Source organism: Toxotes jaculatrix, chromosome 5 (genome assembly GCF_017976425.1).
Source record: "Toxotes jaculatrix isolate fToxJac2 chromosome 5, fToxJac2.pri, whole genome shotgun sequence".
Taxonomy (NCBI): domain Eukaryota; kingdom Metazoa; phylum Chordata; class Actinopteri; family Toxotidae; genus Toxotes; species Toxotes jaculatrix.
The window spans coordinates 4493703-4637881 of NC_054398.1; the positions used below are offsets into that span (position 1 = coordinate 4493703).

Consider the following 144179-nt stretch of genomic DNA (forward strand, 5'->3'; position numbering starts at 1 on the left):
TTGATCCCTAGCTGTGGCACCTTTTGCTGTTATTCTCTCCTTCTACAAGAAACGCAGGGCAGAATAAACATTGGTGTTGACTGACTGATTGGCTGATGTTCGAAGTCACGCTCATTGTTTTTTTTTTCTGTTTTTTTCTTTTTCCCCACTGTTTAGCTCGAGCTGTTCGGTCCTCATGACATGCAGGTTGTGAGTCACGATTGGCTCGTAGAATAAAAGATGTGGCTGTCTCTCTGTCTGTTCTCTGACAGACTATAACATCTGAGCTGTCAGGCTCGCCCCTTAGCACAATGATGAGAAATGATTTATTTCAATAGCACTTACAAAGGACTGTCAGCATAAAGGAAAATACAGATTAATGCAAATAAAAGATCATGCTTGAAAACTGGAAGGTCAGAGGCGAGGTCTGCATTGTGCACATGACTGCCTCTGTGTATTACTGTGTTGCTATGGTACAAATAGCTGGCTACCTATGTTGTGTGTAAAGTACACGCATGTGAGAATGAAGTCATTTGATTAAAAAAAAAGGCATGGCCCTTTGTTGCTTTATATTGTTAAATTATTTCATTTTTTTTAATCTCTCGACTATAATATTTATCTGGAGAACAATTATAAGCAAGATCATCAATATCACACACATCCATCCGCCTTAAAAGAGCAGTTAATTTAAAACAGTTGTCCAGCGTGATAGCAAATATTGTCAGGATAATAACGTGAGGGGAAATATAATTAAAGATGTGTGGATTAAGTTCCTTAGTCAGGGGCAGACAAAAACATTTATGTAGTAATTACCTTGCATTGTGAATAAAACTGCAGTGGGTGTAAAGATCGGTTCATGTGCCTCTTTAACTCAGTGTTTGCACAGAGCATCACGTTAATCTGCGCAGAGAGGTCTGTACAGACATATTATATCTCTATATGTGACATTATCTGAATACAAACAACACAGATTGTTGCTTCATTTACATTTCAATGCCTCAGACCTGCACGCTGCACATGATTACATGTACAGAGCCACAGAGCAGAACAGCACTCAGAGTTTCACACATCTTAATTGGTAACTATTCACATTCCCGTGCATCAGCAGCGCACTGCATTGTTCATGTTTGATTGCATTTAAATACTCGCATTTCTATCAGGCCTGTCAGTCTATAGAAAACGTAGCAGCGCTGACAATTAAGTATTTCTGAGCGCCGATTTGTACGTCTATTTTTGTGTGAATGACTACCGCAGTTAACGATTCACGTTTTTTTTTCCTCTCCAAGGTCTCTGCAGAGTTCCTTTATCGAAGGGGCAAAACGCTGCTTCGACTACCTGCACTCTGTGAGTAACCGTCAGCGTGTCGGCCATCTGCCGCCTCGTTTTTCTTCACACACTGCGTTGTGTTGTTCCTCCGATCGGAGTGTTTGGAGTCGGCCTGCGTGTATGTATTGCTGTTTATTTTTTAATTTTACTTCTGAATGTGAGACCCTTTTTTTTGCACGTTTCTCCACGTGTGAAGTCTGTTACGAGTCTGCATGCAGGTGTGAAACCTGGCATTCTCTGAGGTGATCTACTGCCTCGTTATGTGTACGACTTTAGTTGGTTTGTGTGATTTTGTGTTCCTTGTGTGCAGGTGTGCTTGTTTATTTGTTGAGTGTGTGTCTGTGTGTACAGGCCTGTGGTGTGTGGAAGTACTTCTTCAAACATGATGTGTGCTTCTTAAGTGTATCCATGTGTATCTCCGTACGTGTGTGTATGTGTGTGTGTGTTTACAACCCAAGGCCATTCAATAGCACCACATGGATCCATCCCATATCCTGGTCGCCATGGTTACCGGGGCCACTTATCACAGAGGGTCCCGGCAGATCAAACAGGTGTGCATCCTGACGATGTCTCTCCTCGGCGACTGTTGCCAGGAACCTTTGTTGCACACAACGCACAGGTGCTTGTCGCCACTGGTGAAAACCAGCAGGAGCGCAAAAACATTGTCTTGGTGTCCCACTCTGAGCTGGTGTGTGTGTGTGTGTGTATGTTCTTGCACTCGTCCTTGTGAGAAACAGTGTGAGGCTTAGTTCTTCTGAGAGAGGATGCTTTTTTTAAAAAAGAGGTTATTTTGTGGGTCATCACTTTATCAAGTTGCTACTTCAGGACCCCCTGCTAGGTTTAAGGTTCAGATTGGACTAAGACCGGGGATAAAGTTTAAAGCCCCTGAAAATGTGAGGTCAAATTTAAAGGGGCACTCCAGCAATTTAGTGTTTCACTTCCAGGAAATGGGACCACTGGCATGAGACAGATTTTTTTTTTCAAATTGTCGAAATCGAAGCAGCGAACTTCTTTACTTTTAGTGTCTAGAAATTAGATTTAAAAACTCTGGATCTAATAGTTCCCATAATGCAATGAGTCAGTCGTAAGACAACATTTAGACAAATTTTTTTTTCTTTAGCAACAGAAACTCCGACCAGATTATACAGCTGTTTATAAAGGCTGAAGAGGAGAGTGTGGATCAGAGAAGTGTCCCCCTCTTTTAGCTGTTCATTACTAAATGTGCAATTTGTGTGATATAGATTTCAGGGTCAGGGAACAGATGTCATCGATAGGAAGAGAAGGAAAGGAAACAAAAAGAAAGGAAGTGGCAAGACAAAATGAAATGAAAGGACGGAGCAGATTTGAGAGAGCGGTGCCCGAGGCCTGGCCAGAGAGGCAGAAAAGAAAGGATTGTCTCGAATCGTGAACCCAGTGAGGGGTCTTTGACTCGCAGACCCTGCCAAGCGCACCATTCCTCTTGCCCTCCCTCCCCCATCCATTTCCCTCCCTTTGCTCACCTCACCCCCCCACCCCCCCTTTGACTGTGTTGACAGCGCTGCCACCCTCACCCTTTCACCTCGCGCCCCACTGTTCTCCACCGCTCCTTCCTCCCCCTCTCTACCTACCTCCCTCCCCTGGTGTCCACACCGCAGCACCTGTTCTCCAATTTGTCCTCCAGCCCATCTCTCCATCCTCCAGTGCCCACTTAAACCGTGTGTCCTCGTGAGGCACCCTGCTGTTGATAAAGCGTATACCTGCAACGTCTCCTCATCCAGTCGGACTTGCGGCTTTTCGCTACACCACCCCCACTTCTCATCCACCATATCCTATCTAATAAACCTGAAAGGACAAACATAAGCTCCCCCCAAAAATTGCCCTTACCTCTTAAACCTCCTCTCCATCTGGCATTAACATACATCTCATGTGATTCGGAGTAGAGCTACATCTGACATTAAAGTACAACTCCTATATAAATGTGCGTTTCCCAATTTGGTTTGCACATCACTTCCACTAAGATTTATGAGATAATTAATATTGACAGGAAGCACTTGGTCTTGTTCAGTCAGCTGTTCAGTCTACAGTCTATGGATTTACCCTCATAAATCTATATTGACAAGTGGGTTGCAGTCTGAGCTCCCCTCCACCTGTTTGTGAGTTTATTTCTGTGTACACAATTACTACATGCTAATAGGATCTGAACTTCAGTGCCCCCCCCCGGTGCATTTACACCTGCAGCTGATCTGATTTTGCTCTATATGATTTTATTAGGTTGTGGTTTGGCGCCAGGTGCAAAGGGGTCTTAAGTAAGGGCAGGCACAAAATGAAATCTTTTAATAAGAGATTTCTTTGTCATTCCTCTTTTCCGTGCTGCTCTCCTCCTGCATGTTCACCACCTCTCCCTGTCTCCCTTTCACCTTATCCATATGTCGCTCATTTCAGCTTTAATCCCTACATTACACCTTCCCTTTCTCTCGCTCTCACTCCCCCATTTCTCTCCTCTACCTCGCACCTCTCTTACACCACTTCCCTCACCTCTTCTCCCTCAACAAGGCACCCCTCCCCCCCCTCCTCGGTTCTCCTCTTTTCTTTCCACTCGCGCTCCTTCCCCTAACCCAATAACCTCAGCTCTCCAGAGCTCCCCTCACCTCTCCAGCTCACCTTCCCTGCTGCTCTTCCAGCGCCCCCCCCTCTCACCCCAACTACCATTCTCTGCCGCCCCCACATCTCTGGCTGCTTTTCCCCCTGTGGCGAGCCCTCGTCTCAGGCCGCCGTGTACAGGATGCTCCCTTGGTGAGAGGTCAGTGGTCTGGCTGTTTTCTCTGTTCTCCCCCTCAGCGATTCTCCAACCATGACTGGAGATCACAGAGTCTTTTATTCACTCTTGAATAGACTGCCAAAGGGTTAAATATATATTTATATGTCCAGTGTTTTTTTTTTTTTTTACAGATTATTTTAGACAGCTGTGCTCGGTGCTTTGCTTCATATTTGTTTGTGTTTGATCTCTACAGCGATCAGGGAATTCTGACACGGATTTGCAGCATTTTTAAACGTGAATACAGGCGTTTGACATTAACTGTGAACTCTTATAATTACCACAAAACAAATCTACATGATGATGGTGCACCAGTGGCACCGTTAGTGCTATTGTTTTTCAAAATGAAGACCTTATTTCCACTGAATGTGGCACCATCGCAAACAGGCTGTCACGTTTCTGCCTCGCTTTATATATCTGTAGAGAATAAACAAAATGCATGAGATTTTTCCAATCTCTTTTCTTATTATGACTGTATTCAGCTTATGATCACATCAAATCAAACTGTGGTTTCATTTATGAAAGTATGTGTGACTTAAAGCCAAAACACATTCACTTCATATTTGGCTCAAATTGACTTTTTGACTAATCTATTTTATCATATAAAAATTATTATGCCTCAGAAATGTGTTATTTAAAGGAAAATGAGGGAAAAACCATGACAGAAATCTGAAAGAACTAGATGTAAAAAGCAAACTGCAGTGGCTGCACTTTGGTTAGTTATGGCGAGCTGGTGAGAGCCTTCGCTGAGGCTGACACTTTTTCCTGTTTCCTGTTGTTCAGCTGAACCAATTTTGTTGCTCTAACATTAGTAATTGAGTTTGTTTAACCACATACACAATAGTTAAATCTAATCTTAATGAGGAAAACACAAGGCGAGCGAATCCTAATAAAAGATTAATTTAGATAAAACATTTTCCATGTGCCCTTTACTAGTTCACAGCTAGAATGCAATGAGTGACCAAAAATATTGTTTTTAGGTTTTATGGGAGGTTTATAAAGGTGTCAGATGAAGGTTTTACAACTTATATATCTGTTACACAGGTTTATTTTCAAACAGCTTTCAACCTTCAACCTTCGGCTTCACTGTTTCTGTAGCTACCAACAGTATGTGGCACAATAATTCGCACCACTAACTTCGTGTTCTTAAAACGCAGCTTATAAATGATGATTGTGAGTATTTCCACTGTACAATGTGGTTTTAAAAAGGGATTTAAAGTAAGGCAGAAAAGGTGGCATGAACCGATGACACTTGAGGGGGAAATGTATTTCTTTTTTAGTTCGTTCTGTTGAGCTAATTAATTTGTAAACCAATTTGAACACTATTTTCCATTGTAAAGAGATGTTATCGTTTATTATTTTCATCCCAGCTGAGAATGACCTGTAGCAAAAAAAAAAAAAAAAAAGTGACTTAATTGCTGAACCCATTAATTTAACATTCATTTGTTTAAATGTACTTTTGCAAAATTAATCACAATATAAATTATCTGCAGAATTGCAAATCATAATGTATGCTGGTGGCCAGAGGACAGAGAAATCTGTTCTGTCACCGAGCGAATAATGAAAATGTGTCATCTTGGATGAGGAAGGCAGAGGCCCACTGCTCTTCAGAGAATTCCATTTTCTAATTCTCTGACAGACGCAGAGGGGGAGCAGAACACATGTACCTCCCCCTCACATACACCAATTACCGCAATGAGCAAATGAAAGGCTGTGTCCCATCAGGGCCACCGTAGGGGGTAGAGAGAGAGAGAGAGAGAAAGGGAGAGAGAGAGAGAGAGAGAGAGAGAGAGAGAGAGGGGAATGTAGCAAGAGAAGGGGGAGTTATACATAATTGCCCCCCCCCTTCACACACACACACACACATGCACATAACCAACAATCATCATCTGCTGTCACCGTTGTTGATAATCCCAGAGTTGTCTGTTCCGCTTTAGCACAGATTGGCTCTCCCTGCTCGCACTCACTCACTCTCTCTCCTTGCTTTATTTATTTATTTATTATTTTATTATTTTTCTATTTTTCTGTCTCGCCGTCGATTTCTTGTCTCCATTTCTCCATCATGCCATTTTACCCACTCCACAGATTTCCCCTCCTCCTCCTCCTCATCAACTGTCACCACGCTCGGTGACATTTTCACTCACTTAGTTTTTACAATAATAGCAGTCAAAATATCTCAGAGAGAGTCTGTCGGGTCCGTCAGGATGATTTGCAGCTTCACAACATCCAAATGGAAAACAGTGACTTAGTGGCTGCTTCTTAAAAACAGAATTAACCAACTATTAAAGCTTAACTTTTATTAATGCATCTGTTATATTTTATTTATTCCTATGTTGGGATATTTGTATCATTCTGTAAAGCTTCTTGTAGAGAATCATTTTTTAAAAACTGCATTTTAGCGCAGATTTTCAAATACAGAATCCCACTGAAGAGCCCCAGCAGACTCAAGCACTGAAAGCAACTAAATTAAACGTAAAATGAAAATCTTCCTGTCTAATTTACAGCTGCTTTGCGTGTATCTCCAGCGTGCCAGAACTTAAATCCAGGAGCCGTGAATCCTACCTGACTGCATGTTCTCACTGCGCTCGGCTGCAGCGCCGTGTCTCTGCAGGCTAATTGAAGTCAACCACAGGGCACTGCTAATGATCAGCCTGCAGCGACCCTTGATGGTCTGTCATCTGTCTGTCTGCAGCCCTGCTTGGTATTTAGAGAGATCCTGAAGGTTGAGAGAAAATGAGAGAAAGGCAAAAAGCAAGGTTAAAAAAAAGAGAGAGAGAAAGAGGTGGGAGAGGGGGAGGGTAGAAGGCCATGGGGTAGAGGTGGCTGTGGTGGTTGGGGGTGTGGGTGTTAGACAAATGACCCAGGTGATGAAATGACCACCACGCTGTGCAGGAAGTAGCCACGTCTGGCTCTGCGCACTTCCGCTCAGTGGCCATTATCCCTCCCCCGTGCTCCCCGCGGCTCCAAGTTCACTAACACAGAATCGATACGAGCAGGTGGAGCTGGAGGTGGGAGGACAGGAACTGTGGATGAGGTGAGAGGAGGAGGGAGGGAGGGTAACAGGGAAGGGAGGAGTGTGAAGAAGGACAGGAGGAGGAAAGACAGGAGAGGAGAAAAGAGGAGAGGAAAGCAAAGAAAAAGGAAAGGTAAAAAGGCGAGAGGAGAGAAAAGAGGGAGTGAAGGAAAAGAAATGATAAAACGAAAGAGGAAGGAACAAAAGAAGGAGAAAGAGTGGAGTGAAAGGAAAGAAAAAAGGGAGAGAGGAGGAAAAGAAAAAAGAGAAAAGGGGTGGAAATAGGTTAAAAAAGGGAGGGAAAGGAAAGTAGGGAGTGAAAGGACATGAGAGGAAAGAAAAGAAAATGGAGAAAAAGGAAAGGATAGTAAAGGAGAAGAAAGAAAAGAAGGAGAAGAAAAGAATGAAAGAAGAACAGGGAAGAGAAGGAGAGAAGAGCAGAGGATGCATTTTATGGATTCTTGTGGTTACAAAATAAAAAGGACTCGTGAAGTCCACAGATTATTTTCCATATTGACTCCTGTAATGAAATCTACAACAATCAGGGCTGCAGAAGAAACTGGAGACAGATGTTTTCCAGTGTTTTGTCAGGTCAGTGTAGATTGTGCCGTTTTACTGCTGCAGCCCCTTGTGCTCTTCCAGCCTGTCAACTGAAGCTCGTTTCCGCCACGTCTGCCCTCGTGGCATTTGGGTTTACAGCCGCCAGCAGTCAACCTCACCAGTTAGATATGAAACAAGCATCCAGTCAGACATAATGTCCTGTATTAATGCAAGAGTTCACCCTGAGCTTCAGGAGAACAGAGGCTTTGCAGGAAAACAGCAAATTACCGGCTGCTGTCAGCTTTCGTCCCTTTAATTGTTTAGGTCAGACAACGAATATTGAAACCTCAAATGCAGCTGAATTTTTGTGTCATAGCTCAGTCAGAATTATCGTCAGTTAGTCTCCATCCATTGTAGTTTTTGCGACCGTTCACACACCACGCGCTGCAATATGAAAATGAACAAAAAGAAAGGCCTAGAAAAATCTATTTTTTCTGAAATAAATCCTCAATTTATTCAAATTCAAAGGATTGAAAGGAAGCAATGTGATTGATTACATGTTGAGGCAGGAGAGTGAGCTGGGAAGCCAGTTAGGTTACAGATAAATCAGCTTTGATGTATAATACACAGGATGTACAGACAATAACAGCTACACCTGTGGAATATAATGTGATCCGACAGAACATCCCTGCAAAAAAAAAAAAAAAAAAACCTTCCCCTGGGAAGCTTATAAAGCTCAAATCTGCTTTTTCTGTCTGAGAACGTCATTTGCAGCAACGTTGAGTTAGATTGCATGGTATTTCAAGGTGTACCTGTTATTTTGTCCACCTCCTGTCGTGTCATCTGCTCGCAGTATTACTTTATTTTGAAGCCCGATGCAAAGCCCCTGCCGCGTCGCCACATTAAGAGCCTTGTCCATATGAAGTGGCAGCATGAATTAAACTAAATTCCTATGGCACTCTGGAGACTCTCTTTTTGCATGTCATTAACATGAAATCCTAACTTATTTGAATTCATCATCATGAACGAATAGTTAATGATTTGATTAGCTTACCATATATGTAGAGGGAAATTATTCACATTGAATATGATGGAACATGCCCCCCCCCTCCCCCCACACTCTCTGTATAAGAATTACATTTCACTAACTGGCCTTGACAAGCTAATTGAACATTAGTCTAATATAGAACATTACCAGAGGAGAAATGAAAGCTTGCTGTCCTTGAACACTCTGTCAGCTTCATTGTGAACACCACTGTCTTCTCCCAGTTATTTCTCTCTTTGGCTCTGACTGAAAAGACCTTCATCCCAAAGTGAAGAGCATAACTTAGGCTGCTCTAATGACATAGAACTATTCAGCAGGCTGCCCATAATTGTTGAACCAGGGCTGGGAGAATAATAGTCCCAAACTCTCACCCTCCGAGCTTTTCTTCTGAGTACGTGCAGTGACCTAAGTCCTCCAGAAAGACAGAGAGACAGAGATAACTAGAGCCACTAAGTTATGTGAACTATGGGGAGCCCATTATTTCTTAATATGCTTTTTTAATGTGAAAATTAGAAGCAGACTGGATGTGGAGCTAATTCCTAATGTGTCATTCTGTGTGTGTGTGTGTGTAGGTGTGTGTGTGTGTGTGTGGAAGGGGGTGGGGGCAGTTCATGGGTTTAACCAGGCTGCATGTCCTTGTGTGGTGATCTTCAATGTTCCTTGGCTAATACCTGTAACTCAGTGGCTGATACTGGACGTTAATGAGTACTGAGAAGGGCACACCTCGCCAGGCAGAGAGGGGGAGAGAGAGGAGGGAGCCGAGAGAGCCGAGAGAGAGGGAGAAAGAAAGGAGAGCGGCGCTGGTCTAATGAACTCATAGCTCGCTGTACCCTGTCACTCTCCTGCTCAGCGCCGTGACCTGGACAATGCAGCCGCATTGTTGCCCGTCCATTGTGTGTGCTAACCCAGGCAGCCAACTCCCCATAGAGAATCAGTGGCTCCTGTAACTTAAACTTGGTGGCGGTGCGGGCCAGCAAAGGCAGATGTCATTCTGAGCATTGTTGGCTCTTGACAGCAGCCTCTGATGAGGGCATTGTCAAGAGAGAAACTCAGCAGAAAACTACGGACACGACGTGGTGTGACGCGGAGGCTGGACGAGTTCAACACGAGATGATAAAGACGCTGCGGTCACTAAAAGAACAGTTAAGTTAGGGACTGTACAAAAATCATTTGAGGGGAAGGGGGAGTCAGAAAAGGCAAGTGGAGGGTAAAGTTCAGTTTATTTTACAACATTTCAGTCACTGATCTTCATCAGGCACCAACATAAAGCAATAGCCTCTTAATACCAGAATCACAGGCTGCAACAGCCAATGAAAAAGGGAGTCAAATCTCAAACACAGGCTGTTGCTCCAATTTTCAACAAACCCCATGAACAGACCGACAGTGTGTTATTCTGTCCTGCAGTATTTTCTAACTTCCCTACTGTGTCTTTTTCCCCAGTGAAAACTGGTCACAACTATATAATTTCAGTTTTTAAAAAAAAGGCTCAGTAATTTCCTAAAACAGCTGGGCACCGTGGTTTTTAGCGAACGTGACTCACACAGGAGTAAATGCGGGCTGTTTTGGGGGACTATTTTCAGCTGTGGATTAATACACATCTGGTGCTCTAGTGAGCATTTACAGCTGGATGGTGGGACTGGCTCAAAGTAAAATACAGTGTCCATGTACATCATAATGAAGGAACATGTCATGTGTGGCTCAGTGATACGTCGCAATTGTTTTTGGACAACAATGGAGCTCTACAGAGGAAAAACATATATCAGGCTTTGGCTATACAAGGCAGTACCTGTTGGTTTTGGTCTTTTCATAGGATTTGTTGGCTGTAAGTAAAATAACACCAGACTTGGAGAGTGAGACCGATATAAATAAAGCATCTGCTTACTGAAATCCTATAATGGAAGGAAGTGCTACACACACACTCTTTGGCTGACAAATGATCTCTGGAAGTGCAGAGCAGAAACAGCTAAGGCTCAGCTGGTTAGCACCTAGGATGTGAAAATCAATTAAAGAAGGAACTCAAGGATTTATCACTTTTTTTTGGTGTTAAGAAAACAGTATTGTTCTTGTGGAAAGCTGTAATTTTACAGTAATCACATGCTTTTAAGCTTGTGAAACACCAGCTTGGGTGATGTTTTTTTTCTTCATACTGAACCTCCCACAATCCTCTACAGTATATTTTAATATGCAAACCAGAGAAATCCATTTATCCTGTTGTGTGATTTCAGACATCAATCATCAATGTCACGGGTAAAATAGGAATTTGTTACTTAATTCCCGGGGAGAAAAAAAAAAAAAAAAGGTGCTTCTCTGAGATATGAAGTTTTCCTCCAGCTGTAGTAATATACAGATTTTTAATTTATACATTTAGCAGCTCAACAGCCTCAGGTCCTGCTCCTTAATGGGCTTTAGACTGAAATTTGATTGGGTCCTATAGTGCCTCAACCCCGAGAAGGACCTGAAAGGCTCCATGGAGCAGAGCACCCAGAGAGAAGGGATATGAATAGAAAGGTATTGAAGCAGGTATTGAGGTCCTAAAGAGATGTGTGTGTGTGTGTGTGTGTGTGCGTGCGAGTATGTGTGTGCGCTTTTTTTTTTTTTTTTCAGGTCTTAAGAGCTCTTATCCCCGAGCAGTAAAACATGGAGCGCAGCACTCCCCGACCCTGCCGGTCATTTCATCTACTTCCAAATGTCACAGTGTCACGGACCTTTGTTGAGATCAGAAAGCAGGGCACCTGTGTGTGTGTGTTTGAGTACTGTAGACTACACATGATTGACCTGACAGACAAGGAAAAAAAAGAAGAAGAGAGAGAGAGAGAGAGAGAGAGAGAGAGAGAGAGAGAGAAAGAAAACGAGCACAAAAAAAAACACTCCAAATTGATAACTTTGTTGCTCGGCTGCTCTCTGCTGTGCTTCAGCTTTGCCGCTTCTCTGTCACATTAAAACCATCAGCCCGGGGAAGATGGCCGCCATTAAACAAGACGTCACACATCTTTACCATCTTGGATATAATTAAAGAACAGGAACTCACTGAGGCTTGAATCAGCTCAGAGCAGACGAAACAAATGACGGAGAAAAAGCACAAACATCGCAGAAAGTCCACATCCTCAGTGCATTTCAGAGACACGAGTCATTTTTTGTTCCTTTTTCTCCTCCAGGACAGTAATGAGGTGGGAAAGCCATGTCGGTCAGTATGTGGCACGGGGCCGTTTACAAAGCATTAAATATTAATAGAAATAGAAGAACGGCAGAGAGGTCAGCGAGGCTGAGGCCAGCGATATTAACAGGAAATGGGATGGAACAGAGACGCTGTAGGCGGGCTACAGCTAAACAAGCCATTATCATTCATTTACAGGATATTTGTCATTCACAACACAACCTGAACCCACAAATAGTGTTGTGATGTTTGGCTTGAATAACAGACAACTGCTGAACATGAAAACAGTTATCTCGCCACTTTACTCTCACTCATTTGCACTTTGCTTTCCCTTCTTCCCCCTCTCCCGCTCCTTTTTTTTTTCTCCTTTGACTTTTATTTCCTTTCCTCTCCTCTTCTGCTCTTTCCTACCCCCTTTTTTCTTTTCTTTTCCTGGCCTTTTCATTTTCATTCATTCTTCTCTTCTCTCCTTCCCCCTTTTCTTCTCCTTATCTTTCCTATACCTCTCCTTTTATCCCTTTGCTCCCCTTTCTTCCTCCTCTGATGTTTCCTTTACTCCAATTCAATTGATTTTCCCTTTCGTTTCTTTTTGTTTCTCCTCTTCTTTTCTTTTTTCTCTCCATCATTTTCTTTTACTTTTCTCTCCTCTTCTATACTTCCACTCCCCTTTTTCCTTTCCTTCCCTTGTCTCTTTCCTCTCCTATGCTTTCCTCTTCCTTATCCGGCAGAGATCCAACTTTATTGGCAGAGCTTTAGAGAACCAATTCCAGGAGATTAAACTTGTGTCCTTTTACTCTCCAGTTATTAAAACACTCTCTGTCACAACTGCTCAGCTTTCTGTGTGTGTTTGAGACTCTGCTTATAGCAGAATGGGATCTACATTGAAATAGCTACAGTGAGACTTGCGTGCATGTGTGTGTGAATGTGTGCACGCATGTGTGTGTTTGCATGTGCGCTGTACTTAGCGGTGCATTATTACCAGCTCCCAGGCAGCAGCAGGAACGCTTTCCTAAATGAAAACATCAAGGTTGCTTCATCTCTCCCATAGTATGTTGTTTCCTCTCTCTCCTGTTTGCATCAACACATGCAAATCCAAAGTGCCTTAATGTCCCTCGATGTTTACATCATGTGTGAATGAATAAACGATGAATGAATAAATTGTGATTCACCTACATTTACACATTTAGGCTGGTCATTATACAGTGTTGAGTGTGTTGTCACATTGCTTGTATAATGTGTTTATGTGTTTAAAGTATTTGTATTAGTAACGTCCTCTCTTTAGATATTCGATCACTGGTGTTTTATGAAGATACATCCTTGTATCATGAGTGTTTTATTTCAAACTGTTATTAATAATCCACACTTTTCACAGGCAGTTTGGTTTGATCTCCTGACTTAGTGCTGTTGATTCCTGCACTGAAGAGTAAACATCATTTTTACGATCATTTTTCTTTTTTTAATAAAGAAAATCCTCCGTTGGAATGTCACACCTCACCTGATCGGGGTCCAGCATTGTGACTGTCAGGTCATAGTCTTCATATTCAGTTATTTGTAAATTTAAAAAAAAAAAAAAAAAGCAGAGTCACGACAACAACCTGTTACATGACTCTCTCCACTACAGTGTGACACGTTGTGGAAGACTAGTGATTTTGTTGTTGTAAACTCACGTTCTTGACAACAAGTCACAGTCTACCTCAGTGCGTCACGCCCGCACTTCCTTCTCTTTCTCCACTTTCAGCTGTTTCCTTTTTGTATTTACCCGCTTTTTTGACTTCCAGTGTCCATCCAGCAAACAATTGAACCCAGATCCCTGTACCTTTGTGCCTTGTCTCAGATCACACTGTTTTATTATGTACATTCATGTATTTTGTTAAGGCCTGTGTGAGAAATGGGAGGAAATATTAAAGTTATTATCCGTAAGATTGGCAACATCTGTGGTTTCTGGGGGAAACACGAAGAATGTCGTAACAATATGGCCCAGATTTCTGTTCAAAGTGACACATCTTTCAGTCAGTGGGGGCATGAACCTCATGAACCTTTGAGCAGCTACTGTGTCGGAAATACAACAGAGGAAGTCGAGCAATCACTGCAGCTATACGTGTCCTAACGCATGTTTCCTTCTCAGAATTTGAACACCATTTGAGTTCAGTGCTAGAATGGCCGACTCCACCACTGTCAATGCAAACTGTCCTATGGAAGGATAATTAATCTGTGTAAACAAATAAATTCCAGCTGTAAATACTGTTAAAAACCTCGGTTTAATATCACTAAAATCTTTATTATTATAACTTAAAAAATGTACAGTCCCATCCCTGTTATGTCAGTGCTTACGTAAAGGTAAGTAGCCTCAATTTCTTTCCTGCTCATGAATTTATGTCTTTGTTTCTGTATGTTATTATGTAAAGAGAATATATATATTAACTGCGCTACTTTGCTCATGGATGAGCAATTTCTTGTGCACGTGTGAATATGGCAGCAGTGCGAGGCAACACTATAAAACCGCTGCCAAACCCAAAGGGAAAAAAAAAACTGAAATGTTGTCTGTTTCTTTGCTGTCATCTCTGGCATATGACTTGTACTGTATACATTTTCAACTGTACCTGAAATAAAGTGAGAGCCTGTAGCCCGTTCGTGTGAGCTGATTAATGTTCTGCGCTCTGTATATTCCACCCCATTGTACATCTCAGCCAGACTCCAACTGTGGCAATCAATTCAATCAGCAGCGCTTATGAACCCATTACAATCTAGCTGAGAGCAGGCGGGGGCTGCATCCTTCAACTGGCCTCAGAGTAATTACTATTTAGTCAAGCCAAAAAGGATAGAAGGAAGGATGGATGGATGGATGGATAGATAGATGATAGATGGGTGGGTAGACTAATAAAACATGTCCCTAATGACTCGCATGTGACTATGAATATGCATTACAGCGACTGGGCAAAAAGAGTGGGTGTTGCGTTATTTACACCCCCCCTCCACCCAGAACGCGGAAGCGGGTTGCCATGGTGACTAACGTGTACCATAGCAACCACACTGAACGTTCCATCCCAATTCTGAAGGCCAGAGGTCTCGCAGCACAGTGAGGACGTCTACGGGCCTCGAGGGCGTAATATATGTTTTTTTTTTTTTTTGGGTGAAATTCAATGGCTGCGGCGCTGACAGAGGAGGCCCACCACTCTCACCTCGTGCATAATTACAGGCTCAGCTTGTCCGTCTGCACAAGACAGGGGATCAAACACCGCTCCAAGACAAATTTTCAAGCATGTGTTGGAACCACTAACCTCTGGAAGAGCAGCATGTATTTCTGTCACTCGACTGAGAGTTGTAGTGCTGCTACTGCTCTTGAACAATCTCATTCACACTCTCTGACAGTCAGGTCATTATCACGTATGTTCTGTATCAGCGTGCTCTGGCTCTTCATTAGACATTATGTGACTGTTTTGCTTGATTGTTATACAAATTTCCCCCCAAAAATTAAGAATTTCAAACCTGCACACTTGTCAGTGGGATCAAAGAGCTTTAGTGTACCGCAGCAAAATTTTCACTTGTGTAAATGTTTCTATTCCATTCCGTTTTATTTCATTACAAGGACACAGCCTTTTACACTGTCAGGTACGATTGACATTGTAAAACCAGCCTTGACCACGAACAGCCAAAGGTCCGGTGAAAAACATATTTTATTACTGTATTGAATTCTTGCAGATTTAGAAGCCTCTACAGGCTCCAAATGTGTGTTTTACAGCAATATAGTTGTGATGTTTTTTTTTCTTAACTTTCACTACAAAATGAAGCTCACTTTATTATTGAAGCTCAGTAAAACAATTTAAGATCCATCGTGGAAACTGAAGGCGTTATGTTGGCCCTGTAGGTTCAGAAGAGACAGACTGGTTTGTGTTATAACAAACATGGAATAAGTTGTCAGGAATTGCTGGAGCAACACATGAGTTCTGTTTCAGGGTATACGAAGCCAAGACTCAGATCTGTGATGTCAATAAGGAACAGTTTCTTTGGAGAGCAGCTCTGCTGAGTAATAGCCTCCTAATTCAAAGTAAATTGTTTTAAAACAGAAACACAGCCTGACATTGTTGTCATTTTCTGAGACAACAGTGACACCAGGTTCACTGAAAAAAATGTTTTGTTGAATTTGTTGAAAGTAACAAATACTCAGAATTTTTGTGCTGAAACTGCTTATGTAATTTATTTGAAATTACTATTTCAGTCAACTTAAGAAATATGTCTAGATTTAGATGCATGTATTGCGTGCAACCACTTTCAATATTAAAATTGAGTAAATTCAACAAAACATTTTTTTCAGTGTTTACTTTTCTTTACAACGAGCCCTCCAAGTGAAAAGACAAAGTGTATCACTAGTCAGCAGCACATTATTTGTCTGCGGCTTCCAAAACGTATAATTCACTTTTGAAAAAATAAATCTGTTTTTATGATGTGACAATGTTTTGGTCAAGTTTAGGCACAAGCAACTTGGAAAGGTTGAGGGAAAGATCACAGTTTAGGTACTTATATAAGGTTTAGGAAACAACAAGGTTTAGGTTAAAGTGACTTCTTCATCAAGGGACCTTCATTTTCAGGGTTAAAATAATAAAACAAAATGTTGAAACAAATGTTAAAACTTAGTGTCTTAACTAAGGTTAAGACACTAAGTTCTGTTCTGGGGAACTTCCTGAAACAGCTGATGGTGTCATTTTTCCTGGGAGGACAGACTCAATCAACAGCATGTGGTGTTCCACATGGTTCTATTCTCAGTCCTCTGCCATGTCATGTTACTGATACATGTCACCCTTTTAAAATATATTTTTCTGAATATGCTTCTTTACAGTTTTGGCCAAACCCCTTAGTACTATCATTAAACATGTATACAGGTACAGAATTTCTAGAGATTAACTCAGGTGAGTCATGACTGATGAGTTGGAAAAACAAATTCACTTTGTTTGCAGTCCCACAATCCCTCAAAAATGCACATTAAGTTAATAGCTGGGTTTCAGTCACGTGATCATGATGACGCACGTAGGCGGAGCGATTTCACATGGTGAGCAGGAAGTACGTTACGCGTCAAAGCCAATGGAGGAAATATTAGCAGTATATTGTACGGGATCCCGTGTCGAGACGGAGTTACACACAATTAATCAAACAATATGTTGGACGCGACCCGTGCCTCATGAAGATGAGCGAGTTTTCAACGCACGTCAAAGATTTGCCGACAATCGAGGCTGTTGAGATCACCAATTATCTCGTACTTCAGACCTCTTATTATACGAAACAGCAAATGAAAGCCTACAAAAGCCTGGAGGCATATAACTATTCGTGAGAGCGGGTGGGTTCACAACCTTGTTACCAAACTGCTCCAAGACGATTATCGTTTGGTCTTAGCCAGGGGGAGTGTTTATTCTTATACTGGTTATGTATAAGCTAGCAGCTAGCAATAGCGGCTATAATGTCAACAAACACATCTTACAGGGATACAAGGGGGTTTGTGTCAATTACACAGAAATACTAATGTATGACATGACAGCGAGATAGCATCTGGACTACTGAGTCAACGTCCCCTAAAACACTAGAGCAGCCTAAAAAGTCCCAATGAAGTCCATATTAGACTACCGGCAACTTAATAATTATTACTATGTAAATGAGCATTAAGCGACAACCTAATGATATAAACACAGCCACAAAAACCAAGTTAGCTAGCTAACATACCTTTGACGAAGTGGTCACTGCAGACACGGCGATCAGCAGACTGCTCCTCCCGACCGCAGACGTAGGTTTAAGATCCACCATTTACGGCGTTGTTTTTTTTTTATATTTCTCACTTTTGTGGGTGACTACTTTTGGTACCCTATAATAGCTTTTTTCTTTTTCTCTGTTGGAACGATTTGAGCACCGGTAAACTACACAAAACAGGCATTTTTTCCACAGGATAGATTCTCAGTGTGTCAGTCAGTTAACGGCTGAAACACTTCCTGCTCCCCATCTGAATTTGGCGCCCTCGCGCCGCTGCGTCGTGACGTCACTTGGAACCCACCTATTGGCTACTCTACATTGCCCCTAGGTGTGTGTGTGTGTGTGTGTGTGTGTGTGTGTGTGTGTGTGTGTGTGTGTGTGTGTGTGTGTGTGTGTGTGTGTGTGTGTGTGTGTGTGTGTGTGTGTGTGTGTGTGTGTGTGTGTCGCCCCTGCGATTGATTTGGCGACCAGTCCAGTGTGTACCCCGCCTCTCGCCCGTAGTCAGCAGGGATATGAGATGCTTTATACGCCTTCCATCTCTGTAAGCTCCCCGCTGCCTGGAAGAAATACATGAGATTAGTCTGTATAAGAGGCAAAGTTGGTAACTATTCATCTTCAACCAAAGACTGATATCAAAACTGTACTTTAAGTAACAGACTTTTTGTACCTGCACCTTACCATTTATATTGCATTCATTATCTTGGCATTTTTGTCTTTTTGGTAATTTGTTTAAAAAAAGAAATTCATTTTGCATTTGTTGCTTTTGTAAAACTGCAAGTTCTATTTAAGCTCAATGTTTAACAGAAACACATAGAAGATGGTGAAAAAAAGAAAATGGTAAGAATGTCTAATATCTTCTTGATCAAAAGCTGATGAAATTAGCCTGCATGTCTTTTTATCTGCGGGATATGATTACTAATTGGGAAAATGTGCGTATAGCTGAAAATGTGTAACAGGAACTGAGTAAAAATGGGGGGAAAAGTGTTGATAGAGAAACTGTGGATATAAAGTGCTGTGAGGATAATATATTCTCCAACCTCCTTATGCCCTCTGCTGTACAACCACTGAAATACAGATAAAACAACACAGTCAATCAAAAATGACTTATTTCAATTTGGAAAATGAATTAAGTCTACAGCACATTAAACAAACTGCTTTAATAAAATTACATGTCTGCTGTTTGTTGTTGTGGGAAAACAGACTGTATGTACCAGCAGTTATCATAAGGTGAACTTTCTACTCCATACAGCGATATCTTACAGTCAGAATAACCACACACACAGATGGTCATCTACCAACAGACCTGTAACAAATACAGATTTTTGTGTTATACTCAGGTCTAATTTATTAAAATGCAAAATAAATATTTTTTTCTTAGAGCAAACATAATGATTGAGAACTGCTGCATTCTGTATGTTCTCCAAAATATTTATTTTAATTTGAAAAATACACTTTTCTCATTTTTAAAAATCATGTTGAATAGGCTATTCTGCATTATTTGTTTACTTTATGGTTAATTGACAAACAGTAAAGAACAATATTAGCCTGATAATAAAACTGCCTCACCATTTTTTCACTTCATTTGAATATGAGATGTGGGTGGTGATGCAGAGTCCTGGAACCAGGCTACTTAAGAATATATGGTCTGTCCAAAATGCAGAGGATTGATAATATGAGCTGATACATCCAGATTTAAACGAATTATTGTTGCTCATACAATAAAAAAAACCTGCTATCAGATGAGGAGGCTCTGTATAAATTTATAGATACTTGTGGTGGATGAAGTAACTAAAACACATTCATTCATTCTAACCATTATCAAACCCAGTGACATGTAGTCTAGAAATAAGCAGGTAGACTGTGCACCTAAACAGACGCGGCTGTCAACAAGAGCAACATTGAAAGCAAGACAGGTGCTTCGTTTGCCCACATTCTTTGCAACCTACTGCGTCATTGTTTTCATTAATTTTTTTTTTTTTTTAAATTTGTGTCCTGTTTGCAACAAAGCTGCATTAACAGGTACTTTATCCGTCCATTTAGCAGTTTGCAGTCTCTAATCCACCTTGCGTGTGGGAGAAAAATGTTTAAATAAATAAAAACACACCAAATAAAAACAGGACAACAATGATATGCTTATGGATGTATTTTAATAAAAATAAGTCTGTCAAAATTAAACAGAATACAATATTTCTTCTTTAACATGTTTCCAGTACATAGGTATTTTTTTCAATTATCATTTTTCCTTTTTTTATATCATTTTAAAGGTTTTAAAAGTCATGCTAAGTAGAGGGTAACTCATCGCACAATTTTTTTTCGTATCTTTTTTCTTTTTTTTTTGCTAAAACTCAAAACTCAAAATATGAAATTAAAATCATGATAGAAGTCAACTGTGCACAGCTTGTCTGCGATGCCTAAATCCATTTCTCGGGCCTCTCCAGAAGAAGTCCATGTGGCTTCAGAGGCCTCTGGGCCCGTTTTTAAAACTGTTCACAACCCTCCTTTCCTTAAAATAATCACTGATCACATCAGTGGCTATGTCTATGCAGGGAGTAGAGGAAGGGTGCGTAGTAACAGTGCTGAGACACAGCCCAGGCTCAAACACAAAGGACAGCTGGGAGACTTGTTCCCTACAGGTATGCAACAGAGGTTGTTTTTCTTTTTTTTCCACGTACAGGTGTTTGTGTGTGTGTGTAACAGAAGTCCTTTACAGCTGTAGAAGCATGTGTCAAGTGTGTACTGCATGTGTAGTTATTAGAATAGTTCCTATTGTAGCAGAAGGTGTGTTTATAAAAAACAGCTTGGTATAAAGTTTGACCACATACCCTGTAGTAAACCCCACACTGCATACGCACATCCCCTGTATTATATTTACGCATATTTCTCTACCATAGACTGGATTTTTTTCATAAATGGAAATATACACTTCAGGGTGGATCCATCCAGCTGGAGTGACAGTCAGCCACTAGTCAGACAACATTCAGTCACTGCTATTTGGTAGAAATGAAGCCCTGTGTAAAAACAAAATAACTAAAATGTTTTAGATAAGGCTAAGAGATGAAACAAAAGTTTGTTTTTTTCTTATCAAAACCCAATTAAGCTACTGTGTCATGTAGAAATGGGATGCAGTGGAGTCAGAGTTGTAATTTTTCCATGAACCAAAATCTATTTAGATCCACAGAGACAGAAAGCAGACAGTGGTGAATCTGACATCTCAAATTAACAACTGCTTGAGCTGAAAAATACACAATGGTGCTAGGATAAAAAGCCAAAATTACATTTAAGCTCCTAAAAGAGGAACCAGTATCCAATGTCCAATATTAAATGAATAAACACAACATTATGAAATAAAGATCCAATAATTTAAGATTTTAAAAACAAGTAATTTAATAAATTATCAAAACTTAACTCATGCCCACAGACTGCCAACTAGCTAGCTAGTTGTCGTTGGCTACAACAACCTGAACAGCATCAACGTGTGTTGATGCTGTGTGTGTGACTTTCTCTGATAAACATTTTCATTATCAACAAAACTGTCGCTGTAACTCTGAATTAACCAGCTAATGTTAGCCGTTTCCGTAAGCAGTGGCTCTTCACTTTGATGCTGAGTGATAAAATCCAAGCCCGCAAATCAGCCTAGCTAGTTAGCCGACTAGGTAGTTAGCATGTGTAGCTTGTTTAAGTTAAACAAAAACAGCAGCAGCATCAAGCTGTGTGACTCAAAATTACTGACAAGCTAGTGAATTATCGACTAGCAAACAGGAACTGGCTAAAAATTTGGTTTTTCGAGCCTGCTAAGAGGAGCTAGAGGTTAAAATGTGAAGGGCTGAATGACATTAATATAATCAGTTCTATTAATTAATTAATTAATTACATATTTTCACAATTTCTTGGTTCAGTTATATATTTAAGTCGAATTTTTCCTATAGATTTATTTGATGTTTCATTTATTTAATTTTGAACACTGGCATCTGGCTGTAGCTGTAATTTATGTTGCTGGGAGCTGTACATATTTGGTAGTTTTGTTACTACTGATGTGAGTCTAAAAGAAAAACTTCTGTTCAACAGCAATGACTTCTTTGTAAATCTCATAGTGGCCAGCAGCAAACCTGAACAATAAAAACATCCTTCTTTTCCATCTTGTTAATATCATGTTATTGTACAGGGTGAAAAACATTCTGACACAATCTTGTGATTTTGGGCTGCATACCATAAATAAATTTGACCTGACTATGTCCTTTTATCCAATAGCAAGTGGAACATTGTCAAGTCAAGTTTATAATGGTTAGAGAAATGCAACGGTCTGTGTGGGAAAAAAAAAGCCTTTTCCCAACAAACAGAACTGGTTTTCACAACCTTTAAGTGGTTTGAAATCAAAATGAAAGAAAGACTGTGATTTAATTATCACAAAGTGCAGCCTAAAATTAAAAACCTCCCCGTTTGGCAAATTACTTCACCTTTATTTGAAATTCTAATTGCGACAGCATATGCACAGAGCAGGTCAGACTGTGGACGATTAAAAAAAGAAAAAAAGACCCCTGGGGTGGCTTGACTTTTAGCCATACACACACTGTGCTTGTTAGTCTGCCTTTGATACTGATTTTCTCTATGCTGGCATCAAGGTGACCATGATAATAGAGTTAGGTTCGGCCCTGAGAGCAGGTGTTGTAGGTGCAGCTACGGCTAAGCTCTGCCACCTGCAACCACATCACTGATTGGTCAATGCTGTGGTGTTTACAGCATAATTAAGGCCTCAACACCTCTAATATTCCAATTTTAACCCTTGTCATCACCCTTTTCCACTGGTTACTGGCAATGTCTGCCACTACAAAGCCCCTTCAATTATATTTTATACACAGGTGATGTTTTTCAGGATGTGTCCTGTTCTTTGGCTGCTAACCTGTTAGCTCACAGTATTTTACTCTCAATAACATTACATAAGGTTCACACAGCCACCAGATTTTTATTTCCAACTTTCTGGAATAATTGGGGACTCACTTTTGTCTTGCATCGGTCCATTTTCTGTCAGTGTTAGTGTTTACTACTGTACTGCATCAGCCTTGACCAGACCTAATGATCTGTTCCACACAATCAGAGGTGTTTTGATGGTGAGGACTTGTTTGCTCACCCTATTTCAAGACATGAATGCACTTCCATGTTGGATATTTAAGGTGGAATAAAGGGCTCAGAGTTTGTCCTACAGAGTCTGTCTTCTATATCGTCTTAAAGATGTTGTAATATACCACAGGTTTGGTTAAGCTGACCTACAGTCGTGGGGGTCACCGCGGTAACCGGCTGTGGGTATTGTGGTCTTTGATATGGTGAACAACGACAACGACGTGTGTAAAATACTGATTGTAGGGAATCAAAATCCACCCATTAAAACAGAAGAAAAAAAATAAAAGGGGAATAACAATTTGTTTTGTCCAGGATGAGCACAACAAACTGACAAAAAAAGAACTAAAAAAAAAAAGGCTAGATAAACAGAATAATAATTAATTATCTTTAAATAGTGTCACACATTTCTTTATTTGATAATACTAAATTAAAAGGAAGCTTTCTTCTTTCTTGCTCTTCTCCGCTCCTCTGTCTGTGCCGCTGACTTGGTCTGACGGACAGCCAAACACACCAATCACACGCATGCTCTTTTCCCCCGTCGCCATGACAACTACCTGCTGGACATGCCTTCTCTCAGTGCTACTTAACATTAACCTGTGGAGAGATGGGTAATCATCTAAGCAAGGTAATGAATTAAATGTAGCTGGATTTAAACAACCAGCATTTATATTTCTTTATGGCATAGATGGTATTTTCACCTTGTTTGGGAGTAATTGTTCTTACTTTTATGTGTATATGTTGTATGTTTTTCATTTTATACATTTCTGCACAGTGTAAGCAATTATTCACAATGAGGAGTCCCACTGAAGGAAACTAATGAACAGAGACTGGAGACTGCTGTGTTACACCCTCTGTCTCTGCAATACTTCCATTATTATTTCATTAACTTCGACACAGGACACCATGAACATGCCAAATGTCACGTCACTTACCAAAGAAAATAAAACATAAAAGCTAAAATGTGTAACATTTTTAAATAATATGGCTAACATTGGTTTAAGCATGTCAGTTTTGTTAATAAGAGTTAATCCACCAACCACCAACACTGTGTAAAACATCAGTATTGTTGTTATGATTAGGCTGGGCTTTCATGAGAACCGATTAAGAGCTGTCATCACACAACACTGGGCCTCATGTGAGAAAATTTTTGTTTTCTCATCCTAAACATCAGTTTGTTTTTCCACCATCATACTTTCACAGTTAAACTGCTTGTTTCAACTTGATGAAAACCACTTGTATGTGATGAGGTGTGCATTCCAGAATTGATTATGAGCATAATCACTGCTCTTAACCTGATGCATCACGGTAAATATTCTATTTCAGAAAGTTTCACTGACAAAAACGTTCACACAATGGACGCCTGCTGTCGGAAGTCAGACGGAAACGTAACAAATTTAGCAGGAGTCACATTTGAGGACCTAAAACAAGCAAAAAAAACAATAATAGCACAGCATACCTCACATCGTCAAAGGAGAGCTGAACTGTGCCAGAATAAAAAGTCTGGCATGAAATTAGATGCTAAAAGTAGTCCATGACTTAGATAGGTGGTTGTCAAAGGAGTGTCACAGTCATGAAGATGGATGAGAAAATATATTCCATTACACAGTCGGTGATGTTACACTGTCAGGTGCAACAGGGGATGATTATGGACAGGAGCTTGTATAAAGTTACTGAGGGAGCTGACGGAGTGACAGAATTTTCCTAGTAACAAGTGGAAAGTGCCGAAATTTTAGTTATTCACTTCATTTTAGTTGATTTTGGTAACATTATTAAACTCCAGATTCATTCACACTGAGGTATTGTAATTCGTAAATCAAGTGTTTCCTCCTGGGGACAAAGGCAGACCATCTGTACATAAATCATACAGGTCTGGACCACTTGTAAGAATTCTTTTTAATTACTTCTACTCACAGATGCTACTTAGGAACAAATCTGTTTGTATGAGTGGTTATTGCATGAGGCCCATTATGTTTGACATACATTTGCAACAAGCAACTGCCAGCCAATCAGAAGCAAGTGTTGTCCAAATCCATGGGGGAGAGATATCTTAAAGACCATACTTCACTCACCTGGACCGGGGCTAGTGCAAAAAGTTATCTACTCTGGCGAAGGAACAGGAACCAGACCGGACTCGGGCCATGAGCTGAACACACTCCGTGGCTTGACCCAATGCTAACATCAGCGGAGGCTGCTTAGGCAGATTTTGTGACTCTAGAGCAGAAAGACACCATCAGGCAGGGTCGTAACACATAAGTCTCAATATATCTGAAATATTCCTAATATTCTTAATGCATTATTGTTAAAGGTATAAAAGGTAAAAAAAAATTCAATAGAGATAGGACAGACAGTCCATCAAATCTGATTTCAATTTGTTATGACTTTGTGCAGTGTTCATCTTATTGTGTTATGTTATGCTTATGCTATGTGACAGAAAACAATCGATGTAACATAGAAACCTACACACTGTACTGTCACATTCAGGACAGTAGATGATTTCGGACATGGTGAAGACCAATTATTTAAAAAACAAAACAACAAAACATCTAAAGAACAAAAATCTAATCATACATGGCAGACACTGCAAAATGACTGTATATTGTACAAACTATAGGTAAAATCTACATGTAGGTTATACCCAATATTTATACTGTCTACATCATGGGACACTGGCTCTTAATACAGGCAGACATCTCATTTTTTTTTCTTTCTGACACACGGTTGTCACGTTTCCTTGGGGTTACAGTAAAAACTGAAGGTTAGAAGAAATATTTGCCAGTATAACACAGAGTGTGTGTCTGTTCACGCTCTTTACCCAGTATGGCGCTGTTGAGTGCAGAGCAGAGTGATTCTCTCTGCGTGGGATCTAACTGCTGGCCAACGGGGCAGTTCCACGGGTCGGAGTACGCTAACAGACTGAATGCATCCTACAGAGACAGACAGACAGATCAAAATGAATGCAACACTGCAGCGCATGCATCCCCAGACATTAATATTTGGTCAGTATAAATTAGTATCATACTGGTCATACACAGGTGGTTTCCACATATGTTTCCAACATGTTTTGGTACCATTATGCTGAAGGGAAAAACAGCTTAACTTTGACACAGTTATCCTTAATTTAATCAGGTGGCCACAAGTATGATGACGTTGCTCTTCGTCTGCTGAATGTATCACAACAGCTTAATCAGCTGAAAGTACAGCACTGAATATGAGGGCTGTGTTTCTGTCATTTGGTCTTTCTGCCCCCTGGTGGTAACAAAAATAACAGCTACATTATATTATTTATTTATTTTTAAATGTGGACATTTCTCTGGGTCTAGTTTGGTGGGATGAAGGTTTTGTAATTGTGTAGTTAGTGTAAAATCAGAAAATCCGCTGTAGTTTACAAACAACAACAAGCCCTTTGTTGGTAACTTTATCATTATAATGCAGTTCATCTTGTTTTGTCAGCAACTATTGTTCTCAGAGTAGCTGCTCATAAATCAGAGGGCACAACCTGGAATGCAAAGTAACTGGAACAACTGCCCTGCTTGTTGTAAGATAGTTTGGACTCTCTCTGCTTTATTACACCATATCCGAAATCAAACATCGCTTCAATTCCTGCAGGGTGCACAGAGTACTGTGACCAGGATTTTAACTGGTGCCAGCAGAAAAAATCTCTTCAGCTCAGTCCTGGCATCACAGTAGTACAGCTGTTTGTTGGGCTCAAGCCTGTTAGCATGTGCTGTTACGTGTGTGTACCTGTAACATCTTCTTGTGCGTGGCGTTCTTGCCATACTCGCGGCACAGCTGTTCGTTGAGCGCCTGCAGCTCCCGTCCAAACTGGATCATCCTCTCTGTGGCTGCCTGGTTCCCTCCACAAAGCTGTTTGCTATTACTACAACCCTCGTCTGCTGGCAACAGAGACACACACGTGCACACATACACAGTAAAAACACACACGTTGTAAAAACATCCTGCAGAAAGCTGGACATAAGAAATTAGGGGGAAAAAAGAAAAATCAAAAGGTGAGGAATACAACAAAGCACACGAAGGTGAATCAAGTAAAGGGAAGAGTAAATAATAAAGAACAAGACAAACAGAAGAAGACCAGGGCAGTGTGTTAAGCTATTGTCTGTGTGTCTGTGTATGTGAGCATATGTGCATGCACGTTTACCTGTGACCCCATTGCCAATGCTGTTGTCGTCCGGCTGAAGGATCTCCTCGTGTTTGTATGTGCCATTCATGATCCGCGCTGAGGAGCCCTCAACAACCCCGTTGGTGTAGTGCTCTGCTTCTATCTCCATCTCACTGTCACTACACACAATCACACACACACAGATACAGAGACCCAATACCACATGGGAATGGAAAACATACAGGATGAAGTTTCAAGATAACAATGTAAACAAACTATTTATTAGACATTTAATGGTCCAGCTAACTTGGCCACTGACTCATTTTGACTTGACATGTAGTGAGGAAACTGACTTAATATGATACTGAACTGGAGTCATTATCAAAAATGATTTTTACCAGTACATTTTGACCTTTTTGACTATTATTACCACAGATTATGAAATTGCAAAAGACACCTCTGTCAAGGTAAGGAGCTTTAGATTCATATATCCAGCCCAGTGTTAAACAAGTCCCTATAGAAGACACGGTGAGTCCAACTAGTCAACTAGAATTATACTTTTCCATCACAGGAATTTGTGACATAACATGTATTCATTGTCACAGGTTCTGTTTCTGTATCCAGTCTACTGTGCGTGCACTGGGGACAAGCTCCTGGAACTAAATCATCACTGTAATTAGCATTAACTCTACCAACCATAATGCCATAATTTAAGTTCATTATTTCTGAATTTTCGGGGCACTGGTTCATCAACAAAAGGCACAGAAGTCCCTAAAATGAACCCGAGCTTCTGACTCATAAAAGAAACACATCTTACAACATCAGAACATTGAAATCTGAAAACAAAATTGATAGATCCCATTCTCTCAGCTCCAAACAGTTAAGAAAAAGGCGGTTGTCATATCGATAAATAAGAATAAGAACATTCTGTAAAAAACACCACAATAACAGACCCAGACAGTCGTTGTGTTATTAATGGCCACATCAGGAGTGTCAGATTTACAAAAGCTAATATGTATGAGTCTAAAGAAGATGATCCAAATTATTTTAATTCAGTATTTTCACACCTCACAGGTTTTTCTATTAGGAGCCGACTTTAATAAAGTCCTCAACCTGAACCTGGACAGCTCAAACACTGCTAATCACAGAACATGGCACTCATCAGATGTTATAAACCAATGTGCGGATGATCTGCTGTAGGCCTTAATGAATATTGGCAGTCAATGAATCCATGAAACAAAGAATACTCCTATAACTCTCACAAACGCCAAATAAATACGTGAAGCAGCTCCAGTCTCCCCAAGTACATGTCAGATCAACACCTCACTTCTAACAGACAGAGATTTTCTAGATTTGTTTTTCTTGAGAGGGGACCTTCATTAAACTGGACAACTCTGCAGACAGCACAGTTCTCAGGGGGCAAATCCTATCATATTCAACATACAGGAAAAAACAGAACATGAAAGAAGAGCTAGAACATACACTGGGACATTCTCACTCCCCCAATGAGCAAATCCAAAAGTATGACTCAGCTCGAAGATGCCGTACACCAACAGACACATTTCCATATCTAAAGATTAAGACTGAATTACTACGATTATAATAAAAAAGTGAGTAAACTCCAGCTAAAGAGAAACAAGGACAAATTGCTTACAGCCTCACAGACGCTGCCAGTGTTCTGATTACATATTCATATCTTAAAACGACTGTACTGTGGTAATGATTTATGAATGATAACCGTCCCCATGTGGCCAATTTAATGCTCAACTGTCATCAAGACATTGATAATACTGAACACAACATACATCATCTCTATTTATTTGTCAACATATTGTGGATACTTGCTACATCTAATACCAGTACCAACACCCAGCACCATATCTATTATATATTCAAGCATAGACACCCCCCCCGCCCCCCCAGACTCACCAAGTCTGGGTTTTTCTGCTATGATACAGACTGACAGGTCTTCTCACCTGGTTTCCTGGGTGCTGTTGGCGCTGTGTGGCTGGCTCTTGGTGGAATCGGAAGAGTTGGACTCAGAGTAGTTGACTGAGGAAGGGGAGGAGGAGGTGGAGGAGGAGGCGGAGGAGGACGCGCTGGGATATTTGACACTGCTGCTGCCAGTGCCGCCGTGGCTCTTTGACTTGTTGGGGGGAGTCACCCCGTTACTGCAGGTAGGGCTGTCGGCTCCTGGGTGGAGGATGATGGTGACAGGTGACAGGAAAAAAACATATATCACATGCCTTAAGGTACTTCCATCTCTGTCAGTGTATTTGAGCATTATGTTGCATGTGTACCTCCAGTGTGCAGGTGTGTGTTGCTGGCTCCGTGGCGGGGGCTAAGGCTGGGTGAGCCGGGGTAACTGTCCTGGGACTTAGGGGAGCGAACTGTCAAGCAGCGAACCTCACTGTCTGTACCGTTCACCATCTCCACAAACTGACGACACCTAAAGGCCAGAGCATACTGGTGTTACTGGCAACTAATGGGAAATTCCATATTTAACTAAGAAATAAGACATTTTTCTTGCCAAGCAAATTTCACATGGAGAAAGTATAGAATCAATCTTTGGCTTTACAAATAATTTATTGCCACAGCATCTGTTCTGCATTGGACCTAAATCACTGACTTACTTCAACATGAATAATAGGTTGGGGTTGTGTTCTAACAGGCCGGGATAAAGCTGCTGAGTAGCTTCTATGGCTTCACCCACCCGTCCTGCCAGCACCAGCTTCTGTATTCCTGTTAGACAAAAGAAACAAGATGCTATTTACAGTATATTGATCAAAAGGGACCATGCTTTCACAGCACACATTTGATAGAGGCCAGGGGCCAGTGCGTTATTCATAGAGGCCACTGGGGTCATTAGGGACAAACAATAGCCACGGTATCCAAGTCTGGTTTAGTTTTTGTTTGTAGTCCATATATAGTATTTGATTTGGAAAGCAGAAAGGTGTTTTCTGCTTGAAAAAAACCTTCAGTAATTATTATTATAACACAAAGCCCAGAACTTTCTTTGGTGTTGTTAAATGACTTAATGCAGTACCTAATATCTGCAACAAGTCAAGTGAAAATGTGGACTGATGTGTGTGGTGGGTTTGCTCACTCACTCTGTCTGTTCTTTATAGACGTCTGGTCCTCTTGTATCATGGTCTCTGTGGCTCTGGCGAAGGCTGTTGCGGTGGCACAGTACCCATGGTGCACCAGGTAGCTGGACACCATACTATAGACAAAACATGATAAAAAGAGATGTACATGTTGAATTTTTTACATTACATTTAACCAAAAAACACCAGGTTTTTGTGGATTATCCCAGTTGGCCATTTGAGCTCATTTGACCAATTTTACATTGAATTTACATTCAATAGAATTTTACTCCTCATGCGCAGGGTGTGCTGGTTATGAATCTTACTTCTGCAGGACAGATTGCCATTCCCCCAGTCTTTCTCCTATGGGGAAGCGGGCGATCATGCCGTGGATCTTGGCCCGCCATTCGCTCATGTAGTCCTCGATGTCAAACACAAACGGCTGCTGGCCAAAGTTAGCGTCTACTATCTCACCCGGGGTCTGAAGCCCCACAGTGGGGTACAGGTTAGGCTGGTAGGTATTGACAGAAAGAGGATAATTCAGGTTAAAACAGTCAGTTTCTGCATTGCTTTGAGCATTTCTATAATATTAAGTATCTGTAAAATAGTGAATGACATATTATGTCCTGTACTGTATTTAAAATCCTGTATTAGACCAGTTATGACAGTATGAAGTTGAATTTAAGTTGAAACATCTTAAGACAGTAATAAGCTGTGTGATGGTTATTAGTTTATTAGTTTGTTTGTCTGCCTTCAGCTAACCAAAGTGGTCCCACTTTCACAGTTTTAATTACGTGTATTATTGTTATGGAAACCTCAGGATACAGGTGGTTAAATTCCTCTAAAGCAAAACTAAAGTTAAAACGATGAATGGGTAAAGAAGAAAGCTAACAGTAAAATCTCTTTGTTCTGTCTTTAGATTATAGTGCCCAGTTTTACACATTGGACTTTGCCGGTATATGCAAAAGCCACCAGCAGGACATGAAATTAACCTTCACCCGGCTGGATGCTGTGGAGGTTTGACAGTGGTTGGTAACTCCATCTGCTCTTGTAGTCACTGTGGCAAGCAGCCAACTGAGATTTCAACTCCATGTTCTATTCTTGAAACCCATTTGGCTGGTAAAACCGTTAAAGTGGCTGTTTGTTTTTTTCTTTTCTGTTACTGTGGCCACCGGACAAAAATAATTGTAGCTTCCAAGTCAACTGTCGAGATAAGCTGCAATTACATAAGGACTTGCATGGTTGATCTCCAGTTATACAGTTTGTCAGTTTCTACAGCTACCGTAAAGGTATAATAAGGATGATATGGTTTTGGTATCATAATATTGGCTTAATGTGCAGGAAACTGTGATACATGTGTAATTTGTATATACTGTATATTTTCTCCAAACATTTTCTCTAAAAACAAGCAATGAAGGAAAGATTTGAAATGTTCAACAGAAAGGAATTCTCCAAACCGAGAGTATTTTCATGGCGGTCAAGCTGCTGAAGAACCAAAACTGAAATCAGGTAAGTCAATAACGAATACTTAGTCACGGATACTTACAGGGAGGTCTGTGAAGGCAACACCTAAAGAAAAAAAAGACAAACAGTTAAAGTTAAAGTTGAGTATGAATGCACTGTATACATGATGGTTCCAAGCTCAGTCAATTACTTAAAACATTTTTAAAAGAATCCATTAATATACCAGATAATTTAAAATTTCATAAATTCACCAAACACACAAACATTCACCAACCTAAACTGATGCCATTTTTGGTGTAAAAGCAAGTGTTGTTGATGAGGTTAACGCAGCAGCCAATCACATCCCCCGTGGTGAATGTTGGGCCATACGGTTGGCCAGTCCCAGAGGAGCAGAAGGAGTGGCCGTCGTCTCCATGGTAACCGTAGGAGTGCTTGTCCCATCCTAAAATAGGACAAGGATTAGGATTAATGTTTTATTTTATACTTGACCTCTTATGAAAAACGTGTTGTTAGTCAAACCCCGAGGACTAACAACGCTGCCAAAGGCTGATAAATATGCATGTTGTTTCACAGCAGTCTAAAACTGTCCACATCAACTGGGAGCAGCTCAGTATAAACTGTTTCTGATTCCACTGGAGCATCTGAGGTGAAGTGACTTGCTCGAGGTCACTCTTAACGGTAGCTTCTGCTGAAGGAAGGGAGACAGTTACTCATTGACTTCTGCTGCTCAGATTTTCCCATCTGACTACCACTGCCTGCAGGGCCTCTCATGAAAATTCACACAGACACACACACACTTTCTGACTCTTTGGTGTGTGTGATGCAGTTCCGTAAATGGCCAGCAGGAGGACCCTGTCTATGTAAAGAAACTGGTGAGTCACTGTCACCAGGAACAGCAGAACAGGAGGCCTAACCAGGAGAGTACAGAGGGAGAGGATAGGATGTCATGATTTGCTCATTAAACTCCCTAATTTCTTGTTCCTGATGGCACTGATGCATGTATAAGCATCTGTGAGCTATTAATTTTCTTCTGGTCTGTAGTTTCCTGATAATGTCCTCAGAAATTTCATGGAAAGAAATGTAATTTGGTACAAATGAGAAAACAACAGAGACGCTGTTCAATAGGCTTTTCCACAGCACATTGTGTCATCACAGGAAAAGCACAGTAGTTAACAATAACATTAACAATGGCTCTGTCTAATAACAGCTACAAAGGTCCTGGTATTATGCAATGAAGCGGCGTGAAACTGAAGCTGCTACATAAAATTTGCACATCATTAATTTTATTTTTACACCTGTGCTTTTTCTGCTGTGACATGACAAAATGTCTTCCACAGAAAAGTTCATTTCCAGTTGATAAACTGCACTTAATTACTAGTGTAACCCCGAGCGGTGGATCCCAAATCCCTTGTGGCTTGAGGTCATTTTAAATGAAGCAGTATACGTTTGTGATCCCCGTCAAAGGTTACAGCCTTAGTGTGGACATGAGAGGAAGTTTCTTATCTCTTTAAGGGAATAGTTTTACATTACAGGAAACACGCTTGCTTTCTTCCACACCACACCACTCTCAAGTTGCCTGACAACCTCACAGTGACGACAAGACTACAGTAAATCACTAGAAGATAAATAGTTACAGAATGTACACCCCTTCAAACCACAGTTTGTTTTTATAGCCATTTTGGAATTTACATGGATTGAACAAACAAGTTGTAACATACTGATTAGGGAACTTCTATTTAAGTAGATTTCTTAACTTTTAACTTTGGAGCGAGCTAAACTCACTGCTTCTCCCTGTTTCCGGTCTCTATGTTAAGCTAAGCTGAAGAGCCATCTCTGGGCTCTGCTTCGTATTTGATCAAACAGACAGGAGAGTACTGTGGATCTTCTCATCTAGCTCTCAGCAGAAAAAGCAAATCAACATATTTCCAAAAATGTCACATGTCACAAGTACAGTACGTAACAACTCTGAGGTACTTGTGCTTTACTTGAGTATTTCCATTCTCTTTTACTTTTGCTTCACTACATTTCTGAGGAGATACTGTACTTTTTACTCCACAACATTTGTTTGATAACTTTAGTTACTAGTTACTAGTTACTTGCAAATTATATATAAAGTAATTAGCCCCTCATTTACCAGCTGCCACATTTCCTAATGAATGTATCAATAATGTATTGATAACCTCATCATATAATATACATTCACAAAATATGCCATTTTGAATAATGACTACTTTTACTTTTGGTACTGTTTAGTATATTTTGATGCTAATACTTTTGTGCTTTTTCTTAATTTTAAATGAAGGGTTTTTATCTTATTTCCACATGCTACTTTTACTTAAGTATAAGATCTGAGTACCTCTCCCACAGTTTCAATTCAACATATATGGGTCATTAAGTTTTCAGTTGTAAATGAATGATATTTACTTGGGTTTAATATTTGACATAACATATTTGTTTTCAGGAAACTTCCATCATTTTTCATTTATTTGAAGCGTATGTTCATTTGTTCCGCTAAGATTTCACAGGGTTAATGACTGTAGTAACCCACTAAAAGCACTGCATAGCTGCATCTGCATGACCTTCACTCTGAAAATAAGCTTGCTGTTCCCAGGCCCTTCAAAGATGATGATGTGGTGTGATAATGCCAGTGATATGCTGAATGCTTAACATTATTTTCTGTTGGTAAAAACTCAAATAAACACAGAAAATAAAGAGAAAGAAGCTCAGTGCACAGTGTGTACCACAGAGCAAGAGGTGCTGCTAAACGGAACATGAACATGCAGTATGGCCAGCATGTAGGATGACCTCAAATAACCTTTATATATTTATACACCGCTCTTAAAGAGGCTGTAAAACAATCCCTGGAGGGCCATGAGTGTCCAGCGTTCTGCCTATTTAAGAGACGTATATTGACACCAATCCTGAGCTGACACAGGACAGATTCCTGTACGCTCCCCAAAGTACAAACTCTGGAACGACATTTCAGTGAAGAGCAGAAATGTTATACCAAATGGTGTTAAGTCTTTCTTTGAATCTAACATCCTTCTAACAGAGAAAACAAGACAGATTTTAATTACTTCAGTCCAATGAATCCAAACTGGCCGTTTTATCTCTAGTAAAATGGATGAATGGATGGATCTTCAAAGACATATCATTGAGATTTCTGTAACAAACAAGGCAACAGCTTCTGAGGGCTACACCAGGATTCCTTTACAGCAAGAGGAAACGACTACATCTGCCAACAGCAGAGAATCACAGTCAGTTATTTGGATGACCAGACTGTTGTGCCTTAAGTTCTACACTAATCGAGTTCTGCAGGAATTCCTCCTCCTGAACTGACCGAGGTGAAAAGGACCTGAACCTGACAGCGCTCAGCTTCAGCTCACTGTCGCTCTCTCAGTGTCTCTCCTCAATCACAGCTTGTCTGTCGTTGCCAAAAAGCAAAGCGGGGTTAGTGAAAGTAGGTCGTGGGTGAGCCGAGATATTAGACGAGTACTTGTATATGCGCATATGTGCATCTGTGAGCATGTAAAAAAAAAAAAAAAAAAAAAGTATTAACCTAAGCTAAATGTGTTGATTTGTAATTGTGTTTGCATTTATTTCACGTGCATTGGTGTGTTTCGTTAAACTAGCCGCTGTTCTTGGTCTCTCCGTGCTCTCTTTCGTGTATATGTGTATATACTTCTGTGAGTGTGTGTGTGTTGAGGTATTAGATTAATCTGCTGACAGGGATATTGCCTCTAAAGCCAGGCTCACTGCTCCAACATGCTAATGAAATGGGCAGGCCTCCACAGCAGGATCAGACACAGAGGTCAGCAGTGGAGAACATTGTATTATTAAGGGACACACATACATATGTCTACACTCTCACACACACACACACACACACACACAGTACATGAGTTCGCCAGCACAAACAGCACGTGAGCAAATGGTCATAAAAATGTACACAAACACACACTGATGTACAGAAGAGTGTGGACAAACACGAACAAGTAAACTCAGAGACGCAATCAGTCAGTCCAGGACACACACAGATAAACCCACAGAGTTCGGAACAAACACACACTGGCACACAAACACACTGAGTCAGTCAGAGTTAAGGCAATCAACAGTAATCTGTCTACCAGGGCCACAGACCATCTGTAGTGGAATCCTAGCAACCAAAAATATTTTCATAACTAGTGAGTGAGCAGGTTTGGGAAAACATGTCCGTCCACGCAACACTGTTCCACACTGTTCCCCCCCTTTGTGTGACATTTGACACGTGTGAATCAAGAAGAGAGGGGAACGAATGATCTTTATGTATGTGTGTGTGTGTGAGAGAGATGTGTGCGTGGATCTAGAGCGTGCTGAACCGGCTGCCCCAGTGTCCACAGCATTCCACAAACCTCGGTCACTGGACAGATCTTGACTGGTCAATAAGCAGGTCAAACGGCCCCAGACAGGCCTGGAAAACCCACAATGTGATTGGTCAGAGCAGAGCAGTGGTGTGGTTGGCTGGGAGAGCCGAGGGGCTTTAGGCAGGCTCTCGGCTGCTATATGGCTACTACGCTTCCTCCTATGTCATCAGAGATCGCTGAACCATTCACAGATGTCATTGTGTGTGTGTGTTCTGAATGGATGGGCTGGACCAGGGGTCGAGGGCAAAAGAAGAAAGAAGAGTATTCACAGTGGAAAAGTGGAAGAAGACAAAAGAGATATTGCTTCTCTGTAAGCGAAAGAAGGCAAGGAAAATGAAGGCTGCTGGCTACACTCAGACACCAGAGTAAAAATGTGCAATCAAAAACAGTTTTAAAAATCTGCCTTCCTTTCAAAAGGAAGAAAAAGTACTCAGATTTGTCAGATCTCACGGATACACACAATGTATTTTGGTGAGCAACACTGAATACAAACATAATTTTGTTTGTTTACAAGAAAACACCACAGGGCAACTTTAACCCAAAGTAGGTAGTAGTTATATATATATTTTTAAGTGAAGTATTTAAGTTTTTAAATTGAACAAAATGTGATGCGTAGTTTTGTGCTTACTGTTAACATCATTTCATTCAGCTATAAATAATTCAGTAGGTTTGTTGTACATGAGATCACACATAGACATAATGAAATGCATTTAATAATTTATAATAAAAAACAAACTACAAACAGGTTACTTTTGACATAGTTTGCATGGTGAAATTACTGTGACAACACCCTGAGAAATGTGGGAAATACATTCCCAAAAATGTAAACAGAAATTTATGCTATATTTATTTAATTGGGACATGAGATAAAGCCCAGGCTTGAAAACTATTTTCTATGTGAAATACTGAGCAATCTATCACTACAAAGTGAGAAGCAATGTTTGTCTTAAGTCGGATCAGTCTGAGGTCAGGAGCAAGCTCAAGTCAACATCATCTGCCGCTGATCCATATGACTGCTCAGTGACATGTCCTGACATGTTCCTTCTGCAGCTGTCAGACTGTTCAGACCAAATCCACAAGCCACATACAATTACTATAGCAATGCCACGTCGTCATCTCCTCCTGCTTTCATCCCCAAATCTCATAAATGTTGGCAAATCGCCAGCTATTCTCACTTATCCTCAAAATCCATTTCTTGTCACTTTGTTCATTCATTTGCTCAACCTTTATATCTTGCCTCCACAAACTCACCACACATGCACCCACCAAACTATCATCAATCCACACCATCTGTCCCAATGCTCCAGCTCCAAAAATATCCACAGCCTGAACAAAAACAATGAATCAGCGCTAATAATCAACCCTTTTCCAGTGTTTTCATTGTTGATAAGAAACTTCCCTCCTCTGTAATGTTACGTCTCAAGTAAAACAACCACTTTCACAGCAATGTCAGTGCTTTGATTGTAATCTGAACCAGTGGGGTCAGAGGGCTGGAACCATGGGCCAATAAGTAATTAGAAATCTTTAGGGTCAAGGTTTTGCCCCCCCTCCCTCTCCAGAGTTGATTAATTGTACTACGCAGACTGTCCTGTGTGTAACAAAAATTGAACAAAAGAAGAGATCTCAGCAGGACGTGTTTCTTCTCAGCTTGCCAAAGCGCTGGTCCGATCTGCTAAGTGACTGAAATTCTGGCTCCAGACCAGCAAGCCAATGCTATTGCTGGACGCTGGCGTGATGAAGTACTCGCCGTGCACTCTGCCCATGTCGACTAACCTTGGGAATCCTCACTTCACCACATCTCGCTGATTGCTCCGACCACAGACTCCGTCACGTTGTTCAACCACCTTTCCATCAATAAATTCTGACATCCACCCGCCCAGTGTAACATCCTCAAATTAATTTCGGCATCGATCTATCAAACCAATGTCTATCTGTCCGTCCCTCTGCTGTGTATGTTTTGGTGATGTCATTCTCATGTTACTCACCAGGCAGCCTGTTCATGTTGACTCCCTGTGCAGACAGACCGATGCCCATGTACCTACACACGAGAAGAAAAATTCAAACTTCAGTAGATTTTACACATTACACAGCAATGCAGCCACATTTAAACACATCTGTTATCACTAAAAAAAAAACCTACAGTACTTTAGGTAATTTGGTTGGGGGTTTTTTCTGGTTAACTTTGAAAAATATTCAAATAAAACTCTGGATCATCTTTTGATTTGTGTCAGGCAGCGGCAACTTTGAACACACTGTCTTTGATCTCCTTTCACATCCCAAATGTGAGGACTACTTATTGCAGCGCGAACGGCCTCTGAGATAGAGTCGAACCATTAAAAGTGGCAGCGAGAGTTGAAGCTTAGGGGTCAGCAGTGACATCATAAGTCTGTCACACCAGGATAAGTGATTGGACTGAATCCTTTTCATGTAAGCAAGCTTAGGAAAGCAATGGCAAAAAAAAAAAGCTCTTTGCTCAATTGAACGAGTCATCAATATTGTCAGTTGCACACATCTGGCGTAGTCTCAGCTCACTTCATCACTCAGATCGCAGCAGTCAATTTGTGGTCTGAGCTAAATGGATGGCTTTATTCACAAGTTTCCTCCTTTATACTCAGCGGCATCTGGGATGTAGGAGGAGGAAAAGATACTGGTGTCACAGCAACCAAGGCTGTGGACTGGAGGATGTGCCGAGTTCTGTTTCTGTTCCAAAGTGGTGGACTAACCAAAATACCAATACCACCACCCCTGGAGCCATGCCATAAAAAAAATGGCTAACAACATCTTTCTGATAGAGGTTACCCCGGTGATGGAAAAGATCAAACCAATGCTCATGCAACGGAAGCACCCAGAAATATTCTGTTGAGAGAAAACAACAATAAGGACAACAGAACTCTGAGACTCTGCTTTGTTTCCTATTACAATGGTTGTTTCAGTCAAATTGAACAAACTTGATGAGGCTTTGACCAGTTGAAATGAAACCCATGCTGAAAGAGCCTGTCTTAAACCCTCCTGTCTTTGCAACCCCAGATTAAAAGCTACACGGACAGGTTCATCGGACAGGTCTGAGTCATGAACCTGGCTTTCACCCAAAAGCAGCTACCAATGCGGCTGATATGCACAATGTCATAACAATAGCAATGGGATTCTTTTCCTCACCCACTTACAGAAGGAAAGTTTGTCCATAAACAATTTATTAACCATTCCACTGGTGTCATTTACATGCTGCTGTGTCACTGTGGCAGGGGCCATGTTAGTCTAACTAAAAGACATCTCAAAGCAATAAGATTGGAATATAAAATGGCCATTAGCATGGTTAATACGGCGTATAACACTGCCAAACATTACACTGAAACCAAACAGTGTTCATTCTGTTTTGCTGGTCTGGAACAAGAATCAGCCTTAAGAGGTGGCAATAAACCCAAACTTCACACCCAGAGAAATGTTTTGGATTGGCCAACAAAACGCAGATGTGTGCACATGTGTATTAAATGATGACTTTTCATTTAAATCCTTTTTATAATTGTCAGCTCATGATAAATTTGATTATGAGAAGAAATTACTTTATGGTGATTGTTTTGATTCGTGTATTGGCCAAAAAAAAAACTGCCGAAATATAATTTTATAATTTTAAGGTTTATCTATTGATAGCAGCCCCTTCATTGTGTGACCTTAACACTCCCTGTGTTACCCAGTAAGCGAATGTGTATGCCACCGCATGTTGTGATCTGAATCATAAGTTTATGTTCTGAGTGCTAAGGTTACAGGACTATTTGAGTGTTTTGTTTACTTGCCATCACTACATCTAGCCCATGAAGGAGTGACAGCTAATGCTAATAATATTGCTCCTTTCTATTATGTGTAATGAACTCAGCGAGTGTGCAGAAGCTTGACAATGGTATTTAGACAGTGTTCAAATTACATGAAGGAAAAATAATATCTAGTGTGAGTAAGTGTATAATTTAGGATTAACTAGTTTCCACTCCTAGAGTAGAACTTGTTAGCCAAGTTCCCTAACAACCTAAACCTGACAGCATGATGGGTCCTCCCAAACCCTGGATGTTTAAAACAGACAGATTTAAATCACTAATAGTTGGATATAGTCTGATATAATCAGCACTATGTGGCCAAAAAGAACTAGTCAACCTGTCCATCTGAAAGATATAAACTATGCAACACACAACAGTCATAATATTATCTTTACAGTTTTTTTATTTTATTACACACAAATGAGGAGAATTTAAGCTTTTTACTCCATGTTGTTAAAGAGAGTGAGGCCTGAGGCTGTAGTATAGAGACTTTCTGTGTTTTTGGAAGTCAGTATCATATTTGGGTTTATTTTGAGTTTCGGTTTGTTGCCCAGTTTCAGTGGTATACCTTAGAAATACACATGAAGTACTATTACAGTGGAATGTCATGGCAGTATTTCCTGACATACCACTTCCATCTGGATGTTAAGAACGAAAGGAATGTTAATTGTCCAGCGTTTGTGATGTACTGTATGTTATTATTTCATGTCGCAACTTAAATATGAATTCAATATGTTGTTACGTTCTGCTGCTGGTCCAGTGAACCACACAATTACTCCATGTAATCGTACTTCTGACAGATGTTTCAACTCAAACTGCTAAGTTGATCTGGAAAACTTTCCTATTTACAGTTAAGTTGGTAGTTACACACAGAGACACTCCCACGTCTTTTATACCACAGATTTGTTCTGTTCGCACTAAGCTGCTAAACTGGAACTCGGGAGTGTTAACAGTGTATTACGTAATGTGGGACTTTTATTGGGGAGGATGGAGAAGAGTTTTGGTTCCAATGCAAAGTACAGGCCAAAAGGTGAGGTTGGACAGCCTCCTGGCTGTCCAACCTCACCTTTTATTATTACTTTGCCATCTAAACACCTGGCAAAGTAATAATAATGTCACTGGCAATGATCAACAACCCCATATTTCCCAGCAGATGCTATAGCTTAGGGGCAGTAATGTGGCTTATTTATACTGTATGGCTTGCTGTATATCATTATTTGAAAGTGACAGGCTCTCCTTATTTATTTTCTACACCAGAGAATATTTATAATAATTTTTTTGTAACTTTTCTAAGCCACAGGTTGGTGACATTGGTCAGTAATGCAGCAGTCTGGGAAACTGTCTTTCAGGTTCTTCCAGAGACTCCTGAGAAATGTTATTATAGGTAACTCAGCGCTGCACTTTTACAATTTTGTTTGAAGTTAATTCTGCTGCTTTTGGGAACCTATTCTGGGTGCCATGTTGGAGCAAACAATACCTGGATAGGTCTAAACATGGGGAAACACAAAAGTTAGGGCTGAGTGTACTTTAGGCAACATACCAGTACAAACAGTAGTATAACAAAACTGTATAAGTGGACATGGATTTTTGCACCAGTACCTGCAGAATACAGGTGTTTTAATTTACAAACAAATAAAATTTCTCTGATACTAGTTTAAAAATGTGTCACCCCAAACCACTAAAGCATGGTCAAAGAGGCTGTTCACCTCGCTTCTCTGTTAGATGTAAATGTGTAATGTCCTCAGCATTCAGGTTTTGCCCCTCAGATTTGATGAGCCAGGGCTTGTTGCTAAAGCTGCCAGTTTTTGGGTTGTAACATCCCTATTTTCACTGACCCAGCAGACAAACAAAAGTTTAAATGCCTGTCATTATTGATGCCCCTCTATCTGTGGCTGAAACATTTGGAGAGCAGGACAGCTGATGCAGATATTGGCAACAAGACTCAAGCGGAGGTCGTGAATGACATCTTTGGAGGCACTGATGTATTAAGCAGGGAACTTGGACAAGTGACACAAAGATTGCTGTTTTTTTTTAAACGCAGACTCAAGGTGAGGGAAATGCTGCTTAAGCAAGTTTAGAAATTTGCAGCCCACCAAAGTGATCCACAAATATATGACCCTGAAAGAACAATCCCAAGAGACCCAGATGAGCAAAGATAAACTCAAATCATGAAATGTCTGACACATCATCAAGGAAAATACAATAATCTCAGAACAGCCTGAAAACATTAGAATACACATGAAATAATTATGTGTACTGGTGCTAACAATTTCACAACATATACTACTCTCTACAAAGACTAGACACATTCTGTAACACGTGGAAAACATGAATTGTTACGGTTATTCGCTGCTCCCCGGTGTCTCTCTGTATGTGTGTGTGTGTGTGTTGTGAGCGTGGTGCCCCTCTCACTCCTCCATCTCCCTGGTTGCCAATCAGCCTGCACACCTGCAATCCATCTACACATCAGCTCAGCAGTATATCAGCCCTGGTTCCTCATCCACTTATCGCCCGAGTGTTGTTTCAGCCAGGTGTGGTGGATCACGTTCTTGGGCTACTTAGAGCATTGCATTCTAAGCTTTGACTCTCGTGTTGTTTTGATCACTGAACTAATCCTTGTCTCCCTGTGCAACAGGATCATTGTGCGCCTGCCTGTTCTTCTGTCCGTCTCCCCTGCCTGCCAATCAGTCATGCAGCCACTCTTGCAACCCCGCCTTCATCCATCCCTATTCTGCCCTGCTTCTCCAGCCACCAGCTTCCCTCTGCCTGTTATAATCCTCACCTCCATCCTCCATCCAAATCCCCCCCGAGAGCAGATAATAAACCTTTTCTTATTCATTCTAACTTGATCTTAACATGAATTGATGATACACCTAACCATAATCAATAGGTGCGGAAATCTGAGGCCACAAACATGCTTGCTAACAACTGTTGGATTTAGCAAAGTGACATACTAAAGTTTACTGTGTAATATTTAAATTGTTAGCCCACTGGCACACTGTTAGCATGTTAACATACTAATCCAGCATGTTAACATATATTTAGCATGCAATGTTTGGCGTATCAGCACATCAACATGCATGCCATGAGCATTATAAATGCTAACATTTGGGATGTTAGGTTAACATGCTAATGTTTAGCATGTTATTTTAAACTGACATTTAACAAATTAGCATGCATGACAATCCTTTAGGTAACTGTCAAGGCCAACCAAACATTCTGCTTAGTTTGAAAACAGAGATCAATTAAACTTAAGGAATTATTGCTAATTGATAATGACTTATTATTTATGGCTAATGGCTATGCTATGCTAATGGGTAAAATTTTCATATAGGCACATGATGTTTTTGGTTTTTTTTGATATTTCAAAATAAGAACATCCTCTTGTCCTCAGATTGGACAAGCTAATGTGTGGTCACCACTTGTATTACACAAACTCTTGGCAGGACTGCTACTGTGCACATTATGCTTATAACTGCTCTAGAAATCAGAGCATGAACAGGTGAGACGAGAACTTTGTTCTCATGAGCTTGGCTCCTTTGATAATACTCTCAGAAAACTGTCAGTGCAGTCCAGTGATCCATGAACCTGAACATGAAGAAAAGCTAAAAGCAGGGATACTTGCTTTTAGATGCACTTTTAGTTTTGTTCGGGCACAGTGACAGTGTTATGAGAGAAACACTGACTGACTGATCCAAGGCTAGAAAGGATTTCCCTAGTATCATAGGACACATGCACTGAAGCTTGTCCAGACTTCTATCTGCTTACCCATCTCGACCTTTGCTGACAATCTTGACTTCAAAGTAGTAGATCCCACAGGCGGCGGGGATTGGGTGTGTGGCTCGCACTGATGCAGCATCCTTGTGGTTCTTACCATGGCCTGCATGAAGGGAAAAACAAGGTAAGGAAAAATACATACAATGTGCAATTTTATGTAAGTATTAAGTCTTCTGTGTAGGTACACAGAACAGCACAAACAAAGCATCTTTCATACAGCTGGGAAATGCACTATGAAAGTTTGTGGTGCCTTTCAGTCCCACTGGAAAGAGCTAGGCCAACATGTAAGTAACATTAGCCTGCCATTATTATTTAACCAGTAAATGGAGCTTTAGAAAAACATCGGCCTGTATTTGACTACTGATACTACACCAAAGCTGGTAGAGCAGACAGACAGTTTCACCCAAAAGTGTTTGGTTGGTGGGTGAGATTAGTTCCAACTGTAAAGTGCTTGTAAAAATGCAGCATTTGTTTACTTCACTGCATGTGTTGCCTCATATTTTATCAGTACGCTTGTGTTTGTTTACAATGGCACCAACAGGGTGTTTATCATCTTCAAAAATGGTTGTGTGATTGGATCTAACAGCAAAGCAGCAAGTCAGCTTTAAAAACTGCAAAAAAAAAAAAAACCCACTCATATCAGTATCAACTTGTGTCCTAAGAACTAAAATATTATTTATTCATTTTGTTACATGGGCTATATATGCATTTTCTACATTTGCAAAACTTTAAGAGGCATAGATTTATGCAACTCTGATTCAGTAGTACGGGCAGGGCTATAAAACACAGCCTGCCAACTGACCAAAGCCTGACTGCCCCCTGCATAAACCACAGCTGAACTGATGAGGAGCCACTTCTCAGTCGTGTGACATTGTTTTGTAGGGACCATGATCTACTGTACTTCCATCAGCTTTTATTTTTTTAAAATCCTAAATTTCCCCAAGACTGTATGTGCTGGACAAGTTTGTCTTGTGTAATGCTTTGTTTTCTAGGATGTCTTATCAATCCACATATCAGACAGTCATACCTAACTCTTTGACTTTATGTACTGGAACCCACAATGACATTTAGCGATCAGTCAGGCACAGATGAAGCTCAAATCGTACCGATTTTCCTCCAACAATCGATACTTTTGTTAACGTGACTTTTCTATAATGAGATTGTAAATGGCATTGATTTTTGTGTATGTGTGTGTAAAGATAACACACTATATATACAGTGTGGGGCAGAGGTGTAAACAACAGGGTCATAGGGCCCATGTATTGTGTCTGGACCAATTTGATTCAAGCACAACACTCATTACTGTATGTCATTCTATATTCAGATGGCTGCTTATGCAATCCCTCAGGTCCTGAGAGAGACTACTGTGTTCAGTAGTGTGTTGTGTAACTGCAATCTAGAGCCTCTACAGTAAGCATGTGCACCCCTGTCTGTTACATGTAATCACACCACTGAGTTTCGTAATATATATCAATGTCATTGTGAGCTCTTTTTGTATGTGTGTGTATGTTGATGTCTGAAATGTAGCTAGGCTATAACCTTAAACGAAGCAGCTGGCTGTCAGCAGACACCTTGAGGCTCTTGCTGTTTGTGCGTGTGAGAGACAGAGTGTAGCAGCTCCAGCCACTAACATACATCCAGCTGGGATCAAGACATATAGTCATGATCAAAAATGCTGGTGGACTGAAACTGAGCTGAGTGTTCTGGTCTATAATTTACTATGACATACTGCATTTTTTAAAATTTGATGTAACATTTATGCTCGCAGTGATTTCCCAGTTCATGAACTCATCATCACACCATGTGCAAAGTCTTTGTCATGCAATTATTCCCTGATATTATTACGACTCTCACGTTGAATTGAAGTACATTTTGTGCAGCATTATTAATACATAAAATATACAAATGAACTTGTGAATCAGTGTCATCAAGAAAAATCAGCATCAAATACATCAGTTACCAATGTGTGTTCTTACATGTTAATTCATGTGACCAGCATGTGTTTGCATGTGTGTGTTGTGGGGGTTCACAATTGTCTGGTCCAATGGCTGCAGCAACATTCATGCCATCTATTTTTAGATACTCCTCGTGAAAACAAGTCGTCAGTGGGCCAACAGGTCTCTTTACAGCTGCATACATGGGTAGGAGAAATGGCTACTACTTTTAACAACAACCCACCTCCACCCCCTAAATGACACTCCTCAATTAGACAGTCACACGCCCCAAAGTACAGGAACTGTTTCTTTATCCGGACTACAAATTATAAAATTTACCTAAAAATGTCAGCATGCTATTTAACTAAAATACTGAGACAAAACTGTTCTCAGAAAAAAAACAGCACCGACAATGCAGCGTCACACATTTCAGCTGTTACGTGACATCAAACCTCTCCACCAGAGGTCAAGGTTCAAAGGGTAATGTCCTGTTCTTCTTACCCCACAGCACAGTCAGGCCTTAATTGCTTGTTAGGAAACCAGCAGTACCTCCTCTGAAAGCAGGAGAAAGTGCAAAATCTATCAGTTCAATAACAGCAACTACAACAAAGGCCCACAGTGACTCCGTCTCGTCCCATCAACAGCGGCAGAAGACTGAATAGTGCTATGATGTAAGAAATGATGATGATCTATGGAGATCCAGGAAGAATTAGAGGATCCGGCTATGGTAGATTCAGGCTATGTAAGGTGCAGAAACTCATTCAAATGGCTTGAAGAGGAGATGGTGGATATCAGGCACAGTATAGATCAGTGGTGGTGATAACTGTGACGTCACAGTTTCACCAGAATCACCACCATTCAAATTTTACATTAACATTTTAACATGAAGTAAAGTATAAGAATCACATGTGTAAATAATAAAATTAATAATGGCTAAATTCCATTTTAGCTGAGTGTCAGGGTCCAGGTATTGTGCATCATGGCTCACTGTCACCCTGTCATGTCTTACTGGAACAGTAACACAATTAAACAGAGTTGATGTTAATATTATTAGTAACACCTGTGCTTTTCATACTATAAGTTAACACATGCTATGAAAAAGCCCTACCGTTTGGTCTATAAATTCAATAGGCCCTTCAAACAAAAAATGCCTTGGATTGAGTTACAGCTACTAACAAATAATCCACAACAAGGAAATAGAAACATCAATTGCTCTGCACAATAGTGGCTTCACTAAGACTCAGTGTTATGCTTACCTCTAGGAACTTTAGAGGTACAATACAAAACAAGTTCGCATCCTGTTTGCAGAGGAATGAGACATCAGTCATGATTCAGCATGTGAGACTAGAAAAACCCCTATTTTCTTATATTTTCTTAAGTTAACATATCTGGAAACACTACATACAGTAATAAATTTTAGATCACATGACTCCCTGTAATGTGGAAAATTTGAAAATGCTGCTGATTTCAGTTCTGCAGAGCTGGGGATCATATCACTAATTCTGTGAGTTATATACAACATGCTCTATCTCCTGAGCCACAGCTGACCTCTATGTTAGTAGTACATAGAAATTAGACGTCTCACGGAATTCCCAGCATACCTCTGCCCAGTTTTAACCTCAACAGAGGTCTATCCAAGCACATTAACGGATTCTACCTGCGTGGATGTGCAGGGTCTTTTAAACTATTAACAGTCAGTGGTCTTAACTGCTCTCAGAAAATGCTGACAGGGTTGTCTTATATAAACATTCCACTGACTCATGGGAGAGCAAAGGGATTTGATTTTCAGAGGCGTTTCACATCTATCACATAAATAAATTACTATGTTTGGAATGAAACATAACTAGGACAGGTCATGGAGGTGCCAATTCAGTAGCTAATGTCACATTTGGCTCTGAATATCATCTCAACATAATACATCGTTTAGGTAGACAGATATGGTTTAAAACAATTTACTGTAGCTAAAAATAGTGGTCCCACCCCTACTCCAGTCTTTTAAAAGAGGAACATGTACCCGCACATACAAATCACTCCACCCACACTAACTTCACCTACTACCTGCAACGCAGTCACATGTCATGTTGATAAACTGCTGGTAAGCTATAACTTCGATGATCATTTCTAACCAGTACTCTAATGTTGCTTTTGGTACCTGCAGTACTTTTCTTTTTGACGCATCATTTCTGTAGCAGTGTGTTTGATGGACTTGGACTGGTCCAAAATGTTCTGAAGGGGGATCTCTGGTATTATGGACCATCGCGGCGGCTGTTACTATGAGCAGTTGGGTCCTTGTATAACTGGACCAAAAGCTTTGTCTTCGCCCTTGGCACTTTGTCAAACTTTCTCAATAGATGGGACTCCACTGAGGATGTGCTCTGTCATCTATTCAGTTTGTGATTTTCAAGGACAGAATTTTAAATCACAGCCAAGGGTCCACTCTTCTGACCTCAGGATTACATGTCATATTTGTGCAGATGATGTAGTTCTTTTGGCTTTGTCAGGCTGTGACCTACATCATTTTTGGGATGGAGGAAAGCACCTCATGGTTCATGTCAGAAGAGCATAAATTATCCCCAGTGGATTTGGAGTGAAGTACTGCCGCAAGTGCAAAAGCTTAAAGCTGCATTAATTGAAATTAAATTTCATCATCCGCCAGTGTCTGTGAGAGTTTATGCAAACTGCATGTGTACATGCCAAAACTGATGACCCCGCAAACTGTAAACACATTCACCTATGTAGACAACTAATGTAGTCTAAACAGAGGCTCCAGAGAACTGAGAGAAACATGGGTAACAATTCTCTGATGATCTGTCACTACGAGCGACCCCTTTCACATAACCCATTGTCATTTGTTCCATTGTTAATACAGAAATATTGATTACTGCGGCTAATACTTCCCAATATTGTTCAGAGGTGAGGGTAAAATTGAGCTTTGGCAAAGCTTTCAATCAATGCCTGGCCATACACTCTGAGTAGACATCAAGGAAGCAAGTGGCTAGAATGAGTGTCCTTCTCAGCAGCGAGTGAGTAGTTACTGCTGTGTCTGCCACCAGGTGACAGTTGTCTGTAATCTGAACAGGTGGCATCAGAGGGCAACACCACTGCCCAGGTTGCTGGCTGGCTACCTCCCACCCTACTAAAGAACTGTGCCTTACTCTACAAGTTGCTACTATCTACCTGCTCTAATTTCATGATAGTTAAGCAGACATGAGAAAGTCTCAGTCCTTTCATAGTCATTTACCTTCACTGCTTGAACTTCATAATTCAGAAAAAGATTGGCTAGTGGGAGAGCGAGATAAAGTTGTTAACAAGCTTACCATGAGTGAGCTCATGGTAAGCTTAGTTGTTAAAGAAGTTTAACAACTAAGCTTAGTTGTTAAAGAAGCGTATTTTGTTTTTAAAGCACTTTAAAAAATGTAAAAAGAAGCACTTTCTAACTTTCGTCTTCAAGATGTTTAATAAATAAATCTGTACTAAATCAGTAGATTAGCTATGTATTAATTCATACTTTAAAACAACAAAAACAACACTACACTACAGTGTCATCATGAAATCATCTCTGCATCAGCAATTTTAGTAAATAATAATAATAATAATAAATATTTAACATCACTCAACCAGTGCATTCATAAACACAAACTCCAAATGTCTGATTCTATGTGTTGCAGTGTTTATTTATGTATCTATCTGTTTAGACTGGGTAGATAAAATCTGTGTCGCTACAAAACAGGACTAGGTAGACACTGTGTGGCCTTGAAAGAGAAAATTGGCACACTGGTCAAAATAGCATCCAAACCACAAGGGTGAAGGAACAGAGTGGGAGCTGGAACAACCAGGAGGAGAAAAATTATCCTACACACTTCAGAACAGACCTACTTATATTGTCATCCCTGAACAATTGTGCAGTGTCACTTAATCTGCGCCCTTTTCATACACATAAAGAGTCAGTGCTCTACATAAACCCAATGAAATGACACATCCTATCTTAAGACATACATGGGGCCAGTCATCATTTTGTGCCAATGCCACAGCAGTGACAAGTGCATAGGTAATACTAGACAGAATGAAAGGATCTCAATAACACTGATTAAAATGTAAGGTAAGATGAATGATTTGCCACGACTCTGTTTTGTCACACTGCTAACAGAAGTCTCCATGGAGCACAACAGGATTCACATAAAAAATGAATTATGTACATATACATCATCTATCAAAATTAAACCACTATTCACATTAACAGCACAGTTAAAATCGGACGATATGCCTGAGAGTCTCGATTTAAGCAAATAAAAGGCCTTCCCCGCTATTCACAAACTGCAGGACCATTATTACGTATGTGCCAAATAAGCCTTTCAAAATGGGTTACACAGCCTGCCTGCATCCTCTCATCCCCTGCATGTTTCACTGATGTAAACAGCCAACTGGGCCCAAAGTGGCCTTGCGATGCCCGTGTGGTGCTTTTCACAGCCTGAAATGCAGGACTAGCTTGCCTGCTGCTTGGGGGGGGGGGGGGCTGCCCTGACGTGTCGCCTGACGAAAAAATAACAGAGCAAGCAAAAGCCTGAGAACGGGACTTAACACAGATGTCACCTTGTTTTGATTTAGGAGCTGGATAGGTTAAAATAATCCAGCTGATAGGCCTGGCAAACCATACTGACAGTTTTTTAGCCAACTGTATAAGTGAGTGACTGTGCCGCCTGACGAGCAAAGTTGCTGTTATTGTGCAAATGCCAGAGTCTTCCGATAGTAGAGATTTATTACAAGATCGGTACATTTGGCCTAACGTAATGCGCAGAGGCCTCCTCCCTGACAGCAGCTGCTGAAAATGAGCTGGCTGCCTGCTGGAGGTTGGACATGAGACTGTTGTTGTGCTCAGGACACATACACATCTGAATGGAGCTGGACCGGTTGCTTCCAGGCTGGAAAAAATGATTTACGAATTCTGGAAAAGACTTCTAGAACACTGCCACCGAAATCACGCGAGAAAACACAACAATGCCATTTTTATTCTATTTTGGTGCTCGCTGTGGTCAAAAACTACACAACTGCAGCATTACACTCGGCACTACATTGTAAATGGTTAACAAGTTTGGCCTGCGTCCACCTTGTAGCCAGCTTATCACACTGTTTTCAATGCAATACTCTAGTCACAGCTAGGTTAGCTAACGTTAGCCTGTTAGCCACAAGGCTAACTACTGTACTTGCTTAAGAGATAGCTTGCTGTTAGCTTGCTCCTGTTTGTTAAATACCATTAGTTAGCTTATTGGCAAACCCCTGTCTGCGTCGTTATTGTTGCCAGTGTCCCCTTCCAGTAGAAACTATGGAGAACGTCAGATGCACAGTCAGTTTACTGCAAACAAATAACGTCACAAACGGTAAATAAACAAAAGGGAGCCGTGCTGTTAAAGGTGAATTTTAGTGTGATGGTAATAAGACCAACTGTCGGGGTTAGCGAGTTCACTGTCACCCATTTAGGCATTCCTCTCCCGCTCATTTGTGAAACAAAGCAAGGTTATAGGACAGGAGAAGCAGCTCAGACTAGATCTGCCAGGACTGCACACACACACACATACACAGTCAACATAATCGCATACCGTGTGTGTGTGTGTATGTGTGTGTGTGTGTGAGCGACTGAAAAAGAGACCCCCCCTCCTCCCCGCAACAACACAGTGACAGATTTGAGCCGAGACCCTCTGCTGATGTGACTACTTGCTCAGATCCATCAGGGCTGACCCAGCTCTCTAACCTTTATAATGGACCCGTAGGTTGTTTTGTGACAGCCCAATGTAGCTGTATTTATCCTTGGGGCTCCAGGATCGGGGTAAAGGGGTCTCTTCCTCGTTCACAGCCGGGTAGAGCCGTTTCAGTCGCTCGTTCAGCTCGTGCTCCTGGTAATTAAAAGCAGGATCCCCTAACGGCAGGCTTCCCGCTCCAAGCTCTGCCATTTTTGGCCTCTGTTTTTGTATCTTATTGTTCGTTTCTTTCTATCCAAAGCCCCGTGTCAGTCCGCTGGAGCTGTAGGCTGAGAGTGAGAGAGACTGAGGGGAGAAAATAGCAGCGGTGTGACATCCCCGGATAAGCAGCAGAATGTACTGTAGGCTGGAACGGTGCCGTGTGGGTACTGTAGTTCAGCTGCACGCTCGCTTTTATGCTAATGTCTCTAGAAATGACTACGCAGCTCCACTACGGTGACCCTGGTTTTGGTCTTCCACTGCGAAAGGTAGCTAGGAAATGTAGTTTTTCAGCTGTTACATTTATAGATTTTTTTTTTTTAATATTATACAATTTAATCCCCTTCTGTTAACTTATCCATACGTGACACATGCACGAGAAACATAAATACCTTTGCTTGTTAGATGGAAATGAATTGACAAGATTAATATCCCCATTATTTTCATAACAAAAACAAAGTGTGATATATGCAAAATGTGCCTATTTCAGAGTCTCTATTCAAATTATTTTAGCATATAGTGTTTTTCTTATCTCCTGTTCTATCATTTCCATGTTATATTGCAATTCCTGGAAGTTGCATTTTTTGTGTATTTGTAAAGTGGGTTACCCATTTGATTTGATTTATCGTATATTAGTTACTGGCACTATTTAGAGTCAATGGCTTATAAACTGGTCTTAAATAAACTACACTTTCCCATGGTTAGAATGTGTCTATATTCTTTTTTTAAGAGGAAAGTTATATATTACACAATTTGAAAACTAGTTAGGCGCGCCGCGGTCCACTCTGTGGGTCTTGCGGTGTGCGCTGTCCTCGTTACCATGGAAACCACGTTGCTACAATGCTATGACCTGTGATGCTAAACTAAAGTTAAAGGGAACCACGGCTTGTTACGTTATTATTTAGCCCTCACATAATCGTCAGAGATGTCACCACATAAAGATACTAAATTCCCACCTTTAAAGCCGTCACAAAAACAAAGGTAAGTGATAAATAGTATGCTATATAAAATATAGTAACTCTTGGATTATTGCAAGTACACATTGTGGTTAGCGTAACCAGCTAGTTAAAGTACAATGTTCAACCTAACTTAGCTTCGTTCCTGTTTATTTTAGGCTTACATGTGACCACATTGTTCAAAATTATACTATCCAGACGTCAGAGGAAGGACAAGAAGGGGAAACCGCTGGTGCTTTTTCTGCCCAGCCTTATGCAGCGAGAAAGGTAAGCAAACCAAGAGCAGGTTCATCGAGCCTGTGAAGATTTCACTCATGCCTCTGCCTCTGTGTGTGTATGTGATAAACTCTGCTCTGATAGTTTTGCTTGGCAGGAAGCAATTACATTTATGCAGGCCTGGGGAGAAAGCCCCAACTGCTGATGCATCTGGAGAGCTATGTGAACAAGGAGCTGCAAGATATCAGCCCCAGTGAGCCAAAATTCCAGGAACTGAAGCTACAGGTGTTTTTTCACAATAAAACCATTAAGAGTTCCATACTTATATCCACAATAATCCCTGCCACAAGCACATTTATTGTTTGTTTCTAAAGATAGAATATTATATGTGATGATATTAAATTATATCATCTGCTTTGTCCACAGGTCTATCGTGAAGTCTTTGGCTGTTTCATCAAAGAGTTCAAAACCTACCAACCCCTTCTATGTGATATCAAAAAGGAATATGAAAACACTTTAGGTCAGTAGAGTGTGAGTAAACCTGTCTGACCATTCTCATTTCTTTAGAAGAATTAAACTAGTGTACAGTCACACCTTCAGAATGGATTCTGTTAGTGTTTTAAGATAAAAGGAAGGTTTTTTCAATAAAGTTGTTGACAGTTAATATAGTTTGGTATAATCTAAATATGTATAAATGATTACGTGAAGTGTGTGCTACCCACAATGATCTTGTATGAGTGACATTTAAAAAATTTAGCTTAGCAAATATAATGACTGCATACAGACACAATTTATAATGTCTTTCTTTTGTTTATTAGAAATTAAGCTATATAAGTTGTTCAGTAGTCATTTAGCCTCTAAAATGGCATAAATGACAAGTGTCCACGTTCTCAGATCCTGAAGTGATTGATTTTTTTCAAAGTGCTTCCTTTGTCTGTCAGAAATCTCTAAAGGATTCAATTTACAATCATGAAATGAGAAAAATAAAGGTACATCTTTAAGTTGGAAAAGCATAAAGGACTTATTCATTAATTGAATTTAGTATGATTATTGATCACACTTGACCGTTGACAAACTGCCAAAATTGTTATCAAAAATCATAGCTCTATAGCTTAACAATAAATCCTTAATCATGCATTATACATCTGTTCAGCGTATCAGCAGGATCAAATTCGACAACTGGAACCACTGCGATCCCATCTAAGGCTGGTGACAGAGGAATGTGACAGGAAGATTCAGGCTCACTGGGGAGAGGAGCAGGCTGAGATTGGAGCCTTGAAAAGGGAGAAGCAGCAGCTGCAGAGGGACATTGAGGCCATGAAGGAGAAAGAAAAGGCCATGCAGGCAGTGGTACATGGCATACTTGTAAAGTGGTGTTCTAACCACTATTTATTTGTTAATTTGTGTAACTTTATAGGACATACAACTTGTGTGATCTGGTGTGATTTATTTCCACATGAATTCTTGTTTCTCCAGTAGTTTTATGTGCTGCCTTGATCTCATGCAATATGAACAATGTTGTTTAGTGACAGAAATCCTGTTATCAAAACCTTTTGTCTGAAGTTCAGTTAAGATCATAAAGCTGATGGTAGATTATCATTATCTTACGTCAGTCACCCCACTATCTTCCATTCCTTTTCAGGTAGAACGTCTGCAGTATGAACTGTCCAACCAGTATCTGCAGTACCGGGAGGAGCGTGATGCCCGCAAGCTGCTGATCTGGCAGCTCAGTGACCTAACAAGAGCCTCTGTGAAGGAGCAGCAAGCTGCAGATGAAAATACAGGTGAACCCAAGCACATCACTGTTCATTAATTTGTTCATTACTGTTTGTTGTACTCCTTTAGAACCTTGTCCACAGTCATTATAATAGATTAAAAAATCTGCTCTGTCTAATGCATTTAACTACTAGGCAAATTATGATTCCCGAACAATACTTTATGAATAAGAGACTCAACCAGGTATCCAAAGATAAATATCCAGAAACAAGTGTATTTTGTTCTGAGATTTGTTTCCATTGTAAAGAAGAGGTTAAAGACCTGGTGGAGCTGCAGCTCGCTCTGAGGGTGTGTCGGGGAGACCTGACTAAAGCCCAGGAGGAGCTCAAGAGGATGAAGTCAGAGTACTGGGATGTCGTGCCACGACGCAACTGGGACACCCTGGAACAAACACACAAACAGACACTCCAGCAGGTGGGTCATACAGACAGACACTTCACACACAGTACTCTCATGCACACATAGAATTCATTATTTAAAATCTAAAACTTTAAATGACTTGGCCTTTCTCTTTTTATCTTCTGTCCAGTTGAAGATGCTGCAGGGTGACTTTGATCATTTGAAGAGTGAGTATGACACCTTGCTGGATCTCCATAAAAGAGGCAGTATGCAGGCTGAGACACATGAGTCCACTGCTGTGCAGGTACGGTACGTTAAGCCCATGGCTTCAGAAGTCGGCACAATATGTTGTAGAGTCTTTATATAGAATCTTGTTTCCCAAAATTGTACAGTAAAGGTGACGATGTGTTAACAACTCAAACAGACCCAACAGAACCTTAATTTTTGACCCTAAAGAGGTTAGTATATGTTCACAGATTTGTTTCATTATGCTACACTAACCTTGTATAAAGGAATAGTTCAGCATTTTGGATTATACACTTATTTCCTGTCTAGTATTCACGTCCAGGGGCAAAATGAAAACAAAGCTGATTTTACCAGTTATTCTGTTTTATTTAGTTCATGTGGCATTGTTCACTGTAGTTTTTATTTAGTTTTTGTGTTTTTGAGTGTCATTTTTATCTTTAACAAAAGTATTTTTTTCACTGCTAGTTTTAGTTTTAGTCTTAGTTTTTGTTAACTATAATAACACTGGTAAAGGATGAAGATGGAGCCAGCAGAATGTTAGCTTAGCTTAGCATAAAAACTGGAAATAATGGTGAACAGCTAGCCTGGCTCTGTCTAAAGTTAAAAGAAATGCTTATAAAGTTCACTAAATAACATGTTAAATCTTGTTTAATTAAAAAAAAGTCTAAAAATGACAAGTGGTGGTTTTATAAGATTCAGTTCAGAATTCTGAATGCATTAAACAAACAATATATAACCAGTTAAATACTTAGTTGCTGATTGGTAGATTTTTTTAAAAAATCAGACAGATGCAGTCTGGCTGTGTCCAGTCTTTTTACTAAGCTAGGCTAACCATGTCTGGGCTGCAGCTTCATATATATACATATGAAAGTAATACTGATCTTCTCATCTGACTCTCAGCAAAAAAGAAAATGTGTATTTCACAAAATGTAAACTTTTGGCTTAACAAGCTGTTTGTTGCTTTTCAGATGAATGAAAGAGTGTCTCAAGGGCAAAGCCACATTCAGTCCAGCCAGCTAAAAGAACTGATCCACTCTGATAGCCCTGAGAGCGACACACTCACTGTCCAGGAGTTTAGGTAATGCACAAAAGCACACACACAATTGTAGTCAAGTCAGTTTTATATAGTCCAAAACCACAAACTTGTCACAGAGGGCGTTTCAATGTGTACAACACCCTTTATCCTTAGGCCTCAATTAAGCTAAATAACTAGACTTCACAATCAAAAAAAAACATTTGGCTGAAAGCAAAGTAGTTGTTCTCTATTGCTCTGTCTGTTTCTGAGTTGTGTACATGTGTGTATGTATAGGGAAGCCCTGAGGACAGCATTCCCTCTGAAGTCAGATGAGGAAATAAATGAAATGGTGACGTTGGCTCAAAGTGAACCAGACAAAAGCAATGACTTGATCTCCTCCAAAAGACTCAGCAGCCTGGTACGTATCAGCAGAGGTTTCACTGTTTCGGTCTGATGTTACTTAACGCAATTTGGAAAATGTGCCTCCCTGCCCATGAGGCGTATGGGACTGGAAAATCATTAGGTTAAACCTAGTTGTTTAGTAATTGTGACCACCGGGACTACTGTGGCCATTTCAGCGATGAAATGGTAAATTTTTTAATGTCTTTACAGACCCGAAAATATGGTTTGAACAGTGTTTTGCTGCTTTTCTATAATTTTGCTCTCTTGATTTTAATGCTCCAACAGCTTGCGGAATGTGGTGTGGCAGTCTTACCTCCAGCTCCTGACCAATCAGAAGAAAACGCTGTACCAAATAATTTTCCCGCCAGCAACTAATATTATATTGTAGTATTTGCTTTATTGTTAATTAAGAATGTAGGTCAGCTTGCCAGCTTAAGTACAATTTATCACTGACTTAAAACAATGTAAACAAGTCAATCTATCAAGTGTGCCTTGTAGAATGGGTTAATGTCACCCACTTATCAAAATATGAATGACTATAAATAAATATATGATTTTTGGTAGCTCTGATGGCCTTTTTTTCTGTACTTATCTTGCACTCTTAAACTGTTCATTCCAACATCAAAATGCGTTTTAAAAGTGCCCTGTTTTCTTGTAAACAGTTATGTTTCCAAGTGTTACTGCCAAAATTTGTGTGTATCCTTAAGGTTTAACAAATGTGCTGAATGAATTTCCTTCCTCATAAAAGCAAATATTTTAAGCTGTATCTAAAATCTTTATCTTAAATCTTGCATTGTTTACAGCCTTGCATAACTGCATTTCTTAGCATGTCACAGACACCTGTAGATCACAGGAATAGTGTGAAATTATTGGCAGTACTGTGTATTGTGTAAACTGTGTTCAAGTGCACAAGAATGTGCATCCTTGTGTGTGTCATTTATTATACCTGATGCCCAATTCAGCCCTAGACGGTATGTGTGTGTCTGTGCTAGGCAAACACTCAGTGCATCCTGCTTAAACACCTCTTTACCTGTCGCAACCTTCAGCGCATTACTCAGTTAACAAAAACAACCAATGTGACCATTTTTTGTTGAAATTACCCTGAAGACCCACCCAGAGCCTCGAGCCAAGGCAGCTGAGTTGGATGGCCACTCATGGTAAAAGCAGTATGTGACTGGGCATCATGCTTTAACTAGTCTGACAAAGACCATCGTTTTAAACTGTATAGAACTGTATCTGCATGAGGAAAGTCTACAATCCTACCGGCCTCAGTGTCCTTGAGGTCCAGTAGATGGTCTGGAGGCAGAGATTAATTAATGTGCTGTTACTGATAAAGTGGCCACCCCAGATAAACTCAGACATCCACAGTAATCTGTAAATGTTCATGCCATGTTTTAAAACACGCTTCTTTTTCTTTGAAAGGTTCGCAAGAAATCTTCCTGCGCAGCACCAAATAACATTGTTAAAAAAAAACTGCAGTATCTCAAACTCTCCACAGCAAAAGTCACCGTGGCTGCATTTTCTAATGGACGTGTCGCTGCACGAACTGGGACAAAGAAATGCACATAAGTTTTAGACTGTCATCTGGGACTCCTCCAACACATCTAATGGCATGAACAGCATGAGCTTACACACAGACAGACAAAAAATGTGTCCATGTATGAGTAATGTGAAAAAGCTGGTGTAGAAATCCAAGGTCAGATCAAGGACCTGTTTGGAGAGTTTGCTGAGAAGCAACTCAAGGTTACGGCAGAGTGCTTCAGCCATGCCCTCACCAGCCTCTTTGAGCAGGTGCCAAAGTTTTGATAAAAAGCCCTCTGTGGATTTCACATATGTCCTGCAGCCCTGGATTAACAACAAAATAAATAAAAAGAACACATACAAGGTTAACTGGGATTGTTTCTAACGAAATAAAGCCATTCAAATTTGAATTTCTTTACAAGGATGGATGAACATGAACAAAAGCTTCCCTCAGGAGTGACAGCTGCACATGATCTGTGCCATGTTTAGCTGGTATGATGTTTATCACATTCACCATCCTAGTTTAATGTGTTAGTGCATGCAAAAGTACAACATACACCTGAGGCTGATGGGAATGTTATTAATTTAGCAGGTTTTTAGTCATCATGAACCAAAATATTTAAATTGATATTTTGAGTTGATGGCGGGGATCACCAATGTTATAACTGTTTATGTCTGTCCCGTATTTCATTGTAACCCATCTAAAAACTCAACTCTGTTGAAGAGTTGAAGTACCACATGTAAATTAGAATCTATCAGGTTGTTGATCTCCTCCACTCCGTAGGCAGCAGAGACTTATCTGCGATGTGAGCAGAAACCCACAAACCCTGGGACGACACCACTCTCCTTGGTCAGAGTTGCAGCTATGTGGATAATAGCAGGGCAGAGAGGTTAACTGTTTAGGTCAGTGCTTATGGAAGACAACTGCCATATCTAAGCTGAGGTTTACATTTACCTTGCTCAGTCTGCTTTGTAGCAAGCTGTCTTATTTTAACACTGACAGTCAGTGGTGGAAGAAGCCTTACAACTTTCCACTTAAAATTTCAGCCAAAGTACAAAAATATTAAGTATTGAAAGTAAAATATACAGAATTATTTACATCATTATGCATAGGCACGTGAACAAAAGTATTATTGTCTTAATGAATGGATTAAAATAATTTCCCTGTTTCACTGTTCCCTGTTCCCCTTTCTCTCAGTTTTCACGGGGACTCAAACTACTGACACTGTGTTTGGGGGGCGTTGTTTTTGGAAAGGTGCTTGTAATTCACAGTACAGCAAACAACCCACAAACATTACGCAACACATATTGAAAATTGTTAGAATAAAAAAAAATGGAAAAAAAAAGACTACAAGCCCCACAATCCACCGAGGCGGTTACGGCGCTGAGTACGTGCCCTCGTAAGGGAGCAGACACTGCACTGTGCGATCGTGCAGCCGGCCTCGGCGTTGGTTAGAGGTAAGTTTTTATTACTTATTTTTAGGAAATCCTCTTATGGGATAGTGAATGGAAACATGTGCGAAAACAAAAAGCGCTAGTTTAGCCTGACATTTAAACAAGCATAAGGGAGTATAAGTAGTTAAATTGGCTGCTCCTGTCCGGTTTAGGGCTAACGTTGGGCACGCCTATGTAGGGTAGCTGCCCCGGGGTTCCAGTGCTGTGTGCGCGGGCCCGGAGGAGGCATCAACACTTAGAGAAGACGGGGTATTTTTAGCAACCAGTGAAAAGGCCAACGCCAGCCGGCCAGTTTGCTAACGTTTGGAAATATAATTTATCAGACGTCTAACATTAGCTGGAGGGGAGGCAGGCTAGATACATGAACTGTCTTTGCCAACGCTCGCTGAGTTAACGTTAGCAAACAAGACAGCTCTCAAGCTAGTAGTAGCTAGTTAGCTAGCGTTAACTAACCATAGATGAGCTTTTCCATTTATTAACGTTTCTAAATACGCTTATTTTGCTGTCTCTCTAGCATTTCGTATATTGCTGCTATTTGTGTCCCATTGGTAGTTATGGTATGTTGTTTCGACTTCACCTCTGATTTTCAGAGATCTCAGATTGTTCCGTTAACAAGAGTGTATCGTTATGTGGAAGCACATGACTTGTGCTGTCACTGTCACCCGAGCACAGAGAGCACTAACGTTACGGCGTGATCAGCAAAACACGCCTGGGTCTTTTTAGTTAAAGCGTTGTTAATGTGATGTTTTCTTTCCTAGTGTGGTGCTATTTATACACTTGGTTTTAGTGTTCAGTAAGACTGTCCGTGGATTGTGTTGTTGTTGTTGTTTTTATATTGTGGTTAGCATTAAGAACGTAGAGAAAATTTACCTCAAATGAAAACTAGGTGAATGCATTTTTGTTTCTAATCTTTGATGTGAGTAGCGCACCGTATATCTTTTTGTATATCTTTTAGTCTTATTTTGTTGTTCAGGTGGTTTGAGGCCTGGTGACTGGGAAGGCTTTAGCAAATAATGATTTTCACACTTGTATTTCCTCTCTGTGTAACTTGCTCCCCTCCTCTCTCTCCATCTTCTCAGTGTGCGTTGCAGGGTGATTCAGGATGGTGGACCAGCCTCTGTGGGAGCAGATAGGATCCAGCTTTGTGCAGCATTACTACCAGATGTTTGACTCTGACAGATCACAACTTGGATCCATATATGTGAGTGTGACAGAACCGTGCTGTCATTTACTTACAAGATGTCTTGTTTTGCTTGTTTATCTTCATTGCCATTTGCATAGGTACAGGACAGTACAAGTACATTGGAATTTTTTGTGCATATCTCTCAGAGTCAACTCTATAAAGAAATAAAGAAATGTGAGAGGAAACCCTAGGTAACGTAACTCTTTTAGCTGCTGAAGCAGAGATTGAGGGGAGGAGAGAAGTCGTAAATACCTTATAAGGTATGTCTGACTGAGATGTTTTATTTATAATCAGGGGAAATATGAAAGAAACTTTGTGCCATCAAAATGCTGTTCCAGTTGGCATTACACCGTTATGTAGTGTGGTAAACTCTCCCTCCCTTTGTTAAAAGCTGCATTTTAAAACTAGAGTGGACACATGGAAAGTGTGGAAGAGCACAACAATGCAACTGATCAATAAAAACATCTATTGCTCTTTATAGACAGGTTTCCATCAGTGAGCTGCGTGTGCAGGTAGGGGGCAGAAAACGACCCAAAATGACTGAGAGCTATGAGGAGATCCACATGAAAAGTTAGTTTTGTGCCTAAAACTGTTTGAATCGTAAAAATAATGAGTGGAAATTGTTCATTATCCAAAGAAAAAAACCTAACACAAGTGATCTGGTCAGAGCTCTGGATTTTATGTGGATGGTTTTACATTGAAACTGCAGGAAAAATTGAAGTTTTAAGGTAAGACAGCTCACACTGCGTTTAAGGGTGATAAATGAGTATTACCAAGGCTCTGTATTTGATGTGTGTTCAGGGTAGTCTGAGAATCAGTGACAGCTGATAGAGGGGCAGGCTGATGGCTTTGGATGGAAACTTTGGTGACGTTGTCATGCTTATAATTTTCCAGAAAAGTATAAACATGCGTTTCAGAGTCTCTTTCATGATCCTGTGTGGCTGATCAATAATACTGATTAAATCTTGTTTTGACACAGTTTGCCAGCAGTGATCCTCTTCCTGTTCATGCTGCAGTCATCTCCCATATGAGATTTTTGCATTAATGTAACACAGCTGGCCTAAATCCAGGGTCTGATATATTGGTATATGGTATATGAGGAAAGAGTATAGAAAGATTTCAAATACAACAACCACAGTGAGTGCAGCCGTGCTCTGAACTTGTGCAGCAGGCAAACAGCATGAAACTGAATGCTGACGTTGTGCTTTTAAGTTGAACCCTGTGCTCTCGGGTTGATGTTTTTGGACACACACAGGTCATGTCACTCTTCCTGTGGAGCTAGCTTTGTGTATAGTGGGAAAATAATAAGCTACTATGACCAAATGTGTTTTTTTTTCTTCATCCCAAACCTGCGCATGGATCGTCAGTTGGTTATAAAAGGGAAACCCATCTATACTGGTCAACTATTGTTAGCTAACATTTTACATAGTGTTATATTAATATGCAGATGAAAGACAAACAGATCCGACTCTGAAATAGCATTTTATTATTGAGTCAACAAGAATTTACAAACAGTGTGAAATCTACGTTGATTACAATGGGTGACTACAATCTTGTGACCTGCTACCAAGGCGGTTTTGATCATCTGAAGTTCAGGGCCAGTGTAACTGTCCCTCACTAAACCTAATGTTAGTGGGTTTTGGTTTAAATAGACTAGCTAACCTAGAGCACTGACAACAAATAACTTGGGTGTTTCCAGTGTTGCTTTTGTTTTTTGTTTTTATTGTCTGCTTTCATTAATCACACACAGTCAGATCTTGATGACACTGCATTTTCTGGTTGTTAAACTACATCCATCGTGTCCTAAATTGTTGGTTGATATATTTTTAATTGCTTGAATGATAAAAGAGACTATTGATTAATCAATATAATCTCTAACTCCCAACTAAAAATGTGATTTTAAAAAGAAAAAAATTAAAAAATTTGTGCTTTTCTTAGATTAATCAGTATCATGGATAATAACCTGACTTCAAGTATAAATGAAAAGGACACAACATTACACAGCACTGCCGAAGGCATTTACAGCTGAAACAACTTTTAGTTGATCAACAGAAATTTGGTCACATTATGATCATTAATCGAAAAATGCCAAATATTTGGTTCCAGCTTTTTAAATGTGAGAATTTGCCGTTTTTCCCCTGTGAAATATGTCAGGAAACTGAGTCTTTGTGTTTGGACTGTTGGTCAGACTAAACAAGAAATCGTGGGCTCTGAGGAACTGTAATGTTAACTTCTCACTGCCAAAACACTGTCATGAATTAGTTTGTGGTAATAAACCCTCTCTGTTTTTGCTCCGCACAGATCGATGCATCATGCCTTACGTGGGAAGGACAACAGTTCCAGGGAAAACGGGCAATTGTTGAGAAACTCACTGTGAGTTTGTTTGGTTACTTATTGCTTTATACAGAAGTAACGTGTTACATGTTATGGGATGGCCCCTAACCTGTTACTGAATACAGACAGAAGTCAGTATTCAGATTTCTCCTCAGGCTTTTTGGAACCATAGTACAAATGTGTGTGTTTTCAGTGACAATTATATAGTTATCTCGAGTTTTAATGATTCTTTCTGAATTTATATCCTCTGAGTGTCTGATATACGTGCATTAATCTTCCTCTTGTATGTTTTTTTCTCTGTGTTTGTGCCAGAGTCTCCCCTTCACAAAAATAGCGCATAGTATAACAGCGCAAGACCACCAGCCAACTCCAGACTGCTGCATCTTGAGTATGGTTGTAGGACAGCTAAAAGTAAGTAGCATTATCATTCACGTCCTATGCAGAGTCAGCTCTTTTACTGCCTGAGTACACATTGACTTCTGAAGTAAATAAGATTATTCATGTATGTACCTGTGTTTCGAATACTATCACATCATCTTATCAGGATCTAATTGCTGCTGTTTTGTTAAAAAGTATAATTTATGATCAAGAAACATTTTGTTTAGTGTCATGAAATGTTCAGTGTCTGTGAATATAATGAGGAACATATTCGTATGCTTGATGTGCACAGAAAAGCACCTTTCGATTTAGTGCTTCTGACTCCTCAGCACATCTGAGATAATGTCCATCTAGACTCAGGTGGTGAATCCTTTGTACAACACTGGCAATCAAACTCATACCAAATCCTCCTGTCCCCGGATTTTCAGTTACTGTTACAGTGTGGGCTGCAAAGTGTGGTGCTGGTGAGCTGTATTGCATTATATTGACAGGTGTTTCCATTATCTTGTCCACCTCAATTAAATCAATGAGGAGGATAGGCTAAACAACATAAGCACCACTAATTAATGCAGTACACTACATCAGCAGCACAAACTACATCCTCTAGAATGGGCAACAATTTCAACAAAACCTGAACATCATGACCTTCATTAAAGGAGGAGTTGTAGCAGGACTGTTGTTTTCAGACTGCATTAGTCTCAAGTAGGTGTTCCTTATACAGTGGAGTGTACAGGAAACTGTTAGAAGCAGCAAATGAAAAAATGTGTGCACATGGAGCAGCAGACGAATGATTTAGGTTCCTTAAGTGTCCATGTGATGGCTGCTTCAGCCAGTATCTCCAGCACGTACTTTGCCCTGAACCTCTTCTGTTTGTGTGTGTCTCCAGGCAGACGATGACCCCATCATGGGTTTCCATCAAAGTTTCATCCTCAAGAACATTAACGACGCATGGGTGTGCACCAATGACATGTTCAGGCTGGCCATTCACAACTTTGGATAAGCCCCCTCCCCACTCCGGTGGGCAGGGGCGGCCATAGTGAAGGGCACGGTGTGAAGTATGGAGGGAGGGGAGGGAGGAGTTGAGGATGGAGAAAAGAGAGACCACTCATTCCTCCCTCCTGCTGTCTCATTAACGCCTGTTTGACAAACAAGCAAACACCGGATTCTAGATGTCAATCACTGAACCTCATCCAGGTGGGTTTTCAGACCACCCCAGCCAGTAGAACTGCGACGTGTTTCTTTGCTGAGAGCCGGCCGACCAATCAGACGCCCCTGTCTGCCACTCCGCTGATCTGCATGACGCTGGGAGGCCCTCATTACAATATCTACACTCAAGCCACCAGAAAGACAAACAGCTGACCGACGCCATTAACTCATACTCTGCTCTGCTCTCCACCCTTCTTTACTCTATTCTAACCCATTTTACTCTACTGTTGACACCACTGCTGTCATCTCAGTTCTGTTAGCACTGTTGTTGACTGGTTCGTAGATCCATGTTCAGGTTCAGTCGGCTTCTTCAGTTCCAGACTTCTTGTGTTGTAATTTGTTTTTAGATGCCACCTGTGTGTTGACTTTAGCTTGCCTTAGTGTATTTAACTGAGTTTTATCTTCCTTTACACCATTGTTAACTCTGCCATGATTCATTCTCATGCCAGGTTTTGCTCTTGCAAGCCAAAGAATCATAGAGGACATACAGTTTGACCTTGCTGTGTGATTGGCTCTGATCTTGCATATTGTCTCTCTCTCTCTCTCTCTCTCTCTCTCTCTCTCTCTCTCTCTCTCTGCCTGTTTCAATCTGTCGTTCTCTCACACACATCTGGCAGTTAACATGGACTACAGCCACGATACACAATAAAACCTGGACTTTTTTCTTAATGGTGTGGCTTTGTCTCCATGTCATTCTCTTTGGTTAATTGTTTTGCCAGTCCTTCATTTATCTCTTCACAATGAGTCTTCATACAGTTTTGCTTTTTGCAGATGGATTAGTTTGGGTGACCATTCTACAGAAGATCATACATGTCAACAATAGGTCCACTGTCCAATCTGTATTGGGCCGTTACTGATCTTAGAAGTGGATCAGGGTAGAGGTCTTTCATACTGTAAGCATCAGTATGATCCATGTGTTGAAACAACAGGTAGTCATCTCTTTTCTGACCATGTTAATTACTCATAAGATGAAGCCGTGTTCTGCAGATTCATTTGTGCACTGGCGTCCCTGTGATGATTGCATCAGTTACTTTTGTTGTACAGTTTCAGAGACAATGAGCTGAGGACTCCAGACCAGGGCAGGTCAGGTAGTAGCAGGGTTACTTAACACAGTTTCAACACAAACTGAACATTACAACCTTCATGTGAAGGGAGGATTTATTGTAGGATTGTTGTATCAGACTGCATAAGTTTTAGATAAGTGTTCCAATAAACTGACAACAGATCATATATATATATACACTGATCACGCATTATGACCACCTGCCTGATAGTGTTGGTCCCCCTTCTGCTGCCAGAACAGCCCTGACCTGTCGAGACATGGACTCGACTAGATGCCCAAAGGTGTGCTGTGGTATCTGGCACCAAGATGTTAGCAGCAGATCCTTTAAGAACTGTAAGCTGCGAGGTGGGGCCTCCATGGACCGGACATGTTTGTCCAGCACATCCCACAGATGCTCAACTGGATTGAGAGTCAACACCTCAAACTTGTTGTGCTCCTCAAACCATTCCTGGACCATTTTTTGCTTTGTTGCACAGCTCATTATCCTGCTAAAAAAGGCCACAGCCATCATGGAATATCGCTTCCATGAAAGGGTGCATGGTCTGCAACAATTCTTAGGTGGGTCGTAGTGTCAAAGTAACATCCACATGGACAACAGGACCGAAGGTTTCCCAGCAAAACATTGCCCAAAACATCACACTGCCTCTGCCAGCTTGCCTTCTTCCCATAGTGCATCCTGGTGCCACGTGTTCCCCAGATAAGTGACGCACATGCACCCAGCCATCCACGTGATGTAAAAGAAAATATGATTCATCAGACCAGGCCACCTTCTTCCATTGCTCCATGGTCCAGTTCTGATGGTCACGTGCCCATGGTTGGTGCTTTCGGTGGTGCACAGGGGTCAGCATGGACACCCTGACTTCTATGCAGCTATGCAGCCCCATATTTGAGCAACAGTAGTTCATCTGTTGGATTGGACCGCATGGCCCTTACACTTGCCCATTTTTCCTGCTTCTAACACATCATTAGTCCACTTTGTGGACAAAATGTTCCCCTGCTGCCTGATATATCCCAACCACTGAAGGGTGCCATCTAAATAATGACAGGGGTTTAGTGTCTAGTAAGGATCAACTAATAATCTAATGAACTAAAAAAGGATTTAGAAACTGATCAGCGTTTAAGTGATGCCAGCGAACACTTAACTACTGGATTTCCATTTAATTTGCCGAGGATCCTCACTGTCCCAAAGAGATTAATATCCTAATTCACAACTTGACCTTTCCACAGGTGCCTCCATTGTGTAAAGGAAGACTAAGGGACCATAAGTCCCTTAAACTCTACATATTGTCTCAAATCCACTGAAAAAACTCTTTCTGCCAAGGGTAATGGCAGGCTGCATTGAGGTGAATTTGTGTGGAAACTACTACAAAGACAGGTATCCTTGGTATATTTTGTGGTAAAAATTCTGTGCCACCAGAAGGCCTGAGTGAGCATCCAAAATGAAGCAAATGGAAACTGAACTTATATTTGAATTTGCTTCTCTTTGGATATAAGTATGGCAACATAAACAATTAAATAAAATTTAAGGGGATTAATTTCATCTAACTGTCAGTGCCACAATGTCATATTTATTTAGTACTGGCCATTTTCCAGACACTTGCTCTTCGCGCCCATCTTGTTGGCTTTAGCAGTCAGACATGACGGGTTTGGTATGACATGCTCTGGGATTTTGTTGGAGCTTTATGCGAGCCAGAACTTTACATGATGTGGGATGTGAAGCTGCTAATACAATTAATACAAAAAAATGACAAAATTAAAAACACAATTTAAAGTATCATATCTGAAGTTTAACTGTATACAAATCAGAGTTACTGACTGTGGAGGGCGGCATTATGCCGTGTAGTGGACAAATGTGTTAACCTCATCAGAATCTGAGATAGGAACCAATGACCTGACACACCGACGAGTCGGAACCTACGACGCGGACATGACGGAAGTTTAGACGGTTGCTCTGGGTGAACGAAGTGAACACTGACAGCATCGCATCAAAAAAGAAATTATTCTCTCCCCCTAAATTGACCCAGCCTCCCCTTTCCCTCACCCATGGCGTCCAATTCTAACATAGATATTGAGGGTGCCACCCAGCATCTGCGGGACATCCTCAAGCTCGACCGTCCCGGGAACAGCACCGGTAAGTTGGACCGGGAATGAAAAGCGGCTGCGCTAGTTTAGGCCGCAGAAGCTAATGGAAAGCGAGCTAGCTAGCTGAATTGATACCTAGCTAATGTGAGTTGGTTTAGCGCGCTGCTTTACAGAAGTGAAGTTAGCTTAATAGCAGTTTCACTATCTACTAACGAGAGGCATCCAGTCTTGTCAAAAGCACAATTTGAATGTTAATGAATTAACACATATAAGCAGCGGCTGTGTTCAGGTTCACTGTGATGTTGAAATGCTAACTGCGACGGAAAAGTATGTAGAATTTATTCGTCCAAAGTGTTAGCTAGGCTCCGAGCTAGCTTATGTCTCAGTCTATTTTCTGGTGTAGGACAGTTGTATCTTTTGCTGGCAGGCGAAGAAAAGTTGAATATTGTGTTGTTTACCCGAAATGCTTTCTGTAGCAATTTGTCATTTGTGAGTCTAGGGCAGCAAATTTGACTGTAGCTTTACACCGCATTTAGGCAGTTTATTTTACTGCTATCAAGAATTAGCTTGAGCCTCCGAAACTGCGCACGAAGGTCGGTGTTCTTGGCTAATTTGTTTACACTCATTTCAGATTTGTTTGTGGAACCTTCGACACATTACTCGGTCAGTTTTAAAATCACGAATGATCAAAGTATCGTAACGAAGACGCAGTCTGCTTTGGAAAAGTTGGACTAAAGGAAAACACAGGTGTCCTAAACAGTAGATTCAGTGTGTTGTCAGCAGGATACCCCGCTTCAGCACCAATGTTGTTTATCTTTGTTTTGCAGTATTTTCAGTAGTTTAGTAGTAAAAAAAACTGCACCCCTATACTCTGTACTTACAGTCACTCGACTGCATTTATTGACACGACACTGTTGGCCCAATAAACGTAATTGAACTTCCCTGAAGAGTCTTTTGTGATCTTGTTGAGGAGTTAGACATTGAATGAAGTCATGCAGTATTAATGGTGGTGTTCCTGCTCTGACACATCAAAATATGTGTGAAGGAAGTATTATGCTACAGCAAGAATAGGACTGCGAGGGAGAATGATGATTGGCATCTTGCAGACACCAGTCTCCTTACTGTAAAAGCAACAAGTAATCAGAATAGTAGTAGTTCGTGACTACCAGTTCAAATAATTAAGTATATTGAATTAGAACAATATAAGATAATATTTGTAATACTATGTAATACTAGTAAATTATTTGATGTGGCTGATGGAGACAATTTTTCTTGTACAATAGCCATGTGTAGTACAGAACAGCCTGTAATTTGACTTTAGTTACAGTGGAGCAGCACAGACATGTTATTACCCACTGTCCCCGGTAAAATAAACCCTAATGAATGGGATTTTATAAGAATAAGGAAGTTGGAAATTCTGACTTTCTAGTAAGTAAATATAGATTTCTAAAAAAAAATTCTGTTACACTTTTGTGGTTGAGCTACATAATTGCGTATCAGGCTGTGAGCACTGTCAGATTAATACAGTAAGAAACCTCCAGAACAAGCATTACCTCTCTGCAGGCTTGGAAATTTCTTTCTTGCTTTGAATTGATATCTTTCTACAGTGTTTCCCAACATAACCCATACATTCAATTTCTTTCCTCAGATGCACAATCAAGTGACGGTCAGAGGAAGCGATCATTCAATGGAGAGCTGAATGGGTTATTGGGAGCAGCAGGCCTTCTAGGCAGCACTGATCGGTCAACCATGTCAGAATCTTCCAGACCCATCTCCACAGACATCAGCAGTGCTCAGGAGAGTCAGATAATGTGAGTTGGTTCTTAGAAGCAGTCACTTCACCAGCTTTGTAATTTTGTAGGAGATTTTAAGAAGCAAAATCTATAATTGGGCTTAAATTCATATGCTGCAATTTCAGCTGCCTCTCTGGTGATGATGGGTCCACCTGTATCCCCATCACCTCTAACAATGTGGAGATTGTGGCGAGTCAAGACTCCAGCATCAACAGCAAGGCTCGAGGCAGCAACAAGGTAAGGAACTTCAATCATCAGTTATAAAACAGCACTGTGCTTTAAATGGAGGAATCAGAAATTTGGTGAACTGTAAGACAGTCAAGCTGCTGTGTATTTAAAAAAAAAAAAAGGATCAGTTGCTGTTATTTTTATGTTGATTGAAACTTGCATCTGTGATGACTGAACAGGATGTCACAAGCTTGCTTTCTTACAGATGACAAGCTACTGTGCTTTTTAATACGGATCCCTGCACAAATTTAAATAATTTGAAAATTCCTTCCTTTGACCCACTGAGCTGAATGAATTTAGTTCTTAAAAAGAAAAGATTTGATTAATAAAAAAAAGCCTCATTATTAAAAAAAAGTTATTATGAACTTTGTTGAGGTGATATTCATTGTCTTTGAATGGTGAATTTGTTTTCTGTTCAGGTGAAGATTCAACCTGTTGCCAAGTACGACTGGGAACACAAGTATTATTATGGTAGACTGATAGCTGTGTCCAACTCCTTCCTGGCCTACGCCATCAGAGGTGAGAGTCCCGGAGTAACTACTGCTTCTACCATTAAATAACAGTGACATTAAAATAGCACTTGAAATGTTATAAATCCAGAAGTAATACCACAGACAGTTGGGTTTTAAGTATCTTATATGTGCAGTTTATAATACAGTGTCTTTATCTTGGACTGTGGGATTTTGTTTGTCCAAAGCATGGATTGTCCACTTGAAAACAGTAACTGTTTATGTACGTAGAATAAATTAAATTAAATAAATTAAAAATTAATAATTTAAATTAATTTTAAATTTAAACTAATATAATGATCACTCTTAATTTGAGTTTACATCATTATTGAAAGAGCTGTGTGGGAGGTGTAGATATTTCAAAGTATTGTGTCTGAATTGCAAAGGTACAGAGGTAACTGGAAGATGCTACATGTCTATGGGTAGAAACGTTCAGGCAGTCACTAACTGCAAAGGATTTTCCACAAATACTCAATATGATGATTTTGTTTGACTTAATGTGCATCCATGCAATTACTTCAACCCCCTAAACTTTTGGTACCATGTGTTAAAAGTCTCCCTGACAGTTATTTCTAAATTTGTGCAACCTGCTTAAATTATTGCTGAAATTTGACTCTTTAATGTAGTATGAATTATTTTATTTTAAATGTAATTGAAATTTAATTTCTCAGTGTGTTTGTCCATCAGTATTGTACATGATCAGATCTTATGATATTTTCTGTGGTTGCTCAAATGATTTTATTTACATTGAGTGTTTATCTTATTCTTTGAAATAAACACGTATCCCTCCAGGAGCCAACAACCATTCGATGATTCGTGTCCTGAGTCTGAATTTTGCCGAGCGCTCCCTACTGAAGGGATTCACCGGGGCCATCACAGATCTTGCGTTCGCCCACCTCGACTCTTCCCTGTTGGGTTGTGTAGATGAAGCTGGCAACCTGATGGTCTGGCAACTCACCTGCACTGGAAACAAGATACTGTATCCTGACATGTGGGAGAAACTGAACAGGAGTGTGTGGGTGGATGTGTTTTTTGTATTGTGTGTGTAAGTGTACAGTGGATGTTACTGCGTGTACTTGTGCTGTTTATGTTTCTGTCGTTGGATAACCACTAACATTCCACACACAACAGCCCAAACTACCTTGTGATTTTAGACAAACCTCTGATTTTTCACCCTTGGTTTTGGTCACACTGCTGACAGAAACTGCTGTCCCATTTTCCTTAACGCGTGCTCCTTACAGAGATCAGATAGTGGTTCATATCACACGGCCAGAAGACACGCCACTGAACTCCCACCGTCGCCTCATCTGGTGTCCATTCATCCTGGATGACAACGAGGAGAACCAGGATGACACCAGCCAGACCTTGGCCCTTCTACATGAAGACAGGGTATCAGTGTTTTTCACAGTACATAGACTGTTCCTGTAGTAATCCTTACTGAAACTAATTTCAAGAACCCAGGAAGAAGTAAGATATATACTATATGTACACTCATAACTCTTTTTGAACAAAATCAAGGTTTATGTTATGATCATCTATTTACAGCCTCATGTTAAGTTAGGGGAAAGAGCCCATGATTGTGGATAATGAATTATCAGCTCCATACAATAATTTTAACCCCCTTAAGAAGGAAGAATTCTGAAATCACATTAATGCTGCCTGTGTTTATTGGAATGCATCAGAATCATATCAGGAGACAAACGGAAACTTTGCACTCCCGAGTTTAAATTTTTCTTCTCTTCTTCTAGGCTGAGGTGTGGGATCTGGAGGTCCTGAGAGCCAACAACAGCAGTTGGCCTGTCAGTGCCACAGACCTGAAGGAAGGCCTCATCACAGTGAAGGGACATACCCAGGTCACGATCTTTATCAAACGCTAATGTTAATGATGGTAGAGAATATTAAATACAGCTTAAGCAGTAAAGTATTTGTTCAATGCAGTACATTCAAATAATCTTCCACGAAATATTTGCTACTCTGTACTGCTGTATACTACTTTGAAGAATTTGAGTTATTTAACACAACAGGATACATGGATCTATGTTCATTACTAAAGCTTTGTGTTGTTTTGTGTGTGTCCCTCCAGCGGGTCAGTGAAGGGGCCTTGTCTCCAGATGGAACTGTGCTAGCCACAGCCAGCCATGATGGATACATCAAGTTCTGGCAGATATACATAGAAGGGGGACAGGACAAGCCCAGGTAAGCAGGGAAGATATGTTTTGAATATGTGTTTGTGAATGTGTGTAGAGTGTTATTAACCTTTTGTCTGCTTTCTTCCCTCTCTCCCACTCTGGTTCTTCGTCCTCTGTTGACCAGATGTCTCCATGAATTGCGGCCTCATGGAGGACGCCCCCTCTCTTGCCTTCTTTTCTGTGACAACCACAAGAGGCAGGACCCAGAGTTAGTACACACGGCTTTCAGAGAAAACTGTGACATTCAACACATACATTAATGTGTGGTTGCTGCCATTTGACTTTTAGTTTATTCACCTTCTGTTTCTCCTTTGTCACCTTTAGTCCTTTCTGCTTATGTTCTTTGTAGGGTTCCTTTCTGGCGGTTCCTCATAACTGGAGCAGATCAGAACCAGGAGCTGAAGATGTGGTGCACGGTGTCATGGACCTGTTTACAGACCATCAGGTTATTCCTTTGGTCTATTGTTTAAAATTTAAGTTGCTTTTATTGCCTGTTACCATTTTAATAAGGTATTACCTTGGGAGAGTCCTTATATACAGTACTAAGTGTCTGCCTGAAAGGCTCTCATCATTCAGTCTAAATGTTAAATCTGAGTTCTCGAGTCAAGAGATTTAGGGATGGGATTAATTCTGTTATCTGAATCCGATACCATTAATTACCTTTAAAGATACTAATGATGGACTGTGTTCCTCTCATAGGTTCTCTCCCGATCCATTCAACTCATCAGCTCTGCCAAGTCTGAAGGCCAGTCTGGACCTTTCTGCGGAGTATCTCATCCTCACCGATGTACAGAGGAAGGTGAGCACGGCGTTGTCAGCTGCGTAGTTTCAGGAATGTTCGCAAAAAATAGTTTTGACAAATAATTTTGATCCTTTGCTTTTGTCCCCTAATAGTTATACAGATTTTAAGTCACTTTCTGTCCCTCAGTGTCACTCTATGGACATACAGCATTAATCTGTAGATGAGTTAGGGTTAGGTGTGTGGCTGATGTAACCACTTACAGCTCAAAGTGGTAAATGATTCCTGTCTATATCCTGTTTTGCTTGTACTAGGCGTAGTCCATGAAGCCAATGACCATGTCCATGAAATCGGCCCAAAATTAGAGTAGGACTTCCTGACCAGACCATTTTCCCTTGTACCCACATTCCCTTTTCATTGCTTTGTTCTTGTCTCTTTTTGCCAGGTTCTGTATGTGATGGAGCTGCGGCAGGACCTGGAGAAAGGGAAGGCCAGTTTCACAGCCGTGTCAGAGTTCCTGCTGACCCACCCTGTGCTCAGCTTTGGAGTCCGGGACGTCACCCACAGTCGACTGCGACACACTGAGGTCCTTCCTGCAGAGGAGGAGAGCGAGAGCATGAGCACAGGTGCACATGTGCATGCACACAGACTCTTTTCACTCCTGCAGTCCCTGTTGCCATATAACTTTTATAACTTTATATAGCATGTTATTGGTAATTTTGATATCCCAAAGGCTGCCATACACACAGTTACCGATAAAGGTGATTTATTTGCTTTCAGCTTTCATTCGGTGACTGTTTGGGAACACTGCTGAATTAAAATTAGTCTCCCCTTTTTAGTGCATTAAATATGCAGCAGCATTGATCTAGTTAACACAGCATTACTTCTCGTGTGTGTTTGTTTTCTTCCAGAGGGCACTCAAGGACCCACAGAGTCCCAGTCTGGGATCCAGATTAAACTCTACTGTGTTCACACTAAGTAAGTTTCCACCCACTATCTGATGTCAGCTCACGTTGGTTTGAGTAGAATAGAGTTAAGCTTCAGTGCCACCAAGGGGCAACTTGGCATACAGGCGGTCAATAATAATTAATACTTACTAAAGCCTAGTTTTTCATCTAACGTTCAGATTTAAATAATACATTTTCAAATCTCGAAGGCAGGCCCACCAGTGTGGAGCCTGGACTGAGAGACATAAAACAGGGCTTTGTCCTAATAATCATGGTAGTCCTAAATTTGTGTGTTTGTGTCTGGGTGTGTTTTCAGGAGTCTGCAGGATGTCCAGATCTGGTTTCAGCCCAATGTTGGTTCCAGCTCTGCAGTCTTCCTGCCTCATTCTGATTCTCAGGATGGTTTTGGTAAGTCACAGTCCCAAGAATTCAGAATAATGCAAACAAGTGAAGGACAAATCCCAGTACATGGAGACAATGCATAATCTGTGAACTCTGCTGCACTAAGGTTGTGGAGAGTGGAGCATTGGAGGTTTAGCTAGTAATATAAAGGGATGTGAAATTTTTTAATATTGCTATAAACCTCCCAGGTCAACAATGTCAGATTAAATATTTCGGGAGCACTGAATGCTAGAGACTTAATGTTTTTTTTTTTTGCTCAGAAAGGTGGCGTTGTGGGACAAAGTACTCTTTACATTTTGTGTTTCCAGTAGGATTTTCAGACCATCTCACTGACCAGAGCTCTGACAAGGAGTCAGGAAGTGGCTCCCAGACCGACCTAAGGAAGATCCCATCTCTTCCTGCTCCTGCTGACTTCTTGACCAACTCTGGCTCTGGCAGTGGGCCAATGCCCAAGCTGATGACTCCCGACGCCTTCATGACACCAAGCACTTCGGTACGAACATTCATAAGCCATGTGTGTTGATACTGTCTGTCTTTCACTAACAGGGGCTGCCTGGTTCATATCTTCACTTCAGCACACAGTTTACAAAATGATCGAAAACACTTCAGCTTCAGAAAATGAACACCGTGCTTCAGACATGTTTTTATTTGTCGCCTAGCAACATCTCTTCCCATGAATAGCACCTCCTCCCACGCATTGGTCGAGTGCTGCTGCCAGCACTTCACAGACACAAGCCCATAACCCTGTTCATACACAGTCTGTACAAACTGCTTTGAGTTTACATGAATGTACAGCTCAAACAACCAAAGATAAAATAGATCTTCAGTTTCATCCATGAAATGAATCACTAAAAGACAAACAGTTCTGGGTAATAACTTTGTTGTCATAAAAGTGACTGTCATGAGAATTTAGTTGTGATGTGACCAGTCCCAGTTATGTGCATCGTGCTGTAGTTGTGTTCACTTTGGGATTTCATGTAAAATGTTAACTAACAAACATCACAAACTAAGGCAAGGAAAATAATGCAGGATATAAATGAAGGAATAATGTTTCTTATAGCCACTAAGAAGTGATGTTTTCAAAGCCGTCATTATATTTGCTGCCTGTAAATCACTTTTTTTTGTCACCTTCCAGGTACCAGCGTCTCCTGGCAGCAGTGCCAGCAGTCTGACCATTGTAACAGCTATCAGCAGCAACTCCGACTCAACTAACAGGTATGTTTCTCTGTGCAGTTTAGCTGGAATAAGATCACAATGAAGTGAATAGCAGTGGCCTGTGTCTGTAATACAGTAGAATATCCATCTAAAATTTTGTGATGTGAAAAGATTTTTTTCATCTGTTCCCTGTTCAGTTAGAGCCACTCCAGCTGGAAATTTGATAGGGCAGGTTTTCATAGAGTATCTATACCAGTTTAACAGTTATATTTGTTCAATGCTGAACAACTTGGATAGTCCAGTTGCGTGGAGAGAATTTACTGGGTATGGGGTGTGTGTTGGTTTATTGTTGATCATAGCTACACATTTTAAATACACACCCTGTTTATCACTCTTAGATTAACAGACCTACATAATTTGTTGCTGTTTTGTTTTCTGGTCACACACATTAGCATGTGTGGTTTAGCACAGTGTGCCTGTCTTACTGTGTGCAGAGCTATAGACGATGTCAGTCAGAGTCCTAACAGAGCAGAGAACAGCAGCAGCAGCAGTAGTCTGACACTCTCTGCCTCCACCAGCAGCCCAAGAGCTGCTTCTGGTGTGCTGCTGCCCGGACTGGAGAACCTACAGGTAGGACCTGATGCACTTTCCTAGGTCTATCAGCCTCCCAGTACTTTTAGCTCTATGATATTTTTTTTCAATACATCCTTCCTCTCCATTTCCAGGCTTTGGCATCCCCTAGTGGTCCTCTTGCCCTTGACAGCCCTCAGGTCTTGGACTCTCCCCTTCTGCCACCTCTGGCCTCTCCGACCAGGGCCCGCTCCCCCGATGTCATCTCCTCAGCCTCCACAGCCATGTCCCAAGACATGCCGGAGATTGCGTCCCAGACGCTGCAGCTTCAGCGTGGACTAGTGTCCAGCCTGGAGACCTTACCCCTCTCTGCTCTCCAGACAGACAGCATGGCCTCTGCTGCCTCTGCTCTGCACCTGCTGACCTCACCACGCACAGCCAACAACAGGTACGCTGATGGCCAGCAATGATAATGTACAAAAGTCAAGAAAATATATAGAGACTGCTGACTGGTCCTATTGTAGCAAAATGAATAGAAACAGTAAAGTCCCTCAAACTAATCACACTACGGTATTTTCTGCTTCAGCCTTTTGCCCCTGGAACTCGGAGGGGCAGATGGGCCAGTGTGTGGAGCTGTGGAGTCAGAGCCTCGACTCAGCCACACCCCATCTTTACTGGAGAATGCCTTATCGCAGGAGAACCCTGGGGTAGGAGGAGGGTCGTCAGATGGTAGTGCCAGCCACACGCCTTGGCCAGCTGCACCTGACATCACCAGAGAAACCCGGAACAGTCTCAGGGACAATGGTCTCGGAGACTGGTAAGAACATCCACATACACATACAAATGCATTTAGCAATTATAAACATGCATATCTACACGAGGCATCGCGCACGAATTCTTAAATTCTCATTCTCGACTACGTTGGGAAAATAAAACTTGTTTGGTTTGTGTCTGCTGTGTTATAGTTCGAGAGAGGAGTCAAAGGACAGACACTTGAGCTCACCTTACCATCGGCGCTCCTATCACCTCACACAGAATGACAATCAGGATGCAGCTGCAGAGCAGAGGTAACACAAATGAACACACGATCTCCTTCTTTATGCCAACAAACAGACACACCTAGTGTCATCCTAGATGGAAGAAATCACAAAGCGAGCGCAGCACTCCACTCACAATATTGCTTTGATTTTATTGACCTTTTCTAAGATGATTACGGTGCGTATGGCATATCATACGCTTCACAGGCTACAGCTGCTTTCTTACTGTGTGGTGTGTGTGCCGATGTGTCTGTGTACCCAGCGACCCCGATGATGAGGTGGCCAGCTTGGCATCGTCCTCAGGGAACTGCGGCTCTCGCTCTTCTCACAGACTCCCAGTTAAGGACTGGAAGACCTCACCACGAGGCTCACCAAAACTAAAGAGGAAGCCCAAGAAAGATGACAGGTATTCTGATATGTGATGCATCTGTGTTTGGAGTTGGGAATATAATAAAATGATTGCATTAACACAATCCTGGATACTTGATTCATTGGTTCATCACATCATGTTTCTTTCTTACTTCTCCCCAGTGAATCATCTCAGTCCAGGCAAATGGATTCTGGTCAGGTAAGGTGATCACAAAAAAAATCTCTCTATATTTCTGTGATATTATTTTTGTACTATGTGTTCTCTTGAAGTATCTTTGGAAAAACATTGCACCTAACTTAAACCAGGAATTTATTTTTTCCTACTAGTGGGCAGGAAAATATGCACCAGCTTATAAAGCTGCTATTCTAGTCTTTTTGTAAATAATTGTCAACTTAATTCAGGGTTTGACTCAAAAATATTGAGTAATTCCTTGTTTTAGCAGCACTTTTCCTTGTTCCACTTGGCCTTTCCTTTTTCAGTCATTCCCTCCCTCTCCACAGATGAATGTGGATGTACAGGACGAGTTGTTGATGCTCCTGCGTAGCCAGCAGAGGGAGCTGACTGAACTACGTGGGCAGATTGAAGCCATGCAGAGCTCCATTATGGCCCAGGTCGAGCATGTCCTGACCAGCCACCAGGAACAAGAACGTATCCTTCTGTCTCTCTTACAACATGGATTTTTCTTTGGTCACACAGCCTGAGGCCTGGAGCACCTGAAGCTACCCTGCATGTTTTCCATTAAGCACAGAGTTTTAGTGTCACAAAAAAAGGGTTTGTATACAGGATGGTCTCCATTTAAAGCACTCAGCTTTTAGGACAAACTCCTACAGAGTTGACATTAACGTACGCACGCTGGTCTCGATGGTGATCCTTTTTACAGCATATTATTTTGAGCCTTGACCATTCATGACCTCAGAGCGCAGGCTGGAGCGAGTTCTGGCAGAGAGTCAGAATCATCAGCAGCAGCTTCAGGAACAGCTCAGCCAGCAGCTCAGCCACGCCCTCAGCTCAGCCCTCACCAACAGAATGGACAAAGTGCTACGAGAGGAAATGAAGAAAACAGTCCCGCAAAGTAAGGAAGCACACAAACACATAAATACGTCATTCGAACCTGCCTCCTCAAATATGCACGTAGGTCTTATAAATTCTTCGACACTCATGGGTAAAGAAAACACAGCCAAATATAACTATTAACAATCTATATTCAATCCCAGCTCACTGACATTTGCCATCAGAGACTGATACATGATCAGGTTATGAGAAAAATCTTCATCCATGCACAGGTCAAAAACACCCTGTCACACTTTTCTGCAGCCTTTTCTACAGGAGGGGTTATAGAGCAGGTTATGAGAGACGTTAAACCACCCTAACATCACACGGCAATGTTTGTATATGATTGCTCCTGTTAGTAGCACCTCTCTGACAGCAGCAGCAATTAAATCAACAATACAGCTGTGTCGTGCAGTATAGAGCCCTTTTATAAACTGTACAGCCGTTTACAATGTGTGCAGCTGTTTCCAGGTATTGATCAGAGTTAAAATGCAACACACAGCGTGGATGGTGTGTTGCTTTATGGGCACCATAAAGCGAAATTGTATTCAGTTGACCTGCCACTGCATTTCTATACAAGGACTGAGACACTGAGTGGTCAGTAAAGTTAAGAGAGGCAGGTTTTTACTGCATTCTCAGTCCGGTCCAGTGTTGTTTTGTCACGTCTTGAAAACAGAGAAAAACTCTTCTTAATGTTGTGCGTTGTGTTCCATTGTAACTGGCTGTGGCTTTTACAATAACACAGGGACCTGTTGTGTCTACATCAGACACCACCATGGCAGTTTCTGCATTTAGTTTTGTCTATTTCAGTTGTATTGCAGGTCAACTTAGCCTCACATGTCCTGAAACGGAACCAGAAACAGAGCACACATTACACCAACTTTAAAGTCTCTGTACTGGCTGCTTGTCTGTTTCAGAATTGATTATAAGATCCTTTTATTGGTTTATGAAGCTGTTAATGGTCTATGGTCCTACCTGTTTATCAGATTTACCTTTATCCAATGAACCCTCTAGAACCCTCAGGTGTTTTGGTAGTGCCTTTTTAAGTATACCCAAAGTCAGAACAAAAACCCATGGTGAGACATCCTTTTATTACTATGGTCCATGTCTTCAGCCTTCCTGAAGACCTGAGGGCAGCAGAGAATGTTGATTTTATTTAAGACATTGTCTAAAGTAAATTCTAGGTGTCTGGATAATACACTCTGGTCCTGTTGCTTCAGTGTTTCCAGACTACGGGGGTGTGATCAGTGGTGCAGGAGAGAAGACAACAGTTAGCAGCATAATACTCCTGTACTTTATTCACACCATTGACACTGGGCAGAGAGTCAGGGACTTAACTGTTGTTCCGAATAATGTCCGCGCCTCTTGCTTTATGATGTTGCCATAGATACGCTGGTTTGTCTGTGTGCACGTTTCTCTGCTGTCTGTCTTGCCTCTCCACACTGCTGGCACTTAGCGAGGCCTGGATGATGCCTCTAACGACGCGCAGCTGCTTTTCAGACCCGGCAGTAAGGGAGGCTTTTATTTCCGCTGGATAGTCCTCACATAACGGGAACTTTCTTAAGACTCTCGACACACATTTCAGTAGCAGTAGTCCAGTTTTGCCGTTCATGCGTGCTGTGCAAAATACTTCAGTTAAGCTAGACGCCACCTCACTCCATTTCCTTGGATCCCCAGAGGAAATGAAGTCTTGTCTTCCAGCAGTTTGGTGTCGAGTGTTTTTCTAAAAGCTCTCTCTCTCGGACCTGAAGCTTTTCGCTTTCACACTCAGGGAGTGGTAGAACAAAAAAGCCTGAGGTGCGCTGAGGGATCTCTTCTCCCCCAATAGAACTGGGCCGTGGACTCGTAGTTGCTTTTTTGTAGACTCAGCCACCTTGTTTTAAAGGCCAGTTGTAGTGTAGTCACCAGGCACATGTACGACAACAGTGTGCGGAACGTAGACGACCTCTGCTGCGTTAACGGTGACAGTTACAACAGGTGAGATATTTTCCTGAATCATTAGCAGACAGTGCAGTGCAGCGCAGCTCGCAGTGTGACTCCATGACACTTCAAACTTGAGACACATAGTCACACACATGCTGTGAGATGCCTTTCACAGCTAAACAGCATTGACGCTGGGTACATTCTAATAGGTTCATATAGAAGAAAAAGGGTTGACGCCCAAACAAAATGCTGAGTCGTAACCTGTAACATAAGTATAAAGTTTTTTTTAGATGCCTCTAGTATGGACCATTTAGGCACCAGGTAAGAGCTTGGGTCTGCTGAGACGAAGTGGACTCTCCAAACAGATTTGTAAGAACAGTCAGCCATACTTGTCACCAGATGATGGTGGTATCGCACCATTTCATTGTTTGACCGTTGCGGATGAAGAAGATTTTTAGGTGTAGATCTAAACAGTGTTTTCAGTCTGCATGTGTTGAACACTGTCTCTCATCCTTGGCTTTTCATCATAGTCTGTCCTCCACCCACCTACAGTTTTATCCTTGGTCCAGGAGAACTGCTACAAATAACTGAAATGTGGGACAAATTTCAAAATTTGTACCATTTCTAATGCTCCAAAGAGCAGGGCTGTGTGGCAGTGAAGCTAAGGCTTTGCTCGTTGAAATAAACCAGGACTACTTGCTGATGAAATTTGTTTTCTTTCTTTTATCTTCTCTGCAAAGTTTAGTTTAGCCAAAAGGTGGACACAGTGCACATCAGGCTGTACATCAATAAATCACTGTTATTTTAATGCTTGAGATCATCCCAGGCACAAGGTAAATTAAATATAACAAAGACAGCTGAGGTGTGTTGGACTGTGACACTAAAATTAAGCAGTCTTTGGAGAGACATTTTCTTGCCTCACCTCTCCCGCCCTCTAGTTCGAGGATGAGATGTTCTTGTCTTTTTCCTCCTTCCTCGATCACATGCCTAATTATAGGATAGTTCTTGCTAATCTGTCTTGCTAATTCTTTCCCCTCTCTAGCGATCTCTAAGAGCCTGGAGCCTGTGACAGGCCAGCTGAACAACACAATTGCTGCTAAGCTGACTGCTGTGGAGGTCACCCTGAAGGACAATGTCAGCAAGGTGGTCAAATCCAAGGTAGGTAGCTGGCTTCTACTTCGCTGCCTGTCTGCATTTTTAACTTACGCTGTGCAGACTCAGCCCTGTATACTATCCCTCTGCCGGGTTTTTACACATATCTTCTTTTGTTTCCGCTTCCTGTTTTCCAGAACACAACAGATGCGATTGGTCGAGCAGCAGCTGAGGCGATGCAGGGGCCCATCCAGGCAGCCTATAAAGATGCCTTCCAGAGCATCGTGCTGCCTGTTTTTGAGAGAGGCTGTCAGTCCATGTTTCAGCAAATCAATGACAGCTTCAAACAAGGAACACAAGAATGTAAGGCAGCCTTATCACACATCACATTTTGTGGTTCTGTCTGCAAAGAAATATCAAAATATAGTCAAGATTTAAAGATATGCGATACTGCGGCACAGAGTCAAATTAGTTAGTATTTTTTTTTTTTGGTTTTTTTTTGAATGAATGCTTTGGAAATGAACTTGATATCTATTCATTAGATGTTCAGACACTTGAAAATCTTTTGGAACTGTCCCTTGAAGCTGCCCTGGTGGCTCTCGATTGCATGTTGTGGTGGTAGAATGGTGCTCTGTCCGTGTTTGCTGCTTTCCATTTCCAGCCCTGAAATCAGGGTCTGTTTATCTGGAAGTCTAATTAAATAACCATCTCTTTCAAAAAGCTCAGGGGCAGCTTTTGTAATGTTGCCTTTTCAGACTGAGCCAAGGCGCTGATGTGTTGGTAAGCAGTCTGTTTATTGTTTATCCTGAGACTGTGTTCCTGCACACCTCTGGAAGCTGGTTTTTTTTTTTTTGAATTTTACCAAGGCTGTCATAATGTGTATAGAGCAGAGATGCACACACAGATAGCCTGCAGTAAATATGGAAGCCACAATACCTCTCTTAGCATGTGTGCTCCTGTTTGTGAGCTTGTTCCAATTTAAATTTAATCCATGATCAAATTCACAGTTTAGTGTTATGTGTGTGTAAATATTGACTTTATCTTTGTGAGTTCTGCGTAAACATCTGCACTACCACTCAGCTACTGTTCAAGCCTTCAGCTGTGTTTGTTGTGGGTGCATGGTTGTAAGTTTGTCTGATACACTGAGGTGCAATAACCTCTCCAGTGTAATATATATATTGATGCGTCATGCTGGGCTTCCCCTTATTTCTCACAGATATGGGTGAACATTAAATATAAGCCTGTATATTGAAGAAAACACTACTGGACAGATTTACATTAGGCTAAGTTGATATAAAGGCAAATGTTGGTGAGCAAAGTAGTAGCTAGAATAAACAGAGCACTACACACCGCTGTCTGTAAAACCTTCAGTTGTGGTCGTCATGCATTTTTTACTATAACAAACAGTAGTTCAGTTAGCGTTGCATGATCATTTACTGAAACGAGGGAACAGGGTCAAGAATGCATTTGCATTGGGCAAAACCGCTTTCTAATTACTTTTCGTAATATTCATCTGTTCTTCAAACTATTAGCAGAAATGTAAGGACTGTGTCACAGCACATGGGGAGTAGTAGAGTTCAAAGTCTTTTTGCAAGTTTTATTTGATTACCAAAGTTGGAAAAGAAAAAAGGCTTCAAGACTCCCAGAAAACCAGCCCTGATACACAATCAGCTGTATAGCTAACCTGTAAGCAACAAACTGCCTAACTCCAATACTATGGACCTTTTCATTGTGGTGGGTCCACCAACTCCTGGGCAAATATGTGGGTGCTAAGCATGGTATATACTCAGAGTTCTTCAGCAGCCATGCTTTTGCCTTTTTGTGCTGGGAAGGTCATGTATACTCAGCTAGTGTAGACACATCTTGTAAATGTTTCTATAGCTGTGTATAGATGCATTTGTTGTTGTCTAGACGTATAGACTGTGGTGGCACCTTACTTGTAAGCCAGTGAATAGCACTGTAATGTACGTAAAGGATTTTACTTTTTAAACACTTTTGTCCATAAATCTGAGCAGGAGACACTGTAGAACCAGTTATGTGATGAAAATGTCACCAAATGCCGTTAAAATAAAGGTTATTATCTAGAAACTTTTAGTCGTGCTTAACAGACAGGTAGATGTGTCTCCTGGGTTGTACTGTTATCAGCTGTTCCGACAACAAACAGAGGCTTTGAGAAAAAGTGGAAAATAAAAGCTACGAGTCTCTATTCCATGAAATCCATTTTACTTCCCTAAATCTTTGTTATTATTAAATCTTGCCAACAAAGGGCTGACCAGGGGCTGCTCAAGACTGAACAGTCTCTTGCTCGCTTACTTTTACATTATCACGTTTCAGATTTTTATTAAATAACTCTTTTCCTCTAAACACAATGACAGAAATTGTGGAAATAGACGACAGATAAATCATCGATAAATCATAAGAGAGCCAGCGGTTCCTGCTGGGTTGAATTAGCACACAGCTCTTTCACATCTCGTCTCGAGGTCAGACAGAAGCAGTAATGTTTTTTTTTTTTTGTTTGTTTGTTTCAGACTAGGGTTTAGAGATTGAATAACTTCAGCAGCCAAACAGACTGCCTTCATCTGTCGGAGCGACGGCCATGAGCTACCCAAATGTTACACTGCTTACACTGTCAGTGTAATTGTGTTCAGTTGAACTCCACCGCAGTAACGGAGGCAGCACTTTGAGAGTGCAACTCGTAAATTAGCTGCCGGATTCGTCTATTGAGCGGCGGTGCTGGTTGTTAATTTGCAGTCGGTTTGGCATTACAGCTGCCCTTTCACATTACCCTCAGTCATTTGATTCAATTTTAATATAAAAAATAACACTCGGTGGGGCTTTGACTGTGTTTGTGATGTGCGCTTGCTTATGTGAGGGGAAGAAATAATTTTCTTGGGACTTTCATCTTTTCAGACATCCAGCAGCTTGAGACCCATATGAAGAACAGAAAGCAGAGGGAGCAGGAGACACGAGACCCCATGATTAGCCAGCTCCAACAGATGATCGACACCTTCCAGAGCTCCACAGATCAGCTGGCCAGTAACATCACCACTAATGTCCGGGCAGAGGTCCAGCACCAGATCCAGATGATGGTGGGAAAGTATGTATCCCCGCTGTCCCTCATCAGTCGCACTGTTCTTGTGATTGGAAATCTTTTTTTTGGTCACACTTGAAAACAACAGAATCTCCTCCTCTGAACTGATCGAACTTTTTGTCCTGATTTCCTTCCTGTGTACTCATCTGTCGTTTGAGTACATCTATATATTTCCTTAAATATGATCGTAGTGTAACTGCAGACGGGTCACAAAGTAAAGGAAGGAGCAACATAAAGAGACACTCCTCATTCCGGCTGCTGACTGATGTTTCTCTCAGTGACTGATCTGATTGCCCTGATTGACATTCTAAGCAGACATTTTTAATATCAGATATGCATATCAGCAGATGCCTATGCCAGCAGTCCTGGCCTTATTCAGTGCCTGTTGAGCAGGTGTGTAATGGATTGGAGAGTAGAAACAAGCAAAGCTTAATCCTAGGGCTAATGTAAGAACATAAATTCGATCAAGTCTCCTGTTCCCTCTGCAATTAATTTCATGGCCTCCAGAGTTTATACATTTGTCGGGGGGTGGAGCAGAGAGCAAGTAGTTAGGCCAACTAAAACTTTAAAATCTTGAAAAAGAAATGACAGCGCATGACTGAGCTGAACCAGATCTTCACTCCGAGATATATGGTACCAAACCAAATAAGACTGAGTGACTGAAGAGTAATGCGGAGCATAACCCTCTTTCTGCTCCTCCTCTGTGCTTTTCCTCCCCCAGTTTGCAGGAGTCTATTCTTAGCCACGTGCAGAGAATTGTCAAAGGGGAGGTTAGCCTGGCAATGAAGGAGCAGCAGGCAGTGGTCACCTCCAGCATCATGCAGGCAATGAGGTCGGCGGCCGGCACACCCGTCCCCACTGCACACCTAGACTACCAGACACAGCAGGCCAACATCCTGCAGCTCCTCCAGCAGGGCCAGCTCAACCAGGCTTTCCAGCAGGTAACACGCACACACACGCACGCACACACACACACACACACACACACACACACACACACACACACACACACACACACACACACACACACACACACACACACACACACAGACACACACACAGCTATAACCAGGTGTAGCATCGTGCATATTGCTGCCTCTGCAGCTGAACTGTACTTGAAAGCTGATGATGATAGTGGATAATGAACGCAAATACCCTCACGTAACTTAGAGTTATACACACACACACACACACACACACACACACACAGAGCCCATCCGGACTATAAGGCCCAGAAAGCTAATAAACTCCAACTGCTTCACTCAGTCCCATTTGCAGGCCCCACGTGTGCTTTATCTCTGCTACTCATTACACTTGTTTTTCTACCCTAAGTAACTTCATACCTGAACCTGCTCTAAACTCGCAGCTTTTTTATCATTTGTCATGTTCTGTCAGGCAGAATTCAGTTCATCCATAGCCTTTTGGGTTGACATCATAACTGGGTTAGAATAGTTTATCTATACTCCTGATTTTAACAGGATGCCCGCTTTATTTCTGAGCCAAACAGATTGCTGTGACATGGAGTGTTTGTGGTCTGAACGAATGTACAGTGGGCTTTTTTTTTTTGCTGTATAGTTGTTGGACAGGAATGTTTTCTTATAGATCTGTTGCAGGGACGGTGATATTTGAACTGATGGTGTCAAAGATTTATGACTCTGCATAAAACCCCCCCTCTCTCTCACTTTGTCCTCAGGCTCTGTCAGCTACAGATCTGAACTTGGTCCTGTATGTCTGCGAGACCATCGACTCTCAGCAGGTGTTTGGTCAGCACCCCTGTCCTCTCAGCCAGCCCGTGCTGCTGTCGCTCATCCAGCAGCTCTCCTCCAACCTCTCGACCCGATCTGAGCTCAAAATCAGGTAAGGAAATCAAGATTATTTCATGCATCATTTTTTTGGAAGGTAGGTATAGTATGTGATTTTATTTGTTTTTCCACATCAGCTGCTCCGTGTCAAACCAGCTGAACTCAGCTAGAAGTACCAATGTACCAAAGCCCAGGTTCAATATTCTTGTCAACCTTGTTCCCTTTATTGACACTGCGCCTCAGCTCCACTCAGAACACGGTCTCAGGCACAGTCTGTCCTCCACATAATGACAGATGAAAAGAACAAAGCATAATATTCCAGTGTTCTTTCGGCAGAGCTTTACTAGTGTCACCTCAGAGCTCAGACCAGTAGTTCTTAAACATTTCTAAACATTTCTAAAATAAAAAATGTCCCCCACCCCACAATTTTTATCATCCATTCACACTGATAGAGGAAGAAACTAATAGAAAAGGATCCGAGGTGAATTTGACTAAAATAAAGGTCAGCACAATAGCATCAGCATTCTCTTGTTTATTTTCTCTGCATGAAATAAAATTGATTCAGCTTAGTTTCACTCCTAATTACCCTGGTCTTCCACACACACACACAAACACACACACACACACACCACCCCTGCAGTGGCTTGTGCCCGCTCAGGGGGGCCCATCCCACAGTTTGAGAACCACTGGCTTAGACCAATTACCGATTCATTGATGACATGCAAACACGATGCTCATGAGTATTGATATACAAAATTCTGGCTTAAACTAATACAAATATTGAAATATTCATTCCTTTTCAGATGCCTTGCAGGATATCACACTCTCATTAAATTATTGTCTCACAGCACCGTAGTTTGATATAAGACCTGTCTTGCAATGCAGCAGGCATAACTTGCAATTTTGGAAAACGTCTTTGGGTTTAATCAAAACCCCGTGAACTGTATAAGCTTACGTCTTCCCAAAATGCCTTAGTTTTAAGTTCATTTTCTCACCAAGCGATAGCAGTGAGCACGTTTTAAATTGCATTACACGCCTGTTTTCCCTCACAGGCTGAGTCCTGTGTGCCCCTCGATCAATAATAAAGCCGGTCTTTGCCTAAACTTTTGCTCCCCATCTCATCTCCATTGTATGTCCATTATTCCCTGTCTCCTGAGTGCTAAACGGTGCTAAACTGCTGACCCCATCACCCTGCTCCGTCTGTAGCCCTGCTACATGGCTGTCAGGGGAGCTCAGATGATCCTGTGAATAGCATTGCAATTTTTGAATCCTCTCTATTGTTCTGTTCTCTCTGTGTCCTTGTATCTTTTATCCCGTTGTTCACTCTTTCACTCTTCTTGTGTCCTTCTAACAGTTAGTGTTGTTCTGTTATCCTGTAAATGACTAGCTGTGACTCCTCAGTGAGCCACCACCCCACTCACTTTATGTCCTTTCCTCTTCCGGATGGTTGCATCCCATCTCGTCCTGTTCTTTTCTCCCCCAGAAAACCTCCTTCTCTGTCAGAGTCCCTTTATAGCGCATGCCTGGTGCTGCGTTTACATTGCAGCTGCTTGCTGCTGCTAATACGGCCCTCTGGTGCCACTGTGTGCCATCTGGAGAGAACGATGAGGGCAGCAGGGTGTGTTTCAGTCTGAAGCATTATTAGAACAGATACCGTCACGGCTGGATGGTTTTTGGTGGGAGGGAGTTCAAAACAGGATAAATCACAAAACTTCTCAACATCTTGTCCTGCATCATGTCATCTTTGGTGTATTTTAATACACTGTACTTCTGATGGACACTGTCTCAGAGGAATCCATAAAAGAAACCCAAAGAGAGACAAAAGCTTTGCTAGCATTGTTAGGACTTGAGAAGCTGCGATTATCCACAAAACCTGTGGCCTGAGCGGGATCATTAGCTGCTGTTCACACAGGAATGATGTGAATTAAGAGTTGTCTTGACATTTATTTATTTTTAAAGGGCTGGACACAGTTTAGTAAAAGGCATATTATCTCCTGCAGGACATGAACTGTAGAAAGACATGCAGCGACATTAAATGTCCCGTGAAGGGCGTGTTAGCTGTGTTATGTTGTGCGGGAACAGCTCTAATGGTTAGACTGGGATCAGGTAGTGCTCCGGACATGGAGATGAATGGAGGAAACTGTAAAAGACGCTGAGGATGGGAGAGCAGGACAGAAATAGAGCAAGGTCTGGACAGTCTGTCCACCAGATGTCCGACTAAAACACTTAATTGCGGAGTTAAATGTAGTGTAACTCGAGTGAGAGGACAGGACGCAGGTGAGAACAAGCAAAACTCAATTTCTGCTATATTTGAGTGTAGACACGTTCACACAGTGTGCTGGCAGCCAGCAAGGTGATCAAGGACAGCGTTTGACATTCAAGCTGCAAAAGATAGTTGACACAGTCATAGACCTCTCTCTGTGCCCCCCTCCACACCCCTCCACCCCCCACCAGCAGCACCACACCAAGGGTCAAAACACAAAATCTGCACAAGTTCTCCTTGTACTGCTTTTATATCTGAGTGAATGAAGGCTGTGATTTGAAGTGTCAGATTGTAAACGTGAACCTGTTTTCATTTCACATCCTTTTCTGCGTATAGAACAAAAATGACCACGACCTCTTGTGCTAAGTTAATTTTTTTGTCACCCTGTCTTCTGCCTCTGCTCACAGTGTCTGTCCTGCTCATACACGCAGCAGATGATATCTGCCTGGCTGGAACTTTTTGTCTTCTTTGGTCATTGTTATCTAACGTCTCTCTCCCTCGGTGTCCCCTTGCAGTTACCTGGAGGATGCAGTGATGAATTTGGACCACGGCGACCCCCTGACAAGAGACCACATGTCCTCTGTGTTGGCCCAGGTCAGACCGAAGCTCTTTGCCTTCCTGCAGCAGGACCCCCACAGCCCGCTCAGCAAGAGGGCGCGGCGCCTGATGATGATGCTGCAGGGTCTTGTCAACCACTAGTCCTTCATTTAAAGTCTGGTGCAGAGTCCTTTCCCTCATAGATACAGCTCATGAATCCATTTTTTGTTATGAGTCTGCAGAAAGCAACAAGGACTGCTTCACCCCACTTTGAGCAGATTGTCGGAGCTTGAGGACGGAACATGTTGTTGGCTGGAGATGGAAGAAGAAGAGGGGCTCCCAAATGAATGAGTCTGAAACTTTTCATTTGGTTAAAGAAGAAGGTCCCCTCTCGTCCACCTGTCCCTCCACATAACCCAAAATCCAGTTCTTTCTTCCCCTGGGCATTTCTTCTTATTCCTCCCCCTCCTCCTCTTCCTCTAACTGCACCAGTGAAGTGTCAAGTTAGAAAATAGACTATTTTTGTTTCTCTCATGTTTTTTTTTTTTTTTTTTTCCCTAGACACACCTTCAATCCAAGACAATAGTGGTCTGGACAGAAAGATTGTTGCTGATTTCTGCTAAAGAGACTCTTTAAGTTCACTGTAGATTCTTGCAGACCTTCATTACTGCTGCTCCCCCCCCCCACACACACACCTCCCAGTGAGGCATTCTGGTCGTCTCTCATCCTTTTATCCCTATCAAGAAGCAAAAGACTCGTCTTCGTCCTCGTCTCCCAGACACACAATACCTGACACTCCTTTGATGTTATATCATCCAAATGTGCACAAGACTCGAAGAATGTTCAGCTGAGCGGTCCACAAGACCGAACACGGCTGTTTCTTTTGTTCTGCCGTGTGCCTCTGACCCGTCAGTCAGACATGTCGAGTTCTGGGACACCGGACAAGATGGGATGCAGTGGCTACTTCTGAGCAACGGAGAGAACAAAAGTATGCTGAAAGAAGAAATGTTTCGCCTCAAAATGTCGCCTTGTATGGCCTTAAGAGCAAACAGCAGGCTTGGTGGACACATATTTTTTTCCCCCCTTTCAACACAGAGCAGCATCCTCCGTAGAGTGAACTTGGAATTCAGTTGCTGCAGGAAAACACAGTCCTCGGTTCAGTTTTCTTAAACAACCAAGCTAATCCCAGCAACCAAAAGTATGTACCATCCAAAGCCAGTTTATGTTGGTGGCATATTTCCTTCCTGTTATTTCTTATTAGGTTGGAGAGGACAACCTTCCCAGGCCAAATCTGTCTCAGTGAGGATCAACATGTTGACTTGTTACGCTGACCGTTCATAACGCTGGTTCCTGTGTTCGACGTATCCGGGATGAAATGCATATCTCATTATAATTTTTTCCGTCTGACCTGGTTTTCACAGATCTTTTCCGATGAGGGTTTTTTTTTTTTCCCCGACAAATACAAATAAAACTAAAGGATGAGAAATAACCGAAACATTTTTGAAATTTAATAAAAATTCCAAAAAAAATAGAAAAATAAAAAAACTTTTCAGCCTGGAGTTGTTTTCCAGGCTTAAAAGAATTCCCCTTTAAAATTTGAAATAGTTTGGAGCCCAACGTTGAGGCTGGCAGCCGTCCATGTGTACAGCTCTGTCCTGTAAATTGATCAGACTGCTCCTCATGTTTTCTTCTCAGTCCCTTTTTTTTTTTTTATAACATTTAGTATTTGTAAGACTTGTATACTTGCTTTAAGAGTTGTCAAACTAGTTATAAAACATGATAAAAACACTTCCTATACATAATTGTTACTGCTGATGTTGTTTTATCAGGATATTGTTAAACTTAATGTGCAGTTACTTCTCACAGACTCTAGGAGGCAGCACTTAGTTGGACTGCAGATATTCACCCAGCTTGTTTAAGTTAAAGTTTTGAATTCAGAAATCATTCCTGCTCTGACAGTATGTGTTTTACCAAACGGTGAAAAGCCTGCCTTTAGGTTGTAAATGCACTGTTCATTCATCTTTAAAGTGTGTAGAAAGTGTGTTATCATTTGTGTTCAGCCCACTCACACATTCAGTTTAATTACAGGGTGACCACACTTTCGCTGATTGTAAAATAAAAGTTCAGTTAATTTGACCTCTGTGTTTAGAATCTGTTAGGTTGGATTTGTCTAGCAAGTGCCTTATTGTATTTTATCCGTTTCGGACATTTGATCCCATTTGGGCCTGTAGACAACTGGTAATGTTGAAGAATTATCCCACAGCTGTTCCATTTATCTTTTACAAGCATTTAGTTCAATAAAACACGTTGGCTGGATCTGAAGTAAGGCTCGAACGGCACAGCAGAGGAGAACCTGTATGTTTTGTTTGCAAACAGTTGACCCGGACAGATATCTGAACGCTCACGTCAGTGTATGAAACCGAGAGAGATGTACTGTTTTGACTGCTGCCGCCTTCACCTTCGGCTGTTCGCCGTGTTGAAGGGCAGGCTGTGAGTGGGAGCTGTGTCACTTTTTCTCTCTCTCCATTGTGTTCATTTCCCTCTGCTCGGTCGGTTATGTTGTATCTTTTACAGTTTCTTTTACCCCAGACATTTTTGGAATAATAATAATAAAAAAAAAAAAAGTTGTTCAATTCATTGTGTCTTTCTTCTTCTTCTTCTTCTGCTTCTGCTTCCAGAAAACAGAGGTAAAGTTAAAGTAAGCTGCTTCCTACAGGAGATTTAGTGACGGACAGTGTGTTCAAACTTAATGCAGCGCAGACTTTTCCCTGCACAGTTCTGAGGTACTCGTACTTAACTTTTATTTTATGCTACTTTCTACCTCCTCACTACTTTTCAGAGAGAAATATTGTACGTTTCACTTCACTGTATTTATTTTTACAGCTACAGTTGCTTTTTTCAAATTACAACTTTACATAATGTATAGTTTTATAAAATACCACACACTGTTTCAGATTAAATCAATGCTTTTCCAAGCTTTTTGGCTCATGACCCTTCACAGAAAGAAAGTCTACGTTCTGTTGATCTGTTTGATTAACTGTTTGATGTCCAAGAAGGTAAAATAAAGAGGTTCAGATCATAGAGAAGTACAGAATATAAACAGATTCGTATCAAATCTAACCTTTGTTTTTGTTTTTTCTTGCTTTCCAGCCTCATTAATCATCTCACATTTACCTCCTGACCCATGGATGGGGTCCACGCACAGGCTGGAAGCCACCGGACAGACCTAACACAGACCTAACACAGACCACCAGCTAAAAAGACCGTTTAAACTGCTGCTGATCCCTAAGTGAGTTTTTGACTGCAGGACTTTTACTTGTAATGGAGAATCTTCACTCTGTTGTACTTTTACTGTAACTTGAGTAAAGGATCTGAATCATTCTCCCACTGTTATTAGATCCCCCCCCCAAAAAACCTCCTAGCGTCTACCCGTCCGGCCCGACCAGACCTGGCTCCCGTTCGGCTCATCTGGGACTCTCTGAGCTGCTGTAGACCTTCCTCCTCCTCCTCCTCTTCCTCCTCTTCCTCCTCCTCCTCCTCCTCCTTGGCACGGACGCGCCCTCCCCTTCAGCGCAGGGGAGCGCACTGTGGATGCTTTAACACTGGAGTAGAGAGCTGCACCAAGAACAGGACGGAAACACTTTGACCAGCACCGAGGAGCGGGACACTGGACTGACATAAAAAAAAAAAACAAAAAAAAAAAACAAACATAAAACAAACTTGGGGATTCTGGTGCAAACCTGAAACTGAGAGAGGTCGGAGGACAGATCGTCGGGTCAGCATGGCATCTTTGATGAACTCTGCCTGTCTCCTCTTCCTGCCTGTTGCTCTGCTTCTGAGTAAGTACAGAAAATATCTTTAAATGTCCAAGTGATTCAGCTGCTTTACTCTGCGACTCACAGTCCTCTAGACTTGAGTCTGCCCTGCATCTCTGCGCACAGCAAGTTGAGGGGTCCCGTATCTTCCCACATCTGTAGCCAGCATCCAGCGGCACATGTGCTACTACTGAAGGAGCGATCCGGTCAGGGAGAGCTCACGAAAAACACAAAATAAATAAAGGGGGGGGGGGGGGGAAAGCCTATAAGGTTGTGGATGCAGCAGTGTTGCGCTGTGAGAGTATTTGTTCCCAAAGGTGGATGGATACAGGATCGTTACGCAAACTGCGTGATTTCCACAGAGTGTGATCTGCCTGCATCTCTCCAGCTCTGTGACACACAGCAAACAGCTGCTGATGAACAGCCGGAGTTGAATATGATATAGTCCCCCCCAAGCGTCTAATACCTTAGCTCCATCAGGTGACTTAAAGTTACAGCGCAGTCACGGTGGATTGACTTCGTTCGTGTTAAATAGACAGCTGATACGAATCTCCTGTCAGGCTGAGAGGTTCCGCGTGTGATTCCCATCTGCCCCTCCCCATTCAAATGAAGTGTTAAATTAAAGGGCTGTTCCAGCAATTTAGTACTGTCCTTCCTTAAAGTTAGTGGAGTCATTAGAGACTGTTTTTTTTTTTTTTTTTTTTTTTTTTTATGATGATTAAAATCAAAGCAGCAGAGGCTGATCCCCAGTATGGTTAAAGCTCCAAGAAACACCGGATCCTACATTTCCCAGAATGCAGCTTGATAACACCTTTCACTCCACGCCCCTCCCTCCCAGAAACAAACTCTATGATAAAATCTGTAGTTTCTAAACTCCTAAGCTGAGATGACCCTGATGACATCACTGTGACATCATTAGGGTTATTTTTGGCCGGAGCCCGACACTGGGGCCAGATCTATAAATGCAGATGTCTGTACCTGACTGACTGACTGGCCGAGTGGTGAGGTTACACCACAGGTCGGCCGGCCCAGTGTGGCCCCACAGCACCAAGCGTCAAAGCTAGTGACTTTTTTTTTTTTTGACAAACCAGTATTACCCCTGAGCACGAGGTTGGACTTTCCCTCTGCAGGCACACCTCTCAATGTGTTTCATTCAATTTACTGCACAGCAGCTGACATGAACGAGCTCCTGATCAGTGATCATTTTACATCCGTGGTCTTTAACTTACGTGTGTGGTGATTTTGTCAGACGATGTTGTGGTTATAATAACATGATTTTAGCAGAGCGGCAGTTTGGAAGTGACTTGGAAGTGAGGGCCGGTTGACATTTATCTCTCACGGTTCAGTCACTGTTTCGTACTTGTTCCATTGTCTGACAACAGAAACAGAAAAACATGTAAACGAGAACAGCTTCATTGTGAATTCAGATTTAGGAGAGAAGCAAACAGATAAAGGGCTGAAACCAGCTGACACTAGGCTGAACGCAAATACAATAATATGACGTCATGAATATGTTAATTATCAAATTGCTTCATCTAGGGACATTTAGCATCTTCTTCAGCAGGCTCCAGCTACTTTCCGTTGATAGTAGTTGTTTGCTTCGGTTCCACAGCAGCTTTCTCAGACTGCAGAGCTCTCGAGCTGAGAGCTGATGTACAACATTTAAAATGAACAATAATACTGAACGACTTTGGCGTTGCATCAAAGTGTATTAACGTTGTTATCGTCTGAAACCACATCTTTAAAGTACAGTGTATGGTAAAAATCATCATCATCATGATTGATCACCCTTCCATGTTGATGCTGCCCCTGATGTCAGAGCAGTGATGATGAGGGGGTGGATGGGAGTGCGGTCCCACGGGAGAGTGACACTGTGGGGGAAAGAAAAACAAAAAGAGTCCCACCGATGTAGATAAATGATGAATGAATCGCATCTGTCCACCTCCTCTGCTCAGCAGAGTCTCAGGGGACTCCGCTCAGCCCCACATCTGAACCTGAGCGGGAAACACTCCTCTGCTGCCGTCTGTCATCTCCCCGTTCACTCACTCCGTCCCACAGCTCAGTCATGTCACTGACACACAGGGAAAGAACAGGCCTGTGGTGTGCTAATGTGGGCTGATATGTTTATGTGAAGCTCTTTCTTTGTTCCTGTCAAATTGTGTGTGTGTGTGTGTGTGTCCGTGAGCAGCACTTCCTGTCACCTTTGACTCATCAGTCAAACCTGTTACAGACGACAAATTAACAGCACATCAGGGATGTTTCAATAACGATCTGTGAAACAGATTAAATCTTTTTTTACAACATTACCTGAAGATATTATCATATTTCATGGAACTTTTTGAAGTTGGGTTGTTTCAAATCCTTAAAATACTGAAAATATCTGATTATCCAAAACCCATTTAAGACCCTAATTGCTTGTTCTTAAAAAAAAAAGAAGAAAAACTTAAACAAAAATATTAAACTCTGAATTGGCTAAGATTAATAACAGTTTATAATTAGGATGTTTTTTTTCTTATTTAACCTGCGCAGTATCTTTAGCTCACTGTGGATCTGCACAGCTCCTACCCGGGTACACCTGTGCAGGAAGTCTTATCAGTATATGTTGTTGGTCTGTAATCAGTCCTGCCAGAGGCATTTTACAACATTCTGCAAATGTTAATCTTTCTCTAAAAATGTATCTCAAAGGGAAAAAAAGAGAGTATTTTGGTTCAGAAGTCAGAAAACTTCACCTGCTCAGTGTTTGTATAAATGCAGGTACAGAAAACCTGGGGAAAAAAAAAAAAAAACAGGGCCTGCAACGCATTTCACGTTTGAGACTGAACCCAGCTGCATCAAGAGGGCGGTGCTGATGTAACCAAAGGGATGTAAATACACTATAGGACTATACAGCAATAGGAACGTTGACATGTTGCAGCAGGAAAGGCACAGGTGTACGTAATAAAATTAACAATGGCTGAATTCCATTTAGCTGATTCAGTCTCAGAGTCCAGGTACTGTACATGCTGACTCACTGTCACACTGCCAGTGTTGTTGTCATAGAGCAGAGCCATCGTTAATGTCATTAGTAACACCTGTACTTCTCCTACTGTGACAAGTCAGAATACCTGCAGTGAAGTAAGAATGCACAGTGGGGTCCGGTAGGAAAGTGGTCTTCGGCTTTTGGACTTCACTGTACATTTAATTAAACACATGGGCCTAATCATCTGACGCTGTTGGTTGTGTTAGACCTATGATAAGCACAACATGCATTTAGTAATTAAATATTTGTGAACCAGCCATTAACTGTAAAGAAATTAACAATTTACAGAACTATACACAAACACTGCAGCCATGCTAGCAGGTCTGTGAGGCTGCACTTAGCACAGTAGTGCTTTGAGCTAAATGCTAACATCAGCATGGTAACATGCTCCCATTGACAGTGTAAATATGCTGATATGTAGCAGATGTAATGTTTACCAGTGATGTTTACCATGTTCAGTGGGGACCAAAGTGGTGGGCTGCCTGGCAGGCAGAGCCATGCCGCTGTAGTGTGGTTAAAATATTACAGGATGAATTTGTGTAAACACTGAGCAGATTAAATTTTCTCACTTTTCTGCATCAAGAAAACTTTTACCACAGATCCATTTCCAACTGTTTCTATGTGGATTTTGAAAAGTTTCTTAAGTGTTGCCGGCTAAATGTGATACTTTAGGTTCAAAACCCACTTTTTTTTTTTTTTTTAATGTGACAGAGCATGAACACGAACAGTTATGGAAACTACACAGCATCTCATTAAAATAGCTGCCCGTAGAAATGTGTGTGTGTTTGCTCAGGGAGGAAACAAGCAGGATGGTCCCTGTTTCCTCTCTCGTCTTGGTTAACACTGGCAGTGGACACAGACAGTTCGACCTCGTTGCTTTGGGTTGGAGAGATTTAGTTTTGCAAGATGTCACTGGAGCTACTGTGTAAAAAAAATTCTCAACTCTACATCTGCAATCTCATATAAAGATGAAAACCTAATACCAAAACTGCCACCTCAGTAGCATAGACACTGTTTTATCTGGGATGTGCTAGGAGCACCCAAAGGAAACTTAGATTTGAACATCTGACTTTGAACATCTGACTAACAGAACTTCTAAAGCTCAGTCATCAACACCTTGTATCTTCTTTGCTTAACTAGGAACAAAAACAAAAGTGTAAAAAATTCAGTTCACTGTTTTATGCAGGGTTATGTACTGGACTGTTTCTTGGGTGCAACCAGTAACTACCCTGTGTTAAAAGTCTGGCACATGACCCCTGTGAAATGGAAAATTGTTGTTTTTATTTACAATGAACAAATGTGATATAATGTGTTTAGAAGTGAACTTTTTTTTCCCCTGTTTACAGTCTATTTGCTCCATATTTACCAGACAGACATGACAGCTTTAAGCACGTCCCAAAAATATCAAACAAGTCCTTCACTATGGCTCAAAAAAAATGTTACCGGTAGTACTGAAAATTCTGTATTTAAGAAACAGGGAGCTTCATACATCGTGTCTGTCCTCCTCTTCTCTCCAGTCGCTTATCAGTTATCTGTTTCTCTCTACTGTCTGTGCTCAAAAAGCTGGAAGTAACGCGGCCAGAGCGAGGCAGAGGTTTCCCCTGGGTGCAGGTCTCCTCTCTGCATCACCGGCGCCCCAATAATCACATTAAAAGCAGTCCATAGGCGAGAGGGAGATTATATTTGGCCTTTAATTGTTCTCCTCGGGAAACGCTTCTTAACCTCCCTCTCTCTCTCCGTGGGTCGACTGCAGAGTTTCGAGGTGTTTTTTTTTTTTTTTTAAACTGCAGCTCAGACACATGAGGTGGAAGATTCCTCATTAAAATAGGTTTTTAAAGTCTCGTGGAAAATTGCCTCTGCTTTCCCTCCTCCTTCCTCCCTCCTTTCCAGCTTGCAAAGATCACTACAGCTCAACACACATGCCTCAAACACACACACACACACACACACACAGCTGTGTCTACCACACTGTACACGTCTTCTATCGTCTCCTTCCTTCCCTTCTTCCTCCTTCTTCCTTCATCCCCTTCTTTTTTCCTTCCTTCCTTACTTAGAAAGTTTCAAACCTCCTCGTTTCTCCTCCGTCTCATGTCTCTGCAGTCATTTTTTTCTCCATGCCGTCCCTTCATCACTCTTCTTTTTTAAATCTTAAACTCACTCTGGTTCTCATCTCTCTGCTTCTGCGTCTTTCATCATCTCCCCCTACCCTTCTTCTCTGCTCTTCTCCGTCCTCCCTCCGTCCCTCTCATCAGGGATTCACAAATATTGATAAATCTGATAGCTAGAATCCTGCATCACATGTTTCAAATCAAAGTAAAGTGGCTTCATTTCCAAGTTTTTTTTTTTTAATAGAAGGATCATAAGAGTTCTCTTGGGACATGATAAACATATCTCATGCTCCACACTGTTTGACTGACATGTGAGCTCATGAGACCAGATACTGTGAGGAAACCTCACAGTAATGATTGCTTTGCATCAACGATGGAGGAAAAACATAAGAGGACTGTTGAGAACCACTCCTGCAAATATTTGCTCCTCCTCTCATTCACTTCCACTGACGCCCATGTGATGGACAACGAGACCACACATTAGTTGTAACTAAAAATAGGTTTATTCTTCATATCTAAAAGAGGAAATGAAGTAGACACAAATCAAACGCAACAAAATCAAAAAGGTAGGAAGAGAGGGAGCAGAGAAAGAGCAGCCATAGCTTACATAGAACAGACAGGTGGACAGTCCAGGTGAACTGGCCTCCTAGGCTGGGTCCACACCATCCTCCTCCTGCATTTAAAGACCTTCTACCTGTTATCCTGTCCCTCCTTCCTCCCGTCCATCATTCCCTCAGTCTCCCTGTGTGCGCGCTCTAATCCTCAGCTCCACTTCCAGTCATTAACCAACATGCAGACACTCGCGGTGAGGACTGTAATGCGCCTACACACACACACACACACCCACACACTTGTAATGAACAGACAGAAGGACAAGCGACCATGCATGCACTCACACGCTCTTAAATTTTTCACGAGCTCTTAGACCATCCATGGCCACACTTGACACCAGCAAACATGCTGAACACATACACAACAACAGGATATGCACACACACACACACATTCTTTTTTGGATCTGCACCTTTGCCTTGATCTTCTCCAGGGGGACTGCTGATGTAGGTTTGTGTGTGTGTGTTCATGTATGCATAAGGATGAGTGTGTGTGTGTATACGTGTGTGCTTCCTGCATGAATTGGACCTTTTAAACAAGCTGTGTGTGTGTGTGTCTGTGTGTGTGTGTCAGGGTTCCTCTAACAAATACCAAGTAATGAAGTACCAGTAGAGCATGACTCTCTTCTCCTTATCCCCAAACTACACCGAGCATGAATATTCATACACACATACACACAGAGACACACATATCAAGTTTAAAGATGCTGTATCGCTGCACACACACGCACATCTGGCTGTATACTGTTTAAAGAGGCCACTGTCCTCCTTTGTTATCACTATAATTGAATTCAGCTCCTGTTCTCACTGTGTGGTCATGTGTTCTTGTGTGTGTCCTGTGTGTCCTGTATGTCCTGTATGTCCTGTGTGTCGTGTGTTTTAATCCGTGTGCATGTGTTTGATATGGTTATTAATATGCATACTGTTCATGTGTATGTTCATTCATTCATTCTCCCACACCCTTTCTCTCCAAATGCACACACACACACACACACACACACACACACACACACACACACACACACACACACACACACACACACACAGTTCACCCCGCAGTGTGTACAGAGAGCATATAGGCATAGGGAGGTTATTGGCAAGGAGGAGGACAATGGGTGTCCAAGGTCAGCAGAGCTCTTGTGTTTTAGTCTGCCTCCACACACACACACACACACACACACGCACACACAATTCTATAGGGAAGGAGAGCAGAGAGTGTTGGCTTTCACTCTAAAAGAAGCGAGAGAAAGTGAGAAAAGTGAAAAACTGCAATGTAGTTTACAGGAACACAATTCAGGGGAGAAGTCAGAGACGTGTTATGGAGGTGAGTGAGAGAGGCAGAGGACAAGTTGTGAGAGAGAAGACAGAGAAAATAAGATGGAGAGAAAGAGGAGGAGAGAGGAATAGAGACACAGAGAGAGATCAGGACCTGTATTTATCAAGCCTGTCAGAAAAAGGCCGAGCATCATGGATCACTGACCAGAGCCTCTGGACAATTCAATTTAATATGATCTGAAGCCAACCAAATAGATCCTGCGAAAGCTCTCCAGCTCGAGAAACTTTGAATAAAACCCACCAGAGAGAAACAGAAAGACAGAAATGGAAGAAGGAGAGACTGAGTACACAGAAATCCTGCAGTTTTGTGAAGGACAAACGAGGTGGGAATCTGTTTTCCCACACCGGTTTCGGCAGAGGACTTCTTATAGACGTGAGCACATTAGCAGCGTAAACAGAGACAAGGGCACACGTAGCAACTGATGATGTCGTCATTAATCTAAACGTAATCAGGCATAGAAGATATGATTAAGCCTGTTAGAGTAATAATGCCCAGATTATGTAGCATTGATAATGTTCTAATCTTATCAATGATGGGCTGAACATTACCCAGCAACCCCACAGCCAGCTGCTGCTGCTGCTGCTGCTGCTGTAAAAAGACCCTGCATATGGCCACTGCAGTTCACCGGTGCATGTTGTGCTCAGTATAGAGTGCAGTATGTTGGTGTGGTGTTAAAGCTGCATCAGTTGATTACAACCTTAGCTTTCATTTGGATTCCTCTTTCCGGCCACATAATCAATTTAAGTCCAATATTCATTCTCTCTCCAGTTTGGTCTCCACCACCTCCTGAGGGAAATATCTGGATCTTAAGCCTCTAAATGCGACGTTGAGTGTCGTTTGGTTCTGGGAAGGTAGCGCACGATGGATGTATTTGAGACTTTTTGATGAAAACAGCTGCCTGCTGCTGCTGGAGATGAGATTAATGAGAGCAGTGAGAATGAACCAAAGCACCAAAGTTTCTTGTCCAAGAACCAAAACGAGCCGCCTGGTCCTGGCTTCATACTTAATGCGCAGAAATGAGACAAACAGAAAGCAAAGAAAGCCTATTCTCCAAAACACTCAACAGTTCTTTTAACATGATTTATATTGCTGATTTGCATTCAGCAGCTGTGCTTTTCCACCTTCCTTCTAAATAGCAGCTGAATTATTTTAAAGTACTTTCCTTGTGTTTTTGTTTGTCTGCATTCTGCCACAGATGAGAGGGGAAGCTGTTTGAATAAATGTGCACAACTTGCGAGGATGCGAAGTGACTCGAGCATTAATAAAAGATGCGTGTGCCTCGGCGCTGAGCATACGTGCACGCCTGCACCTGCCCCCGTGTACCTATGTGTGTTTGGTTTTGTGCGCTTGCATGCATGAACGCCTGTGTGTCTGTGGGACGGAGGGAAAGGTGAAGTGGACGGAGCCCAGGTTTGCGGCTGCAGGGCTAAGGACTTTGAGCCTTAGAGAAAGAACACGATCGACCGCCAGCGCCTTCAGAAAACAGACAGTCAGGATAAACCAGACACAGTCGAAGGGAGGAGAAGAACAAGCCAACAGGAAAATCAAACTAAAACCATCAAAGATGTGAAGGTTGAGGAAGAAACGCTTGTCTGTCTGCCTCAGCTGTTCACAACGGTGTCGACCCACACAGTCATTTAGACACATATAGATGCTTTCACTTACAGAAACTGAATAGCTCGTGACCTTTCCATAACCTTAACATTTAAGAACTTGTGAGGATTTCACTCTCCGTTCTTTTCCTTTATGTTTCATATATAAAAAAATGTCTCAGAAATACATGCCTGTATACATGTACGCTTGAGTTTCTTCATCTCCTCGCTGCATCTTTTCAAGGTGTGGTACATTCTCTGTTTTCTGAAGCACTGCAGTATCCTCTGGTACACATTTCCTACAGCTGATTCCCCTGAGCAGCATCCTCTCCCCAAATGCTCATCAGGTTCTTTCCAATTTTCTTGTGCGTCTGAATTACAAGAGTAATTGTAGTTGCTGTAGTAAAATGTGCTTGTTGTAGTAGTTTTTGTCGTGATGTGACACATTTACTCGACCAGTCATGTTTGCTGAGATACAGTTCTATTAGCACCTGATTACCAACACTACCCTGTGCCTGGAATTCACCTCCTGAGTAAAATTGGCTCAAGGGTCATTTGAAATAAAAGCAGATCCAGTAAGTGCCCGTTCACTCAGGGAGCAGCACGGATAGATTCATTTGCATCCTGTTGGCATACATGTAGGTGATGCTGGAAGCCTGATGAACTCTTTGTTGCTAACTTTGTTTTACTTTGCAAGCGAATCATATGGCGATTGCATTCAAATTACTGCATTTTGAGAGAAATTTTGCTGTTGTAAATCCTAAAAGTTCTCATCTCACAGATTCCAGTCCTGTTTGATTTGGTGAAACCTGTGGTTAGTGGCTACAGCAGCAGGTGTGGTTTAATACGACAAGCCTCTGAACTATGAAGGCAGCAGCCACTCTGTGAGCAGCTAGTTCACAACAAAAAGAAAAGAAAAGCAACTGGTGTATCTGTTTACAGTGCAGACACAGGTACCCAAGTTGATTTTAATACAGAAGTTTTTCATGCTGTGCAGGTCGTGAGTAGTTTTCCACACAACAGCAGGACACAGTAAAAGCAGTTGGCTTCCTTGCTTTGGAGGATGAGTTAGACGCGTGCAGCCTGTCACCTGCAGCTTTTCATCTTGCAGCTCGCTGTGGCAGCTCCTGACTCTTCCATCACTCCCTGCAATATTTAAAACTGATCCACTGACCAAAAAAAAACCAAAAAAACAAGGTTTTCTAGATGCATTTTTAATGAGGGATCACTTTCACTGCTAACCACTGAGACAAAGTGTGTTTCCTGACTGCTTCACAATAATAGCAGTGTTTTTGCTAATTAAAAGCTTTTAACATGAAATGGCAGCAGTGGGATTTTGCATTTAGCTATCTCAGCGCTGTAGGAGAGTTAACGGTGAGGCTGGTATCATGAGATAAAATTGCGTATGGTGACGCTGGTACACCATACGCATTATGTGGTACATCGTTTCCTGTGAATTGCTGAAGACAATCTGAATCCCGCACAGGAGTGGCAGACCTTCCCGCTCACGCAGAAAACTACTTTATAGATACACAATGTAAAGACACTGAATGGCTATTTTCCAAATTAGACCCTGCTATAACAGGGTTGGCTTTCATGAAAAACTTAAGAATCGTAACTTTAAAGCCAATACCTGCGGGATCTGAAAATGTCATGCTTTGGCGCTATCCGGTGGTAGTATCCTAAATGACACTGTATACTGTGTACTACTGTGCGGACACAAAGTCAACTGAGAGCAACACAGCCTGCACTGAATTTTTAGTTTTCTATTAACAAAGCCTTTTACCATCACAATAACTTGAAAGAAGATATAAACACGTCACAGTTACAACAGTACGTCAGAGTAAAAGGTGCTCTTTGAAGCGCACAGGATGGCTGCATGTACATGCTAGAGTCCAGTGACATGTACTGACCAGCCAAAGCAGCTAACAGTCAGATTAATTTCTAGAATTACTACAGACCTTGATACACACACTTATATACATAACATATGCACATGGCTGTAAACACACAGAAATGCAAATGTGTTGCTAAAGTGGCACAGCCATAGGTTCACGTCTGATCACTGAGTGCTCTGAAATGTAGATGTGGATGGAAATTAACACATTTATTAATACATCCCCAGGTTATCACACACACACAGTATCACACACAAACAGACCTAATTACTAATTACTCTGAGCTGAGTGACAGAATTAAAAAGGATCTACGCAGATTTGTGTGCATTAATTTATACTCATATACATTAAGTTATTTATGGATACTTAACAACACACAACACGTACAGCCCCAGGGACAGGAAGTGGAAGATTAGATTTCCATATTGTGTGTTTCAGAGGTGTTTTTTTTTTCCATAAGCTTCTGGCTCCCTGTTTGTGTATGAGTCTATACTGTCTAAAGGGAATATGGGTGAAGGTTCAGAGCCAAGGAGCTGGCTACAACATCATTCATTTTATGTGATGAGAGATTTTAATTTAACTTAATTTCAATGACAGCAAATCTAAAAAGAGTTTTGTTCTTAGCTTAATATAACGAGAAAGATATGTTTTTTGTTTCTGTTCTAATTGGCAGCTCTATGGCAACAGCCTTTGTAAATCCTCACTAAAACACGCACGGTTTAAACAGATGATTCTTACCCTGAGTAGCTGTCTTTTGAGACATGAATTGTGATCGTTTACATAAATAAAACTGACTTCACTTAAATTGATGTGTAAAGATAAAGACTCAGGTTTGAAGCAGACAAATCAGTGCAGGGTTCACACTCAGTCTAGGTCGTTTCATTCAGAGGGGGTATATTGCTACCTCTTGTGTTGCCATGTAAACCAAAGGTCTTGATTGTGCTTTTGCTTGAGTACACTGCTATTCATCCTCCACCTTTATGCTTGTGTCAGTGCTGCTTCCTGGACTGGGTCTTGCATGAAAAGATGCTACATACATCCTACCTTTGTGAAATACCTTTGTGAAATTTATCATTTTTCATTTTTGTTTACACTGTGTCAGAGGGGTGTTGATCATCCTCATGTTAGTATTTTAGGCTACCGTTTGTGATGGTGTACTGGATTGCAGTTTATTGATAGATGTTTCTAATATTTTGCTCCCAGTGTGGGGAAAATGTGGGTGGATGTAATATTAGAAACAGTTTTGAGCATAACGCAGTCCAATTCCACAGAAATGACTTAATTGTGACACAGTATCAACAAAAACTTAATAGGATAAACTTCACAAAGGCTGGATTTATAACAAGACTGTTGCAGCTGATTGAATTAGATTGTGCAGGAGCTTGTGTTTTATCAGTCAGTGAATAACTGTTTTAGATGAATTACAGGGTAAAAGGTACAGGAATTCAAATGGTTATTTATTTATATACTTTACATAATAGATCAAATTTAATGAAGACATGGAGAAAATGTTAAATACTGTCTTATTGAGAGATGTATTTACATAATAATGGGTTTGGGTTAGAAAATGAGGAGCTTATGCAGCTGGTTCCAGTCAGGATCCTGTGTGGTGACTGTAAAGACTACATTTGCATTTATCTGCTATTCTTCCTTAACTTTAACCTCCATAATATGGAAAGAAAATCAAGCCTAAGATGTAAATTCGTGTTGGACAGTTTTACTCAGTTGTACCATCATATCTAACATTTCTTCAAACATTTAGATTTAGGGACTGCAGAACATTACACGTGTGCATCGTGTGTATTTTGGGTTTGAAACCCGCCTACATGACACGTGTGAGAGTAGCTGTAACAGTTGTGTACCAGGAAAAAGACACTGAGGCTGAGCGGATACAATTAAAAGAACTTAACTGTGAACTTTTGGTCGAAGAAGAGGCTCACAGTCGGGAACAAGAGAGCAGTCAGAGCAGGCAAACAAGTCACATGGGGCCAGGCAGACATGACAGGAAGAGGCAGATGGTCAAAACACATTCATGGACAAATTTACAGTACAGGAGCTGCAACACGAAAACACACAAGCAGGCAGATACAGGTTCAGGTTCAGTCACGGGTAAGTGGCTTAAACACAATGGCAACACAACATCAAAGAGAATGTAGTGAAGAATTCACATACTGTAGATTAGCAAACAAAAGTACAATTATTGCATTATCTGGGCCGTTCAAAGTAACAGACATCATGGGCTGTAAATAATAAAATTAATAATGGCTGAATTCCATTAAGCTGCTTCAGTTTCAGGGTCCTGCATGTTTCACTGTCACACCATCATGGCTTAAGCACCAGCATTTAAAATGGCGAAATATTGGAAAGACATTGAAGTAAATATTGAAGGAGGCAACACTAGTCTGTGCGAATGCTGTGTGAGTCCAGCTTTAGTCTAACTTTGACACACAAATTTGTGCCGCTGACCACTAGCGGAAAATCTGAAAGAGAGGATGCTACCAGAGCTTATTAGCATGTGCTGCACCATTCACTTATATTTACGGTAACCTGATCTGTTGAGTATACTGCTCCACAACAGAGGAATGGTTTGCAGACATTTAGGAGACAGAAGTCAGAGATACACATCTTTAGAATAAACAGTTCTGAACTTAATGTCCCATTAGCAACAGAGCCAAATTAACAAGTTTGCTAACAAACCGTTAGCAAGCTCTTTAGTTTGGAGAGCTTTATTTTCCCTCATCGACTTTTTATTGAACAAAATGCTGTACAATGGTGAATAAAATGCCAGGGGGGGAGTAAACAGAGCAGTAGACTGAAAATAGAGAGAAGCTGGGAGAGCTATTGTGACTGACCAACAGTAGGCTGTCTAGCACTTTAACCGTTAGCTTGCCAGCTACTGCAGCTCACTCACTAGCTCAGGTTTCCACCTGTTTTGCATTGATGAGTGAATGTCATCCCACCTTACCAGGACACCTGAACAGAACAAAGCTATTGTTAATGTTATTGTTATTATTATTATTATTATTATTATTATTATTATTATTATTAATAAAATGTCTGCTGCCCCCGTTCTCTCATACATTACTCTCTATTTAACTGGCAACAGTAGACTTTGCTCATAAGTGAGTAGTAATTTGAGTTTTCGGACACTTACTCATTATTTCGTGTCATAACTTACACGAAATAATTTTTGCATCTATAAAATGCACTACATCACACTGTGTGACTACTGGTAAAAAGTAGTGTACGTGTCATTATATAGTGCATATATATCGTATTCAGAACTATATTGTAAATATGGAGAGATTTGGGACACAGCCTTAGTGTAAATCAAGCAAGCATCAACATTTTAACTGATTTAAATGATAAATAAATTCATAATTTAAAGATCAAACCATGAAACTTGTTTAAAACCCTGTCTGTGAGTTTGTCTGTGTTTATGAATCCCAGGAGACGCTGTGGTTTTGCACACGCTCTGAACTGAAGTTGCGTGTGTGCTCCTGTGTCTCCATGGATCTTTACAAACAGATATTATGTGTGTTTGCTTATCCGTGTGCGCGCGTTTTCCCCTGTGAGCTGTGCGTCTGGGGAGTGAGGTGCTAACGGTGATAAGTTACAGCAGCAGCTTCAGGTGCTGAAGTCAATAAAAGCTCATTAACTCAACAAGAGGGTCAGTGGCTCTGTCCACCACAATATACCTCCCACTTTGTCTTCTTCACAGGGGAATGGTGTGTGTGTGTGTGTGTGTGTGTGTGTGTGTGTGTGTGTGTGTGTGTGTGCGTGCGTGCGTGCGTGTGTGTGTGGGTGTGTGGCTGCGTTTTTCTCTGCATGCATGTGCGAGCTGCTGGATCAATGGGACTACACGGTTCATTTCCTGTGACTTTAGGAAGACAGAGTTAGGAAGTGTAGGGTGAAGAATAGAAGGAAACAAGTGAAAAAGAACATAACATGACCAATAATAACACTGATGTTTGTCACAATATTTACTGACTACATTACTGGCAACTGTTTCCCAAAGCATATCACAAATCTTTCGATTGATTTCTTACCTTTCTGGCAGCTGGTTGAAGTTCACTTCGGTGCAGTCTGAGAATCAAACTGCAGAGATGTGAAAAGAGTAAGAGATCTTTTATATTACCATATATTACTGTATTACAGAAAATATCTTTATTTATTAATTGTCTTTTATTTAAAAAATATTATATATATATATATTTTTTTTTTTGTGTTATAACAAACACAATACTGACATTTTACCACATTTGAAGAAATCTGTTTTATAAACCTATCATATACTCTGAAAATAGTGTGTCTGCACTTTGCAGTTGATGGGCTGAACCATGAAACTGAAACTTTTTCAGTTTTAAAAAACTTAAAATGCACTAAAGCGCCTCTTCACTTGGAGTGCCATCTTTAACACCCTCTTATTCCCTGAAAAGTTGTTGTTTTTTGATGCAGATGGTTTTCATCCCAGAGCAGCGTCATGCTACAGAGTATTTCCTGATGAGAAATATTTTGCTGGTCCGTACTGGTTGGGTCTGTGCTGTGCATCGCTACAGTGCTACAGTGTGCTGCAGACTGTTTGTCTCTGTGCTGTAATGTGCTGTGTTTTGCTGACTTGTGTTTGGTCTGGAGAGGTTGCAACTCATGTCTCATCTGGAGATGTTAGCTTGTGCCTCAGGGAGAACTTCATTAATTCATCTGAGATCACTCTCTCTCTCTCTGTGGCTAGCTGCTTTGCTTTTGCTGCTCTGTCTTTTTCATTCTCTGGTTTTCTAGGATTCTCCATGTCTTTCTGCTCTTGTTTTTCATTGTCAGTCACGCTTTCATTTCTTCGACTCTTTGTTGGCGTGTTTGTCCTTGTGTCCTGTGTCTGTGCTGTAAATCCCTCCCAACTCTCCTCTTTTCTTTTTCTCCTTCTCTGCCTTACATGCCCATCTCTCAACCGCTGCTTTATTGCTTTACATAACGCCACCTAACTAAACTGTTTTTTACACATCAATCTTTCATTACAATTCCGTTGTGAGCGCTTCCTAACAAGCTTTTAGGCTGAATAATGCACCAACCGGTGGCCAGTGGCCGAACATCAGTTGTGTGTGTGTGTGTGAATGTGGCTGTGTGTGGGTATTATCAGATCCACATTCTCGTAGGTCAGACTCATTTCCATAACAGAGTGGGTAGTCACTCCATTGACCCATCTGCTGCCGGCATTACACCGGACGACTCTGTGCCCCTAGAGGCAGGTTGCAGGCTTAAGTGCCTTTCCCAAGGGCACACCAGAGGGACATATGGGCAATTTCTCAATTAGTTGACAAAATGGCTGAAATTGTTCCAATTTCTCATGTGGCACTTTGAACCATTTTGACTTTAAATGATGAACATGTGATCAATGAACACCCCTGATCAGCCACAAACCAGCACTGTAATCTATATCCTGTGAAGCTAGGGACCAGTATATGTTTCCTCCAACATGTAAATGTAAATGAATACTCCATGCTTCATGGCAGGGGAAGGCAACCCTGGATAAATTTTGTAAATGTTTAATTATTATAAGTCACTTCCTTCAAAAACAATGACTCTGAATGGAGTTAGTAGTGCAGATTCATAGGGAAGTGAAGTCACATATTCTTGTCACCTGTTCTTAATTAGCACCTAGGAAATCCCTGGAGAATTTTTTTTTTTTTATATATATAGTAGATGGCTAATATGTTAGCAAAAAGTGATTTATTTACACATCAGGCAGACACAGAGCAACATTAGCATTTATTATGAATGAGGTTTATGTCTCCATGCCACCTGATGGATTTAATATATTCACTCGTCTTTTAGCTCTGATTTTGGTCTCTGCCAAGTCCTGATGAAAAATTCGGGCTCTTTAGATGCTGAAATGCCATGCTATGTTCACCAGGTAGTCGCTAACTTTGTTGGTATGTTGTTTGGTCCGGGGATCTCTCAATTTACCAGATCCAGGCTCAGACCATCACCTGTGGTCCTTACTCAACACTTACACAAGCAGCCATAAAGACTTTCCTCAACCTTAGAGACAGGGCCGTCCAGCGGAAGCTTTGAGTAAGACAGCTCCTCCTTCTTGCTCCTCCTGGACACATCCTTATGGGTGTTTTCCAGGCACTTTCAACTGGGTGGAAACTTTGGGACAGACCCAGAACACGTGGGAAGGATTACATATCCCATCTGGCCTGGGAATGCCTAGGGATTCCCCAGGAAGAGCAGGAGGATGTGGCTGGGGAAAAGGACATCTGGGCTGCCGTATGTATCCTGCTGCCACTGACTCAGAGTTTATAGTTGTACTTTAAGGGTTTTGCACTGTAGCTACGATGGGCAAAATGTGAGCTCCAAAACGGGACCCCAATAACTGTGAGGTCAGCTTGACCTGTGCTACCTTTAATCTCTTGTGTCAAGCTAAAGTGATGAAAGATAGATGAATGGACTTTGGCTCTCTGATGACACTTTCAACTACACAAGATTTATGCTTCAGTATTGGCTTTGAAAGTGATTCAGCAGCAGAGAGGATCATCATACTCTCTTTTAATGTGAAAAGCTGTTTTGCGTAGCTGTCACATAAACTAAATATGTTCCCTGTATCAACAGATGAGGTTTCCTCTCTGTGCGGTGTAGTCTGGAGCATTTGTGCCATTTCACCGCTCTCTGATAGGCTGTTATATAAAAAGCTGTGTATTCCTGCACACAACACCTCATAATGCTGTATGGGCACTTATGAATAAAGCACATACTGTAACTTTGACACAAACAATGATAATGATTTTTAGAGCTCAGCTACATTTGCATAAGCTTTGAATAGAATCAGAAATGGCCACAGACCGTGGATTATAAACAGGGTAATTATCTCAGGGTTTGTCATGAAGGCATAAAAGCAAAAATCCTGCTGAAGCGAAGTGATTCTGCTCACAGACAATAGCTTAATGTGTAGGTTTTGCCAAATGGACTTCCCAGAGGTGAAGTCAGTAACAACAGGGCAGACAGTATTTTTAATTCTTCATTTCAACAACTGTTTTTCTAAGCATTTAAGTTTCTCCTGATCTTCTTTTATTTCTTTTTTTACGTTACCACGAGGAATCAAGTTTATTGCTCTGCAGCTTGCTGTTAAACACCCACGGAGCCGACACAGTCATCAGGTAACAAAACAGAAAGCAGCTGGAATAAGTTATGGAGAAAGTTCACTAATTTGTTTTTAATTACCTGGTGGCTGGGTCAAAGGTGACCGAAGGCAGAGAAGAAACAAACGAGGGCTGTGCAGTCCAAACAGGCCAAAGTGTAAAGGGTGGATGTCGATCTGTTTCAATCTGGTGTTTTTTACTTGTTAGCCTCAAAAATCACATATATTCCACGATGAGATGAACTTCTTCAAAGATAGTTCAATGTGATTTTGGAAGAAAACTTCTTCTTGCTGCTTCTCGTCCCCTGTGGTTGGGTGCGTGTTTTATTGTTTTATTGTCAGGCGCCATCTTGATGCGCAGAGGGGGCTGATGGGAGCAAATCTGCTGAATAAAACACTGGCGCTGATGTTAAAAGCTTCCTGCCAAAATGATTAGATCCTCCACCTCCTAGGTGCAACAGTCACTGAGGTGTGTTTATGTTTGTGTGTGTGTGTGTGTGTGTGTGTGTGTGTGTGTGTGTGTGTGTGTGTGTGTGTGTGTGTACAGCAAGGGGCACACTCAGTTTTTAAATGGCTGGAAGATCCCCAACCACTTTGCACACACACACACACACACACACATACATTTACACACACAAGCACTGTTTGAAAGGTGAACAGACATTCCTCAAGGAACACCATTTGTTCAGAGGTCTTTTTAATCACCCCACTGTTTCTCTGAGGGGACTGAAAGTAAGGCAGGAGTGTGTGTGTGTGTGTGTGTGTGTTGTGAACATTTACAATGGTGTGTGTCTGTTTGTGTATGTGTGTGAGACACAGAGACCAGCAGGGAAATCACCAAGAACAATCATGGCCACACATGGCTGCCTTCTTTGTTTTATAGGAGAGACTGACAGATATTTACCACAGCAGAACAACTTTGTATCAGTCTCATTTTCTGTATCCTCTGTATCTCTATGTCTCTTGTTGCTTTCTCTGTCTCTTTCGCTTCTTTATCTACTTTCTCTCCATCTTTCTGCACTTTTCCTCCTTCCTTCCCCTCATAGCTGTGACTCTGAACAGTTTAACTAACTTATAAAAAACATACGCCTGAGTTGAGTGGCTGTATTTTCCCCTCCACACACTCCCAAATGTCTGTCATTTACTCCTCTTCTTCCTCCTTCTCAAGGTGTCCTCTTCTTCCCACTTCTTTTTCACCACTTCTACACCCGCCTGCCTTCTCTCTCCTCACGCACCTCTTCTTTCTTCCTTTCTCACTCCGTCGTCCCAACTTTCCCCAGAGCCTCCTTTAACTTTCCTCCCATTTTTTTTTGTCCACTCTTAAAATTCTTCTCAGCTTCCACTTTCTCTTTCTGTTTCTCAGATAAGTGCATCAGTCGCTCCCACTCAGTGGATTGCCACTGTTAGATCGTCTTGTGTGAGAGTGGGTTTGTACCCATCACAGTCGGTCTCCGGAGGAATTCACTTTACACATGTGCTGCAGTGGTTCAAACTGAACGTTATACATATTCATCGACATATCTTGGCATATTTCCAAAAATGTGGAAAGTCTTGTGTTCCTGCCCGACTTTATTAAGCTGTGTTGTGTGCCACGCGGTGTGATGAAATGATTCAGAACAACCGTGGGAACCCGAATTTGAATTGGTTTGGTTGGAATTCTATTTGGCATCTATTTCTATTTCAGACTGAGCTAAATTTTTTAAGGATACAGTAAATTCTAATTGTATTTTACAGCAAAATCTTATTCAATGACCTGCATACATTTGAAAAAACAACAAGTCCTCCACTTGAAACAACCATTTTGGTCGACCTCACCCATCCTCTGACACAAGCCACAGGACTATGTCCTGAATTAGCAATCCTACATTTTGCATTTGAACTGTTAAAAATCACTGATCACTGCTCTGTTTAGTGGTACAACAATGTTATGATAACTGTTGGCAGTCCAGCAGACTAGCAGACCCTTGTGTACTTGCAGAGGTGGAAAGTGTAATACTAGCTTTAAACTTAAAGTTTGATTTTGTTATCTTGGTACAGGTTTATATACATATTCAAGGAATAAAATGTACCACTTGTCCCTAAACTAAACTGGAACTGTAAATTTAATCAGCCACATTTATGACTCAATCATTTAAACACATTCTGTGAACTGATCTCTTCCACTAGTCAGCTTGTTCGTTGGTTATCTGCCAGAGCAGCTGATTGAGATACTATTCCAGAATCCACCAGCATGCAGCTAGCGTTCATTTCAGACTTCCTCTGATCTGTCCAACTTTGTTAGCAGTGGTGCTGGCCTGTCTGTGCTTCAACCCACCTTAATCACACTCTCGATGTTTGTTTGTCAGTGGGCAATATTGGTTTGGCAGTCAGGCAGCGTAATTGGCTATGCACCAGCAACTTAAAGCCAAGACAGAGCCTTATTATGCAGCTATTTGTCAGTAAATCCTATACCAAATTGGTATAGGATTTACTGACACCCACTGATAGTTAGTAGGATACACAGCACAGAATTTGTTGTCGTGAATGAGTCAGTAAGTGAGAAAGTGTGAATGAATTAAAGAATACATTTAAAAGTGCATCATTTAGTAAAGACATAATTGAACATATTAACTTTCTGAATGAACAAAAGAACAGAGCCACATGGAGCTGTGCTGTAGTAAGGCCTTTTCCTCCCACCTCTCGCTCCAGCAGTTTACACTCACTTATTGATCCAAATGCCACAGACATATACTGTATCACCTGGTGGAGACACAATATACCCATCAGCAAGATGCATTCACTGAACACTACAGCACTGCGCTGCAGTCATTTCACTCTGTTGACTGGCATCCTTATGGCATCTTGTTCTTTTGAACAGAGAGGAAGGAGACGACCTCAGTGCGGCAGATTTGTTTGGTGAACTGAGAGGAGTGGAAGCAGAGAGTTCGGAAGATGTTGCAGTGCTAATGCAGCACAGTGCAGTGTTAATGGCTCAGAGACCAGCAGCGCTGCATTTGTAAATGCTGTAATTTCAACCTTTCTCTGTCAAAGGGACCAGAAATCCTTTTTAGTGACGTCATCAAGAGACGCTTTGAGAAGCTGCTCCATTGAAAATTAATGACTTTGTGGAGTCAGTCTTAGTATGGAGCAATTTTTTTTGAAGATAATGATTGAATCAACAAAAATCATAGTGAAGCATGAATGAAGCAGCTGATGTCAGTCAGCTAATCCAGTGGTTCCCCATTTTTTTGACATGTGAGCCCAAAACTATTTCTACATCCATTTGTAGCCAGTTCAACCAAAGCTTTTTATTTCCCTGTTTTAATATATAGAGGCTCAAGGAGATTAAATAATGTAGTAAACTAACTAACTAACCTTCAAGTCTTCAAGTCTGGCTGTGAATAACACCTATTTTGCACAGTGAGCACCAAAGAGTATCGAGTACGTGTGTCAGTTCATGGCCAGATGAGAACGTGTGGACAAGCCATAGTAATAAACATATCAGTCCCCTGTTCTGAAAAATACTGACTGACAGCAGCGATCAGTTAAGTGGACTGAACCTGTCAGTTTGTGCAAAGATTCGGAGTCGAGTGAAGCAGTGAGCTCGTTCGCTCTACACAGTGGACAGCAGTTATCACCCCACTGTTTGTCTGAATATATGATGAGATGCAACATACAGCGGTAGTAATTGGTGTTGGGGGATTCGCTTGTTAGACAAATGCTACTGGAACCCAGTGGGAGCACAATTAGCAAAGTGGGAAGGATTTTTGAGGAGTATGTTTCGGAGCAAATTAGCAAAAACGCTATTTTATTTTATTTTATTTTTTAATTCTGTGAGAGCTTTTCACAGTAATTGTAACGCCTCTGTTTGTGGCAGGCAGGTGATCCCTGTGTTGGCCAGCTGGTCAGACTGTAGCAGAGAGCATACCTGGTGTGGAGCTGAATTGATTTTCTGAGGAAATGTTGCTGTGGAGCACGGAGGAACAACTACAGCAGAATACAAAGTGGAAGCGGATGTTCTGCTGACATAGCATATTGAGTGTAACCATAGCATGTTGTAGCCATAGCAACATTTATTACAGGCCAAAAATAATACATGGCTTTTTTTTTTCTTTCTTGCTTTAACTGTAACCTGACATTATTTGGCATTTCTGTTGACTTATTCTCCACATACACGTGGAAAATGACAGAAATTATCAGGCTTATGTTGGATCTCTTCATCATATTATCATGTTAAGCTACTCGACCAGTGCTGCTCTGATGAAATCATCTGAATCAGCACTTCATGTTTGCCCTGACTGTAGAATAAGTTGTCGCTCTGGCTCATTGGCATGTGTAAAGGATTTAACCGTCCCATGAGGAGAATGAGGAGAAAAACCCGTATTTCACTGGAGGATGAATGTAGCCCGTGTGTAGGATAAACTCCAGCTGTGACCTCAGATATGTGGTGTTTGAATGAATATTCATTCACCTGCTGTCACGGGTCACCAGCCAGCAGGGGCCAAAATCATTTCCAATACTTTCTTGTTCTGTCCTTTACTTTCAACACAGCTCCAGGTTCATCCAGAGATGGAGAAAAGCCACAGAAAGCTTTTGCTTATTGAGCAACTTAGGGGGAGAAGATTGATGTGAGGGATAAAAAGACAAGTTTTTCTTTCAAATACTTTTCCTTTATGAGCACCTGCCCTGCAACGGGAGGGGAGAGAGATGCAAAATACAGCTACAAGCTCCAATTTTACCAATTTACATCAAACCAGAGAACCCACACACACCCACACAAGCTCAGACCTCCATGCTATTAAAGCCAATTTAATCACTGATCACAAGCCTTATCAGACTTAAAAGCCCTGCATAAACTCTGAGACTCATTTCATTTCATCTCTGCTTTAGAGGGAAAGTTGTGCTCGTCCGCCTAGTTGGTATTAAACATCTTGCTCCTGCCAACTATCTAATGCACCAAACGTGTTAAGATCAGAGCTGGATCTGTCGGCTAGTGAAGTAACTTCTACAGAGTTGTGCTGACGGCTTGTTGGTATAAATACAGCACTGGCCCAATTGTGAGAAAGTAATTCTTCCTGCTGTTTACAGAACTAATAATATTTTTGGTGAAAAGCAGAAAATAAAGATAAAAAGATTTTCAGCAATTGATTATTGAACAGTGTTACCTTCATCCAGAATTACTGGGGGGTGGGGGGAGGTTAAATAGGCCCATTATATTTTTATAGGGGGTCAGTGCTCCATCAAAGGGGAACAGCAGACAACACTGTGAAAACTGTTAAACTTAGAGAAGTGTGATTGATATCACTCGTTTTACATTAGACTCAAAACTGATTTTGCTTTGGATTGAGGAAATGAGATGTTTTAAGTTTTGATGTTTTTGCACACATACATCATATGCATGAATAACAGGGTGAAAGTGAAAGTACTCTCCTTTCATCAGAACTTAACTGAAAAAGATTTTAGAAGTATTTTACTTGAACTTCAAAATGCATCAATATCTAGAAAACCAGATCGGTTCTTATTCAGTGGTGATAGCTACAATACTAGAATACCTAAAATCCCTCTGCTCTGGTGGTAAGAAAACCTTATTTAAAATCCCACTGACATTTTTAACTGCACTAATAACTAAAAAGCCTTGGAACAGACCCTTTCTCAACATTAGAAGGACACTAGTCTTTTGAAAAACAATCTAATATCATTGTTTATTTAGTATTAAGGTTTTTTAGTGTCTGTTAACAAACACTTTCCAGTAAGCCCCTAGATGTTTGAAGGATAAACATCACAACTTGTCAGAAGAGGCCAGTCCATGAGCGAGTCCAGGGGTTGCAGTTAGCACAGATGTTACGGCTAAGTTACTGCTCCGACATGTTTCATCATCATGTTTCGTACTTCATTCCACCACTAGACTACAAACTGTAGGCTATCTACAGTTTGTGATCACTTTAATACATATTTATTTGTATTTGTTTTATTTGTTGTATACCACAATCACACTTGGTACCAACTACTCTCCCCCTGTGGACTGATTGCCAGCACCGCAGCATTCGTACCAGGTTCTGGAACAAAATTTTACTGAACTGTTAATCGCTCAGTTACTGAACTTGTAATTACACTGGGAACACAGGACGCAGGCACTCGCACTGTACTGCACTGGTCACTTCATTATTACATTACTTTATCATTATAATTACACTTTTTCTTCTTTACTATTTACTATTTACTATATTATAATTTTCAGTGTACTGCACTTAGATAAGCAGTTCCCTTTAGATTATTATACTTGTTATATCACTCTTCATAGTCACTTTTTATTTTACTTATTTAAGTACAAACTTTATGTTGACATGTATATTTAGAAGTGATGCCGTGGGACTGACTCCTCTGTACTTGTTACACATGGCAACAAAGAATCTTGAATCTGAAGGTGTGTCAGCTGTAGCCTGCAGCACAGGACTTGATTGTGTGCGGTGCGGTGGATCTTTTTCAGCATCATGGGCTTGTGTGGAGTTGACATTCGCAGCTTGTGGGGTGATGTGAAAACATGTATACAGTAATACAACATGTCTGTGGGCTGACTTGCTGTGATGAAAACAGTGCAAATTGCTCTATCACCCGCCTGCACAGAAAGGACAGCCTGTCACAGAAACACACCCTATTACTGACTGTTGCTTGGATTTATGAAAATGACAGTGTGTGTGTGTGAGCACGTGTACACACACACACATATAGAGAAGGATACTTGTGTGTCCATTTACCTGTGTGCCCGAATGAAAAATTGTATGTGTGAACAAGGCATTACAGTAGCCCAAACATGATGTAATAATATCATGCACGTCTATGCATGATATTTGCATACTGATGATACCGATGCCATTGTGAGTGACAGAGCAAGTGTGTGACTGTGGTTTGAGTTTACATGGGTTTGACAAACAGCATGTGACTCACAGCATTAGTGACTCTTAAGCACTTTTACAGTTACATGTTCTTCATCTCTGAGTGATAAAAGGGAACAGGGAACAGAGAGTGAACATTCAAATGATGTGTGACTGGAAAGCTGCCTTCTCGCTCTCTCTCTCTCTCTCTCTATAAATATATATATGTACAGTACAGTGGTAGAAAAAAGTGGTCTCAGTCTCAGGTCTCAGTCTGGGTCCACACACAGGCATGATATACATATATTTAGATTATCTTTCTGAGGATATCCTCAGAAAGCCCAGAAATCCACTTTAAAAAAAAAAAAAAAGAGGCTCCTTTTATCTCTAAAATTTCCCAGAGAGCCTTCACATGTTTAAGTTTTCTCCAGTACCAAAGCACTGACAGTTTTCTGTACATTCAGCTGTATCCACAGGAACCACTAATAATGGTGCGAGTTTGTCAAAATGTAAACATATGTAGGATAAGATTAACAGGACCATCCGCATAACTTACTAAATACATGGATGTCAAACTTATTTTATTGGCTGTTTACAACCCCCAGCTTTCTAAGAACTGTCCTCAGTGGTGTCAACGCGGCTCATCTGGGGTTTAAATGAATAATACATTCATTTTAACTCTGTGAAACATTTTTAATGTGGATAAAACATGAGCCTTAATTTAAACAGTTGTCACCTGAGGAGGAGGGAGAGGAGTCCTGTGTGGGAGGAACTTCAGCACTTCAGAATGAAGCTTCAAACGACTGGAAAATTAAGTTCATGAAGAACCCCCTCCCTCGCCCCACTCCCCCACCTCTCTCATGCTATCTTTTCATGTTAACAAGCATTGAACTTGTCCACAGAGGCTCTCTGTGCACTTTTCTCCCTTTTCACAGGTTACACACTCCTCCAAGTCAGTTACCCGAGGCCTTTCACTAATGAAGGACCTACTGATTGGATGCCTCTCTTTCTTCCCTTCTTGTCTTTCTTTCACATTTTTCTTTCTTGCTTTCATTTCCACTCCACTCCACTGAGCGCACACGCACACATAGAGAGGTGCTAATGGAGAGGTACTGTAGACCAGGTTTCCCAGTCACAGTGAAGAGTCACCTGACGTGGACTGGTCTAATTATAAGGTGTTGTTGTTCACTTCTGGTCCCATGAACACATAGGTAGCACACAAACATGCAGAAGCACACGCACACGCACACACACACACACACACACACACACACACACACACACACACACACACATATTTACATTAGTGTATATGCAGGAATATACTGTCTATGTACATTTTCATACACTAATTTACCTTCTTTTTTATTTTCAATTAATTAGTTTGGAAAACTCCAATAGGCACGGGAACATGCACACATACACACACACGCACACACACATACAAGCACACAAGATGTGCAAGATGTAAACAGTCTCAGTGGGATGTAGTTTCTCACGCGATGAGGCCTGTCACCCTGAGTACCTTCATTAGTTCTACATATATGTTTTCTTGAGGAGGCACATCAGAGGCCAAAGTTTCCATAGTTAAAGTTACCATAGCATCATATGAAAGCACTCACTACTATATGGTGTGCGTGTGTGTGTGTGTGTGTGTGTGTGTGTGTGTGTGTGTGTGTGTGTGTGTGTGTGTGTGTGTGTGTGTGTAGGAGGTTTTTTTAGGGGGGGCACTGGGAGCCATGTGCATCATTCAGGGATGGATTGACACCTGAAGAAAAATAGCTGCAGGTCTAATCAATTTGAATGTGTTCCCCTGAGATACTGTCTATGTGTGTATGTGTGTTTATGCGTGTGTGTGTGTGTGTGTGTGTGTGTGTGTGTGTGTGTGTGTGTGTGTGTGTGTGTGTGTGTGTGTGTCTGTGTGTTTGTCAGGTGAGGTGAGCAGCAGGCATCAGCAGCATTTCAGTCCAGTCAGCAATGATCTTGCCAGCCTCTGTACGACCGGCCTCATGAATAGATCAGTACGTTGTGTGTCTGTGTGTGAGACAGTGTGTATGTGGACGTGTCTGGATGCCATCTGCATTCTACTTTCCCAAGACCCTTAGACATCATGGTTACTGCATCCATCTCATATATTGGGTGTTTCAGTGTGAAACATGGCAGCAGCCCTGTGCCTGCTCTGAGCACTGTGCTGTCAGCGGGGCATCACTGTGTTCTCGCAGCTCCACACAGCGCGTCGCTTTGAAAGTGGAGCAGTGGGGAAAAGAAAAAGCTTTGATGTTTTTTTACTATGCGCACAAATGGAAACAACACCTGAGCTGAAAGACTGGTGGAGCGACAGAGTTTCATAAAGACTGTCTGACATCAACTAGCTTGCTTTCAGTTCACCACTCCGGTGCTCTGTAAGCAATTTAATTACAAAGCGTGTGTTGAATCTGCTTTTTTATCAACAAAGCTGTGGTGTAGACAGGTTTGCTGCAAATTACAGAAAGCAGGAACAACGCACACCCACTGAAAACATGAAAGTCTTGTGTTGAGTAACTGAAGATCACCAGTCAGCTTGTAAACTCGCTAATAACGTGGTGGAGTGGTGGGACATATTTCAGGTGTCCATTGTTCCAGAACTTCAGTGCTCATTAATTTTCTGCACAGTCTTTGGTAGGTGGCGTGGAAGGATATGAAACTGTACGAAGAGCGGACCATTTTGGTCGTAAGCACCCAATTAGCTTAAAATTCAGCGGCTATCAGCTAACAAGATAGACATTACACTCCCGCAGGTGAAAACACCACACTTTCAAATTCTTGGTGAAATATGGATGAATTTGGCGACTGTTCATTGTTTGGTTTTGCCCCCAACTGCAACGATGATTCATTTTTAACTTAATTCGTCTTTGTTGAACTAAAATAAACCCAGAGACTCCTGTACCTCTGTGTAAAGGAACAATGACATGAAATGGGAAAAAATGGGGAAAAATACATCCAGGACCAGCAGCTCATTTGCATCTCTAATAGCTTGCTAGCTAATTTGCTAGCCAGTTATTTTAGTAGCTAACATCTGCGTCGCCACAAACAGTCTTGGCATTTTTAAAACCACAGCTGTGGAGGCTTCTGTTTGGCCACACAGGCTTCTGTATTTGTCTGGTCAGGAAACACAGCTGTGGGAGCTGCAGTTCTTTTTGAACTGACAAGAGAGGGCAGCAACATGTAGGTGTGCTGCACTGTGGGATTAAACTAGGTACCATCAGACCTCACAAAACTTTATTTTCTTTCATTATTTCTTCTGAAAATTAAAAGAACAATTAATTTTACAGTTCAGTATTCCATATATGCCAGTAACCATGATTTCTTAAATGCTATATATGTACTAGATGCACAAGGACTATACATTTTTATATAAGCTGAATATGACAACATGTGCCATGGAGCAATGTTCACTGGGTTCAGTGTTGCCTCAGCGGCAGATGGTGAAGCCTGCTGTCTGAAGTCGTCATGTGTAGCGTTTTAAATTTTGTTTTTCAGTGTATCAGACGTCATTTTGTGGAATCAGTTTACCAGCACCACCGCATACTCCAGGATTGGATTTTCAGGTTGACTGCGAGATTGTCCTGCTTAGTCTAGTGTGAAACACGACATGCTGCTGCTTGTTTGATCGTTTGATTTGTTTCAAATCAAACCAAACATACAATTTAGAGTAAGTACCTTCAGACAGAAAGCTTCGCTTTAATCACTAGGTTTATTAGCAAATGAAACTGACATCAACCTTCAAGCTCATTTGATGGTATCACTTTAAACAACTGAAAACAAGTTTTGGTCAAAGCCATCGGGACTGTCATGATTCCTGCCTCAGCCTTGTTTATTTTGGCCGCTCTGCCCCTCTCTCCTAACATTCTCCATCCAGGAGACAGCGGCCGGTGGGACGCCTCATTTCCATATCCATCCCACTCACACACCTGCTCATTTGTACAAAAGAAATACAAAATATTATGCGTATATTGTCATGAAATTTATGAGCACATTCATTGAACCCTTTCAATTCTGGACACTCACAAGCTTTTCCTCTTGCCAAAAGTCTAAACCTTTAGGATATTTAATGGTTGAATTATCACAAAATGTGTGTGGATGATCATGATTCAGATTCTTTAGGATAAATAACTGTCTATTATTATTGTGCAGTGCATTATAAAAATGAATGTGTTTAGTAGTGTAAGTAAGGCCTTAAATCACATGTTGAGCATCATACTGTATTCTGATATGTCAGGGTCGATCTTGGACTGAGAAAGTAGAATCCAACATGTACTTTTTCTGTGTCCATTATAAAAATGTGCTCACAGAAACCCCTTTTAATAACTGCAGATGAATTTCAGAATGATGGGAGGAGGTGAGCTGTCATCTCCGAGAGAACAAATCAAAGTCATTAAGAACAGATGAGTCGCTTTGAGATTCCCAAACAGTCATAATAAATGTGAACACCTCACGAAGGTCAACAAATGCATTACATCTTTCAAAACAACATAAATCACATTGCACTGTATCACTGCATAATACCTACAAAAATGCGATTGATATAGTTTTGTCTATTTAAGATATAAACCACATTGAGCCTCTGTGTTCTTTTTTAAACATTATTATAAACAGAATATAATTTAAAAAAAAATTAACAATTAAAATAAAACAGAAAAACCCATCAGGGTTCGGCTGAACCAAACCAAAGAGATTAGGTATGAAAACACCCCATCATGTAAACATCATATCACTTCATACTGTGCTTTATAGTACATATTCCCATGGTCCCAAATAAAGTTATAATTTATCATATTTACCTGAATCTAATTGGGTGAATCTGGTATTTTGAGACTTTCGGGGGGTCTGGGGCTTCAGGTCTGCTGCCCACTTTGCCCAATTAGCAATCCAGTTTTTCCCAACAAACACAATCCTCCAGTATGAGTTAACATTAGCTAAAAGCTACAGTGGCCAGCTGTTTTTGGACAACTCCGTACTCCTTTTTAAAAATGAATCTAAATATTTGTGACCTGTTTTTAAAGATTACATCTTCCTCAGGTACAAATTAGTTTGGGGCCTTAGAGAGTGCCACAGACCGAGAGGGGAAGACATAAAGTATTGAGAGACAGTCTTTTTTATGGGATTTGTTGACAATAAAGAAAAATGTAGAATAATACCAGTCTTATCCTTCAACATTTGTCATATTGATATTATAACCCTCTGTGCTAGATGAGAGTAGCGTTTCCTGACATCAATAGTCCTAAACAATTCTGCCAAACAAATACTATTTATCAGGGCTAATCATCAGCCCCTTCAAAAAAATGCTTTTCTGCACTTCTTCATCTTTTTATCCCCTTTATCTCTCTCTGATCGCAATCAAATCTGCAAAGCCTGGAGATTTCTCTCTCTGCCTTTTCCAATCAGTCACTCTACATCTCCACTCCCACTGCTCTCGCTCTCTCTCCTTCTCTTTCTCCCTGGGCTCAGTCTTAGTTCAGATATCAAATATTAATCAAGGCAGGTTGAGAAGCAGTTGATCAGTTGTCCCTTCATTGATCTGGCTGCTCCCCTCAGCACTTTTGTATCCCACGCAGCTGGAGTTATTCGTCCATTCGACCAAACATTTGTAGTCTCAAGCGTGTTTTTTTTTTTTTTTTTAACTTCTATCTTACTCTGTTATTTTTTAAAATATTTTTTTCTACTTACGTCCATTTCAGCCTCTTCTCTACCGAACGTCAGTATGGTCCGTGTCTGCATCTTGATGTCAGTAAAGCAACTTTTTGAAAGCTGTGATATTTCAGTTCCAAAATTCAAACCCTCCATCTGCAGCTCAGCCCTGCTACTGTCATGCCTGTGAGCGCACATCTGCACTAACCTTGACAGAATCTTGCCACTGACTAATGGGCAAAGTCCTGCAGGAGCCTTAATACTTCTCAATAGATCCAGATTATTTAAATTCTTGGACTCATTCAATGTTTTATTTTCTTTGTGTGCTTATCCCCTCTAAAGGTGAATGGAGCCCTTCCCAGAACGCACTAAGCAGGAATCATGGTCAGACCCAGTACAACCCGAATGGACATTACATCACATTTAGTAACAGGCAGACTGTTGAGCCTGTTTGACCCCAGGAGCTTTTCCAGGAACCTTGTACCTGCATTTTAACAGCTTGAATCTGATTCCAGGACCATTGTTCTAACACCCAAAAGGCTTGTGCTCTCAAGGAAACAGTTTATATTTACAGGGCTGAACGACATAGACCGGTTAAACAGAAGCCTAAAGACTGCTTGCAAATCTGTATACACCTCTGTATTGTTGCTTCACAGGTATACTAGCTAGCAAGGCTCTGGGGGGCAATGTCAGCCTGTTCTGGGCTTGAGCCATTTCTGTGGTCCAGACTTAAACATCTCAACCACCACTGGAAGGGTTGCCATGGAATTTAAAACAGACATTCATGGTCCCCAGAGAATGAACTTACAAAGATATTGGTGATCATCTGACTTCACCTGTAGCATCACCATAAAGTGATGTTCCAGACAGATATTCATGGTTCCCAGGCGACATATCATAAATACGTTTTAATTTTTCCAAAGTTTTAATTTTTGGTTTGTGTGTGTCATTACATTTCCATCAGCCTGAGCTGTACTTGTGTTTTCTGCTATATTAGCATGCCAACGTGGAACTAAGATGGTGCACATGACAAACATTATACTTGCTAAACATCAGTATGTTAGCATTATCATTCAGAGCATGTTAGCATTCACAGACCTGCATCTAAGCAAAGTCTTGAAGAGCCACTAGCAGCATTGTGGACTATCAGGGCCTTATTTTAACCAATAAAATTACACTACTGACATGGATCATTCTGTGTGAGAACCTAGGAGAACATAGAAAGCCCAAACACTAAAGGCCATTCGATCGACCTGAGGGTGTGCCTCTTGCTGTGAGGCCACAGTGTTAAAACACTGAGCCATTAGAGTTAGACCACACCACCCCGTCAGATCCCCCGCTCACCTCAGCACGGGGTGGAAAAGGTTCAATCAAACCTCGCAAACAGATAATTAGTTTACAAGCCAAACCAGGATCAGCAAATTCCTTCCAACTGAACAGATGTGTCTCCCTTCCTTGATTTCCCAACTGCACCCCCAGAACTCATTTCAGTTTGAATAGTGGCTGGCAGAGATGATCATACAGCACTTTTCTAAAGGGGGCTTTTTTCCAAAGAAGTGTAAAATTTCAAACCCGTGCATCGTGGATCTATACTACATCATACTGATTTTCATTTTACCAATATGTAGGGCTGAGTTAGACATGATTAATATGTGTATATTGGTACAATCATTTCATGGTAAACAGGTGTTAGTGGTCTTCAGCTTCCATTGTCTTTCTGTTAGAGAGCACTAGTGTAAAATTCGATTTCAGCATTTCAGGGAAATTAGTTTTATTCATTATCTATTTTTCCTTTGAGTGAAACAAGAAGACTGATGTCAGTTTCATGGCTGTGCAGTAAGCACGCAGGTGGATATAGTTAGCCTAGCTTAGCATGAAGATGGATGCTGAGGGAAGCAGCTAGCCTGGCTAGTACCACAAAGAAAAAAAATCCAAAAACCCAAACCTAAAATCCAAAGTAACATGTTGTATCTCATTTTTTTTAACAAATACACAGAAATCTCAACATGACGATTTGTTTTGCTGCTAATCAACCTCTTTAATTACTTTCAACGATTCCTTTACTCCGTTATTTCTAAGTCTTAGCATTCTTGGTCACTCTTTCCCCTCCTCCCCAATCATCTCCATCTCTACTCCTTTTTCTCCGTTTTCTTTTCTCCTGCCATTTTTCCTCCTCAGGTCTTCATTAAAAGTTGATGGAGATGAGTGAAGCCAATAATCTTCAGGCCCTGTGAACAACCCTGCCTGAAATCAATAGGTCTCAAAAAAAAAAAAAGGAAAAAAAAAAACCACAGAGCGAATAGGGGGGTGGGAGTCTGTCTGGTTTATCAAATATTAAACAGCAGGTCTCGGGGGAGAGGGGGGAAGAGTTGTGGTGATGCAGTGTCTGACCCAATTAGCATCTCCTGTTCACCTGCCAGGCTCCAGCCGTGGCTCCGCTCTGACTTTTACTCGTCACGACAAACTACTTCTGGGACAGTCACACACTTGTCAGGAGTTTTACCCCTGCCGTCTTGTACACTAATCATGACATGATGCATCTGTGGCTGTCACACCCTTGAAGAGGACCATCTTAGCTCAGTGAAATATCGGTTAGTACCAGCTCCAAAATGATCTCGCTCCGCAGGAGAGCCGGCTGTCAGCAAGCCACAGCGAGGCTCCTTTGGGATGAGCAAGCTCGTTTGTAACGTTGTCTCCAGCTTTTTGTGTGACCAGTCATGAGGTTGTTCAGGGGCTGTAGTGTTCTTACGCTCATTTTGTTATTTAGCAAACTATACAGTAATCAGATATTAGAGTCTGACTGGGTTTGTGAGTGAGTGCATACAGTGAATACCCAACAGAGAATTATCACAAGACTTTGCAGTTCTCCTCAGCCCTATAGTGTTCTTCAGTGTCTTTCAGCTCATTGTTTTGGTTCAGTCAACCTGCTCTCATCAGCCTTGTGTCCAGCAGTACAAGGCATCTACTTTCAGTAACTAAATAAATAAATAAATAAACAAACAAACAAACAAACAAACAAATAAATAAATAAACAAACACTGTATGATACCTTCCCAGCACCAAAAGGTAGAGACTAGCTTGGTTAGCAAACAGCTAGGAAACATAGTGGAGCATTTAGCTACTAAAGAACCAGAAATTTCCCTCAGGAGTTGGTTGAGACCAAAACAAAGCTAAAAGGAGATTGAATATTGGGCTTAGAGTGAGAGGGGAAGGGGGGGTTGTTGGGCAAGAGAGAGCAGGAGAAAACAGAGCATAGCACAGTGCAGGTTCCACAGGACAAGTAACAGGACTAATAGTAAGACTAACAACAACAATAGTAAAAGTAATTATAATAAGACTAACAACAACAATAGTAAAAGTAATTATAATAAGACTAACAATAGAGCTAGTAATAATAATTAATGAGACTAATAATGGGGGCAGTAGGTGGCCCACAGCCACAGATCCAGACTCTACAGCTCTGGAGGCAGATGAACCTGCAGAGAGTGACAGGAGAAGAGAAGAGAAAGAACAACACCAAGCAAAAGGGAAGAAGCCCAGTTAGTGACATGTATTAATGGGATGAAATTGAACAGAGGGAGAGGAGAAGAGAGGACTCACTACTGCAACAATTATACATGAAGTCCCCAACAAATGCACAGTTTACTCCTGTTTGGTAAAAACAGAGCCCACCCATTATGGGAAATGACTATGCTTTTTTTTTTTATATATATTTATTAAACTTTCTAGCGTCTTTGTGACTCGTTTTTTAAGATCCCCTACAGACGTTTTTTTAAAACTTAAAAATATTCTGGTTGGAAGAATAATTTACGTCCCATAAGGTTTTTCCACAAAAAAAGTTCAATTACCAAGTTAAACATTCTTAAAATGACATCTACTCCCTCACTGCAAAAAGAATAGGGAGAAGGAATTTATGAAAATGCAAATATTGTTCATTTATAAAGTTTAACTTACAAGATTTCTCCAAACTCAAGGGTCCATTTTCTATATTTGTACTAGGGGCTTCAAACTTCCACACATGATCCAAGTCGTCAGAGGTGTGGACTCGAGTCACATGACTTGGACTCGAGTCAGACTCGAGTCATTAATTTGATGACTTTAGACTCGACTTGACAAAATGTAAAGAGACTTGCAACTCGACTTGGACTTTAACATCAATGACTTGTGACTTCACTTGGACTTGAGCCTTTTGACTCGACAAGACTTGCTACTTTCCTCAAAAACCCAAAGATTAAAAAGGATGTTATTAAGGAACGCTCTGTATCTTTCTTTGTATGTGTGCGTCTGTGTGTGTGCTGTCGGCACAACATCCAATCAAATTAGATCAACGTTGTTTTGATCCGACAGCATCCATCCAATCAAATTGCAGGACAACCAATGAAGACGGACTGTCAAACAGCGCGCTAGCTGGAAAAAATGATACCAAAGATAGTTTCGTTCGGGTATAAAAACTACGAGGTGGTCAATAAAAAACGAATTGCAGTATGCAAAACATGTGGCTCGAAGATTACAGATGGAGACGCAACAACTTCGAACTTCGTTCGACATCTGAAGTTGCACAAAGAAAGGTAAGTTCTGAATGAAAGCTTACATTTATTGGCTAAGTAGCTAATTTTTCTTTGCTGTGTAGCTAAATCATTGCAAACACGGTAATTTGTTGCGTCTACTGCGAGTTCACTCCCTTATTCATACCTTTGTTAAGTATTTTTTTAACAGGGCTATGGTTGAGGTACTTATACATAACATTAGTCAAGGTATCACACAGTAGACGGCGGTTAGCAGCAACGCATATTTTAGCCACCTACAAAGAGGCAAACCTAATAAAATCAAGGTCACTTTAAATGTGCGCTATATTAAGAATATGTGTACCGTTTTAGCTTGCTGTCAGACGGATTTTTCCGACAGGAAAACAAAGTTATACTGCTCGTTGCTCTTACTCTCTAGCAGTCCATTGACGAAAAAACAAGTTAGCTTGCACACGTGAGTTGCTGGTCTACGTGCTGCAACGTAACACACTAAAATACAAAATATATTATCACACAATGTTAAGATTGATATTAATAATATGAGTAATTAAGAGTAGTTTCAATACAGTTCATGTGTGGCTATAAGGGATGTTCTGACATCTGTTTAATATGCTTACCTCTTACATAATATATTATTGCTGTGTGGTTAAAAGGACTCGAAAGGACTTGAAACTCAAAGTGTAGGACTTTGGACTTGACTTGAGACTTGTCAATCTTGACTTTGGACTTGACTCGGGACTTGCCTGTCTTGACTTGGGACTTGACTCGGGACTTGAGGGCCAAGACTTGAGACTTACTTGGGACTTGCAAAACAATGACTTGGTCCCACCTCTGCAAGTCGTACATACATGTCTCAAACTGAGGGTTCAGGTAAACACAGTGAAACTTGCCCCCTTTAGCAGATGAATGTTAAAAAAAGTCTTTCAGTGTCAGTCAAATCAAGTAGCAATATCAAAACACAGTTTTTAGTGGGGGATTTCCATCATCTGTCTTTTTACTGATAACCTGACCAGTTCACATGATAAACCATAGCGGCTCATACCAGTGCAAAAACTGAACGATTTACAGACAGTTTTGATGAATGATGATGAAAAATTGTGGTTTTTATTTATAAAAAATGTTTTTAAATTCGAGATCACAGTTTTAATCAAATCTATTTTTAGAGAGAGTGAGCTCCTCTCATTATTACCCTTCTCTCATGTCTATGCAGCGATAGCTATTCAAATATTGTAATTCAGTAGGCAGTCATTGGTGTGCATTGTCTGTCATGAGACAAGCGCTCCGAGATGAATGAGTAAAGAGATGAATTCATGGAGAAGAAAGACAGGAATAAGCAACAGATGGTAAAAGAAAGAAGCTGCCAAAACTTTACATTGCGCCTCCTTTGTCTCCACCTTCTCCATCGCTCATCCCTCAAGAGGAGAGGAGGTAGGGATGGAGGTGAGGGGATGACGCCGATGTATCATCATCAAAACAAACACATTTCATAAAGGTTGCCCTCAGTCATTTGTTGTTTTTATTTCTATTTGAGCCAGTCAAGTGACAGCTGATTCAGTTTTTTAGACACACGTCAGACAGTCTGATGATTTATTTTATTGATCATCTTTCTCTCCTCCATCGGATGCAGCTTCTCTTGCCTCCCACATGATCAGAGATTGGGACATAATCGCTGCAGACACACCTATATAAAAATAACAGAACAGGAAGAGCAGAAAGGGTGACTAATGAGGAAATGTTGTAACCTTATAACCAGACTCAATTGCCATTTTGTTTCACTGCATTATTCAGTCTCACGTTTGTTCAGTTTGGGAGAATTGTTGTTTTGCCCTAATCGATCAGTAATGAGCAACGTATCTGCCAACGTCATTTTCAGTCAGCACACATTCAGCGGTAGCTGTTTGCTGTAAGGACCTGTCCAACCTTGTCTCCTACAAATTACAAAGATGTGATACTTATTTACAAGAAAAAAGAAACTTAGATAGTTTTAATAAGAAGACAGTTAAAATCTGATCTGATTCATGCCGTACACAGCAGGACACAGTATGGTTACCTTGCTGCGGAGTTGGAGACGTGCAGTCACTGCTCCATTTTCTTTCTCCAAAACTACCCCTTGTTTAGCCAGTTGAAAGCTTTTAATATGAAGAAGCATCAGTAGGATACTGTGTTAGCATTAGCTATCTGATATGGTGCAAAGAGAGTGAATGGCGCTGGATCACAAGCTCAAATCTGAATCCAACAGTGATGGACTCTGCCCCTATGTTAACTATTTACTATACAATTACCGTATACAGAGGGAATCACTGAATGTAAATGCATTAAATTGCAACTGCAGAAAAACCACCGACCATAAATACTATCAAAAACTTTCGGCAGTTTCTGATGACTTTGCTTTTCCACTAACTCTCGTGTTGTTTCAGATCATGTGACTCCCTCCTGCCCTGCAGTAACCCCCTTCCCACCTTTCGCTGCCTTACCTACCTGCACACCTGTTCCCCATTTCCTCCTTATCATATATACAGTACATCAGCCCACTTCCACCTGTTCTTTGCCAGACTGTCTATTGTGCCTTCAGAGCTGTAGCCATCCAGCCTTTTCCCTCTTTGCATTCTGACTGTTTTCCCCCTGCCTGCCTGTCGCTGACCTCCGCCTGCTTGCTGACTCCGTCTCTTGCCATTCCCCTGTTACCCGCCTTCCTCTGTATCTGAGGTTAACTGTTTGAATTTTTACACATTGTGTCTGAGTTGTGCACTTGGGTCCAGTATTTTCTGAGCCATGACGGTATGCTGCATACACACAAAATCCACGGTTTGCACCTTCTGAACCTTTTCTTGTGTAATTTTTCGTTGCCCAAACCTAACCACAAGTAGGACTCAGGATGTGAGCCCTGGCCACATCACCCCTTCCCATCACAACAGAACTGGGAAAACAAATTAGTATTATAAAAACATAATTCCTAGAAGACAGAAGTAAGTACAGCACCAGACGTTACTGAATCATTGAGAAAACTGGACATGTGGGCAGTGATCGAAAGGTCTGGAACCAAGCTAGAAATGTTGAGAAAGGATGAAGATGATTTGAGGTGAATGAAGGACGGGAGATAGAAAAGTTAAAAGCTAAAACCTTTGATGAAACAATTCCAACTTCTGTTTTCATGACACTTTACACTCCTCAAACTCTTCTAAGGCCTCTGATTTATATTCATTTGCCGGTGCTTGAAAGATGAGAAAGGATCGGCCTAATCAAACAGTGGTGCCCAGGTCCCAGCAGAGACCTGGTTCTCTGCGCTGTGTACATGAAAGCTTAGTTCACTCTGTTAATTCAACCCCTTGTAAATGGTGGTGCAACACCAAAACAACTGAATGATTGTTAATTATTATTTCAAAATACAACAACCAAACACACCTCGCTGTGAAAGAACATTCTAATCCTCAAGCCTGACTCATTAAACAGCTTTGGGCTTTGGTGAGATGCTGTAAATAGCCATGTACAAAGTAAATGACGTGTGAGACCAGGTTTTCAGGAGTGTGTGTGTGTGCATAAAGTGTGCGCTTTACTGCCTTGATTTGGAAATCCTGGGAGAAGCTTGGAAGAGGGGTTTTCCACAATTTCTGAATGGCTCCTTTTATTTTGATTAATATTTCTGAAATATGATTCATGCTTCTTCCATTAATTTAAGCCTCAAAATGTATAAAATCATAAATTAAAACTGCTAATTACATAACCTTCATTAGACTTGCCATTAAAATGCATCTCCAGTATTAAAATCAGATTTCTCTTTCTCCTGCCAAAGCACAGATTGTCATGCATGTCACTTCCTCCCCAAGCCTTTGTATGTACCTAGAACTGACAACACTTCGTCATGCTTGTTCCCCATCAGCAAACGTCCTGACAATCCAGGCTGACAACTGACAAGACGCTACCTTAGCTGCTTGACACCTGACAGATTTGTTGTTGTTGCTCCTGGTTGGATCTTTGATTATTTGAGTTTCTGCATCTGGTGCGCATGGAGTTTTTAAGCATTGCATTCAAATGTGGATGTTAAAGCTTCACTAATCAATATTTCTGTACTAACAATAGCTCAGATTACTGTGTTTAATGTGGAAGATGTCATTCGCGGTGATAAACGCCTGACTGCAGGTCCTCTCTGAGCTCCAAGCAGCTTTTTAGCTCCTTTGAGCTCAGTTGTTTTCATTTGTTTCATTCCCACTTTGTCTCTTTAGTGGATAATAAGCCACATACTTCATGTACATCCTGTTTCAGTCACAAAAGTGTGTTTCCACTGCACTGTCATATTTTATCGATCAGCTTTTCTACCTGAGCCAAGTGTACAAAAGCCTTCTTTCCCCAAAATTTCCAGCATTTGTACTGTGCACAGGTGGATACAAACACTTAATGTGGCAGCTAAAAAAATCAAGCAATACTCAAAGGAGTCACTGGGGTCTCTTCAGACCCACACTCTGATTGCTGAGCCACTTATGTGCTCTCTGATCAAGCGGCTGCTACTTGTTTTTTCTGTGATTTCAAACATGTTTAATTTTTACAGAATCTGAACCATCAAAATCACGTAGGCGGTAAAAAATAATTATTTTTAAAAAAGGTGTAAGCCAACAGAGAAATGCTCCAGTGTGTTGACTGGAATTTGTTTTTGTTTCTTTGCCTTTTCCACCTAAAAGGCAGCATAACTGAAACATAGCATTGAAAAGTGTGTTTGATAAATGTCAGTTGCTGTTCAAGTAACGAAATATCCAAGAATGTGTGCTGTCGTGGCCTGATTATCTGACTGAATTGCCATTTTGTCTCACCTCATTCATTCAGACTGCCATGGTGTTCATGAAAGCCAGTTTCAATTAGGTATGTGTCCTTCTGACCTAATTTTCTGTCGAGATGAAAGCTGCCTAAGTGGTTGTTTGGAGCATTTAAAGCTTCTCATGTTGATGAGAAAAAAAAATGTGCCATTTTCTATTTCAGGCTTACAACGACCTGCACAGGTCCATCAATCTCATTCAAGATTCTTGACATTTTTTGTTTGTTTGTTTCTGTTCCTCATGAAAGTAGCCATCAATGGACACAGCACCAGGCCTCTTTGACTCATTCATCAAATCTGAGATGTGTAAGGTGATTCAGTTGTCTGGAACCAGGCTATTCCCAAAGGACTCTGAAGGTTTCCTAGCAGTGCTAATCTAATCATGGTCTTCCTGGATTTACTCATTCACTCAGCATGTGCTTCTGTCTGACTGTTAAGATTAAAATATCTACAATGTGTGTGGGTTGACGACTCGTTGAAAGTTTCAGAAAACTGAAGCTGTGCCTCTGGTGTGATGTCCTCTCTCTCACCCTCTGTCTCATGTCTGTCTCTCTTTTATTCTCTCCAGTTGTAGTAGATGCAGCTGTAGGTCTTGGTTTTCAGGTCAGGTAACACTGTTTGTGTGTTCTTTCTCAGTACTGGTTTATCAGTTGGTGTGGTTTGGCTGCTGGTATTTGTGTGACCATGTCTGTCCACATGAGGGTGTAAACTAGATGTCTGCTCTAACAACCAGTTGCTGAAAGTGGCAGAGCAATTTGAAGTTGAAATCCTGAGTCAAGGGTGTGAAGACCGCAGACTGGGGGTAGTAAAGGAAAAACTTGGTTCAGTTGGGGATTTTTGTCTGCTGGGGTAAAGGGCAAATGGATTGTTGTGGTAACAGACTGAGTTTATTGAAATGTCCTCATACTTTGTGGCTGACATGTTTTTCTATTGCATTCGAGGCACCCTTTGGGGCCTTCATCATTATGGGAGGGGTGTGACAGCCGCTCTCTCTCATATCAATCTCTGTTTGAGTCTCTCCAGTTTTCTAGGAGTGTCAGTGTTAAGAGGCCCGTCAGCGTTGGTACACTGAAAAAAATGTTTTGTTGAATTTACTCAATTTTAATGTTGAAAGTGGTTGCACGCAATACACTCATCTAAATCTAGACATTTTTTAAGTTGACTGTACTTCTAACTAAACCTGTTTAATTTACTTAAGTTCATTATGTAATTCATATATTGTGATTAACTAATTTGTTATTGTGCTTTAAATTAAATTGTTTTATTCTACTTATGTAAAATTAATTAATTGTTAATTCAATTCAATTTTATTTAAAACAATCAAAATGCATATGTAGATGTGGGGGTGGCTGAGAAACCCGATATATAATAATGAGTTGTGGCAGTCTGGAGTGATTCCCAATTCCTTTTTATTTGACAAAATTAGAGTCTTTTTCAAAAAGTAGTAAAAAATGCAGTTTGGGCCAACCAGAAAGACAAAAGTAAGCAAAAAAGGGGGGAAAAAAAATTCTCAAGAGCACTTCTCAAGAAGAATCAAAATAATACACAACAAAAGAATTCGCTCTAAACTGCCTTTCTGGCTATACCCTTAAAGTTTGGGCCCATGGCAGGAGCTACAATCTGGAGCTGTGTTCAGGAGCTGTGCTTCCCCACTTTTATTCCGGTGGACTGCACCTTCTCAAGAAATCGATATCAATTATCTCTTCCAGCACACTTACAATAATCCCATTATTAAATAACATATTATCAAATAGAAGTTCAGTTAAACTTACTTTAAAAACACATATTTCTTTTTAAACAAGATACTTATACAGGTCATTTCACCACAAAAGACAAAACACCCCTCCCACTCTACCACACTTGGTTTCTTCCCCTGTGAACCCCCCTATTTAACCAAATGGACTGCTCCAGCCCAGGTTTGGCTGTTCCTGGTCTGACAGAGGAAGAAGTGCAACAAAGGAGAAAGGTGAACACAATTTAAATTCAATAGATCAAATACACAATCAAAATGTGTCTTCTCTCCTTCACCCCCTCTTCCAAATGTTCATACCACGCACATCACCACCAGCACTTCGCACCAGGATCAACATTCTGATAAAATCTACCTCAGAAAGAGTGTGTAGCACATGTGCCTTACTTTAGTGAACGGGGTCTCCCCGTGGCAGTAGAATAGCACAATTTAATTTAATTTAAAGCACAATAACAAATTAGGTAACCACAATATATGAATTACATAATAAATTCAAGTAAATTAAACATGGGTTTAGTTAGAATTACTGAGGAAATCAGAGGGGGGGGGGGGGGTGTGATTGAAGACAGACCCACAGCTGTCTGTAGCTCTGTGTGTATGATGGATAATACTCAGCTTCTCAGTCTATCATTGAAACAAGCAGCCACATAGACAGCAGTGTCAGTCTTGTCTATGTGGCTGCACAGACGCTCTTTCTACGTCCACACTTGTCTCATCTTACTCTGGTCCAACAGCTGCAGCCATTAACAAAGAGAAACAGTAATACATTTCTTGTCAAGTGAAATTTATGGTCAAATTGATTACCTAGTTCATATTACATAGCAAGTTCAACTTTCAATTAATAATTTGTGTGTGTGTGTGTGTGTGTGCGTGTTTTCCAGTGCTGAGCCCGTGCCCTTTGGCTGCCGCTTCAGCCAGAAGGTGTCACTCCATCTATAAGGGTTTCGCCCAGTGTCTGATGGCTCTGGGTGACAGTCTGACAGACAGCGCCCGCAAGGACGAGGACACGCACGAGATACACTCCATCTGCAGGTCAGTGCGATCGCACACACGTACAGTGCCAAGTCAAACACACCAGACGCACAAATACTCTCTGAAAAGTACTGAGTTGGTTAAATAGGAAGTTTGTAGAGTTTCAGTAATCAAACATGCATTTCTAAACCCCGTAGGGCAGTCAGGTCAGTACTGGTAAGAATTCAGTTACTTTGGGAGAAAGGGTTTAGAAAACAAAGACAGAGGCTCTCAGGGGAAAGCAGTACACATTCTCTGAGCTGGAAATGAGTATGCAAGCCCTCTGGAAAGAAAAGTTTAGACAAGCATTTTACAATTCCACAAAGTCGTTCTGCTATCTGATATCAATAGGGCACGTACCGCCTGTACATCTGTACAATACCTCAGATCGAAGCCTTGGCTCTCTAATCCCTCACTGACCTGTTCACATGCAGTTGGAAGATAAACAGTGAGAGTTATAAACAAATATAAGTAGAATTAGTCGTAATTTACAGTAAACAGTTTGTGACTTTTGCACCAAAAGTTTCATTACTGTTGTAAAGGAGAATCAGGGCGTTCAGTGCTAGTGGTGTATATATAACCTGGGTACAGTAGTGGACTGTTTTACATTTACTACATTTAAATAAGACTCTTCAGTGTTATTACCTACATAAATGAGAACACGGCTGAGACAAATCGCTGTCTGTTCAATCCATTTGACTTAAGGAAACTGCAGGCTTCCTTTAAAGAGGTGATCCAGCAAGTTAGTATTGCAAATCTGAGTGTGATCAAAATTAATGCATCACAGTCTGAGATGTCCTGACTTTTAGTTCCTGGTATGGATCAAACTAATAAATCCTGCCACACTTCCCATAATGCAACTTAACAGCATCTTATTTTATCCTTAAACAGTAAAGGAGAGGGTGATGATGACAGAATTACTCAGAGCACATAATAATCAGACTGAAAAGGCAAAGACATTGAGTCTGACATCGTGTTGAAGTTTGTCATTCCCTGATAAAGTGAAGAGTAATTTTCCTAACCAGTTGGTCGTGACTGAGGGGTCTCACCAGCTGCATTTTTAGGTGATATGGATTCTGTGGTAGGTGTGGTATTTTGTTGTCAAGTGCACAGTGAAGAGGTGGGCAGAGGTTCATTCACATGAGGCAGCTCCAAGTGTCTTGTTGGCGCTTGCGCAGCTAAAATAGGGGCCTCATAGTCTGCAACGCAGCTAGCAGCTCTGCTAAGGCTTTACGTAAGCACAGCTGTGCTTTGAGCTAAATGCTAGCGTCGACATGCTGACACAATCATAATGACAATACTGACATCCTGATGTTTAGCAGGTATAATGTTTACCATGTTCGCCATCTTAGTTTTGCCTGTTAACATGCTAACATTTGGTAATTGGTACAAATCACATTATCCATATAAAATACTAATGTAAACTTTGGAGGCCACACAGTCGGCAGTATTGTAATTTGCTGTGAAAATGTATGGGGGAAAAAATGGTTGTAAGCTGAAAATCCAGCACAGCAGACTGTATACTCTGTGGAAAGAACTTAGATCTGTTCTGCTCCGAGTTCTTTGTTATCAGCAGCATGATACTAAGGATCCCGGGGCCTATAACTGACATCAAGACAGTTAATATTTCTTTAATTCCTTCCTCTGCTGTTGCAAACTAAATTTTCATTTGGCATGAAGAATTCCCTCTGTGATGTGTCGTTGACAGGCACCGTTCAAAGGATGGTGAATATACTCCCTGATAAAATAAAAAAAGATTTTACTGACTAGGATTATATGAGAGGAATATTGAGCCTCTCAATTACACAGAGTGACTGCAGTGATCTGTGCAGCTTGACTGCTGTATTGCCATAACTGCCAGGTGTGAGTCGAAGCTGAAGGATAATTCACGTTGATCTTCCTCAGTGTATCATTTGTTTTATTCAAAGGCATTTGAGAGTTCATTTGAGTGATTTTTAACTTGCATCTCAAACTCAAACTGAAATTTAAATTCTCCTCACGTTTTGTATAAGGAAACATAAACTATAATGATACTGCAGACACTGTGCATATTTTTCTACTTCTCAAAAGTGGATAAAACAGTTTTTGGACATATTTGTGGAAAGTGTTTACGCTTCAGGCCTCTGGGTAGGTGTTTGCTATGACAGTGATTGACTGGCATTTGAGAGCCAGTGTTTCTAAGAGACATGCTGTCAGCTTCTGTGGTGCATTACTAACTGGAGAACGTCATAGCTGTGTAAAGCCAGTATAAGTTGATAGAAGACTTTTTCCCCCCTTATCAACAAGCTCACGTAGCATAGGCGATGGACTGTTAGTGGCTGGCAATCGAGAGGACCCATTGAGCTATTAAGCTTGTATTCTACTCAGAAAGTCGAAGGTAGAAAACTGGGCTAACTGGCTTCAACTTTGTGAATGGAAGCTGGGTTAGTTTTGCTTGCTAAAATTACTGATTCCCACTAGACGTTACGTTTTGTTCATGTTAATTCGACACCTGTCAAGTCATCTGAGGCTACTCAGTATCCATGAGTCGTCAAGAAACGTGGGCAGTTTAATTTTTTTTGGAAATACACTTATTCTCCTTCTTGCCATGACTCAGATACAAGGATTCATACTCTGCAAGGTAAATATGAAACTACCACCAGCAGCTAGATAATGTAGCTTGGCACAAAGACTGGAGACAGGGGGGAAACATTGAGCCTGTCTCTGTTCGAAGGTGACAGATCTGCCTACGAGCACCTCCAAAGCTCGTGTAATATCTCTGTTCTTTAATACATACAAAACGTATGTAAACATGATAAATCGCTGGGTTTTGTCTGACTGTTTCTTTGTCCAGCACATAGTGCAGACTCCAGAAGATTAATGGTCCCATCCAGTCTTTGTAATAAGCTAAGCTGGCCAGCTGCTGGGAGCATGCTTCTTCATTTAACTCTCAAATAAAGCAAAGTCCCCAAAATGTTGAATTTTCCCTTTAAGTGATATTCTAAAGTATTTTTATTGCTTGCTTTCACACACATATTGCACCAATCAGATTACCAGTAAACCAAATATTAAATTAAAAAAAACCCTTAACATGAACATAGGGAGCATGGTCGCTGTAGAAAAATAAATAAAGATTAAATTCTTTGGGTTTTTTTTTTCGGTAATTACAACCTAGACCAGAAGTCAAACACCAGTGATATTGGTACTGATTTCTTAGCAACAGTGAATTTAAATTTCAGTTTGACTTTATCATGAACACTTACTCCGGAGCAGCACTGCCTCTCCTCTCCTCCCAGCATATTTTCACTCTGCAGCTCTCTTTTTATCCTCTCATTGTTTCGGCTAGAGGCCTGATGACACTGATTAAAGATGCAGAACATCTCTCCTTTCCTTCCACTCTCCCCCCCTTCACTTTCTCTCACCACTTCATTTCTCTGTATCCTGTATCCATCCGTCATTCCTCGCTCTCTCTTTGTCATCTCTGCTCACCACTCTATTTATACGTACTTCTGTCATCCATCTTCCCGGGAAGTCGTGTCCTCTCGACCAGGGAAAGGAGCCATTAATGTGTGAAGGGTCTTAGAATAGGATCGCTGATTTGAGAGCAATGTTTCTGTCAAGAGAAATTTGTACAGCACCAAAATCATTCTGAACCCAGAATTATCACAGCAGACTGTACACAGCCAGGACTCAGAGGTCACCGAAGAGGTCAGAGTAGATGTTACACTCAGATGTGAAGTTACTGTACTGCAGAGCTGACGTGTTAAGCAGCTATTTAATGCAATATGTTGTAGAACTGTGACCAGCACTCTTTTCTCTCTACATTATGAATGAGGCCTTTGCAAACTAGAGAGCACTTGATCAGGCAGCGACAGCCTACATGCTCCATAAAATACGGCTTACAGACATTTGATAGTTCACAGGGAGGTGTTGCTGCTCAGCTCACACTGTGTGATTCAGAGAAACTGACTCCAAGGAATCTAGAGAGGATTTTCCTTTTGTTCAAGACACATTTTCATTGAGATGTACAAAGCGTGACATTATAGTCCTCAAGGAAAACCTAATGGAGTTATTCTGAATATATCCTCCTGTGAGGATGTGTTGCAGTATCCGTCCTCTCACTGATATCTTAGCTCAAGCTGTATCACATTTTGTGGTAAAGTTGTTCTGTCTCTGTTTAAAATATTCTTATTTTCAAAAAATTAGAAACAGGGTTTGGTTTAATGATGACTTTTGATTAAAGTAGGGGTAAGAGAATAGTTCAAGAGAATTTGCTCACAAGTAGTATAACAGCTTTTGTGTGTGTGTGTGTGTGTGTGTGTGTGTGTGTGTGTGTGTGTGTGTGTGTGTGTGTGTGTGTGTGTGTGTGTGTGTGTGCGCGTGCGCGCGTGTGTGTGTGTGTGTGTGTGTGTGTGTGTGTGTGTGTGTGTCACCATGGCCCTGCAGCCCACCCGTGGTACCACTCCACTGTTGTTAAGTCTCTGCTATTCCTTGAGGTACCAATTAAACTACTAATCCTGCAACCCAGCCACCTCAGTGTGAGTGTTGCCTAATGCAGGGACACATAAGCTCTCTCTCTCACACACACATTCACACACACACTCACACACACACCTACACACATCCACATACACACTTCCCTCCAATCTACACTCTCACTCTGTGTCCTCGCCTCACTTCTTCTCTCTCTCTATTATTTTTTGTTCGCTCTCTCCATCCCTCCACTTCCCTCTCAGCCCCCTCTTTGCCCCCTCCCGTCTTGTCTTCTTTCGCCTCCCTCCATCCCTCCACTGTGTTTTTCTTTTCTCCTTCTCTCCCTCCCTCTCTCCACTCAGGAACATGGTTTTAGCACTTTTATCAGAGCCACCTAATGAGGAGGTAGCATGGCGCTCCCCTCTGAAGATCCACAAGCACGTGGACACTCAAATGTGTACACACACTTCCACACCCTCACACACACACACACACACACATGCACACCACAGTGTAGTGTGAACAGGAGGCTATGATTTGCATCTAGGCCAAGGCTGCTCCATTGTCAGAGCTATCCCAGGAGTACAGCGCTGCTTTTATTCCTCATATTCACAATAGGCATTATGCATTTGCAATCATTCACTGTGGATCCAGAGTGGGTGAGGAGAAAACGAAATGTTTGGGACTAAAGATACAGAGGAATTAGGTACAATAGAAATAAACAGTAACCTTTTGCTGAGGGTTTAAAATGAATAGAGAAGGTTCAGATGAAAAATAGGTGCCACTTTACATTAAGTTAAAGTTAAATAGGGTTTATAGGTTATCACTAATAACTATGCTTAAAAACAATTTTGTTTAAGCTTTAAATATTTGCAATAAGCCATTATTATGTCAGTTCTTACATGAATAGGCCTGGTAGCCAGGTTGGTTGTGCGTTTTCTCTGTCAGCATGTTGTCTCATGTCTCTTTATTAATCAGTAAGCCTCCCCTACATGCTCTGTTTTCTCTCCTGTATCCTAGAGGAAGGCTTTTACGCTCGAAACCATTTATTAATGATGTACCAACATGTGTAGCAGGCTGGATGGCTGAGTGTAAACTGACCTACGAATATTTAGGACTGCACGGTTAATGGTTCATTGCACGGTGAAGAAACCTGAGGTTCTACAGCCACACTAGCAGCTCTGTGAGACTGTATTTAGACACAGTTGTTCTTTAACGGTGACACCAACACGTTGAATAAATAGCATGCGTAATATTTACCCTCTTAGTTTAGATTGTTGGGGATGTGTTTTTACTTCTGCAGGTAATTTGGTCAGAAACCACAGTACAGAGCAAACAGATTTTGTTTTGAACTGTAATGGCGTAAGGATAAAAAGTCAATAAATATCAATAAAATAAAATATTGCAGCACTAGCAGAAAAGTCAGGGGATCACCAAAATCAGTACGATTTACTCTGAGGGCAACATGAACGCCTGTAGCAAATTTCTGGGTAATTTATCCAGTTGATGTCCAGACATTTCACTCTGAGCCAAAAATGTCAACCCCGTAGTGGTGCTAGACTAAAAGTCAGTGGATCACCAAAGTCATTAGGTTACTTCATCTGGGAACAACAACTATCTGCACGGAAATTGGTGCCAGTCCATCAATCAAGTACATGATTAGATGTCTGAAGAAGTGATAGTTGTCAGGATATTTCATTGAATCAGAAATGTCATTGAGCTGCTTGAGGAAAAATCAGGGGCTCACCAAAGTCGTTAGGATTTATACTATGGCAATCTTGATTGTCTCTACAAACTTTAATGGAGATTCATCAGAAAATTCTTGAGATATTTCAATAAGTGGTGGACTGACTGACTGACAGACCGACTGATATAACTCTCCCTAGAGCCATGTAGAAGGTGTAAAAGGATAAATCTTGTCTTTTGTCTTCTTGTCCAGATAGTTGTGATTTTTATGCCTCTGCGCTGGCGATAGCCAAGGCCAGAGGCATTATGTTTTCGGGTTGCCCATCCGTCCGTCCCGGATTCTTCTCAAGAACGCTTTGAGGTCTCTCTTTCAAACTTTGCACAATTGTTGTCTGTGACTTAGTAGATATTTGGAGGCTGACCCACCCTTGGGAAAGGAAATACACATTCTATTGTCACTCCCACAGAACGTACTCAAGAATAGATTGTTTTCTGACGTCTGGTTAAGTTGTTAATTCGGTCGCAGATTGCAAAAATAAGGGCAATCACACGAGGATGGAGGAAAGACTAGAATTCACATGGACAAGCTTGGTCAACCAAAGAATAGAGGAAGCCTATCATTACCAAACACAGAAGTTACTGTATTCCTTTTGAAATGTCTAATCTGGCCTGACATTGGGATCCAGATCCTGAACTTTGGATCCTGATTGAACAGCAACATACCTTTCCTTTTAGATACTGCAATTCTAGCACAACTATATAAAAAAAGAGAAAAATATTATAATGAATCCCTTCTACCACCTTCAAAGATAGTTTGGAAAGAATACATAATAATCAAAATATGCATCCATATAGTTCAACCCCAAAATAAGAATAGGTGTGCAGACAGTTTATTGGGCTCAGTGGTGAAGAAAATGTATCAGAACACTAAATGACTCATTCAAACAGGGCAATTTCCTTTCATATAACAGAACGAGGGGAAAAATACAATCTGGAGGGACATGGCCATATTGGGAAATATCTACAAATTAGAAAAAGAAAAAGACCCAATAGAGAGCTACCTGCAACAACCAACAATGTTTCATAAAGCATCAAAGTGGTTTGAGTTATGCCCTTGGGTAAATAACAATGGTTGGAAAAGCCTTAAGAGGATATGAGAAAAAGACTGGGGTCATGCATTTTTATAAAGAAACATGGGAAAGGATAATCTGTAACTATGGGGAATGTACAAGAGAAGCATGGGGCAAATTTATTCAATATGAAATGCTCCATAGATAATAACATACCCCTACAAGACTCAATAAAATGAGTCTAATTAAAGATAGTTTATGTTGAAAATGTCAAAACAGAACAAGCTACATGCATGCACACATACTGGGAATGTCCCATGGTTTCTGCTTTATGCAGGAATGTTTTTGAGTATATAAGTGAACAGATGCCACAGCTGAGTGAATTTGCATTTAGAGTATTAACAACTGGCTGAATAACCTGTGCCTGGTTGATTCCTAGATGCTGGAGGGACCCTTAGACTCCAGCACTGAAAATGTGTAGGGAACAAATAATATTCTGTTGATTGTGAAAAGATGCTGGGAAGATTCAACTGGAAAAATCACATGGTTAAGAAGCAATGGGACAGCTTAGGTTGGTGTATGTATAAGAATATGGTCTGGCATAGTTTAGCAGTACTAATGATTACCACATTATTGTAACCAAATAACTGCCTTTCTTATGTCAACTTTTTTTGGGTGTGTGCTTAGTTTTTTGTTGTTGTATTTCTCTTTTTTATAAAACAAAAAAAAAAAAAACTAGCACACAGAGGGATTAAAGATTAAAGACTCATCCAAGTTTGCCAAAAGAATTATGTTATAGAAGGGCAAGATAACAATCATTAAAAGCAGGTCTGAAAAGCAGTCTGACTGGAATGACAGGAAGCCGTCATGGTCTAAGACTGAGAAAACTCCTCATTCAGCCCTTTTAGCCAAAGTTTTTGTAAAATATAAACATGAGCAAGGAAAAAAAAAGAGGCATTTGTTTCCTTGGTTACAGTCATACAAACAAAAGCCGGAGTCTACGGATCGCTAAAATGGGTGTTATCAGAAAACTCTCTCTCACAAGGTTGAGTTTTCTTTCACTCAGTCTTCTTTCACAGCAGCCTTTCTATTTGCCTTTATATTTTTATCCTCTACAGATTTAGATAAGGCCATTCATGTTTTCATTGCATCTCATTGCAGTGCTCTCTATTCCTATTCCCGCCTCAGTTTAAAGTCACTTTCAGCTCTACAGCTCATTCAGGATGCAGCAGTTAGGATTTAAACTGCTGCCAAATAAAGATGCTGTAATATTCCCAAGTTCAGCATCTCTTCTCACTGGGTATCTTGTAGATTTACAAATGATTTAAAGGGGCAAGGAGGAAGATTTTTGTGTCCTATTTTTTTCTCTCCCCCCACCAATCCCCCCCCCCCCCCCCCCCCCCCCCCCCACCCAGAAAAAGCCACATTCAAGAAAGCCTGATCATAGAACTGAACAGGCCTCTGCTGACCAAAAACTGAAACAGACTGTACAACATGTACAAAAATAGCCATTTACTGTTTAAAGCTTTACTGCAGAAATAATGCAGTTGCAAAATATAGATCAAGTCTTGTGTGAGAGAAAAACAGAAAGATTTTTTTCTCTGGAACAAGGTGAAGGAAGCCTTCTTCAAGCATGTCAACCTGGTAACCCCGATGAAGGCCACTGCAGCTCAAGTGTGTTGGTTTTAATATAAAAGCTTTGTCAAAGTCTCCCGCAAGAATAGAATTCTTTTCATTTCTTTG

The 144179-nt window shown here is 41.1% G+C and overlaps 5 protein-coding genes across 11 annotated transcripts in view; 4 read left to right on the plus strand and 1 right to left on the minus strand.

Annotated features, from left to right (window-relative positions):
- Nucleotides 1-19524: 19524 nt before the first annotated feature.
- On the minus strand, nucleotides 19525-51347 carry ranbp10 (RAN binding protein 10). Of its 3 annotated transcripts, none has more exons than XM_041037473.1 (15): nucleotides 51033-51347; nucleotides 43344-43455; nucleotides 37755-37807; nucleotides 31641-31808; nucleotides 31449-31471; nucleotides 30229-30413; nucleotides 29927-30039; nucleotides 29450-29558; nucleotides 29117-29265; nucleotides 28793-29009; nucleotides 26856-26995; nucleotides 26441-26589; nucleotides 25512-25623; nucleotides 24769-24910; nucleotides 19525-23293 (listed from the first exon to the last, which is right to left on the minus strand). In XM_041037473.1, the coding sequence occupies exons 1-14, from the start codon at nucleotides 51229-51231 to the stop codon at nucleotides 24780-24782; spliced, it is 1860 nt and encodes a 619-aa protein (XP_040893407.1). In that variant the 5' UTR covers nucleotides 51232-51347; the 3' UTR covers nucleotides 19525-23293; nucleotides 24769-24779. The 3 variants fall into 3 exon arrangements, with proteins under 3 accessions (XP_040893407.1, XP_040893406.1, XP_040893408.1); XM_041037472.1 differs by having other exon boundaries at nucleotides 26441-26592; XM_041037474.1 differs by lacking the exons at nucleotides 19525-23293; nucleotides 24769-24910; nucleotides 25512-25623 and having other exon boundaries at nucleotides 26447-26665.
- Nucleotides 51348-52094: 747 nt separating this feature from the next.
- tsnaxip1 (translin-associated factor X interacting protein 1) lies at nucleotides 52095-56650 on the plus strand. The gene is made up of 11 exons (XM_041037475.1): nucleotides 52095-52218; nucleotides 52352-52460; nucleotides 52554-52694; nucleotides 52836-52929; nucleotides 53563-53759; nucleotides 54052-54193; nucleotides 54433-54599; nucleotides 54715-54828; nucleotides 55739-55848; nucleotides 56080-56203; nucleotides 56473-56650. The coding sequence occupies exons 1-11, from the start codon at nucleotides 52163-52165 to the stop codon at nucleotides 56560-56562; spliced, it is 1344 nt and encodes a 447-aa protein (XP_040893409.1). The 5' UTR covers nucleotides 52095-52162; the 3' UTR covers nucleotides 56563-56650.
- Nucleotides 56651-59095: 2445 nt separating this feature from the next.
- nutf2 (nuclear transport factor 2) lies at nucleotides 59096-64933 on the plus strand. 3 transcript variants are annotated; one of them, XM_041037481.1, is made up of 5 exons: nucleotides 59096-59166; nucleotides 60243-60364; nucleotides 62648-62719; nucleotides 62993-63091; nucleotides 63945-64933. In XM_041037481.1, exons 2-5 carry the CDS (start codon nucleotides 60266-60268, stop codon nucleotides 64056-64058), a joined length of 384 nt encoding a protein of 127 aa, XP_040893415.1. In that variant the 5' UTR covers nucleotides 59096-59166; nucleotides 60243-60265; the 3' UTR covers nucleotides 64059-64933. The 3 variants fall into 3 exon arrangements, with proteins under 3 accessions (XP_040893415.1, XP_040893417.1, XP_040893416.1); XM_041037483.1 differs by lacking the exon at nucleotides 59096-59166 and adding an exon at nucleotides 59381-59412; XM_041037482.1 differs by lacking the exon at nucleotides 59096-59166 and adding an exon at nucleotides 59534-59720.
- A 2321-nt stretch (nucleotides 64934-67254) lies between these two features.
- edc4 (enhancer of mRNA decapping 4) lies at nucleotides 67255-91733 on the plus strand. Of its 3 annotated transcripts, none has more exons than XM_041037467.1 (30): nucleotides 67255-67458; nucleotides 69058-69220; nucleotides 69328-69439; nucleotides 69850-69949; nucleotides 70732-70918; nucleotides 71181-71328; nucleotides 71688-71792; nucleotides 72023-72135; nucleotides 72253-72336; nucleotides 72478-72573; nucleotides 72828-72927; nucleotides 73313-73493; nucleotides 73779-73845; nucleotides 74131-74222; nucleotides 74525-74709; nucleotides 75352-75431; nucleotides 75866-76001; nucleotides 76097-76389; nucleotides 76528-76758; nucleotides 76907-77008; nucleotides 77241-77384; nucleotides 77510-77546; nucleotides 77849-77996; nucleotides 78265-78420; nucleotides 81364-81479; nucleotides 81611-81776; nucleotides 84324-84510; nucleotides 85226-85445; nucleotides 86198-86361; nucleotides 89085-91733. In XM_041037467.1, the coding sequence occupies exons 1-30, from the start codon at nucleotides 67371-67373 to the stop codon at nucleotides 89266-89268; spliced, it is 4185 nt and encodes a 1394-aa protein (XP_040893401.1). In that variant the 5' UTR covers nucleotides 67255-67370; the 3' UTR covers nucleotides 89269-91733. The 3 variants fall into 3 exon arrangements, with proteins under 3 accessions (XP_040893401.1, XP_040893403.1, XP_040893404.1); XM_041037469.1 differs by having other exon boundaries at nucleotides 75950-76001; XM_041037470.1 differs by having other exon boundaries at nucleotides 74528-74709.
- A 37364-nt stretch (nucleotides 91734-129097) lies between these two features.
- The window catches only part of nrn1la (neuritin 1-like a), a 23648-nt gene continuing 8566 nt past the window's right edge, over nucleotides 129098-144179 (plus strand). Inside the window, exons 1-3 of the mRNA XM_041038153.1 lie at nucleotides 129098-129103; nucleotides 132652-132709; nucleotides 135099-135249. Coding sequence (XP_040894087.1) covers nucleotides 129098-129103; nucleotides 132652-132709; nucleotides 135099-135249 — 215 coding nt within the window. The remainder of the gene's footprint in view (nucleotides 129104-132651; nucleotides 132710-135098; nucleotides 135250-144179) is intronic.

Bases quoted from the DNA above. Each gene is read 5' to 3' on its own strand.
- tsnaxip1 (XM_041037475.1), top strand. From the start codon at position 52,163: ATGTCACCACATAAAGATACTAAATTCCCACCTTTAAAGCCGTCACAA. The intron at 54,829-55,738 runs GTACGGTACGTT...GTTGCTTTTCAG, and splicing joins ATGAGTCCACTGCTGTGCAG to ATGAATGAAAGAGTGTCTCA. The intron at 55,849-56,079 runs GTAATGCACAAA...GTGTATGTATAG, and splicing joins CTCACTGTCCAGGAGTTTAG to GGAAGCCCTGAGGACAGCAT.
- ranbp10 (XM_041037472.1), bottom strand. From the start codon at position 51,231: ATGGCAGAGCTTGGAGCGGGAAGCCTGCCGTTAGGGGATCCTGCTTTT. The intron at 30,414-31,448 runs GTAAGTATCCGT...AATACCTACCAG, and splicing joins TTGCCTTCACAGACCTCCCT to CCTAACCTGTACCCCACTGT. The intron at 30,040-30,228 runs GTAAGATTCATA...TTTTGTCTATAG, and splicing joins TGGCAATCTGTCCTGCAGAA to TATGGTGTCCAGCTACCTGG.
- edc4 (XM_041037467.1), top strand. From the start codon at position 67,371: ATGGCGTCCAATTCTAACATAGATATTGAGGGTGCCACCCAGCATCTG. The intron at 73,846-74,130 runs GTAAGTTTCCAC...GTGTGTTTTCAG, and splicing joins CTCTACTGTGTTCACACTAA to GAGTCTGCAGGATGTCCAGA. The intron at 75,432-75,865 runs GTATGTTTCTCT...TACTGTGTGCAG, and splicing joins AACTCCGACTCAACTAACAG to AGCTATAGACGATGTCAGTC.
- nutf2 (XM_041037481.1), top strand. From the start codon at position 60,266: ATGGTGGACCAGCCTCTGTGGGAGCAGATAGGATCCAGCTTTGTGCAG. The intron at 60,365-62,647 runs GTGAGTGTGACA...TGCTCCGCACAG, and splicing joins CACAACTTGGATCCATATAT to ATCGATGCATCATGCCTTAC. The intron at 62,720-62,992 runs GTGAGTTTGTTT...TGTTTGTGCCAG, and splicing joins CAATTGTTGAGAAACTCACT to AGTCTCCCCTTCACAAAAAT.